We start from the raw sequence: 144,179 nt of genomic DNA, 5'->3' as shown, positions 1-144,179 counted from the left end.
AGGGATGGGTTTAAAAACTATTTTAAATAGAAGGGAAAAAAAATAACTTGGTGACTAATTAGACAGAAGGAATAAGTAAGGAAGAAACGTAAAGTAAGACTTTTGTGAGTGGAGGTTGTTGATTTATTTAATCAAACAAAAAGAACTCAAAAAACTTCCAAAATATTATGGAGAAAGTTAGATAGAAACAAAAGAATTATTTATTTGTGATGTCTGTGGTACATCTAAAGAGTGTGTGGGAATAAGACATATACTCAATGATATTGTACTAACTATGTATGGTGTCAGATGCATACTAGATTTGTTGGGGTGATACATGGGAGGGAAGTTGGGGCAGGATGAAAAAGGTGGAGATTAAGAAGTACAAATTGGTAGTTACAAAATAGTCATGGGGATGTAAAGTAAAGCATACAGAATATAGTCAATGATACAGTAATAACTATGTATTATATTAGTGCCAGGTGGGTACTAGGCTAGTCAGGGGGATCACTTCTTAAATTATATAAATATCAAACCATTATGTGGTACACCTGAAATTAACATAAAATAATATTGAATGTCAACCGTAATTGAAAAACTAAAAAGGGGGGTAGGTAAAGAGGAATAAGAACTTCAAATCTCCAGGTATAAAACAAGTAAGTTATGGAGATGTAACATACAGCATAGGGAATATAGTCAATAATATTGTGATAGCATAGTACCAGATGGTTGCTGGACTTATCACGATGATCACTTCTTTAGGTATGTAAGTGTTGAATAACTATTTTGTACCCCTGGAACTAATATAATATTGTATGTTAGCTATATTTTAATAAAATCTTAAATAAAAAATATTTCTTCCCACCTTCTAAATTCTTCTAGCTGGGCCAATAATCAAATTAAGTGGGACAATTAACAAGAGAAAAAGTCCAAAGTTTATTATAGATGTACATTTAGGGATGTCATAATGATACCCAGAGACGTATTGGGCAGTTGAGGTTTATATGCCATTTTGGACAAAAAAGAAGGAGGGCAGGGGCCTGGGATTTTGAAAGGGAGTAAGAAATTCATAGGTAGCCTAGAAAGAGAAAAAAACATGGTAAACAAATTCTTGTTAGGCAGCCCAGAAACAATGGGATAGAGGGGAACATCCAGCAGAACAGGTTTTTGGATGTATCTTTTCCATCTACCATAATTAATTCAAATTAGGGTAAGGTGAAAATCTTAAGGTGAATATGCTATGATTCCCTTCCCATCTTTTCTACCTGAATTCCTTTAGGTAGGAAAAAGGAAGGTCAAAGTTTCTTTCTGAGACTTTTGTTTCTTAATAACCAGCTTAAAATCAATATCTCAAAAGGTACATTTTGGGGTGGCAAAACTTGGTTCCCCATAACAAGAATGTCCAAAATGATATTATAAATATAAATTGGGGCTCAAGGGATAGGTTGGGATTACATATCATGGTTATTTTACTGTGATAACAGTAAGAGTTATAGTTGAAGATTAAGATAAAGGCTGATAACAGACCGCAAAGCATTTTTCACTAACCTATGCTATGTTTATTACTTTTGGCCAAAACCACTCTTGATAAATCCAATTGTTTTAGTCATCTTATTTGAATGGCACAGTATTAGAAGCTAGAGGACCACTGTTTGAAGAGTAGGTCAAAGCTTTAATTTTTTTTTCATTTCAGTTTACCCATGTATAAAATATTTATAACAATATATGTTTTACTGAGTTAATAAAATACCAGAAGCGATGTGTGACATGGAGCATTGTCACGGCAGAGGATGATTTATGGCACACTTTAAAGCACATCTCTCAACTGTAGTTCACACCTGACTAACTGCACCGAACAAACAGATACTTGTCCCACACTGTTACCAAGGTTCAGTGTGATGCTTCGCATATTGAAGATCCCTGCCTTTCCGTTGGATGGCACTCGGCAGCAGCATTCACCATATTTTGTGACCACAATGGAAAGGCTCCATGTCACACATCACTTCTGGTAGGGAAATTTCTGTCAAATAAAAACATTATGGTGTGTCCTCATCCACATTATTCACTGGATCTGGCACCATGCAACTTCTGGCTCTTCCCCAAAGTCAAAAAATTGATTCAGGACATGGAGGCAGACATGACAGCACAACTAAAGACACTCACAAAAGAGGAATTCCAGAACTACTTCAGAAAGTGGCAAGAACAATGGGATAAGTGTGTTTGAAGCAAAGGGGAGTATTTTGAGGTGGAATAATGGCAATGTGTCTTTCACTTTAATAATTTTTTTTTAATATTTAAACATTCACCATATTGTTTGACCTCACCTCCTACACATACACAATTCAAATGGATCATATACCTAAATGTAAAAGCTAAAGTTATTGCTTGAAAAAAAATATGTACTTGGAAAAAGCACAGCGTTTTTCAAGATGACAAATCACTAACCATAAAAGAAAAAAAATAAATAAATTGTACTACATCAAAATTAAAACTTCTGCTTGGCCAAACTAACCATTAAGAAAAGGAAAGTCATAGACTGATAAAAATATTTTAAATATGTATATCTGACAAGTACATGTATCTTGTATCCTGGATGTATAAAGGATGCCTATAAACCAATTTGTAAAAAAGAAAGGAAAGCAATCCAATTAAAAAATGAGCAAAAACTTTGTCCCAGGTGCCTATCACTGTGTAATGAGCCATCCCAAACTTAATGACTTAAAAAAAAAAGACACTATAATTTCTTTTGCTCACAAATCTTCAATTTGAGAAAGGCTCAGAGGAGAGAGCATTATCTGCTTTATGTGGAACAACTCAGATGGCATAAGGACTGAGAATAACTCAATGCCTGGTGGTTAGAATCATCTGAAGTCTTGCTCATTTACATTTCTGGAAGTTATTTGTTGGTGGCAATTGGTACTTCATCAGGCGCTGCACATGTCCTGTCCATGTGGCTGCTTGCTTCCTCATAGCTGAGTGGCTGGGTTCCATGAGTAAACATCCCAAAAGAAAGTGGAAGCTGCAGGTTATTAAGTTCTAGGCTCAGAAACTGGCACTGTAGAGCAAGAGGCATCTGTTGCCTATTAACAGGAATAAAAGTCCAAATATTTGTGCCCATTACATCTTGGTATCAAAGTTGCAAAAAAAACCCACACCGCAGTCAAGCATTCATATAGAGAAGAGACAGAGCTTGCTTTAGTAGTGGTCATCCATATCCCATAGTGAGTGGGTCCCACCTGACAGCTGATTCAGGGCAAATAACCTGCCCATGCCCTTTTTGTGCTGCAGCAGAAGGACCCTGTTCCCTCCCCACAGGGGACAGATATGACAGTGGGGTTGGGCAGGTGCTGTGTGACACAATGAAGCAGAACAAAGGAACAAAGGAGTGTTAAGTCCGAAACAGGGAAAGCTATTCCCACACAAGGTGATAGGTTCAGCATAGGCTGTGGACTCTTCTTCCCTTGGTAAGGAAGTGTTCCATGCTTAAGGCCCATTCTTACATGGTTGAATGGGGGTTGAAAGAATACATGCACAAGACTATCTTTCCCAAACATCACAATGCTTTTTCTGCCAGATTAGATTGGTCAAATAGTTACATAGCTTAGATTCAATGGAGGAAGCTGTAGAACCTATCACTTACTTAATGGAAGAAAAGTAATAGAATTTTGGGACCATGTTTTAAAATGACCACAGTCCACCCTCTGGCCACCAATTAGTTATGTTTGTTTCATAACTAAGATACACTCACCCATCTTCAAAAGCTCTCAAATACCACACTCATTATCTCATCAAGTTCAATTTTGAAATTCAGAATCTTGTCATCTAAATGAGATACTGGTGAAGACAAGATTAATTTCTTGTTAACTTCTTAATATGGTTCCTTTCAATATGAATATCTAGGAGCTAAAGCAACAAATTATCTGCCCCCAACACATTCGACACATATTGGTGAAAGAGGCAAAGAATAAATGAATCACTACTACAGACACACTCAAAAGGAAGGAAAATGTGAGACACACATCAGTCATTGGTCAATAACAATTTGAAAATCCAGCTGGGTACATGATGCCACTGTCCTGATTAGGGTCCAGTACTGCTTCCTGAAATAATTTTCTGTAGCTCATGGCTTCATACTTTTTTTCTATTTAAAAGATTCTACGAAACATTACCTTAGATCTTCTTGAGATCTTAACAATGGATCTCAAAGTACTGCCCATTAGAAAGAATTTGATCTTTGCTCTGAATTCTTTTCTTACTTTGAGAATCCTCTGCCATCTGGAGCAGCTAGGAATGAGGAACAGTTTTATTTTCATATCCAAAAAAACCCTGCTTTTCTTATATTTAACAGTTCATTCTTTAATTCATCTCTATTCTCTTGTATTTTATCATACACAAAAATACATAAGGTGGTCCTTTTGGTATTCTGCCTGGCATCTTTTTAGCTACATGAGAGGTCAGCAGGCTATGCCCTGTGAGATAACATCTATTCTTATAAAGTTTTATTGTAACATAGTCATGCACACTCATTTATGTTTTTATGGTTGTTTTCACACAACAATGGTATGGTTCAGTAGTTGTGACAGAGAACATATGAAAGCCTAAAATATTTATTATCTGGAGCGTTAAGGAAAAGTTTGCTGATTCCTGATAAATTGATCATGGAGTTCATTTGGTAGATTTGGCAAATTTTCTATTTTCCATGTTACTTCAGATACCAGTATTGCCACATTTCTCACCAATACATTATAAGGATCCTCTTTTCTTCAGATTCCCATTAAATTTTCTCCACATTACTTTAAACCATCTCTGACATCCTTCTACATTCTCTTAAGTTTCTGCTTGAGGTCCTTAAGAATTTATTAATATCGTTTGGTTTTCTCTCACCAGCCAATCACAAAGCCAATGTTACATGTTATAATTTTCGTTATGTAGTAACTAAAATCTGTTGCAATGCTTCAGATTCCCATAGCACACCTTCCCAGAGCTAAATCGCTTCATACCACAACAATCATATATTTTGCTTATGAATCTGCAATCTGGGTAAAGCTCAGTGCAGACAGCTTTTCTCTGTTACGCTTAGTATTGGCTAAAGCAGTGCAAGATGGTGCACTTGCATGATGAGAATTGGGGTTGGCTGCTGGTTCCTGTCCATATGGGCTTCTCCACAGAGTTACCTGGGGTTTCAAGGTGTATTATGACTGGGTTTTAAGAGAGAGTATCCCCAGGGAACCAGGTAAAGCATACAGTCATTTATAATCTAGCCTCTTCAGTCGTAGCAACACTTCCACCACACTCCATCAGCTGAGGCAGTCACTAAGCTTCACCTACTTTTAAGATGAAGTGGCATATACCCTCCTACCTGATAGCAGGAATGTTAAGAATGCATTATATGAGAAACATATGTCATGGGAGATATCATTGGGGCTATTTCTATTATTATTACTTTGGAAAACACATCTGCCACAGACTTCAACAGATCCTTTACAAAAGAATATCAACACATAAGACATAACTCATGCACAAAAAGGCACTCAACATCATTTGTCAACAGAGAAATACGTAACAAAAAAACACAATGAGACATTATCTCACAGCCACAACCATTTCTCATGGTTAAAATGAAAAAGACTGATAACATCACACTAAATACTGGCAAGGATGTGGACTGATAGGAATTTTCATATATTGCTGGTGAGGGCATAATATGGCACAACCACTTCGAAAACTGTTGGTTTCTTCCAAAGTTAATAGCAATTCCACAGTGAGACATTTACTCAAAAGAAATGAAACATTGCCCACAAAAGCCTTGTACAATAATTTTTATAGATGCTTTATTCTTAATAGCAAAAAACTGGAAACAACCCCCAAATATCCATCAGTAGGAGAATGGATAAACAAATGTGGTATATTCATACAAACAATACTATTCACTGTTCACCAATAAAAGGTAACACACTATTGGTATGTGTAAAAATGTGAGAGTCCTCAAAAGCATTATGACCTCGAGTCCCGCTAGGGATGGTGGGCAGCGTCCCCTGCAACTAAGATTGAACTTGGCACCTTAAGCTGAGCTGCCTCCTGGATGGCTCAGTTGGTTGGAGCGCAGGCTCTCAACCACAAGATTGGCGGTTCGACTCCCACAAGGGGTGGTGGGCTGTGTCCCCTGCAACTAGTAACAGCAACTAGACCTGGGGCTGAGCTGCTCCCTCCACAACTAAGATTGAAAGGAAAACAACTTGACTTGGAAAAAAGTCCTGGAAGTACACACTGTTCCCCAATAAAGTCCTGTTCCCCTTCCCCAATAAAATCTTTAAAATAAATAAATAAATAAATAAATAAATAAATAAATAAATAAACAAATAAATAAAGTCTATTAAAAAAAAAGCATTATGAAAGTCCTCAAAGTATTATGTTAAGAGAAAGGAGCTAGACACACAAAAGAGGACACACTAAAGTCTAGATCAAGTAAAACTATGGTGATAGAAATCAGGACAGTAGTTGCCTATGGGAATAAAATTAACTTGGGGTTGATGAATATGTTCTATATCCTGATGAGAGTGGTAATTGCCTGGGGTTTACATTTGTCAAAAGTTATGGATTTTTGTTGCATACAAAAATTACTTCATTAAAACAGTTTTAAAACTCATTGAATTGTACACATAATTTTTTTCATTTTTAGTAGTCGTTATGTTATAGTAAGAACACTTTAAAGAACACTTGAAATAAACCTGTGAGATTTTTTAAGAAAAATATGTGTAAATATCTGTCCTGCCTATGACCGTGATCACCTCCTGCCCCCTCTTTAATAGCTATATGGATGCCCCTGAATTACTCCTGGCAGTTTTCTATAGTAATTTGAACTTGCTTTTGAATTCCCAGTCTCTGTGTGATTCTGAAGTCTGAACTTTCAGATTTTCAACATCAACTCCATCCCCTGACATGGAAATCCCAGCTTTCACTAAGGTAGCACTTGTCAAACTTCAATGTGCCCAGGAATCTTGTGAAACTGTAGATTCTGACTCAAGAGGTCTGGAGTGGGATCTGAGAGCCTGTACTAACAAGCTCCCAGGTGATGTAGATGCTGGTGGTCCAGAACTGCCCTTGGCTTTCCTTTCTGACTCACTGCCCTGTACTGTCTCAGGCAGGAATCTTCCCCAATTTCTGGCACTTTGAATACAAACTATGACACCACCCTCCAGACCAATTCCTGTGCAAAACCAGCCCCACATCCCACATCAGGACATTATTTCACACAGAGAGTATATATTTCATTAATCTAGGGAATAAGCTTTTTTAATTTCCGTTAATTTTCCAAATAACTGACATTTACTCTAATCTATATTTAATATTTTTGTACATCTAATTCTTTGTGAGACTCATTACACTTCCCTGAAGTCTTAAACAGAGAATACTAAAAATGATTGAATCTTTCGTTATTAACTCAGGGACATTATTAGTCTGTAATGTAGTTACACTCTCTGGATCTACTGAGATCGGTTTATTACTACCTAAAGAGGTCTTAGATTGCAATTCTTTCTGTGCTCTTGTGTGCTTTTGGAAATATTGTGTTTTCCTAATTCCCTGACAGACTCTCAGCTGCTAGCTCTTATTATTAAACTTCAGATTTTAGACTGGCTCTAGCAGACATCTTTCCCTCTTCTAATTGCTGTTTTGATTCAATTATTAAAATTTAAAATGAATAAGCAAGCAATGATATTATACATTTGTTTAAAATAAAAATAAAAAGACTCTGGATGAGGACATAAACTTCCTCCTGCAGGAATATATAGGAGCTTTAGTATCTAACTTTCTCCAATTTGGAAACTTGAAGACTAATTTTGCTTTTTTTTTTTTTTTTGTGGGCTGTTTTACAACAATGTTTGTTTATGTTCGGTTTATAGACAACTTACAATTGACTCAGCCCTGGTGGTTACTAAAAATTAAAATTCTAGGGCCCAATGTTGGAGATTCTTATGCATTAGATCCTTAACTGGACCCAGGATTCTGCATATAGCAAACACCTCAGAAGCTTCCTGTGTCCAGCAAATTTACAAAACAACTGTTCCTGTAAAAGTGCCATTATCAGTTGAAGATCAAGGTACCTCCTTTATCCCTTCTTCTCATCTTCTCGATTGGCTAGGTCAACCTCTCCATGCGGCACTAGAAGATTTGTTTGTCACAGTTAGGAAGCTTCCTACACTGAGTCACTAAATCTTTCCCATTTCTTGGGAGTGGAAAATTAGATGGGAATGTACTAACTTATATATCAGGACTCCAAGCCTCTTCTGTGACCCTTCAAACTTAAACATTGATTGGATACAGCATTGAGGTTGCAAATTCACAGATCTGCTAACAAATAAGTTTTTCTAGATGAAAAAGACAGATGTACAACTTAAGTTTTGAACTTACGCTCACCTTGTTGATGTGAAAATAGTTTGCTTTACTCAAAATATTTATTGGATATCTTACAATTAATGACTTTCATCTGAATGTTAACAAGCTCTCTAAAAGTGGCTCATCTTTAGTTCTTTTCTGTCTAAAGATTTATGAGACATAAAAATAAGTCTAAGATCTTGTCTAAGGTAGAAAGAAGAGAGAAAAGACATCTCTGAGACAAATTCTGTTAGAAGAAAAATTCTCTCCTTCCCTCTCCCTGTGCCTTTAATCTACTAAGCTATAGAAGAAAATCACATATTCATGGTCATCACTCTCAACTTGGTGGCCTGTATTGTCTAGATATCTTAGTACATTTTACTGACTACCAGGCTCCCCAACTCTCTACAATAATACATTCATTCAACAAATATTTGTTGAGCATCCGTGAACAAGTCACCGTGCTAGCTGCTAGGGATACCGGAAGGAAAAAGCAGATGAAAAGCTCTGTTCCTGAAGACCTTTAAATTCTGGTGGGTAAAATAGACAATGAACAAAACAAAACAAACAAACAAAAATGAAGCATTTAATATGATAAGTAATTACTAGTACTAAGGAGAAAGTAGCAAAGACGGGATGGGAATAAGAAATGTTGGCAGGACAATTGAGATCTTAGTGTATCCAGGACGACTTTTCTGAGAAGCAAGTTTTGATCAACTCCTGAAAGAAGTGAAGAAATTAGACACTTGTACAACTGGAGAAAGAGAATCTCATGTAGAGGAAATGGTAAGCACAAAGGTCTTACACTGGCATCATGACTGGTGCTTTCATGGGAAGCTGGAGCTGAGTGAACAGTAATAGGAAAAAGTAATAGGAGAAGAACTCAGAAAGGATATAGGTAGGGATAGAAGTGAGCAACGTGACTTACAAATCTTCCTAAGAATTGTTCATTTCTTCCTCTGAGTGAAATGGGAATTCATTGGTGGGTTTGAGCCGAGTGATGTGATCTGACTCAAATTTACAGGTTCATTCTGTTGCAGTGTTGAGAATAGTTTGGGGAGACATGATGTTAGAAGCAGCATGAATGGTCTGGAGGCCAATGCAACAAACTAGGCTATAAATGAAATGATTTCTAATTTTCTATACTGTTGTCAAATTCCCAACATACCCTTTTTTCCACTTACTCTTAGCTGATGGTGCACAAACTTGGAAATGAGGAAACTCCTTCACCATTCCACCACAAACATCTCCATATCTGCAATTGCTTTCAATCTCTCTTCCTTTCTTATAATCACAATGAAGGAAATTACCTTATTCTAATGAAAAATAAGCAATGAAATACACTGTGTAAGAATATTGGTCCTAGAAATAGATGCTTGAAATATAATTCTGTCTCCTCCACTTATATTCTGTGTGGCTTGGGAAAATTCTTTAGTAGTTCTGTACCTCAGTTTCTTCATCTGTACTCTAAGGAAAATGATGAAAATTACATCAGCAGATGTTATGAGGACTAAAAAAAAATAGTAACAATATATTCAGTCATTGAGTATCATTGAGAATAGAACCTGGCAGATAATTAGAACTCAATGAAACTTACTTTCACCTTGGAGAGATCCAAGATGGCAGAGTAGGTAAACACTGTCTGCATTCCATGAACAAAACAACATTACAACTAACTTACAGAAAAAACAACCTGAAGAACCATCTGAAGTCTAGCTGAACAGAAGTTCTATAACTAAAAATATAAACAAGAAGCCAAGTGGAAACTTGTAGGAGGGGCAGAGACGCAAAACAGGTCCCACACCTGTGTGTGGTAGTTGAGAATCAGTAGGGATATCTCGGCTACCTTGGTTCCCCCTAGAGGAATGAAGGGTCCCAGGCCCCACACCAGGATCCCCAGCCCAGAATACTGATGCCAAGAAGAGGAGCTCCCACAACATATGGCTGCAAAAAACAGTGGGGATTCCAACTGTTTGGGTAGGATGGAAGACTGTGAGAAACCCAGACATTCCTTTTAAACAGACTGCACACAGACTCAGTCACTCACAGGCACTCACCTTGAGCTCCAGCAGAGGTACAGTGACTTAGGTAGCCTCATAGACATACAAGGGGATAGACTGAGTTGTGTGGCTGTGGGTGGAGAACTGGAGGACAGTCAGCATTTTCCTGGTGAGCGGGTCCACCTTCCATGCAGCCAGCAGGTAGGCACCATCTTGCCTGTGTTGAGCCTGCTCCCTCTGGCCAACCTGAATCTGATTGGCCTGGTAAGCTCCACTGTTCTGCCCTGCTGATTCAGTGGGACCCTGCCCCACCCAACTAGCATACTGCCAGAGCAACTTTCTCCGCAACCAGCCAGCAATGCCCCAATTACACTCTTTCTTGGAAAACAATTGGAGTCCAGCAGGTGGGTGGCGACTGGCCTTGGTGTGCTCTGAGACTTTTGCTGAGTCACTCCAGCCTCAGCACTGGAACCAAACCAGAATTTACATTAACCTGGTGACCACAATTCTTACTACTCTTGTGACTCCCTGAGACCCTGCCTCACTCAAGTCCCATACCGCACAAGGCATTATCAGTGGGTGAACCTTAAGGGAGTTGGCAGGTGGCAGCAGGTCTTGGGGTATCCTGGCTTTTTGCGGAGCTACCACAGACCCAGTACGGCTGACAGCCATTCTCAGTTTGCAACATGGCCTCACCTATATGCCTCCAGGTCCAACAAAGGCAGGGAACAATTGCAGATCACATTGTCGCTCCTACCAGGAAGCCCCTGGCTGGACACAGGTAGTGATTGACCTGGGCCTGCTCCAGAGCCCCTCCCAAGAGGCTCCAGAACAAACATACTTGGAGATTGTCTTCAGACTACAGCAGAGCACAACCTAATTAGCCCCCTAATTGACACACATAAAGGGTGGTCTCAACAGGCACCAGAGCTCAGTGGGGCAAATCCAACTCATTAGGGTAAACCTCCTGCACAGCAACCCATAAGCTGTGGATGTGGCCAAATCCCCCCGTCAGCCTAAGGGTCAGTCTCACCCAGGACATGCCAAGAGCAGTCAAGGTTCAACTATAACAGGAGGGCATACACAACCCACAAAAGGGACACTCCTGGAGTACCTGGATCAAGTGACCAGGGAGACTGTGCCATTGGGCCACACAGAACACCTACTACATAACTCCACCTGGCCAAGACTGGGAGACAAAGCACATCTACCTAATACATAAAAATAAGCACAGAGAGGCAGCCAAAATGAGGAAACAAAAAAATGCATCCCAAATGAAAGAACCGGAGAAAACTCCAGAAAAAGAACTAAATGAAATGGAGGCAACCCACCTACCAGAGACAGAGTTCAAAACAATGGTTGTAAAGATGCTCAAGAAACTTAGTGAGAACATTAACAAAGAGACAGAAAGCATAAAAAAGGACATAGAAACCATAAAAGAGAAGCAGTCAAAAGTGAAGACTACAACAAGGGAAGAATTCACTAGAAGGATTCACCAGCAGACTAGATGAAGCAGAGGATCAAATCAGTAATGTGGAAGACAAGGGACCATAAAACATCCAATCAGAACAGCAAAAAGAAAAAAGAAGCCAAACAAATGAGGATAGTTTGAGAGACCTCTCGGACAACATCAAGTATAACAACATTCTCATCGTAGGGATACCAAAAAGAGAAAAGAGAAAGCAAGCCACTGAGAACCTATTTGAAAAAATAATGACTGAAAACTTGCTTAACCTGGTGAAGGAAATAGACATACAAGTCCAAAAAGTGCAAAGAGTCTCAAACAGGATAAACCCAAACAGGCTCACATCTAGACACATTATAATTAAAACGACAAAGGTTGATGACAAAGAGAGAATCCAAAAGCACCAAGTTAAGTCAACAAGTAACTTATAATAAGCTTCCATAAGGCTGTCAGCTGATTTCTCAACAGAAACTTTTCAAGTCAGAAGGGATTGGCGCAAAATATTCAACATGATCAAAAGCAGGGACCTACAACTGACATTACTCTATCCAGCAAGGCTATAATTTAAAATCAAAGGACAGATAAAGAGTTTCCCAGATAAGAAAAAGCTAAAGCAGTTCATCACCACCAAATCAGTATTACAAGGAATGTTAAAGAGACTTCTTTAAGACAGGAAAAAAAAATCAAAATTATAAATAATAAAATGGTAATAGTTACATATCTATCAATAATTACTTTCAGTGTAAAGGGATAAAATACTTCACTCAAAAGACATAGGAGGGCTAAATGGATAAGAAAACAAAACCCTTACATATTCCGCCTACAAGAGACTAACTTCAGATTGAAAGACATAAACAGACAGAAAGCACAGGGATGGCAAAAAAGATTTAATTAAAAAGAGAAATGAAAAAAAAAATCTGGAATAACGATACTCATACCAGATAAAATAGACTTTGAATCAAAGGCTATAAAAAGAGACAATGAAAAACCCAGTAATCCCTGCATGGTATTTATCCAAGGAAACCAAAATGCAACTTTGAGGGAATGTGTGCATCCATATGTTCATTGCAGCATTGTTTACAATGGCCAAGATGTGGAGGCAGCCTGGGCGTCTCTTGATGGGTAACTGGATAAAGAAGAGGTGGTACATATATACAATGGAATATTGCTTGGCCATACAAGAGAATGGGTTCTTGCCATCTGCGGTAGCATAGCTAGACCTAGAGGGTGTTGTGCTGAGAGGAATGTATCAGACAGAGAAAGGTAGATGCAATGTGATTTCCATAATATATGGAATCTAAGAACAAAATTAACAAACAAAACAGAAACAAACTCATAGATACAGAAAACATTTTGATGGCTGCCAGATGGGAGGGGGGTTGAGGGTGCAAGTGAAGAAAGGGGAAGGATTAAGAAGTACAAATTGGTTGTTACAAAGTAGTTATGGGGATATAGGGCATAGCATAAGAATATAGTCAATAATATTGTAATAACTGTGTATGGTGTGAGATGGGTACTAGATTTGTTGGAGTAGTAGATTGGAGGGGGATAGGGGACAGGCTGAAAAAGGTGAAAAGATTAAAAAGTACAAATTGGTAGTTACAAAATAGTCAGGGGAATGTAAACTAAAACATAGGGAATATAGTCAATAATGTGGTAATAAATATGTATACTGCTAGATGGGTACTAGACTTGTCGGGGGATTACTTCTTAAATTACATAGATGTCTAACCACTTTGCTGAAATTAATATAAAATAATATTAAATGTGAACTATAATTGATAACTTTAAAAAGGGGAGGGGGAATGGGAAAAGGAATAAGAGGTCTAAATTTCTAGGTATAAAACAAATAAGTCATGGGGATGTAATGTACACCATAGGGAATATAGTCAATAATATTGTGATAGTATAGTATGGTGTCAGATGGTGGCTGGATTTACCATGGTGGTCAGTTCTTTAGGTATATAAATGTTGAATAACTATGGTGTGCCCCTGAAACGAACATAATATTGTATGTTAGCTATATTTTTAATAAAAATATTTAAAATAATTTAAAAAAAGACAACTTAGCTTCAATTCCATCCTACCTTCTTACTTGAAAATAAAACTCCAGTGATGATTTTCCCTTTTTCCTGTATCTTCACCATTGTCTTACTGACAAGATTCTTTTCTTAAGTAATTAAACATGCTCAGGACTTCCACATATTAAAAAAATATATATTCTGGACCGTTTTTCTATAAAATAGAGAGCCTGATACAAAAAGTTAAAGTTCTGATGCTATATTTAAAAGGAAAAGTGAGGCAAGGATGGTCATAAAGCAACATAAAATGATGTGTTAGCAAATAGCTACTCCTTCACCATAAGCTCTGAAGTGTGTAGCAGATTGTTCAAAAGATACTAGTGCTTGGCACTTGCAATTATCTCTGGACATTCTGCAAGAACAAAATGTGCCCTAGAGACAGTAGTCCCAGGGAGAAAGAAAGGTAAGGGAATTGACTTGCTTAACTCCCTTCTAGCTCTTGTGTTCCACTGGGCAATGTGTGGCCCTTGAGGGGTTAACTTCTGTGCTCTGTTGAGTTTTGTGGTCTGGTACTCTTGGATGCCAGATTCCATATTGGAATGTGTTAGTGTGGCTGGGATTCATCCCAGTTCTGAAGTGACAGGAGAAGCCAGAAAAACTAGCGGTGCAATTAGTCAGCATGGCTGTATAATGTAGCCAAGAGGGAGAGCCTGGTACTCCCAGGGCAAGTGACTGGTCGAGTCCAGACAAGGAACCTATGTTGGTCCTCTATCTCTATATCCTATTAACTCTGAAATTTGGTTTCCACACTAATCCTATATTCAATTGGCTCCCAGTATCAGTGATCTCCATGACCTTAAATCCAAATAATATTTTTCAATCCTTATTTTATTTGGCTTTTCAGAATCATTTGCTGCCAAGTGACGGTTTTCTTCTCTAGTTATTCTCTGCACTTGGCTTCCAAGATAGGAAGTCCTCTGGATTTCCTCCTGTCTTTCTGGTTGCTGCTTTCCTTCTTCTCCTCCTTTAAATGATAAAGTTCCTCAGATTTGCATTCTAGACTGCCCTCTCTTCTCTCTGCATGTTCTTCCTTGATACCCCATACATTCCATGGGGTATCCATTGATACCCCATCAATTACCATGTATAATCCAGAGCTGCCTCCTACAAAATTATGCCTAACTCAATCCTCCTTTCTGAGCTGCAATGCAACTGCTAACAGTCTATTTTTATTTGCTGTTTTTATAGACATCTCAAACGTTAAACCATACTCAAACTTTAATGTTCAACATGCTCAAATTTTAATCCATGCTCTGCCCCACAAAAAAAGTTCCTCCTTTTTAGTAGATGGCCCAATCATCCCTCTGGTTACTGACACCAGAAATCTGAGAATCATCCTTGACTTCTCTCACTCCCTCTCTCCCTTTGTACAAATAATCACCAAGTCTTGTAAATTTTACATTCAGAATCTTTCTTGAATTCATCTAGGTCAGTCCATTTCTGCACTAAGTCAGGCCATCTTTTTGCATGTATTAAAACAATGACTTTGTCATTCGTTTTCTCTCATGGGAAGTTCCAATCTATTTGTCACACTGCAGTAGAAGTGATCTTTTCAAAACCATTTCCTAGATCCCATATCTACCTCCTAGTAATTAATTCTCTCTCCTCTCTTCTTTCCGGTTGAACAGAAAAATTTCGTATAGGTACCTGCAATTTACATTTCCTGTGTCCCATCTTCTAATCATAATTGGCCCACTCCAAAAGAGTTTTCACTTCTCAGTAATTCTTTTTCTCTTTTCTGTCTCTTCCCAGTTAAACCTCTCAAAAATGTTCTTATACTTGCAGTCTACATTTTCTCAAGATGGTTCCCAATCTTCCAACCATGCATTAACCCATTGCAAGATAGCTTTAATCCACATTACTTGTTGAGATGCTGCTAAATCCATGAGGCATTTTAAAGGCTCACCTTACTTAACTTTTAATAGCATTCAATAGTATCTCCATTCTTCTTGGGTCACTTCCCTTTCCTTTGTCAAGAAGTTTTAATCTTATCTTTTACAAATTCCTTTTGTTTTTTCAGTCTCCCCTCCTTCACCCAACAATTAAATTTTAGGATTACTGTAGGCTCTTTCTTCCTTGGCAATTTCACCCATTGATATTCCTTTAAATGGCAATGTATAAATAACACACTAAATTCAAATCTCCAGCTCAGGTTTTTCCACTTATCTTCAGATAGACACATGCACATGGCTACTTGTATTTCTTCAATATCTCAAGAGAACTTAAAACTCAAATTTGAAAAACAAACTTATGAAATTCCTCCTGAAACTTTTTCCATTGTTCGTTATCTGTGAATGAAACCACTACTGATTTGAATTTTGCAAGTCAGAAACTTAGCAACAATTTACTCTCCCTCAATCATTGATTTGATCTTTCATCAAGTCCTCTCATTATGACCTTTTATATATCCACATAAACAATGTTTTCTCTCTCGTAGCATTAGCAATTCACTCCCCTACCTGAAATAATTCCCTGAAATCTTATGGCCCTTAAGATAAAGTTCAATGTCTTTATCATGCTCTACAAAATGACCTGGCTCCTGCCCACCTTTCTGATCTCATTTTGTGCTACCTCCTTCTTCCTCATTTCTCTGTAGCCACAATGACCTATTTTCCTCTGTCTTGAATTCAGTGAGATTGTTCTGCTTCCAGACCTTCACAATTTCCCAACACTTTCTCTTTTTGCCTTTGCAAAACCACTCATCCTCTGGGTTTTGATTTAATGTCTAGTCCTCAGATAATTCTATATTACCGGAGTTGAGTTTTTTGTTATATATTTTCATTGCATGATTTACATTTCCCTTGTAACTCTCATTACAACTGTAATTAAATGATAATTTTAATAATTAAATATTTAGAATTATGTGTCTATATTTTTAATTAAATAAGGGTTATAGACTGAATTGTGTCCCCCCAAAATGCATGTATTGAAGCCTCAAACCCCAGCGTGATGGGATTTGAAGATGAGGCCTCTGGGAGGTAATTAGGTTTAACTAAGGTCATGAGTGTCAGCCCTCATGATGAGATTAGTGTCCTTAGAAGAAGAAATACCAGAGAGTTTGTGCTTTCTCTCCCACCATGTAAGGACACACCCAGGAGGCCCTCTGCAAGCCATGTAGAGGGTCCTTACCAGAAACTTAATCAGCCATTGTTTGATCTTGGACTTCTAGTCTCCAGGACTGTGAGAAACACATTTCTGTTGTTTAAGTGAACAGTCTGTGGTTTTTTGTTATGGCAGCTTGAGTAAATTAATACAATAAGTAATTAAATATTATTAATTAAATAATTTTAAAATAGTTAAGATTTGCCTTCACACCATAGACATGATGAGTGTCTATAGTGCCCTATATCTGTCTTGTACCTTGTTTTATACCTAGTCCCTATACCAGTGATGGGTCTTAATAGGTCTTCAATAAAGATACAATAAACAAGTGATGGTTTAATCTTTATAAACTGTTGCATTTTATTTGTTTGACTCCAGTTTCTCTGAGAACTCTCAAATTGTCCACAAGTCTGCATTCCATCTAGTTTTTAAGCCCCAGATTTATTTTGTGATGCTGAACTTCAATTCATTGCTATTATAGTCCTGCCGGTTCGTGTTGGAGTTGTGGACAGGGCATAGGGATGTAACCAGAAAATCACTGAAAAGTGCAGAAAATCACAGAGCAGGGAGGCTGGTTCATATCCTAACCCGACCTACTTAGCTTCTGAGACTTTAGTGTGAGTACTGGATTAAATGAGGATTTCTCAACTTTCTTTTAGTGTAAACTCAAGCAGCTGAATAATTTTCCTTTATTTCATAGACTGTGTCCCCCCAAAAATCCCGTCATTAATCCCATAAATTTAGTTGTATGATCTGTTCATCCGATGAAGCAGTTTTCCAGAGAAAACAGAACCTTTCTTCTACATGGTTTCAAGTTGCATTCCTAGTTAGCATTTACAGCATAAATAATTAAGGACAACAGCTCAGAAATTTAAGAGGAGTTTAAAGATTGCTCTCAGAAACAGAGCAGATAAACAGCATTTAGAGACAGAAGCTTGAAAAGAGTGAACTTTCTGAGTAGATTTGCAATCAATAGAGGGGAAGTATTATTTGGCCTTTTGTGAAGACAAGAAAACAAAGTTAGTGTAGAATTCTATCACTGAGGCTTAGTGAGCTCCTATGCAAATCACAGTGTTGAATGTGGAGAATGTCTGCTCTGTTCTCCAAAGTGTGAAAAGTCTAGATAGACTGTGTGTGTGTGTGTGTGTGTGTGTGTGTGTGTGTGTGTGTGTGTGTGTGTGTGTGTGACGGGTGGGTTAGGGAAGGGAGAGAGAGACTGAAATACAGAGACCTGGTACAGTTTCATGCTATCTTATTTAGTTTTAGAGACTTTTTTTGCAGAATCATATTTTTTTAGTTGAATGTTTTAGAAATTTTAATATTCTCCATTTAACTCCCCTAGGAAGAACAAGAAAAGGATTTTATGGGACTTGAAGTTTATAAAACATGATTGTAATTTTTAAGAAAAAAGATATAAGGTAAAACATAATTATTAAATTAGAATGAGAAAAAAAGAACAAAAAATTACATATTTTAAAAGTCAACAAAATGTCATTAAAAAACATGCCTCTATAGTATTTTTTTCTACATGTTTTGGCTTTGTAATATTTGATCATTTCTTCATGTGACAAAGACTTTGTAAAGTGATTTTGTAAAAGAAGAAGAGAAAGATAATCAGTCTTTCTCTCACTGGTTGAACAAAATTTGTTTTAGGTTACTTAAATATGTGACTGCACACACATATATACTTGCTTTTTGTAATACTAGTCTGAGAAATGCAGACAACCTAATAAAGTCTATTTATCATAATTTCTATCAAAAAGAAAAAGCATTTATACTTGGATATGACATTTATTAAGTGTTTTTGTGACAGAAAAGAATGAGAAGCACCACACATTCAGTATATTACTTGATTCATCTGATGATTAGAAGAATTATTCACAAATTAGCATCCGACTAGATACATTTCAGACATTGTTTTGCTTCCACAATCCACAGAATTCCAGTACCAAGAGCCATAAAACACTTTCATATCATAATCAGACAATGGGCCTTGCTCATTCATGCATAACACAAAGCCAATTAATGCAGTGACCAGTAAAGAAATTTCTGAAACACTGTCCACTGGAACAGCTAACCATAACTTAATAAAACTATAAACCACAAAAAATATATACCACCAAATCTTAACTAAATTCCCAATTCAATTTCCCCTTAGCCATTTCTCCATAATATCCTTTCCAATGCTACCCATCAGGATAGGAAGAGAGATGATGAAGAGAGAGACAATAATATTAACTGATTTCAGTTTAAAGCATCTTCTTTTTGCAAATTTTACAGCAAAAATGTATAACTACATGAAAACATCGCTAAGTTCCACCCAAATGACCTTGAAATTGGCATATGCAAGTGAAAAGTTTCTGAAGTGTAAATTTCATTAGGTTTGTGGTAAATCTGCCTCTGTCCCTAGATCTCATCCATCAACTATGGTTTTTCTTGCAGAATGAAGACTGTGAGAGGACACATAAGTGGAGAGGAAGTCTGGCCTCCCACAGGGTAGTTGCTCCACATGGGCTCTTACAGGACCATTAGTCCTAAGCCTATATTTTGTCTTCTAGATCTTTTGTCTCCTGAAATGTCAAGGGGGGAAATGAATTTATGTTTGCTCTGTATAGCAAGTGTTTCTGTTTTTCATTGTTTTCATCATAAAGAAAATCAACTAAAGAAACAGGTTCTGCTGTTCCTTTCTTGGAGACTTAGGTTGTTTTCTATGCATAAAATCATAGCTACCATAATAAAAACATGTCTGAAAAAATAGAAAACAGAAAGTTTCAGGCTGAGTTCTTTTCACATCTCCAGTGATATCTTTCTCATGCTTACATTTCTGCTCTTTATGTGGTCCTTGTCCTTCAAAAGTCTCAGATCATTGTAATCATCAAACAAATAACTTCATTCTATAAGACAACCACTCATCTGAGCCTCAGGTCTACCTATGAACAGATTTTTCAAAACACATGTTTTACTACACTGCAATTTTGGGCTTAGCAAAATGGCTGAGCCTGTAGTTAGTGGGGCTTTGTTCTCTCTAGCAGATGAAATCACTAAGCCAGCATTTAAGTAAAAAGAACCATTCCTTTCCCTTCACTCCTACACTTACTAATGAACTAGAAGGGATTTGGGGCAGGGGGTAGGGCTGGAGGGAGGGTATCGATGGACTCACTTATTTTGGAGCTGACCTCGAACATTCAATATGGATTGAATATCTTCCAGAAAATCATTTCTCGTCAAGTACAAAGGCGTTGGTTCCCTTAGTTGCTGATCCACACAGAGTTCATACATAAGCCCTAGGGAAAACAAATGAACAAAAACAAACACACAAAAAACCTATAGTTATGCTTCCAAAATTTCAGCATGCATAAGAATTGCCTGGGTGAACATTTCAATAGTATAATTTTTGGGGTCTTACCCTTAGAGATTTTGAATATCTAGTCCAGACTTAAAACCTATGCTCTTTATTTTTTAACAAGCACCCCTAGTGATTTTTATGCTTGTTGTCCAACACTACATGTAGAAAAGGACTGTGCTATACTGTTTCCAAACTCAGGTTGACAAACCAAGACTCTTGATGGCTATTACTCAGGTTAACATCAGATTGGGTTAGAGCCAATAGCCAATCTTAGTATGTAAGCATAGAATATTTACTCTTTCTTGTCTTTCCACATCTAAAAATTATTTCTAGTTTTTGTTTGTTTCTTTGTTTTATTTTTGATCTACCAGTTTAAATTTTTTTTAAATACTGAATTACATATTTTTCAGAAGTTAACATTGGGCATTGAGACAAGAAATTAATATGGATAAACCTTGATGTTTTCAGTGATTGTCAGATATCTAATTACTCATTTAGAGTTTTCTATTTTCTTGACTTCTCTTCAATAAACTATAAACATCTTTCAAAAATTGTACTCAAGAGAAAGCAAGCAACATGGACATCCAGTGAGTCAAAGTAATCACTAAGATCAAATGTGTCTAGCCTACTATGGAAATTTGGCATAAATTATTTAAAAGTCATATCAGTTTTAAAAACTCACAGTTACTCATTTCAAGACCAGTATCAGCTACAGAGCTTATAGGATTTTCTCATTCTTTAAGTGCAGAAGGAAGAGGCTGCAAAGAGAAATTTTAGGATAAATCTCCTAATTGTAAAGCAAGAAGTGATTTCCCATTACATAGGGCTATGTGTATTGTGAGAATGGTGTGCTTGTTATTTAGCCTTCTTCACAAAATGCAGAAAGCTTCGACCAAAAGTATTTGTAGACGGAGACAGTCCAAGATGGCAGATTAGGTAACTGCTATGCCTGCTGCCTGCCAGGATCACATTACAATTACAACTAAATGAATAAACAATCAACCTCAAGGGCCATTTGAAAACTAGCTTAACAGAACACCTCTAGCTAAAGATATAAAGAAGAGGACACATTGAGACTGGTGGGAGGAGCAGAGATGTGAAATGGGCTGATCCCAAACCCACAGGCAGTGGTTGAACACTAGGAGGGATAACTCAGTAGAGGAGGTTCTCTCTGAAGAGGAAGGCGTCCCAGCCCCACACTGGGCTCCTCAGCCCAAGGGTTCTGTACCAGGAAGAGGAGTCCCTACAATATCTGGCAGTGAAAAGCAGCAAGGACTTTGTCCGTCTGTGCTGGTGAGACAGAAGGTGGCTGGAAATCCAGATGTCCTCTTAAAGGGCTGGTGCATAGACTTTCTCACTTGCAAACATTCATTTAGTCTCTGCTCCAGGGGCAGCAACTCGAGAGGTGCCAGAGGAATACAGGGAAAAACTGAGTTGTGTGGCTTATGTGAAAGGGCTGGAGGGATAGATGCCATTATTTCTGTGTGGAGAGTGCATCACCTGGAGCCTACAGGAGGACACCATCTTTTCTATGATGAATCCTCCCCCATAGGACCAAATCTGAGACCACATTGGTCTGGTAAAATCCACATATGCGCACCAACTTGTTGATGCCCTGATTCCCAGTTAGTGCTGCATAGCCCATGGCACTCTCAACTTCTGGATGGCCAGACCTGCCCCACAAGCTGCAGAAGGCTTTCATAGAAGCAACAGCCCACGGCGGTCTGGGGAACTTTCAGTGGTGAACAATCAGCCACAACTTGAGCTGCAGACTCTCTTGGGTGGCTCCTGAGGAACTGCAGGCCTGAGGCAAGTGGTGGCTGGCTGTTCAGGGTGTTTTCCAAAGTGGTGATGGACCTGGCACTGGTGCAAGAACTGAAACTGCATTCACTTTCTAAAAATCACTGGCCACAAATTATGACTCTCTGGAACCCTTCCCTGCCCAGCTATTTGCTACATTGCCATGACATTCTCACGAAAAAGTCAAACAGCCTGGCATGCACATCTAAGGAGGCTCTTTCAACAACTGAGACTTAGGAGCAGCCAGCAGGTGGAAGCAGGCACAGGGGGGCCCTGGGCCTTTTGCTAAGCTGCCTCAGGCCGAATATTGATGGCAGCTGGCCTCAGTTCACAGTGAGGCCACTCCCACATGCTTCTAGGTCCAGAAGAGGAAACACCCAACTGCATATAGCTTGGTGGCTCTTACCAAGGAGCCTCAGCAAGTCACAGGCAGGGCTGAAATTGGCCTGCATAGAAGCCCCCACCCAAAGAAACCAGAAACAACATACCTATAGCTCAGCTTCAGGTCACACCAGAGCACTACCTGGTTAGCCCACAAGTAACACACCCAAAGAATGGTCTCAGTAGGCACAAGAACCCATTGAGATGAATCGTATTCTGAAGGGTCAGCCTCCACACAGCAGCTCATATACTGTGGGTGTAGCCAGTTCACATAGCCAGTCAGCCTGGGAATCAATCCCACCCACTGACACACTAAAAATAATCCAGGATCAACTACAACATGAGAATACACACAACACACACAAGGGAAACTAGAACACATGCATAGGTGACTGCATCACTGGGTCACACAGGATACGTACTATATAAGGCCACCTGGCAAAGACGGAGAGAAATAAGATACATATCTAACAAATAGAAGCAAACACAGAGAGGCAGCCAGAATGAGGAAACAAAGAAACCTGTCCCAAATAAAAGAACAGGAGAAACCTCCAGAAAAAGAACTAAATTAAATGCAGGCAACCAACCTACCAGAGACAGAGTTCAAAACACTAGTTATGAGAATGCTTAGGGAATTTAGTGAGAACTTCAACAAAGAGATAGTAAGCATAAAGAAAGATATAGAAACCATAAATGAGAGCCAGTCAGAAATAAAGAATACAAAAACTGAAATGAAGAATCCACTAGAAGGAATCAACAGCAGATTAGATGAAGCAGAGGACTGAATCATCAATTTAGAAGACAAAGTGGAAAAAAACACCCAATCAGAACAACAAAAAGATAAAAGAATTTTTTAAAAATGAAGATAGTTTAAGGGACCTTTGGGAAAACATCAAGCGTAACAATATTCACATCATAGGAGTGCCAGAGGAGAACAGAAGACGCAAGGGATTGAGAACCTATTTGAAGAAATAATGACTGGAAACTTTTTCCAACCTGGTGAAAAAAATACACATACAAGCCCAGGAACTACAGAGTCTCAAACAAGATGAACTCAAACAGGCCCACACCAAGGCACATTATAAAAAAGTTTATAGACAAAATTTAAAGACAAAGTTTATAGGCAAAGTTTAAAGACAAAGAAAGAATCCTAAAAGCAGCAAGAGAAAGACAACTAGTTACTTACAAGGAAGATCCCATCATACTATCAGCTGATTTCTCAACAGAAACTTTGCAGGTCAGAAGGGAGTGGCAAAAAATATTCAAAGTAATGAAAAACAAGGGCCTACAACCAAGACTACTCAATCCAGCAAGGCTATCATTGAAAATTGAAGAAGAGACAAAGAGCTTCCCAGATAAGAAAAAGCTAAATGAATTCATTACCACAAAGCCAGTATTACAAAAAATGTTAAAAGGACTTCTTTAAGAAGAAGAAGGGGGAAAACAAACAAATAAACAGAAGAAGATAAAAAATATGAATGATAAAATGGCAATAACTAGTACCTATTAATAATCACTTTAAATACAAATGGATTAAATGCTCCAATCAAAAAGCATGGAGTAGATGAATGGATAAGGAAACAAAACCATGCATATGTTGTCTACAAGAGACCCACCTCAGATTGAAAGACACACATAGACTGAAAGTAAAGGGTTGGAAAAATATATTTCATGCAAATAGAAACAAGAAAAAAGTTGGGACTGCAATACTGATATCAGATAAAATAGATTTTTAAAATGAAGATTATAATAAGAGACAAAGACAAAATAATAAAGGGATCAATCCAATAAGAGAACAACCTTAGTAAACATCTATGCACCCAACATAGGAGCACCTAAATATATAAAACAAATATTGACTGACAAAAAGGCAGAGAGAGACAGTAAGTAACACAATCATAGCAGGGGATTTTAACACCCCAATGACACCAATGGACAACTCTTCCAGACAGAGAATCAACAAGGAAACACCGGCTTTAAATGGAACATAGGACCAGATGGATTGAATTCATGTTTTTAGATCATTTCATGCCAAAGCAGCAGAATATACATTCTTTTCAAGTACACCTGGAACATTTTCCAAGATAGACCACATGTTAGGCCACAAAACAAGACTCAATAAATTTATGATGATTGAAATCATATAAGTGTCTTCTCTGATCACAGTGGTATGAAACTAGAAATCAATTACAATAAAAAAAAACAAACCCTAAAAAATACACAAGCTCATGGAGGCTAAATTAACATGCTACCAAATAATGAATGGATCAACAACGAATTCAAGGTAGAAATCAAAAGATGCCTTCAGACAAAGGAAAGTTAAAACATAATGACTCAAAATCTATGGGACACAGCAAATGCAGTTCTAAGAGGGAAATTCATAGCAATGCATGCCTACCTAAAGAAACAAGAAAAATCTCAAATAAACAGTCTAACTGTACATCTAAGGGAACTTGAAAAACAACAGCAAACAAAGCCTGATATGAGTACAAGGAAAGAAATAATAAAGAGCAGAGCAGACATAAACAAAATAGAGGCTAAACAAGCAATATAAAAGATCAATAAAACCAAGAGCTGTTTTTTTTTTAAGATAAACAAAACTGACAAACCTTTCATCAGACTCATCCAAAAAAACAGAGATGACCCAAATAAATAAAATCAGAAATGAAAGAGGAGAAATGACAACAGACACCATAGAAATACAAAAAAATATTAAGAAAATACTACAAGCAACTCAATGCCAACAAATGGACAATCTGAAAGAAATAGATACATTCCTAGAAGCATACAATCTTCCAAAGCTGAATCAAGAAGAAACAAAAAAGTCTGAACTAACTAATTACTACTAATGAAATTGAATCTGTAATCAACAAGCTTCCAACAAATAAAAATCCTGGAGTTGACGGCTTCACAGATAAATTTCATAAAACACTCTAAATAAGAATTAACACCTATTCTTCTCAAACTATTCCAAAAAATTCAAGAGGAGGAAAGCCTCCCAAGCTCATTCTACAAGGTCACCATTACCCCAATTCCAAAACTAGACAAAAACATTACAACAACAAAAAAGAAAACAATAGGCTGATATACCTAATGAACCTAGATGCAAAAATCCTTAACAAAATATTTAAAAATCGATTCAGCAATGCATTACCAAGATCATATACCACAATTAAGTAGGATTCATTCCTGATTTGCAAGTTTGGTTCAATATCCACAAATCAATTAACATGATACATCACATAAACAAAATGAAAAATAAATTATATGGTCATATTAATAGATGCAGAAAAAGCATTTGACAAAACCCAGCATTCATTTATGATAAAAACTCTCACCCAAGTGGAAATAGAATAGAGGGAACATAGCTCAACATAATAAAGACCATATATGACAAACCCAAAGCTAATATGTCATACTCAATAGGGAAAAGCTAAAAGCATTCTCCTTAAGATGAGGAACTAGACAAGGATGCTCACTTTCACGCCTTATATTCAACACAACACTGGAAGTTCTAGCCACAGCAATCAGACAATAACAAGAAATAAAAGTCATCCAAATGGGAAAGGAGGAAGTAAAAGTATCATTATTTGCAGATGACATGATATTATATAGAGAGACTTCCAAAGATTTCACCAAAAAACTATTAGAACTGATAAATGAATTTAGTAAAGTAGCATGATACAAAATTAATATTCAGAGATTGGCTGCATTTTTATACACCAATAACAAACTATCAGAAAGAGAAATTAAGAAAACAATCCCATTTACAATTGCATCAAAAAAATACATAAGAATAAATTTTACCAAGAAAGTAAAAGAGAAAACTATAGACATTGAGAAAAGTATAAGATATTGAAAACAGAAATTAAAGGAGATTCAAGTAAATGGAAACATATGAGGTCTGACAATTAAGTTCATGAACTTGTCCTAGAAAAATTGCTACCTACTTCATTGCTGAATATCACCACAGTCACTACTGAAATACTCCACTTGGAAAGCTATGCACTAATACCAGCACCTAGTCGTTCCTTCAAAGCAATTTTGGAACTCTTTTTTCTGGAATGGGCATGCGAGCTGTCATCATATTACACTTGATGTGCTGAATGTCATCAAAATGTTTTTCTTTCAATATTTTCTTTATCTTCAGGTAAAGAAAGAAGTCATTGGGGGTCAGATCATGTGAGTAGGGAGGTTGTTCCAATACAGTTACTTATTTATGGGCTAAAAACTCCCTCACAGATAGTGCCGAGGGAGTTGGTGCACTGTCGTGATGCAAGAACCATGAGTTGTTGGTGAAAAGTTCAGGCTGTCTAACTTTTTCATGCAGCCCTTTCAGAACTTCCAAATAGTAAACTTGGCTAAATGATTGTCTAGTTGGTACAAATTCACAATGAATAATCCCTCTGAGATCAAAAAAGGTTAGCAACATCATTGCAACAAGTTCAAAAACTTGTCACACCTCGTATACCATGCTGATCAATAGGAAGAATTAATATAGTTAAAATATCCATACTACCCAAAGCCATCTATAGATTCAGTGCAATCCTTATCAAAATACCAATGGCATTTTTCACAGAACTAGAACAAATAATCTTAAAATTTATATGGAACCATTAAAGATCCCAAATAGCCACGGCAATCCTGAGAAAGAAGAACAAAACTGAAGGTATCATGCTACCTGATATCAAATTATACTGAAGGCCATAGCAATCAAAACAGCCAATGATGTTGGCATAAAAACAAACACATAGATCAATGGAACAGAATAGACAGCCCAGAAATAAATCCATGCCTATACGGTCATTTAATCTAAAGATAATTTATTTAATAAATGGTGCTGGGAAAATTGGTCTATACATGCAAAAAAAAAATGAAACTGGACCGACCGAGTTCTTATGCCACATATAAGAATAAACTCAATATGGCTTAAAGACTTAAATGTAAGACCCCAAACCATAAAACTTCTGGAAAGATAGGAAGTAAACTCTCAGACATTACTCTTAGTACTATTTTTATTGATATAGCTCCTCAGGCAAGGGAAACAAAAGAAAAAAATAAACAAATGGGACTACATAAAACTAAAACGTTTTTGCATAGCAAAAGAAACCATCAACAAAATGAAAAGACATCATACTGACTGGGAGAAGATATTTGTCAACGATACATCTGATAAGGGGTTAATATCCAAAATTTATTAAAAAACTCATATGACTCAACATCAAAAAACAATCCAATTAAAAAATGGGCAGAAGACCTGAACAGACATTTCTCCAAAGAGGACATACAGATGGCCAATGGACATATAAAAATATGTTCAACATCATTAATCATTAGAGAAATGGAAATTGAAACCACAATGAGATATCACCTCATACCTGTCAGATTGGCCATCATCAATAAATTAACAAACAACAAGTGTTGGTAAGGATGTGGAGAAAAGGGAACCGTTGTGCATTGTTGTTGGGATTGCAAATTGGTATAGACACTATGGAAAACAGTATGTAGGTCTCTCAAAAAATTAAAAATACAACTCCCTTATGACCTAGCAATTCCACTCCTGGGTATTTATCCAAAGAAATCCAAAACACTCATTCAAAAATATATATGCACTATATACAGCTCTATTCACAATAGTCAAGACATGGAAACAACCGAAATGCCCATCAATAGATGATTAGATACAGAAGAGGTGGTTTGTATAAACAATAGAGTATTACTCTGCTATAAAAAAGAATGAAATCTTATCATGTACAATAGTATGGATGCACCTAGAGGATATTATGCTAAGTGAAATAAGTCAGACTGAGAAAGACAAATACCATATGATCTCACTTATATGTAAAATCTAAAGAACAGACTAAATGAACAAACAAAACAGAAACAGATTCATAGATACAGAGAACAAACTGATGGTTATCAGAAGAGGGGTGGGTTGGGGGATGGGTGAGAAAGGTGAAGGAATCACGAAGCACAAATGATAGTTACAAAATAATCATAGTTATGTGAAATAAAGTATGGGAAATATAGTCAATAATATTGAATAAAACTATGTATAGATAGTACCCCGAGATCACTTCATAAATTACATAAATACCAACCACTACACTATACACCTGAAACTAATATAAAATAATACTGAATGTCAACTATACTTAAAAAAATATATATAGTCATAGAATGCAAAGTAAAGTATAGAGAATATAATCAATAGTATTGTAATAGCTACGTATGGAGTCAGAAGGGTAGTAGATTTGGGGATATCACTTTGTGAGGTGTATAAATGTCTAATCATTATGTTGTTTTGTATACCTGAAACTAATAATTATTATTATAATAAAGTAGTTGTAAATGTTAACAAGAGCATAAAGCAAAAATCATCTTTCTTTAGAAATAAATAATTTAACAAATCAGAGTTTTAATGAAATGAAATTTCATCAGAATTTATAAAAACAGGAAAGTGATTTTAAGGAGAAATGTCAACTTTTTCATTAAATTCCAGAATTCAAGGCTTAGAGAAGTCATCTTGGAAGTTTAAAAGAGTTATTTGGAAAAACTGAAGAAAAGAAAGTAATACATTTTATATAGTGCAGTTGATAATGAAATTCGGGGATTCTTATTGTGACAGGAGCAACAACAACAATAAAAATAGAGATGTCATCCAGTGACACTCAGGCAGGGTTTTCATAGAGGAATGACTTTGTTAGGTCACAATGAATCAGCCTCTAGCTTTCAGTTTTATATGCTCAAAAACTGAAATTTGTCAAATCTGGAGAATTAAACCAAACCAGTGATATTCAAGGGACTGGTTGTATAGAAACACAAATGCTAATTTATTAATTTATATAGAACATAATTACTGTTTAGGAGTTGAGACACTTGCCTTATGGGTCAGCATGGTGTATTTTTTTTTTCCAAGAGGATAATTCTACTGGGGTGGTAAACTGATAATTAGAAGATCATTTGGACAGCATGCAATAAAACATGGTTTAACTAAACTGAGTAGACAGAATACCATTCTAATGGAATCACACCTTAGTCACCATGTCTTAAATTTGAGTGTTTACCTCAGCCAAACAGAACGGAAAAAACCTAAAACCACTTGGAATATAACTATCACCTCAAGAGGTGGGGGTATTTTATTCTATTTCTATAAATCAGAATGCAAATATGACATTCAAAAGGGGATTCATGAATGTTTGTTCAAGGAAATTTAGAATATTCGGGATTTAAGGGCTCAAAATCATAACAACTAATTATGTCTTTCTATAGACTGGACTCATTGCCACTTGATAAGATCAAGCCAGGTTTAATTAGCTGTGAGTTTGACAATATAAATGGAATTTATATTTTAATTTAAAGCAGTTAAAAATTCTGTAAAAGTGAGCTTCTAAAATACTGCTGTTGCTTCTGAAAATTTTATTATACTGATGTTAAGAAGGCTTGATACGAGTCGATTAGAAAGATTTATAAAATATTAAAATGAAAACTTTTGGAATAAATGCTGAGAGTAAGAACCAGAAAATATAGCTGCTTCCTTTTAAATAGTAGCAAGCACACATTTAAAAAAAATCTTTTTCATAATGATCTAAATCATTAATTATTAACTGAGGGTAACCATCAGAATCACCATATATATATATATATATATATATATATATGTATACATATACATATTTATATATATATGCATATATATATATATATATATATGTATGTATTTTTTTCTTTCTTTCTCATATGTATTCCTGACACTTACCCTTAATTTTATAGGTAAGACAGAAAAATATATTTAAAGAAAAACTCCATAGGGTGACTCTAATATTAAGATTCATGAATAAACATGGGCAATACGGCCAGTGGTACAGTGTCAGGCCAGACCAAGATCAGAATCCAAGACCTCTTAAGATAGGAAATTTGGATTCTGTGATTGGAAATGTGCTCTGCTCAGCACTAATCTTCCTGTACAAGCTATTACTATGTCATTTCTTCTGACCAAATTCTGGTTTTGGAATGATTGGTCAAAGTGGGTCTCAGTTTTGTTGTTCATCCAAAATATTTTTATATTTAGTTATACAGGGTGGGATGAAAACTAAGCCAGTGCTAGTTTAATAAAGTTGAAAACAGTTATAAACAATTCTAGTTGGTGATGAAATGGAAAGGATTAATTTTGAGTAGCTTGGTGCAAAAATCATTTACATCTTGCTAAAATTGTTTGCATTCTGGCAAGGCAAGCCTTTGATAATGGCCATATTGTTAATTATTAACACCCCATTTGTAGAACAATTTGGATTACTTTATGAAACATATTCTTAATTTTCAGAAAACTTAAAAAAACAGTATCTTGTAGGTAAAAAGAAACATAGATTTTAGAATGCTTCCATTCAAATTTTCTTTACTTTTTTGAAGCAACACTATTAGCTTAGGAGTTTCAGAACCAAGAACTGCATTGTCACTTTGTAGATGTAAACTAAGATTCAAAGAAAAGTTATTTCTATTTCTATCATAGTAGCATATAACAGGACTGGAATGTGAGAACTGTCAACTGCTTCAGGTAATTACATATATAATTCTCAGGTATTATTTCAACAGCCCCATGAGAAAATTGTTTATTTTCTCTATTTTAAAGATGAGAAATTGAGGATTAAAGGGCTCTGTTAATGTGCCTTTAGTCACATAGAAAAAAAATGACAGAGACTTCTTGCCCCCAAAGCTCATATTCTCATGTTGTACTAAAGTGTCTCTGTAAAATGAGGAACTCCACATGTCCTCTAAGAACCTATCTGGACCTCTTCCCTCTGCACATACCTCCTGGACCGATTAATGAGCCTTCAATTAGATTAATCAGGTTTCCACTGCATTTTATTACTGAAGGAAAAATGGATCAAGTAAGTACATGTGGGGGAGGAAATAAGACTTAATATAAGACCTTCCTAAAAGTTGGGGATCAGAGCAGTTGATATAAAAATGTAATTATTTTGTGTTAGGCACTGTGCTAAACTATGGTGATAGATGACCAAGACTAATGGTTTGCCATTGAGGAGTTTACTATTTAGTGTGGGAGGCTGATGATCTTCAACAAGTATAACCAATTTAGTTTTAATTCTATCAAATCAAGTTTTTTAGAAGGTGTCATGCAGGGACTCTGATCCCACTCCTGGTGGGTGGACACAGAATATTGTGAGGCCAAAAAGAAGCAACAACAGAGACATAGATAGGGGAGTTCATACCACTATATTCTCTATGGCAGCTGGTCGAGACACAAAAGCAAACATCCACCAGCACCCCAACGAGGAGTGGTCCTGCACTCCAGTCTCACTGGCAGCTGGGAGAGACACAGGAAGTAGGATCCACATGATCTGCAGTCTGCTATCCTCGCTTGCTAACCCCACTTGCTAGCCGCAGTCAGCCGTCTGTTTCTCTGCCAACCAACCAACCCCCTAGCATAGCCACGGCAGTTATATCAGTGGCTAATGGCTAACCGGTAACAGCTGATAGCCACCCAGCCACAGTGGATGGCCATCTGATTACAGCTGATGGCCATCTAATAACCGAGCCAATACCTTTCCACGTGAGGCCGAGAGCCTGGAAACTGCCCTCTAGGACTCTGTTCCCTCAGAAGGTAATAGGTAAGATCCTCTACTAGGCTTATGTAATAAGATAAACTTGAAATCTCAGTGGTTTAAACAATAAATGTTTATGTGTTGCTTATGTAAATTCACAGCAGATATGCGGTATTGGTGGTGGACGGCTCTGCTCCACACTGTTACTCAGGGACCCATACTGCACCATTGGGAATATAGTCTCAAATGTTGCCATGGAAGGGGAATAGAAAACATAGAGGACTTATACCTGCTCTTTTATGTATTGTTCTGGAAGTGACATGTATTAACTTTTGTTGAAAGCCTCTGGCCAGAACTAACCACATGAACCTACCTAATACAGGGAGCTGGACATTCAGTAAGCAGTAAAAGTCTTTGGCTACAGATCTCAGCCAGTTTTGACAAGAGTTGGGGGGGAGTGTATGGAATATCATCATCTGGGAAATCTCTCTACAGGTTAGCACAAGGTCAACCTAAGATACAGCATCCAATGGAAAACCAAACTAAAATACTTGTAGGTAGAGGCATAGACCAGGCTAAAAGTCAATCCTAGAAGGAAATAAGTAAAGAACATTGGGAATGAAATATAGACAAAGAGCAAGCAGCAGTTTTTTGAATCCCTAGGGTATATAGCCCAGGAGCCATCAGTAAGGTAACTCTTTCATGGAGTTATGCATACAATGGTTTAAGAGAAATGAGCCAGTATAGACTTTCCATTTCTAACTTTAAGTTTATATGTTTCTATGAATACCAGAAAACTGTGCCTTCAGTTGCCTTTCTTTATTTGGAAAAAGAGAAAGAGAAAACAACAGTTTTTAGAGAATTAACTTCAACTTCCGTTCATCTGGAGTTTGGAAGGGAGGTATAAATAAATCACCTCATCATGCTTTTAAATTGGTTCAGATCTGGTCATGTGAAAGATTCTTTTGAGTATTACGAAATGGCCACAGAGATGGACAATGCAAAAAGGGGTTTGGGAAACTGAGAACAAGAACTAAAATGAGTGAGAAAAAAAGGAGTAAATTATAAATAGGTAAAAGAGTAAAGCAAAATTAGTAAATCATCGGAGCACATATAGCGTGAAAAGTAAAGGGTCTTAGATGCCATTCATTTATATGTCACACTTTTGTATGAACATATCTATAAAAAAATCCTGGGCATATACTACACACTCAGTAACTTTTAATAGGTGTCGTTTGACATAGAAAAGAATATTTCCCGAAGATACTATTTCTGGCACACAAAAAATTAGACATCTGAGCATAAATCGCAGACATGGGGCATATGGCAGCGGCTCAGCTAAATGGAAAGTTGTGTAAACCACGGAAGAACTTTATACTTGCTATTTTATTTTTTAGTTTACTTACATAGTCCAGATTTCTAAGGAAGTAATAATACTTGTGATTCATTAGATATAATTAAATGAATTATATGCCATCTTATTCCCCAAAAGATATTAGAAAAATCTCATTTCTTTATTCATATGACCTTCATGATTAATGGAAAAATACCCTTCAATTCAGTTTTGTACATGGAAAATCAGTTTATGATTTTTCATCAATTCAGTGATTTCCAGAGCTTCTTAACGCAAAATAAGGATAAAGAAATGGCTTTTGAACTTTTTAATAAGAAGAGTGGTCCAACAGAAGAATGGACTGCCTCACAGAATAACAAGGTCCAACCATTTCAACTGTTGACATGCAGGCTCGTTCATTACTTGTCAGAGTGATTCTATTAGATAAGAATTTGTACTAAAATAACTTTTTGTTTACCTCATCTCTGACATACTGTGCTTTTATGATTTCCCCCATGTTTTTATGTATCAAGAGACTTAAGAGATTAACCCCTATGAAGTTAGGGAGTTGGTGTCAGGTGAGAGAATTGTCTTCATATGTTGAGGAGTAAAATTGTGATGGACCATTGGGGACTCTGAAAAATAAGCTCTTTGGAAGATTCAAGAATCAGATTACCACATCTTCTTTTAATCTGAACAATAACGAAATAGCACTGGCCGTGGGCCATGGGAGTTGATTAATAGAAATGTAGTAATTGATGAAGATATTTGGTCAAATGTCTGAGCCCACCCACTATTCCTGCTCATTATCCATTTTTGCTGTGTGCAGAAGGATTTAATATCTCTAGTACCATGGGCCTAAATATCTGTTTGTCTTTAGCTCTGTTTCAATACTTTCAGGAGATTCCTCAATTCCATTTCAGATAGGAAGGTAACAAAAATAAGCTGTGTAAGTTCTATTTCCACTGAAGAAAGCACCTGGTATTTAAAGTATCTTAAAGTAGAGCATAAAATAAGTTCATGAAAAAAAGAGTTGGGAGTCTGTTTAATGTGTTCTCAACAATATTTGGGGGCTCTCATCATTTGAATATTTCTTAAGAAGTTGATTAAACACTCTGGAATGAGATGATTTTTATATAAAATCCTAACAGATCAGACAACATACCATTGAACTAAGACAATTTCTTTAGCCTTAAAGATTCTGGAAGTTTACAGCTAGTTTAAATGTTTCTTTGTTGTAATATACACTTTTAGAAGACTTTCTGGAATCTTTATAATATTTGAAGTTGCCATGGTGATTGTCCTCATTTTTTTGATGGGTAAACCAAGGCATAAAGAGGCCAAGTACTCAGTCAAGTCTATGAGAGGGAGTAAGGATTTAAACCCAGACCTCATGCTCTTTACCAGTTCATGAGGTCACCTTTTGGCATTCCCTACCATTTTAGATGATTATTCAGTGACAAGCTGGCAGAGAGGAAGAAGGCAAGTGTGGAAAGCAAGTTTAATTAGGGGGCTTAATAATGGTGCCAGCTGAATAAATCTTAGCAACACATGAGTTAATATAAATTCATCAGTGTTGGAGTCTTCATTACACAATTTCTTCAGTGTCAAAGATGTCAATGACAAACTTGTTATATATACTTGGAAAGAATTCTGAGATTGCTTTTACATGACCTCACAATAGCTTATCTTTCAGATTAGATCTTCACAGTTCAGGAGACAAAGTGTGAAAAAACAAAAGCAAAAACATCTTTTCATCTGTCAGGTTAGGGTGGTTTAGTTCTCTTCACATATTTTCTTTCATTAAAGTACTCTTAAATCACACTCTTCCTAATAATTAAAATATTCAAGTAAGGTAGAATAAAAAATGTTTGTATAAATATTCCCTCAAAATATAAAATTAAACAAAAAATTAGCAAGTCAAAAAAATTTTTTTTTCTTTTTTTTTAAAGAAAGAAATAATGTGTGTTTAGAAATTTTTTAAAGAAAAATAAACAAATATAAGTTAAAAACCATTCATCATTCACTATAGGAGGTAAGCAGTATTAACATTTTATCTTTTACTCTCTCTCTCTCTACATATATATATATATATATATATATATATATATATGTATATATATTCTCTCTTTCTCTCTCTCTACATATATATATTTTCCAGGAGTGCCAAAAAAATATATACACATGACTTGTATTCATCTTTTGTTATTGGTATATATTGACTATTACAATTTTAGTACAGTTTTTCCTTTCTTAAAATATGTATACATTATTTTGGCTATAGATAGATAGATAGATAGATAGACAGAAACACATAAACACATATATGTACATATTAAATGCATATGTACATATAAATACATATGTACATACAATAAAGTATGAGTATATTTATACATGTATAAAATTTTTCTAATACTATTTTGTGACAGAATAATATTCCATCTTATTCTTAATAATTAATGTTGTTGCCAAGTGTTTGTAATAACATGAACTTTAATGAGCATCTTCATTCATGGAATGTTTTTAAACATATAATCGGAAGTTCAAAGGGTGGTTCTTTAAGAGTTTTGATGTATATTGCCAGGTCACACCCCAGAAAGGTCAAACCCCAAGAATAAGACAGTAACTGTCCTTGATCATTCATCAAAACTGGGTTGTCAGAAAATATACCTAACTATATTTGAAGGGCAAAAAATTTTCTTCATTCTTGTATATCCATTTGTTTGATTTCTAATGAGAGGAACATATGTTTCCGTTTGGTTGTTCTTCTGTTTCTTCTTTTATGATATTCTTTTGTCTCCTTTTCATTCGCAGACTCATTGTTTTATTGTTGATTAGTAAGAGGCGTTTACATATTAAAGATATCAAATCTTTATTGTGTATTTTTTTTACAAGTTTTAATTTTTATGTAAGAATACAGATCAAGTCTTTCCTTTATGTCCTGTACTTCTGGTGTCATGCATAAAATGTCCTCTCAACCTAGTTATATGCAAATAGTCACCCTCATTCTCTCCTAAAATTTTGTGATTTTGTTTTTTACATTTAAATCTTTAGAATATAAAAAGATTTATTTTGGTATTTGATGTACAATAGAGACCTAACTTTTATTTTTTTAAAGATGGTTAACAACTTGTCAAAAATCACTTACTAAATAATACATCATATCACATTTACTATATATATAAAATCTCTCTCTACATACACAGACACACACATATCAGTAAATATATTTATATTTATATCTCTGTATCGGTATCTGTATCTGTATCTCTGTATCTATATTTATATATTTTTCTGTGTCTGTGCATTCTATTTATGCCATTGATCTGTCTCTTTGGTGGCTGTTTTAATGAATTATTTTGCCTTAAAAATATGTTATGAGCTATTAAGACAAAGCTGACCCACAGTATTACTTCTATTTTATTCAATTTTTTTGCCTAATCATTTAAAAACATATTTTCTTAGTTTTAGTTTTGTTTTTCCATTTACTCATCCTGTCTTTTAAGTAGACATAATATGCAATTATCAAACATTCTTGGAATAGGTATCAAGTCTTTACCATGCCAATGCCTAGAAGTCAGGGCTGAGAAATCAAAATGCTAATGAATCCTGGTAGCAGTGATTGTGACCAATGTCAGTGGTGACCCTGTGTGCTGAAAATTCCAGAATTAGAGCAAAGCAAGGAGCAGGAAGTGAGGCAATGTGAGTGCTTGACTGGGAGTTCATGGCCACACCCCAACTTATTTAAGGAATGTGCATGTGACATCTATTCACATACATTGCTATCTTTATACTCTCCCGGATATGCCAAAAAAAGTAACAACTCCAAAGGCAGTCTGTTTTAGAAAATTAATTTAAAAAGAGGGTAAAATTAAGTCTTGCTTATGCACAAAATCAAAACTTGGAGACTCAATAAAAAATGGAGACTTAGCATAACTTAGGATGAAACAAGCTAGTGTTCTGGGGTGTTTTGATTAGTTGACTTTCTCTAACCACTCTTGTAGTGAATCCTTCCCAGCACAGTGCAGTAGTGAAATGTGTGTCTTCTTTATAAACAGGTAAAGGTATAATTGTGGAATACCTGGGGTTCCTTTGGTGGAGCAGATGAATCTATACTGACTCACTGACAGTCTTCTGTCCAGGAAGCTTCATTCCTAAAGGCTGAGATTAGATGTGCAGCCTGTGGCTGAGGGTAAGTGTAGTTACTTGGCACACACAGGGGTTGTAGCCAGCATTGTGGTTGTGTTATCACCATGTTTTAATCAATTGCTACTAATATCAAAGAGACCCTTGATATAGAGAAAGTATCTTGCCATTCTGGTTTGAAGAATCCATCTCTCCCAACATCACTGATTTGTTGTGAGAGCATTCTGTCCCAGAGCCATTCCAATTGCATTTCCTAAAAAAGAGCATCCAGGAAGTATTATAAGTAACTTTTCTGTCCTCTTCATCAAATTCCACCAATAAAAACCAGAATGAGCAGTGAACACTCACATATCTTTGTTTAAGTTCTATTAGAAATATCCTGAAAAGTCTCCCTGGATATCCCTAAGAAGTCTCTGCTTGCTCACAAGCACAGCACAATCTGTTCAATAAGGTTTTGCACTTATATCCAGAAGGTGGTCTTTGCTAATCTGGATTTTAAGTTGGAAAGAGAGAAACATTGATTCCTGGTGGATTTTGCTCTAAAATTTAATCCTCAGGCAGTTAAATCCTCTTTATCCAAACTGAGTCACCCTTTATAACGACTCCAAAGTGCACTTTCAAAACAAAAGTTAGAACGCTGTATGATCCATTCTCAAGAAAGATCTGTTTCTGTTCAAAACCCGCCCTGACCTTTTTGTTGAAGAAGAACAAAATAATGTAGTAACAAAAACACAAGTGGCTGCCAAAGGAAGAGAGAAAAAAAAAAAAAGTTCCTGTAAGGGACTGAAACAATAAATCTCCTCTCTGCTGAACTCCCAAAGGGAGTGTGTGTATTTCCTCCTGTTCTTTATCAGAGCCCCCGAAATAAGTAGGAATGGGCAGTGGCTGTTCACATTCAGCACACCTTTTCCATTTGCTAATAAGGTCCTGCCAGACTGGAAGGGAGTTGTCCCTGGCTGACTCTGGAGTGAGAAGCCACTGCGACGATCCACGGGCACCATGAAACTGCTTCAAGTGACCATCCTTTGTCTTCTGTCCAGTCTTTGTAGCAGTGACAACGACATAGGTACCGTTTTCTCTTATTCCTCTGATGGTGTGGTTCAGATATCACTAGCACAGGGCTGTTAGCCTCAGTTTACCTTCAGGGAGCTTCCCCTGAAACTAAGATGCAGCAATTCATTTGCTGAGTGGAGTGTGTGGGTGTTGATTAGTTGTGCATCGTGAAAGCTCCACAGAGAGAATGTTTGTTTTCACTGAGGGGAAATGTTTGCTAGGGCAGCAGTCTTGAAGTGTAGTTGATGGCATCATAAAGGTACTGTGGATATACAATGACCTTTTTAGAGAATAAAAATCTGGGGATTAAATGCTGGTTTCAACTGTGCTCTCTTCAGACAGAAGTCTAGAAATAACAAGATTGTCATGTAGGGGGAAGGCTGTAATCAGAAATACTGCATTGCAGATGCTGGCCTATATTTGTCTCAATTATATTTCAGCTTTGATAAATTGAGAGGTTGAGTAAAGCTGCCTAGGGGAGTGAATCCTAGTATCTTGAGGAAGTGGGGGTGGGTAAAGAGGAGAGTCATTTGATTAAAGTTTATAGATGTTTGCTCCAGAAATATGTACATGTCTACACACATTTTTGTATAACATTTAAGGGAATTATAGACATAAGAACTTTACCCGTTGATTGCAGGTTTTGACACTCAAAGAATATATATATATATATATATATATATATATATATATATATATATATATATACCTACCTAAGCCCTGACTATATTACTGCAATGACCAGTTACAAGAAATGATTACATTTGACTCTTAACCATTCCTGAGGGGTTCACAGTAAGCAATTATATTTAATCAATATTTATTAGGCTCTTATCATGGTCTCAGCAGTGCAAGGAACACAAAAATTAGTAAGACGTTGTCCTTGCCCACAGTGGTAAATGTACTTCTGAGAGAAATGAGCATGTAATTCTAACATAAGACAGACTTAATAAATGTGAAAAACAAAGTGCAAGCTATCATAAAAGAACACGGTTGGGAAAGATTGATTCTGACTCTGAGAAGCCTTGGGGGAGAAACTCCATTCTTATTTTATTTTTCAAAAGTTTGTTTCCCACAAAATTCCAATTCCCAGTGATAATGTAGGAAAAAATAGGCATATTCCTTCTTGAAAACGATTTGTCATTAATTTCTTAAATATATATGTAAATTTAGCACAAATTCTCAAACACTTCAAAATCACATATGATTGCTTACCATGCTTCTTCAAGTTTTCAGCGTTAAGTTGGTATGGATATCAATGCCATAAAGTTTAACTTAGAAGAGTTACTAAGAATATGGTTTCTTAAAATAAAGAATATTTATGATGTGTCATAGAAATCAATACACTAGCTTACAGGTAACTCTTCAGTATGCATGGGAAAGATAGAAATCCTGATGCTATGAAAAATTCTGCTCCCAAATAGGTGTCATGTCAATGAATATAAGTTCTGGAAGTCTGGGTTAGGCTGCTTGCCATTTCGGGTCTGTAAGCATCAGTGAGGACACTACTTTCCTGACATTGTTAAACTCTGAATGGATTACATGTCCTTCTGAAAGCAAAGTGGAATAGCACCAACAGAAGCAGCCTGTGAAACCTGGCCGTAAGGAAGATGGAAAGTTCAAGTACAACCCAGAGATGACCTCACAGATTTTTCTATTATGGTCATTTTGGGAAAATACCAACCTCCTTTAGCTTACTGGTAATGAGCCCAACCTTTCTGTTAACTGGTGTCTTCTTTCTAATGAACTATTAACCCAAGTAAGATAAATTCCCATTGGAACAGAGACAACAGTTACATAATGACTATATTCTTCAACTTCTGCCAACAAGCCTATCTGTTAACTTCAGGCAAGTGTCTGTGAAAACCGCTCCATTTATCTGAGAAAAGGAAGCTCTAACTCGGGAACATAAATTGACCCTCTGAGTGGTGCCCAGAAGGGATTAGAAGAGATTTTCCCACCCACGTGTATAATTTTGTTGCACCTGGCTCTGCCTGTTTTATGTCTTCCTTTCCAGATACGGTGCAGGAAATGAAGCATTTCCTAAGCTGATTTATTAAGTTCTTCCCCTAACCCCCTGTACCAGAAACACATTGATATAAAAGCTTTGTATGTTCCCCAAACTTAGAATACTAAACATATTTCATTGGCACAGTTGATTATTGGGGGTGGAAAGGAAGGCATTTCATCTGTCTTAAATTTACAAGTTGTCAAAAAGATCCATGCTTTCTTGCATAATAATTTATTCCTAAATAATGGTCTTTTAGAAAAATTGACTGCTTTTCTTTTTCTTTATGATGTTTTTGTTACTCTGAGATTTAAATAAATACAATATATTCTTTTGTACTCTTTGCGAAAATCAAGGGTATCTTTCTACATGGCAGTGAGTGACTTTCTATTACTTGATTGGTGGTATAATATTTTATACTCTCCAATTTGGAACGTTGCTCTGTTGAGATATGTATGGGAGGTTCCTGAAAAGAAACTGTCATTCTTTCTTGAGGTTTTTTAAATTACATTTCAAACTGAGTTGACCCCTACAGTGGCTTTTAAGCCCCTTCGGCTTTTAAGGCTAGATCGATAAGCGTTTTTGACGGTTGGGAGTGAGAGAAGTCAATGAAGAGGGATTCCAAGAAAAAGAAGTCCCTGGAAGCAATTTACTCTTCAAGTGCCATTTGCTTTTTGAAATTTACATTAATTTAGGAAAGATTAAAATGTCTTGGGCATTTGTAAGCAATAACTTTATTGGTATATGAAGAAAGATTCAATTGCTTGGAGAAATTCATTTGTTAGTGATTGAACATTCAATTTCATGGGGAAAAAATGGATTGAATACACTGTAAGACAGACACTATGTTAAATGGCATAGGTTTATAGAGATCAGTAAGTCTCAGCCCTTGCCTTAGAAGTGGGGGAGAGAGTAATTATAAGTTTGATTATACTGTAGGCCTTAGGTGGTAAATAAAGAATGATATTGAGAATTCACAACCAGTTTAGTTTTGAGTGTAGAGACATCAGGAAAGTCTTCATATAAAAGTGGAAATAAGGATGAACTCTGAAGCTTGAAAATGAGGAGGTTTCAGATGGATGTAATTTCCTGAGTAGGAACATTAAAACATCAGTATATTCTAGTCTATAAATGTGAGGAGGTCACAGGTTGGGCATAGATACGTAAGTGTTGGGAAGTAAGGTTGGAAATATAGGCTCAGGATATGTTGACTACCAGGATGAGAAACATTGACTCATATAGTTAGTTTAGTGCCTCTAAATGTGTTTGAGTATGAGAATTACATTACTGGGGTGATAGACTGAGAAGAGTAATCTGTCAGCAGGATATAGATTAGACTATTGCAGTCAGGAGAGGTAGAAGGTAAATAGTTCAAATGTAATTGCAAGTCTAAGTGTCTGTCAGTAAAATAAAAATAAAGTTCTGGGGAAGAGTTTTAAGGAAGTAGAAAGTTTGTGATTTGCCACGTCATTGATTGGCAGTCAGGGATAAAATGACTGAGATGTACAGAGAGGGTTATTTTAACACTTAGACGTAGGGAGATGGCTTGGGAGCAGAGGTAGGGAAAGATAGGAGGATATGGTTTAGGGAGAAAAATGATTTTTAGCCTTATTTGGGACATGGTGAGCTTAATACTAATAAGACATTTAAGTAGAGATATCCAGTGGTAAATTGAAATTGTCTGGTGGGCAGTTGGAATGACTCGGGAGGTAGAGGTGATGGTGAGGGAGTGAGTTTTCTTTACTCTTGAATCCCAAGAATTCTTAGTGATGCCCATTGTATGATTAATAACATAGAGAAGCAATTTGTTTCTCTTCTGGATGCTCATATTTCCAACTCTCTTATGCCACTTATTTTCCAAACCTGTCATAGTTATTTATGTGCATATCTTGTCTCCTTTACCAGACTATAAGCACTTTGAAAGTAGGGGTCATAGTCATTATAGTTTTTCTAGTAATAGTCCTAAACACATAATAAGGGCACAATTAGCTAAATGGATGCATAAATGAATGATAGAGTTGTTTTCTTATTGTTTATATTTATAATTTCTTCCTATGACAATCACTTATTAGTTTACTACCTTGTCCTTATGAAAAGGTTATGGACAGGTATGAATCACAGAACATGGATACAAGTGGATTATTTTGATTCTTAGCTATGAAAGTAGGCACAAAAATATAAGGAAAGGGATTTCTTATCAAAAGTAAGCCAATTCCCAAACTCGAGGAGAGAAGAGATGCTAGGGACAGATGGACATCCTAGTTCCAGGTGATAGTGATTTACAACAAATCTGGAAGAAGAAACTACTGCAGCTATAATCCTTAGAAGGAAGAATATCTAAATAGAATTGACTACTTTTTTTTTTCCTTTTTGGGTATCAAATATGTCATGTAATATCTCCATACAGTTAGAAATATTCAATGAGAAATTTTATTCTAAACCAACTTCTCAAAAATACAAAATGTCTTTCTAAAAAAAACAAAGTTCACAAAAAGAGAAGCTGGAATAAAGTTAAATAAATACTGTACACTGTTAAGTCATCTGTTATTTTAGGTAACATAAGTTGCTTTAGAGCAGATCATTTTACTTATCCTTCTGTTTAGCTTAATTACTATCAGGGATCTATTATAGGATGTTTTATAGGAAGAGTGAACCAATACGGAAACAAATCCAGTGGAAAAGTATTCAGTTCCCAATCCATTTGTTTAGCGTTCTTTCTTCACTACTCACTTTTTTGAACGGTCTCTATCTACTTAAAGTAGAAGTGATCATTCCAGAATTCTTATTTTCAAGAGATTCATAACAGTCATCACCAGCAAATTCTCTGACAATTTTATCTTGCTGATTGTAATTATTCAGATAATGAGAAAACACAGTGAACATTTGAGAATTTCAGAAAGCTTTTAATTTACTGGATAATTGCTCACCTTTTCCTTTTCATTGATAAAGTTACATTTCAAGCTTCAGGTAAATATTTTAACTTGTAAGCAATTATCTAATCCAAGTAACTTACACTATTTTTTTCTTAGTCACTTCCTAACTTCCTCTTCATCTTTGAGAACAATTTGAGATGCACATTTGTAAACAGTGAATGTCAAAGCAGGAATTTACTCTAAGGGACAGTTAATTCCTGTGTAGTGTCTCTTTTCCTGTTACTGAGTTCCTGTGGGTCATAACGGCTCTATCAAGTAGGATCATAATGCCTGTTGGGTGTTAGAAAAAGCTCTTTTAGTTAGCAAACAAGATCCTTTTTGTACTGTTACTCACAATATCAGCACCAGCATGAGAAACATTAATGGTGTCAATTATATCTAGAAAGGCCACTACACAGTACCCAAATTTCAGGCAACCATAAGAAAAATAGTTTTCTAAACGTGAATAGAGATTTTAGGTCTTGTAGAAGGACATAGTCATAGAGATAATCATAACTAATCTCTAAATAGAAGCAACCACCATGTAAGTATTAGACACCCGTTATGTTTTCCCCGTATTCTCTCTGGCCATGTTTAGTCCAGCCATTGCTATGGCAACCTGCTATGCACATGTATCACCTGACAGTACCTTGCCTCACATGAGTGCATTTCTCTAGCTTTCCTGTCTGCTGTTATTCTGATATCAAGGCATGCTTCATCTGCAGAACCGCACTTGGCACTGTTGTATGTCTCAGCTAGAAGTGCAAGAGCAATAGCACTCTATGAGACAGCTCTTGCCCAAAGGGGGAATGGGGCCAGTGAATACATGCTTTCCTCTTCTATTCCTGCTACAGTTTTACTATTTAGACCTCTATTCCTTTCCCTGAGATCACTTTCCTATCTAAACTGTCTACACACAAGCCCTCATCTCAGGTTCTCCTTTCTGGAGAAACCCAGGACTTATTATTTTGCTTAATTAGAACATTTTCGGGTTGGATGATTATGTATATAAAGGTATAGATTAGTTACAGTTTCTCTGATACTCTAATTAATATTTACTACCTTTCTTCTTCTTCACTTCAAAAACAAACAAAAAAGAAACCTAAAAAGCTTTGACCAATCTTTTGTTACATAAGTTAAACAATATTCTAAGCATGTCCAGTTCTAAGGCAATCATTTGTTTGTTTGTATAGAGTCAGTAATGAATTATATTGTGATGTTAATAGTCAAAAACGTCAATGTCATTGATTTAATTCTTGGTGTACTGCTCATCTGAAATGTGAAATGCGTTTTTTGGGGGCTTTTTTGGACATTTTAATTTTATTTTTATTTTTCAGTTAAAGATTTTAAATCAGAAGATTTCACATACAATGTCTTCTATTGAAATCTATGGAAAAATTGGAAGATATGGCCAATACTGAGCCCCAATTCCACTCCCCACCCCAACCGAGAACCTGGAGTAGAAGAGCCAGCTGTCCTTTTAGATAGGAACCTGTGGCCAATCCCCAGTGCTGGCGTTGCCTCCTTGGCACTGAAGCCCAGCATCTGCAGATTTGTATCTGAGCTGCTTTTTAATCTTTTTCATCAATCATATTCTGGCTTAAACCTAAATTAGTTGTGTCAAAAACTAGAGACTGGAAATCACCATTGGGTTTGGTACAAGTTAAATCAAATAAGTACTGTCGTAACATCAACTGACTTCTACCACTTTTGTGCCTGGCACTTTACACACGTTACTTCCATCATAACATTTCAAGGTCAGCTTTATCATTCCTATTTACTGATCAGGAAACAGAGGTTTGGAGGTAATATAAAGTTATACTAGGGTGATGTGGCTTACAATTAAACCAAAGTATATTGTTCTACAAAATTTTCCTCTATAGTCTGCTACCTTCCAATGTAGTGAGACTGCAGTAAGTTGAGTGTTTCTGATTGAAAATAATAAGGATAGAGATTTGTCATTTGAGTAATTCAGAAGCCACTGCTATCTCTTGGCACTCCTAAACCAACAACCAAGACCACAGAGCTATGTATGAATTTCTATTTAGTGATAATCCTCTTAACATTCTGGATTTAATGAATTCTTAGAGAATGGGTTAAAAAGAATCATATATATCTGCCTACCTACCCATTTGTTATGTTGGTTGGAAAAAATAAATGTGCTTGGCTCTAATATTAATGTCAGTGCAGCTAATATGGGACTTGAAGGAGAAGGAAAGAAGCCAAGAGAAAATAAATTTCAGTGAATTAATAGCTATTATAATTAATAGTGTCACATTCAAAATTCTTCTGGAGCCAGACTGTCTGAGTTCAAATTCTAGCTCTGCCACTTACTATTTGTATGTACTTGGGCAAGTAAATTAAACTTCAGCTTTTCTCAGCTGTGAAATAGAATGAGTACAGTCCCTGCATCATAGGGAATTGAGAGGATCACATGCGATAATGTACATAAAACATCTAGAATAGTGTTTGGCATGTGGTAACCCCCCAAGTTTTGCTGAGTTTTAGAATGCAGAGTCCTATAGTTTATTATATCCCATTGCTTAGATAAGTGACTTTATTTGCAAATTGATTCCAACCCAGAAACAGCAAATATTTAAATAATTATGTTAATTCTCACAAAGTGAAAAACCGGCACATGAAAAATTTTCACCATAAAATGATATTGAATAGTAGAAAGATGATTGCCAAGTTATATTCTTAATCACAATAGACAGAGGCACAATTGGATATATACAGAAAGGTATATTCTCTAGAATTCCTTTCAGATTTGTAAGTTATTTAACTCACTGTGTAAACTAATCACTCAAATTAATAAGCAAAATTATATTTGTATTTAATGAGAATTATAACTTTTTAGAGAATATTGAGAATCATTAACATCCTTGAATTATAATATTACGTATCTTAAAGTATAAAGCATTGCTTAATCTGAGAGGTGGAATATGTTAGTGAAAAGAACCTAGATCTTAATGTGAGACTTTGAATCTAGCTTCTTAACATGATGAAATTGGTCAAGACACTGAATATTTCCTAGTCTCAGTTTATCTAAAAATGAGAAAAATATTTGGTGACAGTAATGGTGTTACATGAAAATCAGAATACCTATTTTAGATGCTGGGCAAGTTATAAGTTACTATTAAAATATCAATTATTAATATGCAAACTAACATTTGACTCACAGAATCAGTGGATAAATAGGAAGGCATTTCACAAATTTGAGAATTCTTCCTTACTAGCTGAGCCTTTAATTGCCAATTTGCTATTGCTTTTAGCCATATGTTTACGTATTTTTTATGGCTGGCACACATTCAAATTGCCATGTGTTGAAATAATGCCTGAGTTATAGAAATCACATACACAGAACATGGGAAAATGTTTGTATAACACATTGAATTTATTGTTAACTGAAGGGGGAAAATAAATTATTTTTTGCTAAGAACTATGAAATTGTCCTCCTAGGACATTCAGCAAGTGTGGAGACACAAACATTGATCTCTTGGGCACTCCCCTTAGGGTACAGAGGCCATTGCATTCATCAGCTCAAGGCCGTTGTGACAACTCCTTTGTCCTACAATAAGACACACCCAATTATCTATCTCCCTGTAAATCCAGTTGTAAAAAGTAAGACTCACCTTTTTAAATGCATAGAATTGTTTTAAAGATTTATTAATAGTAATTGCATAACAGGGATTACGATAATTCAATGATGCAAATCAATAAGCTTTCTGTTATTTTTCTTTTCTTCTTTCTTTTTCACTTTCTGACAGCCTCATTTGTTGGGTACAAGTTTTATATCAATTAAGTTTAAAAACTATAGATTTGCAAAGTAGAAGAAAGAAAAATGACAACGATGCCAAACATTTTAAAAATCTGTTATTAGGGTCCATTACAACCTAACCGAATATAAATCTTTTGGGAGCAAGGACAATGCCTAATTGATTTTTCCCCCCCAGAACTCATCTTTGAACACATTGATGATGCTTACTAATTAGTTCTTGCTTTAATTTGGAGAATTATGTTTCTTCAAAAGTCAGCAGAATTGAAAATACCCAAGGAATTCCTGGACTTGTTTTCAATAACTTGACAGCAATATTCATTTTAATCCTTAGCCTGTGTAATGGAGAAGCTGTGAGTGTCATTTTGGGATACTCTCTTGGTTAGTGGGATTTATTCAACTTGCTTTATGAAGTTGACCTGCCATCTTATTATTGTATAAATAGCAGAAAATGTCTGCCTCGGAAGGCATGATTATCTGAATGCAAGTCGTGACTCATTCCTGAGTCTTGCTCACAAGAGAAAAAAAATGGTATTCTATAATTCCATGCATCATTCATCACCTGAACCATTTAGATCAGAGTAATTCTAGCCCTCGCTAGAATGAAGTGTAAATTTATAGAAATTCAATTGTAAAGACACATTGATTACAGATTTCTCTTCTCCACCTCTGAAGTTTTGGTTCAGTATGTTGAGTAATTAACTTTATTCTAATCCTGTCCAGAAACAAAGGCATCAGATCATTCAGGTATTCCCAGGTTTTTAAACTTCTGTTGATTGGTAAATAACCAAAATGTCCTTTGGAGAGTTGACATGGGATCAACAGTTTTTTACTTTGTCAAATAAAGACACAAAATCCTTACAGTACATATGCTGTTTACCAGTATATTACGTAAATGAAAGGCTACGTTAGCTCATACCTATATAATTTGGCAATATGACAAAGTTTTTGTATTTTATTCTCACCAAGCTCTGACTGGCGTCATAAACCAACACTGTGCAATGGTGGAAAGTGCACTTCTTCTGAGCCAAGAGCCCTTGGCTTTCATTACCACAAGTCACAAACTTGCTGTTTGACTGAGGCAAACAAATTTTTTAACCTCTTAGTGCTTTAATTTCCTCATCTACAAAATGAGTGTGGTTTAACAAAATGGTATTAAAGTTTTCTTCCAGATCTACAATTATATCATCTTACTGTAAGCAACAATTTCGGTACATTTCTCCTCAAGTTATTGTGCCTCATTTTCATCCTGTTATTCCTAGATATGTTCATGGGAGCAAGGTTTCAATTCTATTCCCTAATGTTTACCTCCTTGGGAAATCTTCAGATAGGGCTGCTGGAAAGAAACTGCTTTGCATGTGAAAGGCCTATTCTCTGTCATAAGAGACATTTCTCACACTATACAGGTACACCAACAAATAATACTTCATTTTTTATTTTCCATGTGGTATTATTTGTATATAAATTGGAGAGCTTTAGTGATGGGAGAAATAGAAAACAAAGGGAGAGACAGACAGAGAGGAGAGAGAGAGAGAGAGAGAGAGAGAGAGAGAGAGAGAGAGAGAGAGAGAGAGAGAGAAATTCATTGACATCCAGAAGAAAATTGAAAGTTAGAATGAGGTTAAAAGAAATTGAGACAGAGATAGAGACTGGGAGAAAGAGAGAGCTTCTCTCCAATATGTTTGTGCTGGGAAAGACCAACAATAAGAAGGAGAGGGAAAATGATAGAAATGTGAGGGGCGTACTAAATGCTCTTAACAATTTGGGAGGAGTATTCCCCATAGTCTTTCTAGCCACTCTTATAGGCCCAGTACTCAGTGAATTTCTTTCTTTTTATTAAATCTCTTGCCAGACCTTCATTTCTCTATCCATTCCACTTGCAGAATATTGTACATATTCATTGATCAAGTATCTAATTGAATCTTTGCCATTGCCCAGGGGATTGGGCAGGCTGGTGTTATTTGTGCTCATTATCAGAGGAGGAAAGCCCAAGGACAAACACTATGTGAGTCAAAGCAGTAGCTCTTAACATTTATTACTCACAGGGATCACATAAAGTATCTGTTGAAAATACATTTTCCCAGGGCTCACCCCAGAGACCCCAGGATCTTTTACAGTAAAAGCAAAAAACACTGTTTCCAGCAGCACTACAGATAATTTTTACACATTGGTACATCAACACACTCTCTGGACTAGACTCAAATTTCCTGACTGGTCATCTGAGCTCTTTTTACTACCCCCAAGACAATCAGAGATGTTTACCTTTCAATAAAAGTGCTGGGGTTTAGTGCATTCAGGGACTATTTTGCTATTAATGCAGAGCTATTTTAGTTGTTGTTGTTTTTGTACTAGTTCAGTATAATCAGAAACGAGATTTGGCCAAGACAAATATGAGTTGAAGCACTGGAATCATCCTGGGCACATAGACTTAAATTCCACCTTTTTTGACCATCTCTTCTAAAGGAGATACCCTTCAGTCCCTACTCATTATAGGATCTTACTGATTGCTTTCAATCCTACTATTAATCTCCCTCTGTTTTCATTAACACTGAAAGACCCTGGGTCTCTGCCCTATAGGCTTCTCAAGAAAATTAGCCACCTTGAATAATACAGTATTTTAATTAGGGAAATAGCCACAGTTCTCCCCTCAAAGTTTCAAGTGGAGCCAGGATATGTTTGATAATCCAAACACAATATTTTCTGGTTCCCAGAAAACTGTTAAGAGCCAGAGGAGCTTGAGAAGGTAGAGAGGATTAAATGACTAGTGCTAATAAATATTTTGTGAGCATGAAAAGACAAGCTGTGATGTTATGAATCTAAGCTAGACACGTAAGAAAATGTCTAGTATTGAAAATGACAAAATGAAATTCATCAACTGGTTCATTATTCTGCCATTACTTAACAAGTTGGGATAAGTTATAAAAAGTCAACAGCATTTCTTCCAAAGTTCACAAACTAGCAACCTCTGACATAACCTGCAGGTGTGTGCTGTTTGGTCACACAGTGTTTTATGATTACAGGAGAATAGTATTTAAAAATAAGAATATTTCACAAAACAACAGTAAAACAGAAAAAAAGAAAAAGGAGAAAATCATGTCTTTCAGCTCTTCTGGCAACTCTGGGCCTCACATTTCCTCATGGCAGCATTCAGTTAAATCTGAGTAATATGTCCCTTTAAATTGAGAAATGCTCTCTCTCCTACAAGCACGTGTGCCCTTATACCCTACTTGATTCTCTCATTTACCTCTCTGCCCAGCCCCTGTGGGTGCTGAGTTTATCCATTTACCTTTTTCATAGAATCTGTAGGATTTCATCAAAGCATTAGGTATGCAGTTTGCAAAGCTATCAAATATGAATCACCATGTTTGTTGTGGTTCAATGGATTTTAAAAGGACAGAGTTTGGGGGCAATTTCCTACAACTGACTAGGCTTGCCAGCTCAATCTGAGAATTTTTAAGACATATTCTAGTCACCAATTGATTTTATTTTACATAAAGAACAATGCTTTTCTTAAAATATTTCTATAAATAATTAGCAGCACTGATACTACTCTAGTTTCATAGCCGTTAGAAAGCATAACATTTAGAAAATGATTTAAAGAATGTATAAAATGTGATGAAAATTCTACTTTATTTTTATTTTCTGCTATCTTTTTAACACTTATTTGGACATTGACTTTCTACCCTTGATAAAAACATTGGAAGTCCATGACTTTTTTGTTCATTGTTAATAAATGGATAATTCTGTTGAGAGCTAAATTTGCATAGTGTATCAATTCAGAATTTGAATGTACAGTCCAAAATAATAATTGAAAATTCTCTTATGTTGCTGAAGTTGGAATTGTATTAGCAACGTGAAGTTGGTTTAACACTAGGGAATCAAACAATGTAATTCACTACATTGCTAGATCATAGAGGAAAATATATGATCATCTGAACAGATACAGAAAAAACACTTTTAACAATTCAAAATTTATTCATGATAAAAACATTCAGGAATTAAGACTATAGGGGATTTTCTTAATCTGATTCAAAAATGTAGCTTCAAAAATGTAGTCTTCAACATGCATAATGGAGAAATGTTAGATTTCCTTTAAGAATAAGAACAAGGCAATTTTTCCCCAGCAATGCTAATTTTATGAAACATGGTACTAAATATTCTGGCTTATGCTGTAAAAAAGAAAGAAAAATGAATATTACAATATTTAGAAAGGAAAAACCAAAATTGTTAATGTTTGTAGATGATATAATATGATTGTATAAGTAGAAAATTCACAAGAATTTACTAATAAATTATTAGAATTAAAGAATTCATCAAGGTTTCTGGGTATAAAATTTATATAAATTAATTGTATTTCTATGCAACAAATATTTGAAAAAGAAAATTTAGCAATATGCCATTTACAGAAAATCAAAAAATAAAGTATCTATAAATGATTCTAATAAAAGATATAACTAATTCTAATAAAAGAAGAATAATGAAACTTTATTGTGTGTCACTAAAGAAAACTTTAAATATTGGAAAGATATACCATGTTCATTGGGCAACCCCATATTTTAATGATGTAAATTGTCTCCTAACAGACCTATCAATTTAATATAATTCCAATTAAAATCCTAATAGACTTTATTATGGAACATAAGAAGCTGATTACAAATTTTATGTGGAAATGCTTAAAGTCAAGAAAATCTTAGTAATCCTTGAAGAAGAAATACAAAAAAGGAGAACTTGCTCTATCAATTATCAAGTCCTATATCAAAGATAGAGTAATTAAAACTGTCAAATTGGTGCATGGTAGACATATTAAGCAATAGTGGAATTGATGCCACACAGGTCAGTGGATAGAATAGAGAGCTCTGAATAGCTCTACAAATATATGGATCTTTGATATAAAACAAAGATGGTACAATAGAACTGGGAAAGCCTTTTCAATAAATGCTGCTGACACAATGAAATAGCTATTGGGAAAAAATGTTGGATTCCTGTGTAACAATTCAAGTAACCAATTTCAGATGAATTACTTACTAGAATGTAAACTTTAAAATTTTTAAAAGAAAATATAGGAGAATATCTTTGTTACTTTATTCTAGGAGAATACACAAAAAGCACTAACCACAAAGGAAAAGACATACATTTCATTGCATTAAAATTAATTACTCTATCAAAAGACACATTAGCAAAAGTAAAAAGACAGACACAAAATGGGAGAAGATATTTGACATGGATATGACTGACAAAAAAATCTTCATCTATGTATGTATACAAAAAATAACAAATCAGTAAGAAAAATAAAAACCGAATCCGAAAACAAAAGCAGACTTAAATAGGTACTTAACTTTTGCACAAGAATAAATATACAAGTATGCTTATAGCAACATTTTTATAATACACAAAAATTAGTGACAGCTTGTGCCTATGAACTGCAAAATTAATAACTAAATTATGGTTTTTCACTCAGTGAACTGTATACAGTGACTGTGAATGTACTATAACTATAATCAATAAAATGAAAAATCTTAGAATATAATATTGAGCAAAACGCAAAAAATACCTACAATATATTTCCTTTTGCATAAAGTTAAAAACAGTCAAATCTAAGTTCTATCATATCACATGTACACATAGATAGTAAATCTATAAAGAAAGGCTAGACCTGATTACCATAAATCAGATTAGCTATGTGTTACCTCTAGAGCAGTGGGAGAGGGATGTAATTCGTAGAATATTCCTAAGGAATTTCTGGACTGCCTGTAATATCTATTTCTTAATCGGGGTCATAATTACACCAGGTTCTGGCTAATATTTAGTATTTATATTTATATTTGCACTTTTCTGTCTATGTTACCTTTTGGAATTATAATAAAAGTTGGGAGGAAGGAATAAAACACAGATCCCAAACTTAAGAAACTTAAAAATTAGATCTATTAAAAAGGAAATAAGCTGTCTTATTGGGTGAATATGATAAAACTCACCAAGGTTTTAAAAATGGTTAGTACATAAAAGAGGACGAATGCATTTAATCAGAAAACCTTAAGAAACACCAAGAAAAGAAAGCTATGAAGAGAAATATCAGTAGCTTTCTGAAGCATTTTGTGACAAGAAAATCTCTTTTTAGCAAATAAATTTCTATTGTTATTTATAAAAAATTATTTGTAAGTTCTCCATTTCCCTACATTTCTAAAGAAAATCTCCTATGAATAGACATACTGTCTTCCCTATTCATAGGAATTAAACTTTAATTTAGCTGTTTTCAATTTCCTCTCAATTTCATTCCATTATTCTCTTGAATTTTAGGTTGTCATTCACCCTTACTTATTTAGGGTCACATGCCTTCCTTGTAAGACTTGCCTCTGCTCAGGTTTGTACCTTGTATTTTGGTTGCCTTCTGTAAGCTGTTACTACCCAGAATTTTAGCAGTCAGAGGCCTTCATTATCTTTAATTTGATATGCACTAATTGATTTGTAAGTCTGTCCCACTGCACTGACGGCTAATCCCAAAGACTCATGCCTAGCAGTATACCCTAAGAACTCTGGTTTCCACCAGGACCTCTTCAAGAGGCAGGAACCCTTCTTCTGACGTGTAAATTGAAGCTTGCTTGGTATACCTTTTGGTATTTAAGACAAGCAGTCATGAGTGCAACAATGTGTAATCCTCCTGAAGACTTTAATTTCATTAAAAATCAACTTTCTCCAATCTGCATCTAATTCAGGATAAGAGAAGTACTTTAAAAAAATGTTTTAACCGTTTTTAAGAAGATGCTATGTGCTTTGTTTTCCATACAATCATTTCAATATGGTAGCACATCTGACTTTATAATTTAATAACAAGAATGTCATATTTGTGTATTAATTGAGAGCTTACAAAGTACTTTCTTCATGTGTTATCTCTACAAAACCCTAAAAGGCAGGCAAATTGGTATATGTTAACCATTTCCAATTTATGAATAGAACTTTAAATACTTATGAGAGTTTAATTAACCAAATATATAAATGAGATTAAATGTTAAAGTGTCCGTGTTATTGATAAATTTCTATATTAACAAATAGAATAACATTTCAAAATTGAACTTAAAAGCTTGAGAGAGAAATACATTTTTTATTCTTTGAATTAAAAAAAACAAAACCCTGAATATTAACTTTCAAAACTGAATTAACCTCTGAAACCCATTTTCTGCACTCAAAATCTACACTTGGGGACATTAAAAAAAAAACCAAAAAGCTTACATTTAACAATTTGAAAACTATACTCGCAAAACATATATTAAATATTAGCATCATGAATATGTGATATATATGTGAATTATTTGGATTGATAAAGGAAATAAATAATTCGTTTTATAGCATCACCTAATACAGGCCTAGTACACACTACACATTCAGATCTCGTTTGTGCTAAATGAAAGAAAAGGACTCATTAAGTGTTCAATTATGTGGTTTAAGCATTGTATATATATAGGGATAGGCACTGTAGATGGAAATAATAAGGTTTCATGCAGATGGTACAACTGCAGTTGAGCCTTAAAGAAAAATTATTTATATTCTCTAGGAGTTTTATTAAATATAAATAAAAGATGGAGGGGAAACATGAATAAAACTACAACGTAGAAAATAAAAACGCCATATTTAAAGGATAGCAAAGAAACCAGCTTATCTGTTGGGAAGCAATGGGAAATTTGAGTAGGTAAATTCAGGTTACAAATAAAACTTTGACTTTTTTTCTAAATACAGAATTTTTAAAAAATTTAATCATGTCTGTGCATCAAAGTAATTCACAAATTGTAAGCTTGTGGTAGCCATTCTCCAAAATGGCCTCCCGTGATTCTTGCCTCTTGGTACTCATAAACATTTGAGTGGATCATTCTCTCTTAGTTAGGGCTGAATTGTGTGACTCACAGAATATAGTGGAAGTGATGTGTGATTTCCAAGGCTAGGTAGTAAAAGACATTAGGCTTCTACCTCAGCCTCTCAGATTGCTTTATCTTGGGAAAACTAGCCATTGTGTTGTGAGAACAATCAGGCAGCCTCATGAAGAGACCCAGTGGAGAAAAACTGAAGCCTTCCACAAACAGCCAGCATCAACTTGCCAGAAAAGTGAGTGAGCCACCCTGTAAATAAATCTTCCATACCCATAAAGCCTTGAGCTGATTGCAGCCCCAGCTGCAAGTTCTAGAGGCTACTATCTCATGAGAGACCCCAAGCCAGAATTGCTCAAAGCTTACACTCAAGTTACTGCCCCATACAAACTTTGGGAGATAATAAATGACTGGTGTTTTAAGACACATTTTTAGGCATAATTTGTTGTACAACGATAGATAACTAGAAGTGTCATCAATTAAAACTTATGATATATTCAAGCTTTTGACACAAATGTGATTGATAGTCAGATCAACAGAAAGGACACCTGTATCAAGGAAATTTTTCTAGATTGCAAGGTAAATTTTTTTCTCTCAAGCTACATCAACAGTAAATTTCAATTAATATTGGCTGAATTTATTTAATTGATTTACTTGCTTCATAAAGCCCAAAACATCTTTAGGATCATATGCCTTGCCTATTAAGTTCTTTAAGTTCAGAGCTTTAATTTATCGTTGAAGAACTTGTACAGGTAGAATTAGAAAGATGTTTTATCACCATCTCTGTAATACTATAATAATAAGAGCAATAAATTTCATAAGCATTATAGTTTTTTCTAGTCTTCCAACATAATTAAAAAGTTACACATAACAATTATGGAAGTTATCATGTTATTTTCACAGCAGGTTTATTTTACTAATGAAATTGGCTTTTGGTTATCATTTGCATTTCTTGATGTGCTTACATGAACATAAATTTGTTAATGAACTATATTTGCCTATTTATTTTCTCTGAATATTAGTAAAATAATTACTGATTTTTTTTATCTAATGAAATATCAGAAATTCTAAGGTGAAATTTCTGTTCACTTTCATTCATGTATTAGGAAATGAAGTTAGAGAGATAAATGATAGAGAAACTTTAATTTGGAAAGGATTGAATTTAGTTTCAGACACTGTTTCCTTATGTTAAACAGTATATTATTCCAGTTCCTTTTCTTTTCCTCCTGGAACCCAATTTTCATCTTTTCTCACATTAGTTCCTCTTCTCTGACAACTTTGTTTCTATACTTGTATGAAATGCAGACATAGAAATTGAATTCATGTTTAATAAGAATCTAACCATTATTGAGCAAAGTAACAGTATTTACTTTTTAGTTGTAAAGTATGATCTCATCACTACAGTTCCATTTGCAAGTATAATTTTAAGATAAAATATGTTAATTATTCATTTCTTGCTTGGGGCTTTCTTTGGCTTTACATCGTTTCCTACTGTATTTATTCTTATACTGTTTTACTAAATTACATATTTTTTGCTTTTGCTCTTTTGCTATTTATATTTATTCCTACAGAACTTTGTCCTGTAAATAAACAATAATTCATCTAATTATTATTTTCATATTGTCATTTTCTTTACTATTATCAAAGATGTTAATAATGCAGTTCAACATACTGTCCTTTTAAAACCTGACCTGGATTTATTTTAATATAAAGATCAGATTCACTTGAAATACTGTACTAAATATTTTTCTGAATTGATTCTATCCCTTATTAGCTTATAGTTTAGTCTAGTTTGTAATTTCATAAATCAAAAGTAGTACACAAGGTTAACTAGATTATTGTAGGCTTTATGATTCCTGGTTTGTATAGCAGTACCTCCTATCTGTGGGTAATACTTCCAAGGTCTCCAACGGGTGCCTAAAACCACAGATAGTACAGAATTTTCACCTTTTCACTTAACAAAAGTACTTGATGGCTTCTCTTTGGCATATCTGAATTGTTAGCATCATTATTCTTGTCCTTTGGGGCCATTATAAGTAAAATAAGGGTTACTTCAACACACGCACTGTGATGTGATGATTGATCTAATAACTGAGAAGGCTACTACATGACTAATGGGCAGGGAGCATATACAGCGTGCAGACACTGAACAAAGGGATGCTTCACAATACGGGTGGGAAGGCTAATGGCATGAAACTTCATTGTGCTACGCAAAAGGGTGTGCAATTTACAACTCATGAATTGTTTATTTCTGGAATTTTCCATTTAATATTGTTGGACCATCGTTGATTGTGGGTAACAGAAACTATTGAAAGTGAAGCTTTGGATAAGGAGGGGAAATTCTCCACATAGGTATTTGACATATTAAATGATTATTAATCACCTACTCAGCCCTTATTTTATAAGTACATTATAAATCCCTTAAACAATACTCATCTTTGGACTCCTTTGACCTTGGTTCTTAACATATGGGAGCTAATGCATATTAGTATGAGAAAACAGAAGGATAAAAATGGAGTCAGGGATGACTTTCTGCCATATGGAGAAGCTATAATTTGGTGCATTACAAGGTACTTTAAGACTGATTGGGTGCCTTAAAAGGCTTTTGCCTAAAGCAGTATTTCCAGGGTGTGTAATGGGTATAACTGGTGATACTTGAGATAAATTTAGGTAGAAATAACCATAGAATTAAATAACATTGACTCAAATCTCTATTTTACTTCTGGTCTTCTAAGTGTATATTTAGTGTTTTTATGTCTTTATGTCTAATACCCACTAATTTTACCTCTCAACATAAAGAGGGCAAAACTCAAGCATGGAACCATCACAGTATCTTTAATGGTATCTATATAAAATATGACTTTTTCATAGTATTTATTTTTATGATTACTTCAATCAATGATGAGTGATCTTATCCTCTTTTTATGATAGTATTATAATATTTATTTTAAAAATTGAATTTAATTATAAATATTGATTTTAAGAAAAAGAGTAAGGAGCTAATAGTAGATAGAGTAAAGAATATGAAAGGGGGGAAATCCAAGATGGTGGAATAGATAAACACTGTGCCTGCGTCCTTCCATGAACACATTAAAATTACAACTAAATTATAAAACGATAAACCTGGAGAACCATCTGAAGTTAGGCTGAACAGAAGGTTTAAAACTTAGGATATAAAGAAGAAGCCATGTTCAGACTGGTAGGAGGGCAGAGATGTAAAATTGGCCAGCCCCAAACCTCCATGTGGCAGTTGAGAACTGGAATGGGTATCTGAGCCATGGAGATTCCCCCCAAAGGAGCAAGAGATCTCTGCCCCACACCGATCTCCCCAGCCCAGAGAACTGGTACCAGAAAGAAGAGACCCCACAACATTTGGCTGTAAAAAACAGTGGGGATTCCAACCATTCAGGTTGAATGGAAGGCTGTGGGAAACCCAGACATCCTCTTAAACAAGTTGCACACAAACTCTCTCATTTACAGGCCCTCACCTTGGGCTCTGATGGAGCAACAGTAATGCGGGGAGGTGTCAGAGGCATACCAACGGCAGACTGAAGTGTGTGTCTTAGAGCGAGGGCTAGAGGACAGTTGCAGTTTTCCCTGTGTGGGGTCCTTCTCTCATGCAGCCCACAGGTGGGCACCATTTTTCCCCATGTTGAACCCTCCTTCACTGGTAAAATCTGAATCTGATTGGCTTAGTGAGCTCCACTGCTCCATCCTGCTGACTCCCTCAGACCCCATTCTACCCAACTTGCTCAACAACAAAGGCAGTTTCTCTGAGAGCAGCCAGCCCCACTCACATTGCACTCTTTCTTAAAAAACTATTGGAGTCCATGAGCCCCAGGCACATGAAGACTGGCCTCAGTGTGCTCTGAGAAATTGACTGTGTAGCTCCAGGCTAAGCACTGGAACCAAACCAGAGTATACATTAACCTGTTGACACAATTCTTCCCACCCTAGTGACTCCCTGAGACCCTGACTCACTCAACTCTTATACCTCAAGAGGCTTTATCAGGGGTTGAACAATAAGGGAGTTGGAAGGTGGCAACAAGCCTCGGGGTATCCTGGCTTTTTGCAAAGCTCCCCATGTCTGGTACTGGTGGCAGCTGTCCTCAGCTGTTCACAGTATGGCCTCTGCCACACACCTTCAGGGTAAGTATAGGCAGTGAACAACAGTAGATCCCATTGTAGCACCTACCAGGTAGTCCCTGCTTGGTCACAGGCAATGGCTGACCTGGCCCTGCACCAGATCACCTCCCAAGAGGCATCATAAATAATACACTTGGAAGTTGGTTTTAGACTATAGCAGAGCACCACCCAATTAGCCCCACAAGTAGCACCCCCAAAGAGCAGTCTCAATAGACACCAGAGACTGCTGGGGCAAATCCCAATCAGTAGAGTAAGGCTCCCACAAACCAGCCTCTTATGCTGTGGATGAGGCCAAACCCCACAGCCAATCAACCTAAAGGTGAATCCCACCCACTGACATACGATTAGCAATAGGCTCAATTATAATAGGAGGGCATACACAACCCACACAAGAGACATTCCTGGAGCACCAGAGCACTGCCCAGAGAGACTGTGCCACTGGGCCCCACAGAACACTTACAACAGAAAGCCACTCACCCAATACTTGGAGACATAGGAGATCTACCTAATACATAGAAACAAACAGAGAGACAGCCAAAATGAGGAAACAAAAAAATATGTCCCAAATGAAAGAGGAAAAAAACTCCAGAAATAGAAGTAAAGAAAATGGAGGCAACCAACTTACCAGAGACAGGGTTCAAAACAATGGTTATAAGGATGCTCAAGGAATTTAGTGAGAACTTTAACAAAGAGACAGCAAGCATTAAAAAGGATATAGAGATGACGTCATAGAAATGGCAGTGTGAGGTAAGACTCTTGCAATCTCCCCTGGAATTCACAACAAATTGAACAACCAGAATTCCACAAAGCACTCCGTGCTCAACAGGCAAGACTAAGAGATGTGCAACTGAAATCATCTGAAGGTGGGCAAATTGGGCAAGCAGGGGAGGAGGAAAAGGGGAAGTGGGGAGATATGGGCTGTGGGTAGGCTGGAGACTGGAGCTCCAAGCTCCCTGCATTCCAGAACTACTGCAGTTCCGGGAGAGGGAAGAATTCGTACTGCTAGCACTCCGCTCCCCTTATGGATCACAGTCTTGCCTGATGGATCAGCATATAACACAACTGAACCCAACACTCGTGGCAGAGACCTTGGCGCAAAGACTAAAGGAAGAAGGGTGAAAACATCAGTCTATGCCCTCACTGCCAAGTAGAGGATGAAAGGCATAGGCACGGAGCCTGGCTGACCCCTCCCTACCCTCCTGGAGCTCACCGCACCCCCACCTGCCCAGTGCTAAAAGCAGAACAGTAGCAGTGTCAGATCAAAAGAACAGAATATTTGCAGTTCTGAGAACTGTGGCCTGCAGTCAAGAAATCACAGCTCAACTATTTCCGGCAAAGAAGAGACAGACTTGGGAGCAGTACTGGCTGTGCTGGTGGTAGCCACCATTGTTCTGAGCCACTCCTCAGGACCCATCCCACGACTGCCCCCACCTATGTGGGGGGCCCCGCAGGGGTAAACAGAACCGCTGAAACACACGAGCGCTGAAACTGACACAAAAAGAGTTTTGGAATTTCAGAAGCTCTCCACATCCCTCCACAGAGGCTGTGCCCTGAGACACTGGTGACCTGCAAACAGAGGAGAAGCCCACTTTCCAAGGAATCCCCCCATTGTATGAGAAGAAGGAACGGTGCAGAGAAAATATACTACAGTGTAGTGTTAGAATAAAAGGCTACAGTCGGAGAGAAAATAAAGCATTCTACCAACACCTACTGGAAAGCAAATGAAAGACCTATTCCTACCATCCTGTTGCAAAAACCACTCTTGTAGATGCCTAGGAAGAGAAATAATAATTCATTAACTGCTATGAATAACAAAGGTAAAAAGGCAGCAATGAAAAAAAAAATGAAAGTTTCCAGAAAATGAACTTAAAGACATGGAAATTTATGACTTAAATGACAGAGAATTCAAGATTGCAGTTCTCAAAAAACTCAACGAGATGCAAGAAAACACAGACAGGAAGTTTAATGAACTTAGAAACACAATCAAAGAACAAAATGAACATTTTACCAAAGAGATTGAATTTCAAAAAGAACCAAATAGAATTTCTGGACATTAAGAACTCAATAAAGAAATGAAGAATGTAATAGCCAGCTTAGGTAGCAGAGTTGACCAGATGTAGGAAAGAATCAGTGACATCGAAGACAGAATTCTGAAAATGACACAGATAGAAGAATAAAGAGACTTGAGACTTAAAAGAAATGAAAGAACTCTACAAGAATTTTTGCATTCCATCAGAAAGAGCAATATAAGAATAATGGGCATACCAGAAGAAGAAAGAGAGAAGGGAACAGAGAGTATATTCAAACAAATAGTCGAGAACTTCTCAAACTTGTGGAAAGAACTGGATCCTTGAATCCACAAAGCAAATAGAACACCCAATTACCTCAACCCCAAGAGGCCTTCTCCAAGGCACATTGTATTGAAGCTGTCAAAAATCAATGACAAAGAAAGAATCCTCAAGGCAGCCAGGGAAAAGAAGATGGTAACCTACAAAGGAAAGCCCATTAGATTATCATCAGATTTTTCAGCAGAAACTCTACAAACCAGGAGGTAGTAGACTCAAATATTCAAACTATTGAAAGAGAGAAATAAGCCAAGAATAATATATCCAGAAAAGATATCTTTTAGATATGAAAGAGGCATAAAGACCTTCCCAGACATACAGAAGCTGAGGGAATTTTATAACACATGACCTACACTACAAGAAATACTGAAAGAGCCTATTCCACCTGAAACAAAACAGCAAAAGAATACAAAACCATGAGAAGTACTATGAACAGTCAAACAGAAGCAGGAAATGGCAACCCCTACACCAAATAAGACACTATCAATTTAAACATAACATACAAGGTAAAGAAATAAAAAAAAAAAAAAAAAAAAAAAAAAAAAACCTTAACAAAAAGAGCAAAAGGACAACTTACTACTACAATGCAGAAATCAACTTACAGCGTAAATAAAGATAATTTGTGAGAGGAAAACCATAAAAAGGGAGAGAGTAAAGGTCTGCACCAGCACAAGGGAATGGAGAAAGTAAGCATGCCGAGGAAAATGAAATATGTAAATATGAAACTTTCTTTTACATAAACTTAAGGGTAACCACTCTTAAAAATCCAGAACTGAAATATATAGCATAAAGAAAGAAGAAACAGAGGGGAAAAGTCACAGAATGCCACCACACAGAAATAATAGACAGCAACAAGAATGCAAAGAAACAATGGAGACACAATCCTACCAGAAAACCAAAGAGAGAATGATAGGAAATCTTCATATATCAATAATCACCCTAAATGTAATGGATTGAACTCACCAATAAAAGGCACAGAATAGCAGATTGGTCAAAAACCTAAACCCAACCATATGCTGCTTCCAAGACACACATCTCAGCTACAAGAACAAATATAGACTCAAAGTTGTGGTATATATACACAATGGAATACTATTCTGCCATAAGAAAAGATGAAACAGTGCCATTTGCCACAACACGGATGGATCTTGAGATTATAATGCTAAGCAAAACAAGACTGACAGAAAAAGTAGAGAACCATATGATTTCACCGATATGTGGTATATAAAACAACAAAGGAACAAGACAAAGAAATAAAGAAACAAAAACTCATAGACAAAGACAATAGTTTAGTGGTTACCTGAGGGGAGGGAGTAGAGGGGGCTGTAGATGAGGGTAAAAGGGGTAAAATATATGGTGATGGAAGGAGAACTGACTCTGGGTGGTGAACACACAATGTGAGATATAGATAATGTATTACAGAATTGTACACCTGAAACCAATGTAATTTACTAACAATTGTCACCCCAATACACTTTAATTAACAAAAAAGAAGAAAGAAAATGGATATAGAAGCCATAGAAAGGAACCAGTCAGAAGTGAAGAATACAATAACTCAAATGGAGAATGAATTAGAAGGTATCACCAGCAGACTAGATTAAGCAGAGGATGGCATCAGTGATTTGGAAGATAAGGGACCAGAAAACACCTAATTGAAGAGCAAAAGGCAGAAAGAATTAAAAAAACATGAGGATAGTTTAAGAGACTTCTGGGAGTATATCTAGCGTAACATTTGCATTATAGAGGTACCAGAAGGAGAAGAGAGAAGCAGGGTATTGAGAACCTATTTGAAGAAATAATGACTGAAAACTTTCTTAACCTGGTGAAGGAAATAGATATACAAGTCCATGAAGTGCAGAGTCCCAAACAGGATGAACCCAAACAGGCCCACATCTAGACACATGATACTTAGGATAGCAAAGTTTAAAGAGAGACAAAGAGAGAATCCTAAAAGCAGCAAGAGGAAAGCAACTAGTAACTTATAAGGGAGCTCCCTAAGAATGTCAGCTGATTTCTCAACAGAAACTTTGCAGGCCAGAAGGGATTGGAATGAAATATTCAAAGTGATAAAAAGCAAGGAAGTACAACCAAAATTACTCTACCCAGTAAAGCTATAATATAGAATTGAAGGACAGACAAAGCTTTTTTCCAGATAAGAAAAAGCTAAAGGAATTCATCATCACCAAACCAGTAATATAAGGAATGTTAGAGGGACTTCCTTAAGATGGAAAAAAAAGATAAAAATTATGAGTAATAAAATGGCAATAAACTATTTTTCTATCAACAATTGCTTTCAATGCAAATGGAGTAATGCTGCAATCAAAAGACAGGCGGGGTGAATGGATAAGAAAACAAAAATCCTTACATATGTTGCCTACAACAGAATCCCTTCAGATTGAAAGACACACAGGCAGAAAGTAAAGGAATGAAAAAAGATATTTTATTAAAATGGAAAACCAAAAATAAAAAATAAAAACTTAAGTAGCAATACTTATACCAGATAAAACAGACTTTAAAACAAAGGCTATAACAAGAGAAAAAGGACCCAGTAATCCTATTTCATGTATGTATCTGATTGAAACCCATATGCTTCGTTGAGGGGACATGTGTATCCATATGTTCATTGCAACGTTGTTTGCGATGGCCAAGATGTGGAGGCAGCCTGGTGTCTGTTGATAGAAGAATGGATAAAGAGGAGGTAGTACATATATACAATGTAATATTGCTCAACCATTAAGGGGAATGGGTTCTTGCCATCTGCGTTGGCATGGATAGACCTGGAGGGTACTGTGCTAAGTGGAGTGTAAGACAGAGAAAGACAGATGCAATGCAATTTTGCTTATATGTGGAAGCTAAAGAACAAAATAAACAAACCAGAAACACATTCATAGACACAGAGAACATATTGATGGTTGACAGATGGGAGAGGGGTTGGGATGAATGAAAAAGGGGAAAGGATTAAGTACAATTGGTTGTTACACAGTAATCATGGGCATGTATGATATAGCATAAGGAATATAGTTGATAATATTGTAATAACTATGTCTGGTGTCAGATGGATACTAGATTTGTTGGGGTGATAGATAGGAAGGGGTTGGGGGGCATGGTGAAAAAGGTGAAGGGTTAAGAAGTACAAACTGGTAGTTACAAAATAGTCATATGGATGTAAAGTAAAGTACAAGGATTATAGTCAATAATATGGTAATAACTATGTATAGTGCCAAGCAAATACTAGACTAGTCAGGGGGATCATTTCTTAAATTATGTAAACTTTGACCACTATGCTGTACACCTGAAATTAATATAAAATAATATTGAATGTCAACTGTAACTGAAAAATTTTAAAAGGGAGGGAAAGTTGAAGAGGACTAAGAAGTCCAAATTTCTAGGTATAAAATAAATAAGTTATGTAAATATAATGTACAGCATATGGAATATAGTCAATAATATTTTGATAGCATAGTACAGTGTCAGATAGTTGTAGGACTTACCATGGTGATCACTTCTTTAGGTATATAAATGTTGAATAACTATGGTGTAAACCTAAGAATAATATAATACTTATGTTAGCTCTATTGTAATAAAACTCTTAAAGAAAAAGTTATGAGGGAAGACAGCCCTACCAGATATGTAAACATATTATAAATCTTCCATAATTGAAACAGTGCAGTGCTGGTGCATAAATTTTCAAACAGACCAATGGAATAAAATATAAAGTCCAGAAATAAACCCAAGTAGACACACAAATTTAATATATGCTAGAGGTAACTTTTCACATCACTGGACAAAAATGGACTTTTTCTAAGTGGTGCTAGGACAACTGTTAGTCATTTAGAGAATGATAAAAATAGATCCAAACTCCACACCATACACAAGAATAAATCCAATAAATAGATTAGAGAACTAAATGTAAAGACATGAAAAATGATCACTTTGTAAGGTATATGAATGCCTATCACTATGTTGTACATGTGAAACTAATATAATATTGTACATCAACTGTAATTGAAAAATAAGTTTTTTAAAAATATGTTTAAAAATTTTAAAAATTAAAAGAATATGAAAAATTCAAAAGTCGTATAGGAGTAAATGATTTTTTTTAAAATTAAAGTTTATTGGGTGACAATTGTTAGTAAAGTTACATAGATTTCAGGTGTACAATTCTGTAATACATCATATATATCTCACATTATGTGTTCACCATCCAGTCAGTTTTCCTTCCATCACCATATATTTGACCCTGTTTACCTGCTGCTATGAATGAAATTTTGGATACATTATCCTGGAGATTAAACTTTAGGAGGCAGCTACAGCCAAATTTGACATTTCCTTTTGCTTACTCTTTTTATTTCACTAGTAGGCTGCTAAAATAGACAAGAGTTTTGAGGATACTTTAGTAGTTTGTAAGTGACTTCTGAATTTAGCAAATACGTTTATTTCAACCTTTATTTATCACATGAAAGAATACGAAGTGTAATGCTTTCAAATATTACAAAAGCCTCACTAGAGATAAGAAAAATGCCAAGAGCATATGAAATGACCCACAAATTCTTCCCATATTTTAAAGTGACCCTATATCAGAAAAAAAGAAAATCATAAATCCAATTTTATCCGGCATTTAACACTATTGAGGTAACAATAGAGCAGAGATATATTTACAAATAATATAAATAAAGCAGCATAAAGAATAATAAAGCACAAGGAATAATGATTTACCAAGCAATTTAAACCCAGAAATTTTATTTCAATTTAAAAATTTCAATAGTTGATCATATCTCTCTCTCTCTCTGTCTCTCTCTCTCTCTTCCTCTCTCTCTCTCTCTCTCTCTCTCTCTCTCTCTCTCTATATATATATATATATATATATATATATACACATATTCAGTCCAAGCGTCTCTTTCTATTTTTAGCCATTGGTAATTCTGTTATTATGATAGAGTAATTGTAATAGTTTGAAGATTCTAGCTATTCAAGAAAATTTACTTATATCTAGCATTGAATAAGTATTTAATAAAGGCCTATGTCAAGTACCACACTCATAAATGAAAGATACACAGATAAATGTTAACGCTATCCTAATATTTTAATTCTAATTACTTGAAAATTTGTCACTCTGGTATTGTTACATAATGATTCTGAACAATAAAAATATTTAATTATACAGATCACCATATTTCTTGGGCATTTGGACAAAATAAACTGATTATATATTGATAATAATAAGAGATTTATCTGTTGGTTTTTCTTAATATCTCTGTTACTCTGTCGGGAAAATAAATTTAATTGTTCTGGTCTGAATTTGTCTTCAAAACCAGAAAAAAAATCAGTTTACAAATAAATGTCAACTGTGATTTAATGAAAGCCTTCTCACTTAGAAAATACTTTATTACTTAATGCTGGTGATATCTCAGATTTAAGTAATTACTGCTGCTGCATTGAAATGTTTATTACATAGTTCCAGAATCTGTTTGTTCTGGTTATCTATCTTGCCACATTTGTGAAGCAAACAATTTATAGCCAATTCTGTCTGGAATAATTTGCTAGAGAACAAATTTACGAGTATCCTCTGCTCAACAAATGCATAATTGTGACTCAGCAATTCTGAATCTAGTGAACAGCATTTAATAAACTAAGAAAATAATTTTATATAACTCAGATGTCACCTGGATATCTCTATCCTCTAATATAAAAACATGTTCATGTGGAAGACTTACTCTTTGCTTCAGGGGAAAGCCCAGTGCCTCCCATTTCTGCAAATGCTTTGCGGCAGAGGGAAGACTAAGTTCTCCTGCTCACCTTTTCCCCCAACTTCCTGCATCCTTCAAATCTTGTACTCCATGTGATATCTTGCAACATTTAACTTTGCATTAGCAACAACCAAAATGTAGTTCACTTTCCTTCATGCATGCCCAGTAAGAGCCACTTAACTAAAGCCTAGTAGAATATTTGCAGACTTCCTGCGTTGTAGCTGACTTTGCGAAGAAGGGAGGTTTTACATTATAGTGAATCAAAGTTAAGGGTGAGTTTTAGATATCGCTGTTCCTAAAGGTCCTTCTTTCTTTGCCTCTTCTCTTTCCTCTTCTCCTACATCTTCCGTTCTCTCACCCTCAGGGATAAAAAATAAGAAATTATTTCTATTTTCCTGGGCAGAGTAATTTAGTTTCTTTTAGCTCTTTTTTTTATGTCTCTTACTATCTGTCTGGATATCCTTTTGAATTCCAAAATTACCTTCAGCAGGGATACACCTGACGATCTATTCTTAGATAAGAACAAATTTTCAATCCTAGTCTTCATCTTGGCATTTGGGAAGGGATTATGGAGTGGTTCATTCTTCTAGTTAAAATTGGACGATATCATGCAAGAGGGTACTACTTTTAAATAATGAGAGAAATTTAAGTTGAGTGAGAAGTAAAGTGTGCAGTTTACTTCTTGCTCTTCTTAAATATGGATTTCCTGATTTCTCTCCCTGTCGGCAGAGCAGATACTTCCCAAACAGACTTTGAGAGCATATTCTGGAAACATGTCTGTGGCTTACTATTAAATACAAAAATCTGTGGCAATGTTTAGTGTAAGCTCTTTCTTTTTCCAAAGGCTGCATCTGTCCCACAACACAGAGAGCTATTTTAAAATGTGTTAGATTTAATTAACACACCACAAGTGACTCCTTTGATGGCATCCTAATGAAATGTTAAAAATATTTTTAATTTGGAAAACATACCATATTAAAGCTGGTCTTTAAAATCAGAAAGTAGACACCATGACTTCTTCTCTGTTCTTGTATAAATACAGGATGGGCTGGCTCCTTACAGGGCATGCGGTTCAGAGCAGTGTTTTCATCTCCAACATGGAAAAACTGTGGGGAAACAGATTCACAGAAAGCACTTAGAACTGGGGTATACTGGAACCAAAAGAGTTATAAATGCCCTGTTCTGTATGTCTTTGCTTGTTTGTTTCTAATTAAAAAGTATGAGTCACAGATGTTTAAAGAGCATCCCTAACTATTTGCAGGGAATGAAGGAGACAAGATATCAAATTCTGATTCAGCTTGTGATGCTAGCTGTAGCCTTCAGTCAAATTAACAAAATTGTACTGTTATCAATATACTGAGATCCACAAGGAAGTGGACCCCCAATTGTTTGAAAATAAATACCTCATTTACATGGAAATTATTGTGAACTCCCCAGTAAGATAATAATTGCATGCACATATTTAAAAACAGAATGCTTTTAAATGTTTCACAATTTAAAAAAATTTGTATTTTATTGATCACAATAGAATCTATACATATTTAAAAATGGTAGCATATATCTGTGAATTGTTTTCAATATACAAAAAATGAGGAGTGTGAATACAGATTCAATGTTCTCTGGAAAAACTTTGCAGATCTCAATAGTACCATACACACAGCATGGCAGCAACCAGGGCCTATGTCACTCCAACATGTAAAATCTCTTTCTTCTACTACCAGTTTTCTAAGTTCTCATTTTCTTATGATGCAATCTTTGCATTCTACTGCTATAGTCATAATTCCTTTAAAAAAATGATATAAAGATAGTAAAAAAAGAATAATAAAAAATAACATAAAATCTGACGAAATGATTATCAAAGTTAGGACATAAATGGGAGACTCTGGATATTATTTAGGGAGGAGCTTAAGTTTATTTTCAGAAAGACTTTACTATCTTAAACCTACTGACTGTGTTGAACACGAAGAGGAAAAGAACATGAAAGATGTGATTGGAACATCTGAGCTTAAACAAGGTACTCCACCATCTAACTCTGCATCTTGACAAGTTACAATTAGTCACCAGAGACTCAATTTCTTCATCTATAAAATGAAGATAATAGTAGTGTCTGTTGAATTGTTTCACAAAATTATTAAAATCAAATGATAAGTGAAAGTAATTATTGCTAAACATTCTTATGTCCTCGAAATATCCATCATTTAAAGATTTCTGTCACCATATATTTAATCCCCCTTACCCTCATCTACCACCCCACCCCCACCACCCTCTGGTAACCACTAAACTATTGTCTGTGTCTATGAGTTTTTGTTTCTTCATTTGTTTGTCTTGTTCCTTTGTTGTTTTCAGTTTTATGTACCACATATCAGTGAAGTCATATGGTTCTTGACTTTTTCTGACTTATTTCGCTTAGCATAATAATTTCAAGATCCATCCATGTTGTCGTAAATGGCACTATTTCACCTTTTCTTATGGCAGAATAGTATTCCATTGTGTATATATACCACATCTTCTTTATCGAATCATCTATCGAAGGACACGTTGGTTGTTTCCATGTCTTCACCACCGTAAATAAAGCTGCAATGAACATCAGAGCACAAATATCTTTACAGATAAATGTTTTCAGATTTTGGTGGTATATACCCAGGAAATGGATTACTGGCTCATATGGTAATTCTATTTTTAATTTTCTGAGGAACCTCCACACTGCCTTCCATAGCGGCTGCACCAATCTGTATTCCCACCAACAGTGTATGAGAGTTCCTTTTTTTCTACAGCCTCTCCAGCACTTGTTATTATTTGTCTTGTTGATGATAGCCATTCTGACTGGGGTGAGGTGATATCTCATTGTGGTTTTATTTGCATTTCTCTTATGATTAGTGATGTTGAGCATTTTTTCATATGTCTATTGGCCACTTGTGTGTCCTGTTTGGAGAAAAGACCTAAACATAAGACCTGAAACAATAAGCTGCCTAGACGAAAACATGGGTACTAAATTTATGGACCTTGGGTTGAAAGAGGGATTTATGAATTTGACTTCAAAAGTAAGGGAAATAAAAGCTGAAATAAATGAATGGGACTATATCAAACCAGAAAGCTTCTGCACAGCAAAAGAAACCATCAACAAAATAAAGAGGCAACCAACCGAATGGGAGAGGACTTTTGCAAACAACGCCTCTGATAAAGGGCTAATATCCAAAATATATAAGGAACTCATACAACTCAACAGCAAAAAACAAACAATCCAATTAAAAAAATGGGCAGAGGACCGGAATAGATATTTACTTCTTCAAAACTTTTAAAAGAGAGGAAATTGAGTCCCAGGGAGGTAAAGTGGCTCACACAAAGTTACATAGTTAGCTAATGGCAGAATTGCCAGGTCTATGTCTTCCTTCTACGCGCCCTGATGTCATTTCATGTGTGTAAGTCATTATTCGAAAGTAATGTGATTTGCTGGGAAAAGCATCTCTTGAGACCTCTATTTTTGAAGAAGTGCTCAGGAGAGCCTAGAGTTGAGACCCACAACTTCAAGTAGCTGCATTCTAAGTTCAGAGGAAAGCTGGAGATACCACTAGAGAGATAAGAGGACTGCACTGTCCTCTATTATTGCTATCCTGTGTGGAGCCCGGAGACAGAGCAGTGTTTTTTCTCCCCAGATTGAGATGGCACCCAAATTGATACTCTTTCTGAAGTCATGAGATGGGCCCAAGTGATTTGCTTGTAAAGATTGCTGGTGCTTACAAGTATGTGTAAAGCCTAATAAGTATCTTGTTTTCTTGAAAGATACTTTTTTGAGCTGCAGAACCACAGTTCCTCTCTGGAGTCAGGGCTTGTTGGAAGGGATCATGGGACAATTGTCTAAGAGCCCAGAAGTATGGCCAGGTTGTTCCTTTCCCCTCCTACTCTAACCCCTATACATATCAAATAAAATCTGTGCCTCTTTACACCTAACAGAGTTGAAACTTCTCAATCACACTTAGTACAGTACACAAAAAGATTTCAAACCTAATACCTGGATGAGTGGGGGCATTTACCTTGTACACTTCCATCCTTTGTCAGCAAAACACCTGTCTCAGGTCCATTTTGCAGATATTGTTGTTTTCTTTTTAATAAACTCACCAATGTAATGCTGCCTTCCTGTTCCCTAGAGGAACCAGGTGGCTGAGACACCTGTCCACACTCGGATCCTGCCAGGCTTGGCATTCCCTCCACACCTCAACAGATGGCTGGCAACCTGAGGAGATTCCTCTTTCAGGCACAGCTTTCTCCCACTGATCTGAATATTTTCCTCTGTGAGAAATGAGATTTTCTTCTTACTTTTCCCCCAAAATTCATTCCATCTAGAAAATTTAAACATTCTCAAAACTTTTCTGCTTGCAACAGTACTTTGTTAGCTTAATTGAAAATGTGCTTTAAATTTAAAATTCTTTTTTTTTAAGAGTAGCCACCAGATCTGATGTTTTCATTGAAAATGGGATTTTCCTCATTTCCTTTGCCGAAAGAGTCTGCTGATAGTGTCTAATATCACCAATGCCCTTACTTTACATTATATTTGACACTGTTCACTTTTCCCTTCTATTTGAATATCCTTTCTTTTCTCCCATAAAACATTTTTTCCTTCTTGTGCTCAATTATCTGATTCCTCTTGAAAGCTCTTCCTCCAAGAAAATGATTCTAAATATTTCAGATACATAAAGAGATATCACCTTCCTTTGATTTTACTTAGCCTTTTGTAGAACCAACTATGTATAATACTAATGGTATAGCACCATTTAATATGGCACTTTGGCATAATCTTACAGTTGTTTTTTTATATGTATACGCACGTATATGTAGACAAGTATATAGCTTGAATACCTAAATAAATTAAGTTTCTAAGTTCCTCTAGGCAAAACATATTTTTAATTTTTGCTTTTCTTCTATTGAAATTTATTCTTAATAAAAGTTAATTAAGGTAAATAAATTATTAGTTAGTGAGTTACTTATTACTTAATAGAGGATATTATGAAGTTTTTGGACCAGTGCAAATAGAAGAAATCCTCAAAAATACATCATTGCATTATAACTTTTTTCTTTTAATTGAGAAAATAATTAACTGCATTTAATTTGATGGGCAGTGGACCAAAGAGATTTTTGCTGTATCCAAAGAGAAGGACCGCCATTAGTATAAATATGTATTGATATGAAACTACTAATAAAAAAGAGCTGGTGCCTTATCTTTCATGAAGGCTCTGTTTTGATGGGAATATTAAAAGTCATGCCATATTTTTTAAATTATTTTAATTATACATAAACATATTTTACTTTTACATATAAGTTTATCTTATAGTGTATTTTTATATGTTAATATATTTTAACATATTTTTTATTGAGTAAGAGAAAATTGAAGTTTTCAATTTAAACTTTACTAATGATAGTTTATTAACAAAGAAGATATAAAGTATCGGTTAAACAAGATTATAATGCTAACAATTACTGACAGGTTATTATGAAAAGGGACCCTCCTACCTTTTATAATACCCTGATTTATGCATTTCCATCACATGTAAACTTAAGACATGGATTCGTGTTCATTATCAACTGTGATGCATAAGGGGATAAGCATCTGCAAATCATAATTAAACAATGGACCATTACTTTATTTCACAGTAAAATTCACAGTATCAAATTTTTAATAGCCTGAGGGAGCAGGGATATATAGGAGGTGGCATTGCATGAAGACAATATGACTTAGTGGAAATAATACATAAGCTCTTGAAATATAGAATTATCTACTTTAGCTTCAATTGTATAGATTAGTTGGTCTAGGTTATGAAATCATTATCTAATAACGGTACTTTGAGAGTTTATAAGACTGTTTAGTAATTAGCCGTTTGTATATACTGTAATTATATATTTCTAAATAAACCATTCTTCTGTTTCCTTAAATCATTTAAAACTTTCTTCTGAAATTTTAAAACTGGCAAAGTAAATGTTTTCTCACACATGGTTCAAGGGGGAACTTAGCACTGTCTCTGTCAGAAGTGCATTTCACATGCCTAAACAGCAGAATGAGAAAAAAAATATATTTGTCTACCTTGTATAATAGTTCTGAACTGGGAATCAAAGGAACTTTTTTTTTAACTGGAGAGGTGATCTTTTGAAACTAGCTTAAACTCATGTATTTTCTAAGCCATAAAATGTAGAGATTGTATTAAGTTAGGATATTTAAAATGTTCTCACCAGGTCTCAAGTCCTAGAATTCTAACTTACTGACAGTCAGTGTTCGTTTTGACCTAGAAGAAGCAAGATCTCTCCTCTGTAGTAGTGGATTTCTAGTGGACTTCAAACAGATTTGTTAGGGGAAAAGATAACTGGAGAGAAAGCTGAATAATAATCGTCTATTATAAGGATAGACGATATTCTAACTTTTAGAGACTATTTGTTGAGTTACCTAGAAATGTAATTACAAAGCATGTCTAAGAAGATTGGAGTAGATGACTTGGGCATTTGCAAACAGGAGAAAATGTGGTACTTGGTTTCCAGCCATAAGCTGAATTCTTAAAGACAAGATATACAAGTTCACAAGAAAGATCCTATATCACCGGTGTTATAGGTGAAGAGTGGACATTTCCTACCTTGAACTTCAGAAAATGGAGGACTATTTAGGATCTATGTAAATACTTTACCATAAATCTACCATATAATTTCTATAATTAAAGTAGTTATTTGATTAAAATCAGCAATGCTTCATTGTTTCATAGTATAGGAAACTAATGTCATGGTATCCTTGTACTCTCTCAGTCTGGGTGTGTAGGCAGAGGATGGAGTCAGGACAAAATGTCATCTGTTTCCCCTACAACATCTCAAAGCAGTTTATTAAGACATCCAATAAAACCTGGAAGAAACATTAGGTAATACAATAGAAGCATAACTGCTTGCATCATGGCCAATAAAACCTCCAACAGCCATATTTAGAGAGAATAATTCATTTCCACCATATCATAAGAGAAAGTTTCTATTTGCAGAATCTTTCAAACTGAGTAAATCTCTATTTTTATTTTTCAAATATAAATAGCTTCAGCAGATTGAAATTTTATTTTAAAGTTTTATGTCTAATATGGAAGCATTTATATGTGTGTGCATGTATATGAAAAAATGAATGTTATTTTTTTAAGAAAAAAATCGTGAGTTATTATGTCTGTTTCCTCATTCTGTGTACAGAAAGGCAAGACATCTGTCTGTCTAGTCACTTCCTTCTTTTTTCATATCATACCTTGTTCAAGGCAGAGAGCAGATGGGGCTTTGCATGTAGTCACCTTCCCATTGCCAGATGTGTAGTAGTTGAGGATATCTTCTCTGGAGTCAAAGCTGCCTGAATTAAAATTTTGACTGTACTACTTCCCCAGGTATAATGTGGGCAAGCTGCTTAGTCTCTCTGAGCTGCAGTGCCGTCCTCTGTAATCTGATGCACATAAGATCATGGGCATGGTAGCATCTTCATTAGGATTAAATGAGATAATCCACAGAAAGAGCTCACATTGAACCTGGAACGTGGTGACACTCAATACATTTAGAAGTTGTCAGTGCTTGCCAAAAGAGGGCCTACTGTCTGCTGAACAAACTGAGGAGATAATAATGGAGGAGATGTTAATTACCAGTACTAATGGATTAAGATTTTACTTAGGGGAATCAGTGGCTAAATGTGTGAAAGCACAGTAAGGAAGAAAAGCCTTGCAGTACATTTCAATCTTACCACATCAGTGGTTAGAAATTTGCCTACTTGTAATTTGCTTCAAGTCATTTCATGGGTGGCAACTCACTGATCTCACCTGATGACTTCAAGAGGGCAAAGGACATTGGTAAACATAAAAACTGGGACTTTCAGTTCAGTTCAACTGGTGTCTTTTCATTCTCCGTGCCACCATTTTCCCATCATTTTTCCAACAGTACACTTTCTGTTTGGTCATTTTCCAAAGCTCCCCACTGACTCGTTGATAAAGTCTCAAGTACCCAGCTTGATGTTCAAGGTTCTCTACAATCTGACCTCAAGAATTTTACTAAACAACATCTACTGCATCCTTTCATAGGATATCACAATCCAGCCAAACAGAACTGTTTGCAATCTTCTCAGTTACTTCTCATTTCCTCACTATAGCTCTTTGTTCATGCCTTCTCCAATCCCTGTGGGAACATACAATTTACTCTTCGAACTCCAGCTCCTACGTCAACTCTCTCATGAAGCATTCCTTGCTCATGCCAGCAGGGTGGTCATCTTTTATCTTATAAACTCTTGCCCAATTTTTTGTCCAATAGCTTTCAAATTTTTAGCTGGAATCACAATAATAAATATATTTTGCATTGGCATACTTCTCATTCAAACTCACACACACACACACACCCCTAGACAAAAGCTTTATGAAATTATTTACAATATCATTCCAATATTGCCCCTTTTTCATTCAGCAAAAGCTCTGACTATAACCTGCTAAACAGATTTTAATCACTCTTTAATTGCATCATAGCCTGCTCTTAGAAAAACACTGGTCTATACCACCCATACACAATATCATTTACTACTTATTGTGTATAGGCATAATGTTTCCTACCAGACTGAGAGCTATTCAATGGTGATACTGTGTGGTACATTACAGAGATTTTTACTGTATCTTCTCATGCTTTTCATATTAGTTCCTTACTGTTTGTGAAGGAAAAAAAAGGAAGGGAAAAAGAAAGGGGAGAAGGAACAAGGGAGGGAGAAATGGAGGGCAGAAGGAAATAAGAAAAATATCTCTGGAGATGTTGATTATACTCAGAAATTAAGGTTGTTACTATTAGGAAGTCAACAGATGGGAACCGTTCAAGTTATTTATATTTTCCAGTCAATGTGGTATGTGCTTCTTTGAATTACTTCTTCAACTTCAATTTAAACTTAGAAGTCAGTGTCATGTCATGGACTCTAGGACGAAAAGAGAGAGAGTGAGAACAAAATGACTAATAGAGAAAACATAACCTGAGCCACGCTATAGTTCTTCTCCCTGATGAATATTGTGGGAGGGAGCGTGGTGATACGAAGGGTATGAAATGAATCTCCAGAAGTGAAAAAAGCTTTTGATTTGATTTTCATAAAACCTGTGAAAAGGCAGTTCTGTCATTTCTGTATGTACGGAGCACATCTATACGTGCTGCTGATACCAAGCAATTCCTGTGTACCATCTATAAACAAAGTTGTTGCTAAGCGCTAACACTTCCAAGCACCTCAAAACTATAAAGTGGAACAGGATATACACCCTATCTCATTACATCGGAAATATTGCGATTCACTGACATGAAGGATTATTGGTATTTTTCACATTCACAGGGGAAAAAAAATTTTAATTAACTTTATTTGTATTAACTATAACTGAAGAAATTAACACATTGTATTTTAATATAACAAAAGGTTTTAATTGATTAGTTTTTATCTACATTTTAAAGGTTTATAACAATTATTTTAGTACAGCCAAAGACTTAATATTTGAATTTTACCATATTTGAAATATAAAATGCACAATTATAATATCCCGCTACATATCTTATTTTTTAATATTTCCTAATGTTTTTCAATTACAGTTGACATTCAGTACTATTTTAAAGACAAAAATTTCAGTTAAAATTTAAATTTGAAGTCATACTAATGGCATACATTTACTGAAATGACATAGCCAGTTTGGGATTTGAATATAAGGTTTTGTTATTCAAAATTCATCCTCTTAACTAACATGCTATACTATCTTCCATTGACTATACAAAGTAATAACAAAAAAATAATGCCTTCTATGAACACGAATACTTTTTCTAAGACCTTTGTAGACATGTGTTTGTTGTTTTTTGATCTTCAACATAACAGTGAGTATACAGAGACAAGAGCAACAAAATACAGAATTAAAAAGATTATATAAATGTTAATAAATTATAATAACATTATGTGAAACAAATCTTTTCATAGATCATTGAGAACTAAATCACTTTGAAAAACTAATAATAACATTTCAACGAAATTTTTAAGAATTGTTATTAAATGTTGAATTTCTATTGCCAAAAAAAAGAATTACTGAAAATAAATCACAATATATTGACTTCAATATAGATCACAATATATTGACTTCATTTCTGAGCCTTTGGCTGTTACAATTTATAGAAGTAAAACATTTGAAAATGCAGATTAATGGTGACTTTACCTTCAAAAATTTAGGCATGTTGTAATTATTCAACTTCTTTAAAATGTGTTATTTCTTGGAATATATATATGCATATAGTTGGAGATACTGTGCTTCCCCGAAAATGAGACCTAGCCAGACCATCAGCTCTTATGCGTCTTTTGGAGCAAAACTTAATATAAGACCCCATCTTATTTTACTATAACATAAGACCAGGTATAATATAATATAATGTAATATAATATAGTAATACTGGGTATTACATTAATTATATTAAATTTAAAATATTAATTTTTGCTCCAAAAGACGCATTAGAGCTGATTGTCCATCTAGGTCTTATTTTCAGGGAAAAGGGAAAAAATATATTACATCATATATTACATATGTATACATAGATGGATTTATATATGTACCTATTATATATACGTGTATCTTGAAATTATTTAGTAAATAATCCACTGTCCAGAGAGTGTTTATTTATTTAATCAGAAAATGTTAATTTAATTGACTTTAAAATATTGTTAAATTTCAGATTTACACATTTATTCCTCACTTAGTTTTGTCAGATGTTATTTTGTTTCTGAACCTCAGATTGCTCCTGCCAGCCATCTTGAAAATTCATGCCATTGGTGAGAAACAGAGGGGATTAGTGACAATATTGAGCTGAAGGCTGAATTCATAATAATTAGAAAACAAATTCCAAATTCATGCCCTACTGACTGGGTTGGAAGAAGTTCACATACATTTACTTATATATAAAATAAATATAAATAATAAATATAAATTTTAATGCAACTATTTTAACACAATTTACTTTTTTCAGATAATCAACATTTAATCACTCCTGGACCACCAAAATCGATTTCTACAGCAGAAACATTTGTACCAACAACAAAGCCGACATCATCACCAAATCTTACAAAATCAACATCTCTCATAGGTAAGATTAATTCTTAGTGAAATTTATTCCAACTTTAACACCTGTGTAATTTAATCACAGGAAAATAATTTGGGGTCTTATATCTATTTTAATGAAGTTCTGTGCTATTTCATTATTTTGAAACTTGTGTTATTTTTGGTTGAATGCAGAACCCTGAGATCTCAGTGAGCTTCTTTGACAATATCCTTTTGGGTCACTTCCTGTTTAAGAATTATCCTATTGTGAATGTTACATACACAAAGTTTATTTTTAGAGTAGAAAAAAATTACCATTTCCTAAGTCATAAAAATATCTTTCTAAATATTCCAGTCCTCCACTTAAGCAGCCGACGCGGTGAAACTGTATTAATAAACTGATTTTGTTAGTTGTATTGGGTTGATAATTGGTTTAATTTATAGGTTTCTGTAGCAATGTCATCATTGTTACTGGACCAAGGGACAACTACACCATGTTTTATGGCCCTAGGTATTAAAGTGGATTACCTTACCATCCATGAAAAATAAAATGAGCCATTAGGGTCATTCAATTAAAAACCCAAGAGGTTATCAATCTCATGAATATTGTATTGTCCATGCTGCAACATGCCAAAAATCAGGCATATCTTTCAGGTCCAGTAATCAATGGAGGAGTAAGACAATTATTTGTTGATTGCCTGTGGGCAGAAACCCTGGTGAGAATGCTAAGGTCACAGAAAGACCAAAAAATCATATACCCTAATGATTGGATGACTGACATTTTCACAGCTCTCTTTCTTGCTTCTTTATTTTCATTTGTCTTTCATTCTATGACCAGGCTCAGACACATACTGAGAAATGGATGTGGGCTAGTTTGTTTGGATTAAATAGGTGGTAATTCTCAGAGAAAAAGTGTATTATGAATGCAGTCCTTTATATCTGAAATATTTAATTTTAAGGTGAAACCAAACCAATTCTCCTAGAACTTCTCTACCAACCCAGGAAAAAGCATTACACAGTGAGGGCAGCACAGAGAAATTTTTGTCCAGAATGTGATACAACCAAGGGAAACTCCACATCACATAATCAGGAAGCCAAGGGCCCATGGGACCTCCAGCCAACTCCTGCATGCTATATTTTGATTTTACTTTTAAAAAGTGTCTCATATCCATGTTTCCCAGATTTAAACTCCCCTCCCTCTCTGTCTTTTCTGTCTGTCTCCCTCACTGAGTTGCCAGCTGAGACCTTGGCATAAAATGCACAAATTAGGTAAGAGTATATTATTTTTGCAATCAATAATGCCCCTCCCCACACCAAAATAGGTGCTGGCTTTTCATGCAGACCCAAAGCATTGACATTCCACAATTTTTATGTTAACTACTTGGAACTTATGCTTCTTCAATGGGAAGGCTCCTATCCCCATCTATAATGATTTATGATGACTAACACTGTCCAAATAATAACAGAAATCCTAACTACTGTGTTAAATGACTAAGAAAGGGCAGAGGTGGGGGGTGGTTCAGTGAAGGAATTCAGGTAGAATTTTCCTTTGTGATACCAGGAATGCATCAATGCATCTTATCTTTCTTTCTGACTTGGAAGGGAAACTCTATACCAACTCATGTAAAGCCTAACTGGGAAACATTTCTAACAGCTGTACAGTTGCTGGCTCCTGTAACGCGGCACTGAAGTACCTTCTCTAACAACTGCTAGAACACTTGAGATTCTATGTACACACACACACACACACACACGCGCATGCACGCACACACATACACACATTGCTATTCATTCATTTTCTTGGGCACACTTACCCAATTAATAGTACCCAATTAACAAAAAGTAATCTCTAGTCTGTGTTCTTCCAAAGATCTCCAAATTTTAAATTATTCACACTCAATTGTAAAAATTGTAATAGGCCAAAGCAGCTTTTCTTTTTATTACTTTTATTATGAAAATGTTCAAAGTAGATAATTAATTAATTAATTAATTAATCCCCACATGCCCATCTCCCAGAATTAATAATTATCAAGATTTAACTACATTTCCTTCATTTTTTCCTCCTTCCTTCCTCTGTCCACCCTCTTCCCCTTTTTTCCTTCCTTCTTTCCTTGTTTGTTTCCTTCCTTTTTTTTCTTTCTTTCTTTTCTTCCTTCCTTCTTTTTCTTTCTCTTTTCTCTTTGTATTTGGTTGTCAAAATATTTTGAAAAGAATCCAGACTTTATGCCATTTTACCTCGACACACTAAATGTGCATCTCAAAAAATATGGATAATTTATTACAAAGCTACAATGTCATTATGAAATCCTACAAATCAGTAATAATCTTAGAATCATCTAATATCTATTTAGAGGGATTTTAAGGGCTAAAATCTAGTAACCATGAATATAGCAATGAAGAGGGGTTTTACGAGAAGGACATGAGTCCATTCTGGGGTCTCTCAGGAAACCAGCTGGGAGTGATGGTGGAAGGCAGATGAAGAAAAGGCAGGCTCTGAGGTCCAGAGTCTGCCCTGATCCAGTATGAGAAACAGATAATCTGGCATAGTGGTCTGGGTAGGTGGAGGCATCAGGTAGCGGGGGGCCATGGTGCTTATAGGAAAATGAGGAAACAGTCTGGTTTACTTCATCACCATTTGAGTATTAACAGTGTAGGTGAATTGAACTATATATGCTGGATGTTGCCCATGCTCTTAAAGGCAACATAATTAATACACAGATAATGAAAATGATGGGAAATGTTTCTCGAATTCTCATATTATAAGTAGTGTATCAGTATAGATGTTTTCCTAACTTCAGGCTCATGAGGGATTTACATTTTGAGGAGTTTTCTACATTGTCTCATCCTCCAAAATAACTGTCTTTAGATTACACAAGAATACCACAAAAGGTATGTCTATAGTGTAATGATTCCATATTCTCTCCCTTCTTCATGGCCAACATGGTCATTTTAGGCACAACAAAAGTATTTAGCAAACAAAGAAAAAGTATGCCATTGAGAAGATTCTTTATTTTCATTGCAAAACTTCGCTATCAGACTTCCTTGTTTAAAGGTCAAAAGATACTCGATTTAATAGTGCTATGTCTATCTAAAGCAGAGATTTTCTTTCTCCTGAAAATGGCAGAATTTTTATCATCAGAAAAGTGGAAAATGTGCAAATTGCAAATTAGATGGGAGTTCTTCTTGCAGTGACATAGTCACAGTGGCAGAGGTGATGGATAGAACTTTGCCCAGAGCAGGGCTTGTTTTCAGAGGTTTGCCCAATTAGAAAGATGGGACTTGATCTCTTCCTAGGTGCCCATCAAGTACACTGCCCATTGTTCAAAGGCCAATGGCCAGAGTTAAAAATCAACATTTGGCAGACACTGAATATCATTATCATAAAATGAACTTCTAGGATACAAAAATAAACCTGAAATTTCATTCTAAAAATGTAATTATTTTTCAGCTTGATTTTTAAAACATTTAATAGTGAAATTTTTTAATGAGCTGAATTAAAATGTAGGAATAAAAATTTCTCAGCACTGATACTAAACATTTCTGATATTAAATAGATGTTAAATTTCAACTGAGGTCAATAGAGGAGCCAGATATTTTGGCCATCTCTTCCATATCGGTTACTATTTGTGGGGATGGTTAAGATGCACTTCCTTTCTAGATAGTAAGGTGAATCTATAAAAGCAGGCTTTTAGGGGGCAATTTTATAAATTTTCTTGTATTACTAATGGGAAAAAAATTGGTTTGGGTAGCTCATTTTTTTCCCATATATTTCTTTTTTGAATCAAATTTTGTTTATTCCTTCATTTTGAATTAAAGATGAATTACCTGAGTATCTTTGTACATGTTTTTTCAGTTTTTCCTTTTTATGTAATTTCAAAGTGCTAAAGACATTTTAGTTTAGTCTATCCTCACAAGATATAAAATGTTTATAAATTGACATTTTCTTGAAATCCTTGTATCTTAAATAGAATTAAACAGAGTTCTAAAAGGCAATTTTGGAAAATGTTATGAACGATAGTTTACTAAAAATGTTTACAAAGAGTAGATTTATATGTTAATGATGTAATCTTTTATATACATTTTTTGACTCAAAATGATATAATATTCTTAAAGATATATAGCTATAGTATGTTTATATTAAATATACTATATTATTAAACATACTATATTAAATATTTATATTAATGTTTATACTAAATTGTCTATTTCTTTTATTAACCACTTTAATGTATTAAACATTGTTTTGTACATAAAATTAACAGCAGTCACAGTTCTCGTTAGTTCCTACATGTTAATTTGCAATTAGGATGCGTTTACACTTCAGAATTTTAACACATTTAGCACACTAAAGAGCTTCACTATAAGTTATATGTAGAATCCTAACCCACATTTGAAAGTCAGTATTTGAACTGAAAACCAAGAAATAAACTCACATAAATATGAACAGATAATTTTTGACAAAGGAGCCAAAAAAATACAGTGGAGAAAAGACAGCCTCTTCAATAAATAGTGCTGGGAGAATTGGCAAGCCAGGCACAAAAAAAATGAAACTAGGCTGTTATCTGTCACCATGTACCAAAATTAACTCAAAATGAATTGAAGACCTAAACATAAGACCTTTAACAATAAACTGCATAGAAGAAAACATAGGTACTAAACTTATGGACCTTGGATTCAAAGAGCATTTTATGAATTTGACCCCCAAAGTTAAGGGAAATAAAAGCTGAAATAAATGAATGGAACTATAACAAACTAAAAAGCTTCTGCAGGGCAAAAAAAAAAAAAAAAAAAAAAATCAACAAAATAAAGAGTCAACTAACCGAATGGGAGAAGATTTTTGCAAACAATGCCTCCAAGAATGGGCTAACATTCAAAATATATAAGGAACTCATACAACTCAACAACAACAAAAAAAACAAACAATCCAATTAAAAAATGGGCAGAGGACCAAGACACCTTTCTCCAAAGAGGGCATACAGATGGCTAATACACATATGAAAAGATGCTCAACATCAACAATCATCAGAGAAATGCAAATCAAATCCACAATGATCTATCACCTCACACCAGTTAGAATGGCTATCATCAACAAGACAAATAACAAGTGTTGGAGAGTCTGTGGAGAAAAAGGAACCCTCATCTGAGGTCTGACAATTAAGTTCGCGAACCTGTTGCACCGATGTTGCTACCTTTCTTGAAATCAGAGGTATTTTTCATTATGAATTTGTACCAACTGGACTAATAGTTAACCAAGTGTACTATTTGGAAGTGCTCAAAATGCTAAGTGAAAAAATTCGACGACCTGAACTTTTTGCCTACAATTCATGGCTCTTGCATCATGACAATGCACCAGCTTACATGGCACTGTCTGTGAGGGACTTTTTAGCCAGTAAAGAAATAACTGTATTGGAAAACCCTCCCTCCTCACCTGATCTGGCCCCCAATGACTTCTTTCTTTTCTTGAAGATAAAGGAAATATTGAAAGGAAGACATGTTGATGACATTCAGGACATCAAGGGAAATACAATGACAGTTCTGATGGCCATTCCAGAAAAAGAGTTCCAAAATTGCTTTGAAGAGTGGACTAGGCACTGGTGTTGGTGCATAGCTTCCCAAGAGGAATACTTCGAAGGTGACCATAGTGATATTCAGCAATGAAGTATGTAGCACTTTTTCTAGGACGAGTTTGTGAACTTAATAATCTGACCTCGTACGTACACTGTCGGTGGGAATTCAGATTGGTGCAGCCGCTATGGAAGTTCCTCAAAACATTTAAAATAGAATTATCATATGAACCAGGAATCCCTCTCTTGGGTATATACCCCCAAAATCCGAAAACATTTATCTGTAAAGATATGTGTGCTCTGATGTTCACTGCAGCTTTATTTACGGTGGCCAAGACATGGAAACAACAAAAGCATCCTTCCATAGGTGATTGGATAAAGAAGATGTGGTATATATACACAATGGAATAGTATTCTACCATAAGAAAAGATGAAATAGTGCCATTTGCGACAACATGGATGGATCTTGAGATTATCATGCTAAGCAAAATAAGTCAGATAGAAAAAGTCGAGAGCTATATGATTTCACTAATATGTGGGATATAAAACTAAAAGCAACAAAGGAACAAGACAAACAAATAAGGAAACAAAAACTCATAAACACAGGCAATAGTTCAGTGGTTACCAGAGAGTAAGGGGGAAGGGGATGGTACATGAGTGGAAACGGGGTCAAATATATGGTGATGGAAGGAGAACTGACTCTGGGTGGTGAACACACAGTGATATACAGATGATGTATTACAGAACTGTACACCTGAAACCTATGTAACTTTACTAACCGTTGTCACCCCAATAAACTTTAATTTAAGAAAAAGAAAAAGAAAAATGAAAAGAAAGTGAATATTTATACATTAACAATAAATCTAGGATAAACTGTGTCCTGTTTATGTTATAGATATTGTTACACTGATTGTTTGATGATCATCAGCATGGTTACAAGATCACTGTTCACACAACACAAGGTCAGAAACATCAGAAAGGTATGGCCATTTAGCACTTCAGTTTTCCAAAGACCAGGCTGAAAGTAAACTCAAATAGAAAGTGAACTCAAATACTTGGGCCAAATCTCAACTTTGATACATCTATCCCACCAAACATGAAGTCAAGATAGGTATAAAAGAAAAGGGTCGAGAACTTCAGAAATTCAAAGATTACACAGTTTTTCTATTTGTATTATACCACTGTATGTGTCCTAATAATTACATGTAATCATCTCTGTGTCTTGAATTTTCAACTTATACATGAGACATATGCCACTAAAACATAATGGCAAAGTGATGGTACAAAATCAATTCAACCTGGTTTTGGTACCAAGAGTCCCAAAAGTAGGGATGAGTGAAAAGAAAGGCACCATGTCTGGCTGGAGGGGACACTTCATGCATATCATTATATTTTCACTTTAAGAAGTTGGCATCATGTAAGTGAGCAATGCAAAATCTCAAACTTGGCTTTTATAAAGAACGTTTCATTTGTTAGTTTCTTCTTTTAAAATATAACCACATATGGGTGGAGAAAACTTTTAGAAAGCCTTAAGTGTTTGTTGCACTCCACATTATAATTCATATAATCCACCCATTAGGGCCACTGTCCATTGCTATAATAAACTATATCCACTAATATGCAACAAGGATAGAGGAGTGAGTAGTAGACGAAACTTTAACTACTCCCCCAAAATAAGACCGGGCCTCATATTAAGGTTTGCTCCAAAAGACGCATTAGGGCTTATGTTCAGGGGATGTCATCCTGAAAACTCATGGTAGGGCTTATTTTCCAGTTAGGTCTTATTTTCGGGGAAACATGGTACCTACTTAGAGGTGTTTGTCCTCAGTGATCCTGCAAAAGTTTTATCTGCTTGTGGTTCCTTACTGTCTTCTGATACACAACTCCAGCCAGCTTACCCTTGAAAACTCTCCTCTGGACTATGGTTTTAAAGCAATAAGTAAACTACACAGAGCCAAATAGTTCCTCCCCCAAATACAGTATGTAAGATATATAAGAACCAAGATTTTATATACATCACAGAGTAAAAATGGGACCTGGGCCCTAATCGCAAAGTGTTTTAAAAAAGAAGAGAATGCTGACTATTGTGGGTATCTAACTGGTGAGCTGTGTTCACTACTTCAAGGGTATCTTTGTCCCTTGGTTGGTCCCCTGCTCTGTATGAGTGCCACCTTGCTTGAAACAACATTTACTACATGTAGGCTCTATGCCAGGAATTATTCTTGATACTCATCAGATTTTAAAAAAATGACTTAAAGTTAGATAATGCCCTCTAGAATTTAAGAGAGGGCCTTGCACAGAGTGGGAACTTAATGAATGCTTCATAAGGAAACAAATTAATTAATTAATTGCACGAGTCTGCAAGTTTATTTTTGGTTTATGTTTATTTGGAAGTTTGAATGTAATAACTACATTAACAAAATGAAATGTAACTTGGGAAAACATGACCAGAGAAAAATAAAATGATTTCAAATTATTTGTTTTTACAATAATATTGTTTGTACATTTAAAGATACCCAGGTAACAATCTGAAAGGAAATTTTGCTTTTTGGGCCTATCGTATAAAAATGTGTGTGTGTGTGTGTGTGTGTGTGTGTGTGTGTGTATGTGTATGTTCACACAAATGCGTGTGTCTTTTGATTGGGCCACTCAAGCATTCAGAACTTACACTTCTCATTTTGGACAAAAGAAGCTGGAAAATGGACAAATTAAACATAGATAAAGGCTTACCCAGTATCTCTATACACAGCTTACAGTCCACCTCCAGATTTGACTTTCTTGTATTTATTCCTTGACAGGTGAGATGAAATTGTGATTAATAATAATGTCATCTATCTTATCAAACTAGGAACAACCAACATGGAATCCTCACAAACATTACCGCTGACAACACATTCTTCACTTACCACTACAGCTAAAGGTGAAGGTAAGTAATGATGTGTTTTGCCATCCATATATATATATATATATATATATATATATATATATATATATATAAACAGACATGCCACTAAATTATATATATATATATATATATATATATATCATAGTCACCCATATGCATACCATCATAGTCACCCTTTTAAAGTACACAATTCAATAGTTTCTGTGTATTCACAAGATTGTCATCCATCACCAATATCTGATTCCAGAACATTTGTATCATCCCAAACAGAAACCTTGTATCTGTTACTATCACTTCCCATTCCCACCTTCCCCCAGATCCTGGCAACCACTACTTACTTTCTGTCTGTATAGATTTGTCTATTCTAGAAATTTCACATAAATGGAATCATATGATCTTTTGTGTCTGGCTTCTTTCACTCTGCATAATGTTCTTAGGTTCATCCATGCTGTAGTATGTATCCGTAGTTCATTCTTTTCCACGACTGAGTCAATCTTCATTGTATGGACATAACATTTTGTTTATCTGTTTATCAGTTGATAGACATTTGGGTTGTTCCTACTTTTTGGCTACTATAAATAATGCTGCTAAGTACATTCCTGTACAAGTTTTGTGTGACCATGTGTTTTCATCTTTCTTGGGTATATACTTTGAAGTGCTGAGTCACATGCTAACTCTGTTTAACTTTTTGAAGAACTGATTTCCAAAACAGTTGCACTACCTTACATTCCCACCAGAAATGTATGAGAAAACAAATTCTCTGTCTTCTAGCCAATACTTGTTGTCTGTCTTTTTCATCATAGTCATTCTAGAGGGTGTGACATGGTATATCACTGTGGTTTTGATTTACATTTTCCTAATGACTAATGATAATGAGCATTTTTTTTATGTTCTTGTTGGCCATTGTAAGTCTTCTTTGGAGAAATGTCTACGTAAATCCTTGCCCATTTTTAAAAATTGGGCTATTTGTCTTTTTATTGTTGAGTAGTAAGAGTTTTTTATATATTTTGGAGTAGACCGTTATTGGATAGATAATTTGCAAATATTTTCTCTCGTTCTGTAGGTTGTCTTTTCATTTTCTTGATGATATCCTTTGAAGCACTAACCTCTCTAATTTTGATATAGTAAAATTGATCTGTATTTTCTTTTGTCATGTACAGGAGGCAAAACTTTACCTCTACCCATCTTAGGTTTTCAGCTGGGACTGCAACAAAAAAGACAAACAAACAAAAGAAAAAGTTTATTAACGCATGCAGTGCACATGAGTGAGAAACACTAACTCAGAGGTGGCTTAGAATTCACGTTATATGCAATCTTCAACAAAAAACTCCAATAAATTTGTAAAAAAAATAAAAATGACAGTAGAAAGAAAAACATTTAAGGCTTCCAAGGGTGGCAAACTGAGGGAAGATAAATATATGAAAGGAAACTAATGAAGAAAGATTTGTTTGCAAATTCCTCTGGTGCCTTCTCTGGGCTGATAAGAGTCTGTCTCCAGTAAAAAGAGAATTTATATCCTGTGTTTAGGCAGAAAAGATGAAGCTTTTTCTGCATTTGCTGTTTCTTAATTGACTTCAGCTTTAAATTTTTATGTCAAAGAGCCTTATTTGGGAGTGACATATTCTTTTTTCTTTAGCTGCTTATGTAGTGGGGGTCAAATCTAAGAAACCATTGCTCAACTCAAGGTCACAAAGATTTATACAAAAGATTTCTTCTGAGAATTTTATAGTTTTAGCTCCTACATTTAAGTCTTTGATTTTTGTAGGGTAGACATCTGGCTTCCTTCTTTTGCATATAATTATCCAGTTGTCCCGATAACAATTTTTAAAAGACTATTCTTTCCTGATTTGAATCTTCTTGGCATCCTTGATGAAAATCAAATGGCTATAAATGTATGGGTTTTTTTTTCTGGACTCTCAGATCTACTCCATTTATCTACATGAGTATGTCTGTCCTTATACCAGAAGTAAATATTCTTGATTACCATACCTGTGCATTAAGTTTTGAAATTAGGAAATGTGAGTCCTCCAATATTTTTCTTCTTTTTCAAGATTGTTTTGGCTATTCTGGGTCATTTGAATTTCCATATGAATTTTAGGGTCAATTTGTAAATGTCTACAAAACCCAGCTGAGATTGTGATAGGGATTACATTGAATCTGTAGATGAATTTGGGAAGTATTACCATTTTAACAGTCTTAATTCTTCCAATCCGTGAATATGAGATGCCTTTCCATTTATGTAGGTTTTCTTTAATTTCCTTTGATAATGTTTATAGTTTTCAGTGTAGAGACTCACCCTTCTTCTGTTCAATTTATTCCTAATATTTTATTCATTTTGATGCTATTAAAAATGGAATCATTTTGTTCATTTTATATTTGGATTGTTCATTACTACTATATAGAAATACAATTTATACTCATATATTGATATTGTATCCTGCCAACTTGTTGATCTCATTTATTGGTTCCAATGTGTGTGTATGTGTTTCTTAGGATTTTCAATATACAAGATTCATCTACAGATAGAGATAGTTTTACTTTTTCCTTTCTAATCTGGATGCCTTTTATTTTATTTTCTTACCCTGGTTAGAACCTTCAGTATAACATTGAATAAAAGTGGTGAGAGGGGACATCCTTGTTTTGTTCCTAATTATAAGGGAAAGCTTTCAGTTTTGAACCATTAAGTATGATGTTATTGGGGGTGCCCTTTATCAGGTTGAGGAAGTCCTTTTCCATTACTAGTTTATTGAGTGTTTTATCATGCAAGGGTGTTGAATTTTGTCATATGCCTTTTCTTAGTATATTGAGATTATTATGTAGTGTTTATCCCTTATTTTATTAATATGGCATACGACATTGATTTCTGTATGTTGAATCAACCTTACATTCCTGGATAAATCATAATGTTTGTTATATGTTGCTGGATTTGATTTGTATTATTTTGTTAGTAATTTTGTGTCTACATTTATAAGATACAGCTTTGTAGTGTTTTTGTGATCTCTGTCTGATTTTTGAATCAAGTTAGTACTAGCTTCATAGATGAATTGGGAAGTGTTCCCTTCTTCACAAATTTTTCGAAGAGTTTATTGAAGGTAATTAATCTTTAAATATCTGGCAGAATTTATCAGTAAAGCCATCTGGTCCTGAGCTTTTCTTTGTGAAAAATTTTGGATTACTATCTCTTTACTTATTAGACTCCTATTCAGATTTTCTACTTTTTTTTTACTCAGTTTGTTGGTTGGTGATTTCCTTGGAATTTGTACATTTCCTGTAGGTTATATAATTTGTTGGCATACAATTGTTCATAGCATTGTCTTATCACCCTTCTTATTTCCATAAAGATGGTAGTAATGACCTCTCTTTCCTCTCTTTTCTTTCCCTTTGTCAGTCTAACTAAAGGTTTATCAATTTTGTTGATCATTTCAAAAAAAACAACTTTTGACTGTATTGATTTCTCTATTGTTTTCTAGTCTCAGTTGTATTTCTTTCCTCTCTAGGCTTTATTATTTCTTTCTTTCTGCTTCCTTTGGGTTTAGTTTGCACTTCTGTTTCTAAATTCTTAAGTTTGCAGGTTAGTATATTGATATAAAATATTTCTTCTTTTTTGATTTAGGTATTCATACCTATGCCCCATAAATTTAGGTATTGTGTTTCTATGTTCTTTCATCTCAAAGTATTCTCTACTGACCCTTGTGATTAATACTTGATCTATTTGTTATTTAGGATTATATTATTTATATAATACAATTTCTACATATTTATGAATTTCTTCCAACTATGTTTTAAAAAATTGTTTTCCTCTTCTGTGTATTTACTACCAGATGCTATTCCCTTTGAGCATCTAATTTTAATATTTAATTTAATTCTTTAAATGATATAGAGACTATTCTAAAGTATATTATTGGATATCCTTAGGCAGAGCATAATGAACATGACTTGCAAGTAGATTGAAGCTTTCTCAAAGTACTATTTTTACAATACTGCATTTGGCCCTCATCTTAAGGAGTATGTTATCATTTATAGAAGATTGTTTAAAAGTTATTATTTAAAGATGAAAAAACTGAGTTTCAGAAAAGCCAAATGACTTAATTGAAAACAAAATTTATAATAACAGTTTGGAATTTGAAACCTGGCCCTTTAACTTCAAATATTTCTTTCCACTTAACTAATTCATAATCAGCTATGTCTTAATGAATCCGTATTATTATTTTAATTTCAATTATTACACTTGGCTATTAAATATTGAGCCCTTCAAGTATTAACAAGATTTATATGGCATTTTTTTCCCCCCTCTCTCCACAAAACTGTCAGCAAATTCTGTAACTTTTTGCTTTTTGCTTTGCTTTTCTGTTTTTGGTGCATGTGCTTGCTTTTTTCCCCTGTTGTCAGGGTATTCCTTTGGTGAGATTGCCTATCTGTTATGGATAGTTATTTCTTTTAATTTGCTTCTTTAAGTGGGAGCACATTAACACACACAGCAACAACAACAACGTGTTGGAATTGTGTTTAGGAAAGAGTAAACAAGTCCAGGTGAAAGGCCATGTTCTTGAGTGTAGTGTAGAAACTTTATTCTCCCATGAATTTCACAATAACAACAGATCTTGTTACTTCTGCCTTCTCTGATGTTCTTCGTCTTACTTTTAGTGTGAATAGAGAAGGTTACCATTTTGGAAACTGATTATTAAGTAAGGCAATTGTTATCTAAAATGTTTTTAATTGGCAGAAACACATCTACAGAAAATCTTATGAGGAAGTCCAAAATGCCAATATATCAAACAAATAGACGTTGAACAGCTCAGTTTGAAGCAGTGTGGTAGTGTTGTGTGTTTGTGGGCAGGGTGGACTTCCGCCATTTCTCCTTTTTATTACTAAAGGTAGTCCATGAGGCTTCCCCACTGAGCCCTTAGGGCTACAGTAGTGCAGTTAAAAATTACTGAAATAAGATGCTATATTTATTTAAATTCCATTCATAGTTTTTTAAAAAATGTGCATTCTGTAATTGGAAAACAAACAACGCAACTTTTTTTCACTCACCACTTAATCTGAGAATACTCCATTGGTAATTGTTGTGAACCATAGTTTTCAAAAAGGGTAACTCAAATGTTCCAGAAGCTTTTAAAGTCCCCATAAGAATTGCTGCCAATTATTCACTGATATGTAAGATCTTGTGGGTAAATAGGACCACTAAATATGAGAAAATAAAGGAGAAGCCCCTACCAGTATTTGCTCTGGCTCCAAGAAAAACTGCTCAAATAGGTTTTAAGGGAAGTAAAAAGTCAATATCTACTTGTTAATAAAGTCTCTAAGAAAGAGCAGAAGGATTGGAAAAGAATCCCAAATTACTAGATCCCTCTGAAGTCACCAAACTACCGCAACCCATTTGATTTCTGGGGGATATATGCAAAGAGCCTCTCTAAGTACAAGTATAACTATTCCTGGCCTGGGATCAGTCCCAAATTTCTATATAAACTTACTTTGGTAAGATAATGGATAGATCAGGAGACACCTAAACACACTGTTAGGCAAGGCTTAAGTTGTAGGGAGCTCTACAGTGGTCGATTCTGACTCACTTTCCTTGAGCTTATACCCAGGTCCTAATTGGTCTTGCAAGAAGGAGGACAATGGTAAACACACAATTCCAAAGGGCCAGGAACACCTCCCTTAACCCTCTATTTAAATAATACGAAGAAAATATATAAAATTCACATGGAACTAAATCTCCTTTTCTTGACTCCCACTGAAAGCTGTAGTTCTACTTTACCTGTATTTCTCCATCACCAACATTTTGTTTTCTTAAAAAATCTTTGTAACTCCATTATAGCCTGGTTCAGTTATCTGAGTTTCTCTTCCTTAGGACAAAATGACTAAAAGAGATGCAGTCTTAAGTTCTCCTTGAATTTTTCAGGTGTTTGGCCTTTAGTACTTCACATCTCTTTACTTATTTTTTTATTTATTTTTTTTATTTTTTGAGCTTAGCAATTCAATTTATTTAGTCTGGGGTACTGTTTCTTACTCCAAGAGAGGAGATCAAGAGAATCTAAGTAAAACCTTAAGATGCTTCTTTTCCGGTCTTCACCAATGCTTTGACACATCTCTTGGTATAAACGTTTATGCTCCTTATAATCTTTCTATGAGTGGCTCTTTAATATTACTCCAGAAGTCAGTTAAATGCATCAAGACATTAATTTAAATAAGTTTATCTCAGACTACCACATTGTCATGGGACAGAATTCTATGGAGTACTAGTCCATAAAGTGATCCCTGAAAATTGAGGTCCTTAGAAATTGATTTAGAAAATACTACCCCTAGGGTTTTACAATGCACAATAACATTCTTTTTTAAGTTTAGTAATCCTAACACAAAGACATTTATTTGACTTTAAAATCCATGCAGCTCCAAATAATTTGATTATAGAAACATCTTTTTTTAAAACACAAAACTAAATTATATACTAGAGCACTAGTACTCTATCGCATATGCTTTAGTAAATGCTAACTTAGTCAAAAAGTCACTTATCCAATATTTATTTCTAAAGACACAGTGACTACAAAGAAGCTTTTGTTATGTGCATTAGATAAAACAATACTGTAATTCAAATCACATAATTCTAGAAGAATAAAGCTGCTTAGTCCCCTTCCCTGTACAATTTAATTTCATAATCCATCCTTTTCAACTCTATCTGTTGTAAACACACCTTAACTCTCTAATATAAATAATATCCACATTTATTGCTGCCTCTCCCAAAATATACAAAATGAATCTCATATTAATAATCCCAAGACAATTATAAAATAGCCCCTATTTCACACTCATTCTGCTCATCCTGGCCAATGGTTGTCACTTAAGGGTATGGCTGCAGCCACTTACACTCTGGTATTGATGTGTCTCTGTCAAGTATCTCTAGTGTTAGATTTTCCTTATTCCAATTCAAACATGGATTAAAAATTTCTTATATTTTGTTCATGCATTCTACTCATAACACAATTCTAAGACTTAAAAGGACATGAATTTCAAAAACACAAGTCCTAAAAGTAAGCCAATATTATCTTGATGTTGCAACTTAAGTATTTCTCAAGTAAAATAGTGTTCATCAAACCTAATACTTATATTATTTCCTAGACTTACGGTGCAATGTGAACCTAGATCAAAGCAGATACATGGTATAATCTGATGTGAAATGGCAGATAGAAAAACTGAAATAGAGCAAACCATATAAGTTTGAAGAACAGCTTTAAAGTTGGTTTCCTTTTTACTCTGAGGTGGCAGTCACTTTTTGGCAGGAATCCAGAATCTACTATGCATGAACCCAAAAATGCAATTGAGACAATTTTTCTAACAAGATGTTAATACAAGACTATGATTCTCATCTTAATAAATGTCAATCACCCAATTTTTTTCTCTCTGGAGACGAGGATTTGAAACATTTCAGTATATTAGTAAAATTTGAGAATTTGCAGCTGTGTCAGCATTAGTCTCCACATCTTTTATTCCATTCATTTTAGGTCCACAATGGATATTTAAAAATATTTTGATTGCCTTTAAAACATTCAAGATTCCTTCCATTGCCTAATTGGCACTGTGTAATTGACAGCCTGTCCTGAATTGAGTGTGAGCTCCAATTCTACTCTGATTTGTGAAGTATATTACACATTAATAATAGGCAATTTTCTAAGCAAAATTTTTGGCATTGCATACCCACCTATTCCATTGTTCTACTCTTCCCTTTGTATTTTTTGATCTGACAGCCCCCCACATCTTTCGTAGCTATATATTCTTTTTTCTATCACAAAGACTATTGAGTTGGCCTTATTCTATGACATTTTTAAGCCATCAGCATACCTTTTTCATGTTTTCCAATGTTTTCTCAGTAGAAGAATTCCCCAAAGATTTCTGAGACTCTTCTGTTCTGATGTTTTCTAAGCATATGTTTTTAGAATTCTAGTGAGAAGCACACTTTTTACCCCCATAAATTCCTCTAACATCAAATATTAAGTTCCTGCATGTTGGGTGACCTCCCCACTTCCATGCGATCACAAACATCAATTTCTGCCTTCCTACTACAATAAGAATGAGTGGATATGAGTATAAACATCTGGGGATCTCAAAGTATCAAACTAAGAAGCTTCCTGAAGTATTTCTCTCTCAATTTAATACTTCGAGATGCCTCTGAAATTTATTCCCAGTTCCACTCATTTTTCTCATATACAGTGTTAATGCTGTAGCTTATATTTGAATTTATTTCATTTCTGTTTGCATGCCAAATCCTAGAGCCTTTTTGCCTGAAGTCATGTTTACCCACTGTCTCTGAGGTCTTCTTGCAAACTATTAATTTATTTAGCATGACTTACTCAACGGCACTAAGAATTTGCATTACACAATAGATGCTTATTGCCACAGGATGGAAGGCACCAGCACTTCAGGGGTCCAGCTTATTTTGTGATAGGAGTCTATGAAACTGCTTCCCCCTGGGCAACATCATATCCAGCTTCACTAGGCATACACTACCAACTGGTATGCCTGCCTTTTCTTTACCAGTAGTAACACAATGTTCCCCGTACCAGATTTTGAAAAGACTAAAGGGCATCAATCATTCTGTTTTTATAATATTTGTGCAAATATAGGTGTTTTGGGTAATCTTATTCCAATGTTACTTTTGAAAGCTCAGCATATCTTTTCTTTCTTAATAAATTTTCCTTTTTTCTGAAGAAATGAACTATTATTAAAAATCTATTTACTTCCTGCTATCCCTCTCCTCCGGGCTATTCCACCTACCCGGAAGTTGTTTCCCAGACAGCACGGGAACCATGTTACCATCTTCAACTACTATTATTTCCTTACCACCCCTTTCTAGGATAGCTGAGTGATTAACTTTTGCATCAGAAAGGCTTATATTCAGATCCTGGCTTTCTCCTGTTACAAGTTATGTAATTGTGGGGGAAATTATTTAATTTTTCTGAGTCTCATATGTATAATTATGATCATAATTATTACTTACTTCATAAAGTTACTATTATGATCAAATGAGACAAACTTTAACAGGGTCTAATGCCCCCCCCCCCCAAATTTCCTTTAATGTAATTAATGGAATCACCAAAAGGTAGACATCAAAATGCTGGATTTCTAAATCTTGATCAGAAGACTTTTAATAACTAATCTTCAACTTGTGACTGGATATTAATATTAATACTAATGAGACTGTCTAGTGATTGGTTATACCTTTAATCTGCTCTTTTTACATAATTAGGAGCCAAAACCAGTGGTGCCACGAAGAATGAGTTCAACACCACGAAAGAAACAATGACAGATCATCTATTTTCAAATGTTGTTTCAACATCCCAAAGTTTTCAACACAAGAGTAAGTATGTGAATTTGTGTTGAAATGTTAAACTAGTGTGTTGGATAGAATTAGACTCAGAATGTTTTCTAGCTGACTGTTATCGAAGAACCATGCCCTACCTGTATTCTCTCCTAGTCTCTACTAAACAGTGCAACCACTTTGCAGCTTTGCTTTGCACAACGATACACTATCCATCTATAGCCACAAATTGGTGGGTGCCAAGGGAGATCAATTCAAGGCTGGGCAGTAATCTATGATATCACCTGGCACAAAAAGGTGAGCTTGGTCAACAAATTAGACAACTTTGATGAAATGGAAAAATTCTTAGAAACAAATTACTAGAACTGATTCAAGAAGATAGGAAGTCTGAAAAGATCTAAAACATTTAAAGATATTGCATAAGAAATTTAAAATGGTTCCATGAAGAAAACTTCCAGGTTGGCTTCACTAGTGAATTCTATAAAATATTTTTTAAAAAGAAATGATAGAAATTTTTCTCAAACTTTTTCAGGAAGTAAAGAGGAATAAACACTGTATAAGTAATGATCTAAGGCCACTATTACCCTAATACAAAAGCTAGGACAGAATGAAAAGAAAAATCAAGTAAATGAAAACTATAGACCAAATTCTTCATAAACACATGTACAGGTATCCTTAATAAAATATTGCAAACCAAATTCAGTAACATATAGAAAGGGATATCAAACATGAACAAGTGGGATTTATCCAGAAATGCAAAGTTGGTTTGGTATATCAAAATCAAGTAATGTAATACACCATATTAGTAGAATTAGCAGGCTCAGAAAAAAAACATTTGACAAAATTTAACACCCAGTCATAATTAAAACTCTTAGTGAACTAGAAATAAAACGAAACTTTCTCAAATTGATAAAGGACATCTATAAAAAACATATAGCAAACATACTTAGTGAGGAGATGAGGGTAAGGGGGATCAAATATATGGTGATGGAAAAGGAACTGACTCTGGGTGGTGAACACACAGTGTAATTTATGGATGATGTGATACAGAATTGCACACCTGAAATCTATGTAATTTTACTAACAATTGTCACCCCAATAAATTTAAAAAATAAAATTAAAAAAAAAATTTAATACTTTCCTTAAAGATCTGGAACACAGCAAAGATTCCATTATCACTACTTCTATTCCAAGTTATAATCAATGATTCTAGAGTACAAAAAGGTAATAGATGATAGATAGATAGATAGATAGATAGATAGATAGATAGATAGATAGATAGATTGATAGATAAAATAGATAGATTCATTCATCCAGATTGGAAAGAAAAATATAAAACACTTTTTCTTAGCAGACTACATTATTATCTATGTAGAAAATCCAAAGTATCCACAAAAACTATGAGCACTAATAAAGATCATTTCATATCATAGGTCATAAATATACCAAAAAAATGATATTTCTATATATTAAAAATGTATAATTAAAAAATAAAATGAAGGAAATAATGTCATTTACAATTTCATCAGAAAGAATAAAACATTTAAGAATAAATTGAACAATAGAAATGTAAGATTTATACACTAAACTACAAAAAATTTCTGTGGGGAAATTAAATATCTAGTTAAATGGACAGATGTTAGTGAAATCCATATTTATGGATTAGAAGACTCAAAATTTTAAGATGACAGTTTTTCCCAAGTTGATAAATAATTGATGAATATATTCGGTGCAATCCCTATCAGAATCATAGTTTGTTGTTGTTTTTTTAATTGATAAGCTGATCCTAAAATATATGTAGAAATGAAAAAGAGCTGGAATAGCCAAAATACTTTTGAAAAAGAAGAATGAAGTAGGAGGATTTATACAAGCCAATTTCAAAACATACTCTGAAGCTGTAGTAATCAAGACTGTGGGTTATTGAGATGATGAATATCAATAGTAACATTATTCATAATAACCATACTGGAAACAATCCAAATGGTTATTAACTGATGAAATGGAATCCCATTGCAATGGGATTTTCCATTTGGAATGGATTTGGAGTATTTCAAAACATAGGATATCCATACAATGGAATACTTTTCAGCAATATAAAGAAACAAAATACCAACATATGCTATCACACAATGAACCTCAAAAGCATCATGCTCAGTGAAAAAAAGCCTTTCACAAAACATGACATATTGTATGATTCCATTTATAAAAAATATCCAGAATGAACATTTTTATAGGGATGAAAAGCAGATAAGTGCTTGCCTAAAGCTGGAGGTAGGAGGGAGGGATTAACTTCAAAATAGCTCAAGGGAGTTTTTTGCATTGATGAAAACATAATTTGGATAAAAACTGAATTATAGTGATGGTTGCATAACTCTATAAATTTACTAAAAATTATTTGAGTTGTGTACTGAAAAATGAGTGAATTTAGTTGTAAATTTCTGTATAAAACATTGTTTAAAAACAGAAGAAAAGAAAATATTGAACTCAGCCAATCAAATTTCCTTTCTGGGTAATCTGAACTACAAAACTGAATTTAAAAAGTGATTAGCTGTGGGAACTGAAGCAGCAAGAGTTTGGTAGAGTGAGTGAGTCTGAGAAAGCCGTGGTGATTTCTATGCATGTCTATGACATAATGAAGCAAATGTTTTAAGTAGAGTTGACAAAGAAGAATGGAGAAAGAGGACGTTGGAGATGGAGAGACCACATGATCAAGATAAAGTCGTTTATGAAAGACAGAGAGGGCAGCAGGACCTAGAGCTCCCCAATTTTTGACAAATCTCCAGTTCCAGTTCACATATATCTTTACAACAAGCACCTCCCACATCCTGGCCTCCATGATATAAAGTAATATGTACTTTTAGTCAAAACATCATTACTAGAAGTCTAGTAATCTGCCATAACAGCATTACCAGATATCATTCACTATAAATAATGGATGCATTTTTGGCATAGCCATAGTCCTTAATAAGAAGCAGCTATGAAGGACTCACAGTTTCCAAGTTTCTTCCTGGGAGACCTCTAAGATAGAAAGAGATGGCAAGTGGGAACCATGGATGCCCAAGGCCCCACTCTTGTCTCAAAACATATCAAAAACATCAATATTCTTCCTTTATTATTGTAATTATCTTAAGCACAACAAAAAGGAGATTATTTAGACGGAGTCTAATTTCACACCACAATTGTGAACTAAGAATTTTGTTTCATGAGACAGTCGCCGCATAGAGGAATTTGACGAGCTAGGTCATTTCTTCTTCATATGATGAACAGTTCTTTGTGGCAGTGTTTTTGCTTCTCATAAATAGAATCTATTTTGTAGGCAATTTATGTCTGAAAGGTGCCCTTAGCAAGCCAAAATCCCATTCATCTCATAATATGATTGCCCCAAATACAAAAAGAATAAAAGTAAATATGCATCTGCAAAATGTTTAGCAGCTGAAGATTACACTTAAATAATTTATATGCTGCACTAATACCCATTCAGTGGCTGATGAGGAAAATGTCATTCAGAGATCATAGTTTATTAAAATTAGCAATTATACAGAAGTGTGGTCAGCCTCATGAGCCACTTACGACTTCTAATTTTACTTTGATTCATGCAGTAAAATGCCCTCTGTATCTCAATTCTGGGAAATATTGTATTTATTCAGCTTCTAAACACAGTTAGAAATGGCTTTCTTCCAAGCAGCTTAAAAAAAAAAAATACAGCCACAAAGCTATTTCTTGAAAAAATGAAACACCCTGGAAAGCAAGATAATGAAATAAGTGTATTTACTGCTGCCCTTTGCATTTGTCACTTGATTAACCAGTTCTATACTAAGCCCTTTAGATTTTTTTTGTTACAAAACTCATTCCTCCCCACCTGCTTCTCATTCCTCAAGGTGCTTCCTACTTAGCATGGACTCAACCTTTCCATTTGTGCATGATGAAACCAGGAGCCTGCCCAGATTCCTGGTTAGCAGATCAATGTTCCCTTTCCATCTCCACTCCTCACACACACAAACATTCAGAATTAGTGGAGCCAAGACAGAGAGACCGAAAGAGAATAAAACAGATTGGGGAAGTACGAACAGCTGAAGATTCATCTTCCTCTTAAACATATGGGCAATGGGTCCTTGAATAGTGATTATCAGATAAAGGAATTGTAGGTACATCATCTCAAGTGCAGGTTTGATTTAGAGTAGAAAAGAGTTAATGAAATTTGCTGCTTTATTCCCCAGAAAGGTGGAATGTAGGTCAAAATGAAGCATAGCCTCAAAGCATTGCTATCTAATCTTTTCCCATTCTCTTAAAGCTCTTAGCGTTTCTCCTGTTTTACTTTTTTATTCTGCCTACAGAAGACACATTGCTAGAATCCTAGAAGTTCTAAGATAGAAATCCTCATTAATTCAATGCTCTAACTGTATAATTAATGAAATGAGGGCCCTTTGAATTAACTAATACATTGATTTAGTCACTAAAAAACCTTGGGAGAGGACATCTCTGTGCCCAGCATGCCACGCCACTTCTGGGGATGGAGAGCAATCCTCTGCATTCCTAGGTTTGGCTCTAGTCTTTGCCTCCATCCTCACATGGCCTTTTCCTCTGTGTCTCCTATTTTGTCTGTGTCTTTTCTCATATAAAGACACATGTCATTGTATTTAGGGCCCACCCTAATCTAGTAAGATCTCATTTCAAGATCCTTAAATTAATTACATCTGCAAAGACCCTTTTTCTACTAAGGTCACAGTCACAAATTCCAGGTACACATATCTTTTCATGGACGTAAGGAGGTCACCATATTACCTACTCCAGATCAGATCCTGAATTTACCCTTGCTATACCTAGATTTCATCATCCATGCATTTGTCATTGTTTATATGCAGGGCTACCTTGCTGAGCACTGAAGGGGTGATTGAAAGGAAATGTCAATTACGAGAGTCCCCCCACTCCAGGATGTACACTGTGTAAAGGCTGGGTGCAAAACTCTGTCATAAAACTATTAGGTTGGCGCAAAAGTAATTGCGTTTTTTGCAATTATTTTTAACCTTAAAATCTGCAATTACTTTTGCACCAACCTGATATAAATCTTCTCCTCTTCCTGAATTCCCTATTTCTGTTAATGTCTTAAAAATGTGGCATCCTCTCTGACTCTTCTTTCATTTCCCGTGCACATCCCGATGGTTTCTGAGGAAAGAAAAAGAAAAAGAAAATGGAAAGAAGAAAGAAAAAATATGCTTTCCTTGCTGGGAACTTAGTCATTCAGTTTTCTATCACCAGATTTGAAAACAGTCAAGGTGCACCATGCCTGACAGATTGGCAAAGAAGAGATTATTGCTCTTTCTTCCTTTGGTGAATTCTGACTTGGCAGAGGACAAAATGTGGAATAAAATTTTAGGTAGAAGGCAAATGGAGATGGGCAAAATGCCATACATAACTCTACTAAGGCAAGTACTTGAATAGAAATACTTCTAAGGGTTTTTTCAAGCCAGAGCTTCTGCTACCACAGCATATATAGTATTACAGACGAAATCTGAAGGGAAAATTTGTTAAGTAGAAATGAATAACATTTATAAGTAATCTTACAAGTTATCAATAGGTTATTAAGTAGGAGTTAATTGTATTTACATATAATAAATAGTTTATTATATATTTCCTTTTGCATAATTTATCTTAGTTTAATATGGAGTTTATTTTCATACAAAAAAACATAGACAATTGTACAATAACCAAGTAGACATTTTAGATATATTACTGGCTGAACGTGAGAGTAGCTTACGCGCAAGCCTATGATTTGCAAGGCAACACACCCCTCTTAAAATAAAAAATGCACAGTCTAATCATGCCAAGAGGAACTTAGCTTATTTGTTATAAATAATGATGCTGAAGTCAAATTGCTTAGGCTCAAATGATAGCACAACAATTTGTTTGGTCTTTGGTAGTCTATTTAACTCCTCAGTTTTCTCATCTGTAAAACAGGCTTAATAATGTTACACCCTTACAGGATTCTTGTGAAGATTAAAAGAGATAAAAACACATAAAGCTTAAAACAGTGTCTAAATAAACAATTAACACATTTTAGCTGTTAGTTTATTAATAGTAGTTCTTGAAAAATCCAGGCAAAGTTGATAATACCAGTTTCACAAATAAGGAAATAGGTTCAGAAAGGTTAAATAACTTGGCCAAAGTTAAATTAAAAAGATGAAATTCAAACACAGTTTTTCTTGCCTCAAACCCCATAAACTCACTATACCATATTTGTTCATGTCACAACTGTTTTACGTAAAGTATCTAAAGGAAGTAGAAAACAACTAGCTTCTAATTGGGTGTATCATTTGATTGACAAGTAGGTGTTCAACATAACACAAAAGATTGCCTGACTGACTGAATATAAACCTACGATTCCAATCGTGGTTGTTCTCTCGATGTTACACACCATGACAAATTTATTCGCGCGCGCGCGTGTGTGTGTGTGTGTGTGTGTGTGTGTTTCCTGCCTTCCTCATGTGTATGGTCCTTATTTCTTCTTCCCCTCGTCCTTCCTCCAATTGCTTATTTGAATTCTACACATCCATCAAGGACTGCTACAAGATTTTACTTCAGTATTTCCCATAACTTAATGAATATTGCCAGATATGTGTACCATCTGCACTACTTTTTATTTAGTATTTTCTTCAAGTTGATGCACTTTTTAGTTTTAAATTTGTTTGAAAAGGAAACCATCATAAATGAAAAATCAATTTCAATTGGCATAAATAGGAGCTATAAAATCACTATGATGTAAGCAAAATAAAATTAAATTCTAGCTCGATTACTTGCCAAAGGCTCTGAGTTTAAGGCTTGCTTGTCCTAGTTTAAAAAATAAATAAATCAAACACTTACCTGACAGGGGAGATATCATGATCACAAAGATGGTTTTCCCAGAGCCAGGCCTTGTCTGTTGCACTCCAGATGGGCTGACCCCTGAGATTTCGCCAAATGTGGGCAATGACTGCATGATCTGTGCTAGTGATGGACTGTATCTCCCTTTTCCCCTGAAAAAAAGGAAAAAAAATACAAGATAAACCCGTGTTAGGTATTAATGACATATTTACATCAAACTGAAATTTTAAAATTTCCTCATTGAAATAACCAAATAAACTGAAAAGCAGCTGAAAAGAAAATAACTTTCTAATTGAGCGTTTCAATCTTATTTAGTGCCACTTTCCAGTATCACCTTTTAGAATCTCTCATCCAATGCTATGCATCACATCCTTTGGAAAACATTAATGTATCTGATATCCCAGCCTCATTATTTCTTTTGTGAATGGCACTATTTATCTATGCCATTTATTTGGGAACTTAATCAGAATGTTTCTTATATGCTACTTAATTAGGTTGTATCATTTCTTGTGGGCAGATACAGGAGGAATCCACAAGACCTTAATCACAAACCATGGTTTAAACAAAGGAGAAATAATCTCACATATGACTCAGTCAATGCAATATAAGGGAGAATGATAAGGAAAACTTCAAGTGTTCTTTGTAAATTATTTTTAAGCAAATCAATAAAGAATTATATATGGGGATGACTGCATATATTTTTTTCTCCTGGACCTATATCACGTTCTGCGTGTAACTATATACAGCTCTATATAGTGGAAAACATAATATTCTTTGCAAAATAAGAATATTTAGCAAAGTTGTGTGTTTATTGTTTAAGCTTTCTATTTTAAAAGCTAATTATTTGAGTAAAGTTTAGCTTTGGATTAATGTGGATTAAAGTTTAGTACTTTAGAAATTCATTTGCATTTCATAAGACTTCAGTTTCATACTAGAGAATTAAAGTCAACAAACATTTTAATTTGCCAACCACCCTGACTAAGGTTTTGGTCTTTACTAAACATCTAAGTTTGAGAATATGTTAACGGAATGCACTACACTTATTTGCTAGTTGACTTTATTCACTTCCTCTATACAGCAGAGTCTTTCTCAAAACACATGTGTGCTATGAAGGCTATAAATAATAACCAGGGATAATTATAATTATGTTCACTTTTCATTAGCGCCCATGACTTTAGCAATATTCATAGCACTAATCACTATTAAGCTTTTATATCCACAAAACTGAGTCCAAATTTGAAAGTGGTATACGATATGAAAATGCTATATTATCTTCAAAATAATAGCTCTTGATTTCAGAAAAAAAGGTATATATCCGAGTATTGATTAAATATTTAAGATTTGCAGAATTTTATCCTCAGAATAACAACAAATTTATTTATGATTCAACATAAGAGTTTTGAATTGGTATATATATATATATATATATATATATATATATATATATATATATATATGTAGTATTCTGGCACACCTTAATTCATAGTTATTTTTTTATATGATAAGTCCTTCTAAAATTGTTATACATTTTTGAAGCTTGATAGAAACACAAATAAAGAATATGAATTGACAATTTTTTCATTATCAATTAAGTCTATCAGCAAAAAAGGTTATGATCTGATATTAATAGCAAGGTGAACAAAGGGTTTTGATTTTCTTTGTATTCTAATACTCTAGCAGCTTATAAAGATTTTAATTGTATCTTCCAAATACAAATTTTGCCATGTTCGAAGCTATTTTAACTAGTTACCAACAGTAGGACTAAATTACATAAGTTTTCATTTCAGAACAGTTTAGTGGAAGGAAATGCTATCTATTTTAGTAAAAGAAGATGGACACGGACCTGAATTATAATCACTGCCCACCCCCTTGAGAAGTTGTTTCACTTCCCTCAGAAAATATTTGCAGACGTGCCAAATGAGAATAATATCTCTCTCGTAGACATCAACAACCAATATATGAAACTGATCGTAAGAGTTGCTTTAAAACTGGTATCTATGATTATCCAACTAGCTATTTTAAATAAAGCATTAATTTTCCCTTAAAATTAAATTTAGGTAGGTATTATTATTATTATTTCTCATTCGTTCATTCCATATGTGTTTACTGAAGACCTATTTTGCTATATTCAGGCAGTGAGCACTGGAATTGGCTTAGAGTAAAATAAGAAATCTTGGATGGAACTAGAGGGTATGATACTCAGTGAAATAAGTCCGACAGAGAAAGACAAATACAATATGATTTCACTTATATGTGGAATCTAAAAACAAAACAAATGAACAAACAAAATGAAACAGAAACAGAGATACAGAGAACAAAAAACAGACCCACAGATACAGAAAACAAAATGATGTTTGCCAGAGGAGAGGGAAGTGGGGGTTATGGATGAAAAAGGTGAAGGGGTACAAACTTCCAGTTATAAAACAATAAGTCACAGGGATATAATATACAGCAAAAGGAATATAGTCAATAATATTATAATAACTTTGCATGATGACAGATGGTTTACTAGACGTGCTGTGAAAACCTTGTTAATACATAAAACTGTTGAGTCAATATGTTGGATACCTAAAACTAATATAATATTATATATCAACTATACTTTAATTTTAAAATACAAAAAAAAAAGATCTCTGTCCTCATGGAGTTTACGTTCTGACAACAACCACCACAAAATTTTAATAAAGTGAATGTCACTGTAGTTAAAAAAAAAAAAGTACTGTTGAGCAAGTGATGCAGAGTGGTAGACTAGTGTGAAGGGAAATGTGGAGACAACTTTAGATAAGTTGGTTGGAAGAGACTTCTCTGAGTGGTGACATCTGAGCAGAGTCGTGAAAGGTAAAAGGAAGCCAATACAGGTTTGAGAGAACAACACAGATTTAGGGAAGAGCAAGGAGAGAAGCCTGAGGTGGGAAGAGCCCCCACCCACTTTTGATCTAAATGGACTGAATGGTTGGAGATGAATTTAGGAGCAATGCACGGACTGCATCCTATAAAGACTTGCCAGCCTCAGTGAAAAGAATAGGAGCCATTGGAGCAGCCAAGTTTAAATTTAAAAAGAGTTTTCAAGGTAGCTGTTGCAGGTACTGAGGGAAGAAATACGGGTTCCAGATGAACAGTAGCTGATTAAATGGTGAGACATATTTGGAATATATTATGAAACTAGAGCTGATGGGGGTGAGAAAAAGAGGAGAATCAAAAAAGTCCACTACATTTTTGACTTCTGCAAGTAGGGGGGGAAATTGTGCTATGCGTTGAACCAAGAAGGCAGAGGGTAGAGGCAGCTTTAAGGCTACCAGTCAAGAGGTTTGCTTTGGGCGTGTTAAATTGGAGATGCTGATAAACAGTCAAGTGAAGATACAAAGGAGGCAAATGGATATTTTAAACATTTTTAATTGGGCCTCCATTTGTTTCAAAAATATTTTCTATATTTTTCACATGGCAAATCTTGTTCATGGTGCATATACTCAAAGTTGTTGAAGTGAACTTTGATCATAATTCTCTCAAGTAATTTTTTACTTCTAGAAAGCTTTTCTGGATTGTACTGACTTTAAAGGAATTCCCTAAGTTTCAAAGACATCTGTCTAAACCTTCTTGAATCTTCCCCAGGTCAGGAGATGCATCAGCTCTTACTAGAAATACGATACATGGCAGTGCCACTCATGAAGCACCTGCCAAGGGATCTGTAGTTGTCTGTGTTGTCAGGCATATTCAAGATGTGAGTTTGTACCGGATATTCTAAAATAAGGCCAACAACAAACTGTGGCCTGCAGACCAAATCTGGCCCCCACCTGTTTTTCTGTAGGGTTTCATTGGAATACAGGTATTATGTAAAGCTGCATTCAGACGACAACAGCAAAGTTGCTACAGAGACTTAGGGCCCAAAAAGCCTAAAATATTTACTATTTGGCCCTGTTAGAAAAAGTTGGTTGACCCCTAATCTAAAGTATCTTTTAATCGTGAAGCCTCATGATTTTATAATTTGAGGAAAAGTGAATCAGAAATGAGTGAATCAGAAATGAGTTCTATATCCATTTGCCACCTGAAACAATTATGACAGTAGATCTGACATTCGACATTTAATTTTAGTGATTTTCTTTCCTTTTCTTTCCTCTAAAGCTGAGAATCAGAATTCAATCAAAACAACAAAGAGACCAGGTAAGTTCATGTTTTTGCTTTTCTCTGAGGATGGTCATGTGTGAAATCCCAAGAATAAGTAGATCAACCAGTTTGAGGGCAGGGTGAAGAAGTACAAGGCAAAAAAAAAGCAGACCAGAAGAACATACAAGAACGTGCCTGAATGCTCTATGGCTGGAGTGATAAATTTATGAAGCCCATGGAATTGTCCTCTGCCCAGAACCCGCTGTTTTTGCTCTGTTTCAATGATTGGCATATCCTCTCCCAGAAGCGTAGTGTGTTTGTGAACTGCCTTCTCAGTATTTCCTAACAAAGCCTGGCCCTGCCATCCAAAGAGATGATGTTATAAACCACAGTTAACAGCCTAAAATGTTGACACTCCAACAAGTGCTCGTGTTTTGCCATCCTTAGTTTTAAACTGAATGAATTTTGGATGATGGAGCAATGGGAACTGGAAAAGATCACTGGCCAGGGGAAGATGGTAACATTGAATCTTCCTGTTGTTTTGAAATCACAATTATTTGGGGGATTTTTATGTTCCTACATCTTACCTGGTATTTTAAATGACAAATCTCTTAGATTCTCAATCCTAGTCACCTTGGGTATTTATTAGTTTGGTGCAAAAGTAATTGCGGGTTTTGCCATTATTTTTAACCTTTTAAACCGCAACTACTTTTGCATCAACCTAATATAAACTAAGAAATATGTGAAATAAACCTAGAAGGTCATGTAATGTAAAAACAAAATTAAAAATAAAGCCATGAAATTTATGAGTTCCTTTAATAAGATTTCCACAGCAAATGTCCTAAATAATCATCATAGTTTACCTTCTACCTCTTGTATTCGAGGAATTCAAAACTGAATTGATTATGCTTTTAACTTTCATTTGTCTTCTACAAAATATAGCTCATGAATGAAGATATTTTTATATTATTAATACTCTGTATTTCACCTCATCACCATTTTTTTAAATTTGTATTTCCATCTATATATAGTCTACAAATGCACTAGAAAAAGCGATGGGGAAAACAAAGCAAAACAAAACATAAAACAGTCCATCCAGGCAAAGAGGCTTTGCATTGGCCAATGCTGTACATGTGTTGGAGAAGTCCTTCCCCTCTGCTTTATGGATTTGTTATCCTGGAAAAGCTACAGATGGAGAATTGAGAGGCTGCCAAAATCCTCAACTCCTTTTAAGGAGGGACTGAAGCATCCTTTATTTTGTTCAGAAAATCTGTATTCACAAAATTCCAGCTTTAACTATAATGGATTTTTAAATGTAATGAAAACCCACTTAGGCTATTTTAATTTTGAATTATGGAAACTAGTTCTCCTAAAATAGATAGTAAAACAGGCCATTGATTTGAATAGTGGACTAGCAAGAAATGAGACTGATTTTATAAGCCTCAAGAAAAGTCAGTCTCAAGCTTTGGATATATGTTATCCAAATATTCGGATATATTAAATGCTTATTAACAACTGTAATTGTATTTGTTTAAAATCTCCAGTTATATATATTTATCAAAGATGTTCAAATATCAAATTTGTAAAATATTCACCCATATGATCAAGGATATGGATCTTATTTAAAATAGTATTTCTTTTTTAGGCAGAAGTTGAGGTAGAATTTCAGCCTATAGAATTATTAGTATACTTCCTTTTTATAAATATGAGCTAATATGCATTTAGTGTTTCAATAGATGATACATAGCTCTCACATTTGATAGTTTTTCATATTCTGTATCCAGCTTTAATTTTATTAAAAAATTGTTTTTTACCACCCACTTCAAAAACTATTAGTAAAAGTCTAGAAATTGATGATTGTTTTATATAGGATTTTTGAGGGGAATTCAAAATAAGTAAGGCGACTCTAAATAAAATGTGAATTATAAGAAATTATACATAGATATGATATTTATGATTACATAATAAAGATTTAAAAAGATAGTCATAGTTACATGTAAATTATTGATCCAGGTCTGAGGACATATCTATTCATTTCACTCGATACTATAAAGTAGATAGCTGTATTTAACAATGCTAAACATGAAGAATTCATGTTCAATGTCTAAAGCATGTGGAAAAGTCAAACTTCAACTGCCCACTGTAACAGATCTGGTAAGAGTTCAAATTTAGTATGATACCCTCCTAAATGTACAGAATAGTATATTCAACCAACCACTACTAACTGAGTCATTCAATAAAATCATTCTGTTCCATTACAGTAACACTAGCTAAGAGTTGTAAGTGACATATAGAGCCTGTCATTAAGCGTTTCCAAGGAAGACTATTCAACATTATAAGTAACTATAACTCTAGTAGTCATGTTGGTATAAAATGATATGTCAATAGATAAGCTTCAGGTAACCTTAAGTTAAGATTTGCAGAGGGAACGATTTTTTTTCCCCCTGTAGCTGTGGTTGTGTTATACGTTGGGTGGGGGGAAAGCAGTTTAAGAAATACTCGTAGTTTATGGAGAAGTGAACTTCTAGCTGCCATATTATTCTACCTCCTCATTTTTCTAACTCTAAGTCCAGAGCTCATGAGAGCTGGAAAGACCTACTAAAAAATAATGAAAGACTGTTTATTCCCTAGATATATATGCAGACATCATGTAGCCATTACAATTTTAAGCAGTGATGGAATTCACTTTTCTTTAGTGTTATCATTTTCCCACAGACTTGTCCTTGTAAATAAACCTCTTTATTTCTTTGATAAGAGATCTTAGCTCTGAAGAAAAATGGACCAGTATGCCTCAGTGTATTAGAAAAGGAATAAACCATCTGTCCTTAATTTTCTGGAAAATACTAATGTATTAGTGTTCTCTAGAGAAACAGAAAAAATAGGATAGATAGAAGATAGATAGATAGATGATAGATAGATAGATAGATAGATAGATAGATAGATAGATAGATAGATAGATAGATGATATAGATATATACAGATAGACTTATTATAAGAAATTGGCTCATGCATTATGGAGGATGAGAAGTCCCAAGATCTGCAGTCAGAAAGCTGGCAGCCTGGGGACATAGGAAAGTTGATTGTGTTATTCCAGTCCAAGTCCAAAGGCCTGACAATCCGGAAAACCAATGGTTAAGTACTAGTCTGAAAGCCAGCAGGCTTGAAAACAAAAAAGAGTCAGTATTTCAATTTGATGTTTCTTGATAGTCTATTTCATATATTTTTACATTTAAAATTTTTAAGAAAATTAGACAAATCTACCTTAGTTGAAAGGTACAACTCTCAGGGGCCTAACTACAATATAGTAATAGGATATTATAAAATAATGTATATTAATAAAATATAATTTAACATATCATTATAATTTTATAATAGTGTTATATATATAATATAAACATATTAGTATCTAGTACTCTTCTAGGCAATTTAAATTTATTCATTTAACTTTCCCAACACTGTGATGTGGAACTATTATAATCATTACTTGTAGATAAGAAAACTTAGATGCAAAGAGTTTAAGTGACTTGTCCAAGATTCACAGCAAATAAGTGCTAGAGTCAGATTTGAACCCAGGTACTCAGACTTCAGAATCATGCTCTTAACTATCCACTGTACCTCTCTTGTAACTCTGCTGCCAATGCTACTTTAGTTGTAATGTAAGATAATAGAGTCTCAGCAAAACCCTCGGAGATCATCAGCTCTGAAAACATCATGGTTCCCACTATCTTAGCCACAGAAAGAATCACATTAGGCTCGCAATTGGTGAATTTAGTCAAGACCCATAATTTCATCGATATGATCATGCGAAAGGGCAGGGTTTCTCAAGTTGTGAGTTAATTCCCATTCATGACCAGTATTTTAAACAATGAAATAAAAGAAGTTAGAAAAGAAAACACCAGAAGGCATTATATGTAATAGAGGTAAGGGGTGTGTGTGTGTGTGTGTGTGTGTGTGTGTGTGTGTGTGTGTGTGTGTACTAGATTCAGAAATAATTAACTGAAGGCTAAAATTAAAAACAAAAAGAAAAAATTTGAGTCTTTATTCAAGGATCAAATGAATCCTCCATTTTAGAAGAGTTAATTCTCTTGCCTACCTATATATCAGTATCAATAACAGTTGGCACTGGACCATCAACACATTTTAAATAGGAAAGCATGGAGTTTCATCTGAACCAGATAGATTATACTCAGAATTATAGCTACCACTTAGCCTGTCTGTGAGAAGGTAATAAGGTAGGAGTCTTGAAACAACCTTTGGGAAATCCCAGATGGATTAATGCCATTGCTTATTTAATCAGCCATCTCATTCTCAACCAACACAACTGAAAGAGCATTCATCCTTACTAAAACACTTGACATGGGAAAAAGCAAATAAAAGTACCAAAGTTTCAGCTAGTTCCCACTCTTTCATTTAATATTCTTTTCTCTGTCTGCTTAGTACACTAGCTTGATATTTTTCTTTGTTCTTATAGACATATATCTAGCTTCCTCCCACAGATATCTTGCATGGCAAGAGCAGTACAGACTCTTAAACATTATTCTTCCCCCACAGATGTCAAAAATGCCTGAGCATACAATGCGTACTGTACTGTGGGTGGCAAAGAAGGAAAGATCCAAGGCAGTCATAGGTGATATCAATTTCTATGATGCAATTATACATGGTCTTAATACTCCTGAGGGGGCATAATTATAAGAGATGCCTCTTAGTTCAGCCAGGCCATCAGCTATGTTTTACTGCACATTCACTGTGGTCAGAGCTCCAGGAATATGTGGGCTATGGTGGGAGTTATGGCTTTCACACTCCAGGAACATCCAATTCAGTAGAGAGACAAAGCAAATAGGTGTGAAAAAGAGATGTCACTTCATACTATAAGAAAAAGAGAAAGATTTTTCAATATTTTTCTAAATACAAATTGCATTTTATTCCAAACTCACAAGAATAAATGATATGCACTTATAAAACATTTAATTATTTGTATTTCCTTGAAATGTACTGAGATTTGTGGATTTTGAATAATAAATTTTTATTTTTTGTGTCAGTCCTACTGACTAAAGATGGCAAAGGTTGACTTAAGCAAACAAATAATAATTATAATAAGTTTAAATTATAATACATTTATATAATAAGTTTAAAATTTACATTTTCTTTGAAAGAAGAGAACACGGACAGAGGTGCCCTGTTTCCCCAAAAATAAGACCTAGCTGGACCATCAGCTCTAATGTGTCTTTTGGAGCAAAAATTAATATAAGACCAAATCTCATATAATATTATATTATATTATAGTAAAATAAGACTGGGTCGTAATTAATATAATATAATATAATATAATATAATATAATATAATATAATATAATACCAGGTGTTATATTAATTTTTGCTTCAAAAGACGCATTAGAGCTGATGGTCCGGCTAGGTCTTATTTTCGGGGAAACACGGTAGAAATGCAACAAAGCAACAGTTACTCTAGATAAAGCACTTAAGCGTAAACTACTGCTGAGCTTTAAGGTGAACATGAAGGAATCTTTGATTTTTTCCCCAATCCTTTTAACCAAAGCCTTGATTGCAATCTTTCTCTTTTACCAAGAAACACTCTAAAAAAGAAGTCCTGTGCATTTATGTTCACTTTAAGTATGTGTGGTAGAAAAAAAATCACTATCACTCAAAGTTATAATATCTGACATGTGCATAATGCTTTTGCATAGATTTTCATCCCATAAGAATCTCGTAGAGTACGGGATACCAGCTGCAGCCTAGAATAAGAGATGTACTCAAGTTTTCTTAACAGTTTTTGAGGATATAATACAGAAACCCAGGTTTTGTGATTCCAAATTTACTCTTTGTTACAAGAGGAATAGATGACCTTAGGATTTAGTGTACATTTGTATGTATTCAACAAGAAACAGTATTCACAGATCTTCAGAAATGCAAACTGTTTGAATCGCAAAGAAATCCAGTAAGAAGAGTTGATACTATAGTCTGACTGGATTTATGATTTTGCCTACAGTTACCTCTTCACAACCAGATGTCTCACCTTCTGCAACCAGTATATCACCCTCAGTACCAACAGCAATTATAGGAAACATCTCACAGTCTCAAGGTATGACTTCTGTGTGCATGAGTGCAAACTGGCTTTGCTTAACCCCTTCTCACCAAGAAAACTGTTCCAATCTTAAAGAAAAAGAAAGAAAGGAAGGAAGGAAGGAAGGAAGGAAGGAAGGAAGGAAGGAAGGAAGGAAGGAAGGAAGGAAGGAAGGAAGGAAGAAAGAAAGAAAGAAAGAAAGAAAGAAAGAAAGAAAGAAAGAAAGAAAGAAAGAAAAGAAAGAAAGAAAGAAAGTTTTATTTAGGTATAATTGATGTACAAAAAAAAAAAAGCACATCCACAAAAAGAAGCGGGGGCACAAGGAAACTTTTGGATGTGATGTGTATCTGTGTCTATTACCTTGATTATGGTGATGGTTTCATGGGTGTATGTCCAAACTCATCAAATTGTATACATTAACTCCCTACTAATCTTGATTTGCAAAGTAGAGCTCTTTCAGAATGAGATCAGATATATTCACTCGAAGCATCATACCTACAGATCCCAGAGGCTTACTTAAATGGGGAGGAGGGATGAAGGGAGGATTGTGAGGACTGGCACACTTTAACCAAAGGTCACTGATGTTTTTCTTTCTTCAAATAATAGGCACTGAGAATGCAAAAAATGTAAGCTCTTCTTCAACCAGCCCCTCTTATTCCAGTGAGTAACAGACGTATCTTCATTCATGGCAGTAGATATGCAGAGCGTTTGAATGTTACCAGTATGGGAAGAAATTTGATTATAGATAGATTTTTTAATCAGCTTTACTGAACATGCAGTCTCATAATAATGCTATCTAACTGCCACATGCTTTGAGAATTTCCTACTTGTGAGTCTGGTTTTAATGAGCACAGCATTAGGATTATTTTCTTACCTTAATGCTAAGCAATTACCACCAAGTGTCAAGGTGAATTGATGGAGCCAGTCTCAGATAAGCCAAAGTGCACAGCCAGAGATACCCATAAAAAATGAATTGTTCTCCTTTATAGAACTTTGTCTTAATACTAAAAATGGCTTTTAAAGAAATATTCCATGTTAGTAAGAACAGATGTATGTCATATAACATACATGTGTATGCTAGAACTAAATAGAGAATATTAATTAATTTCCCTGGAAATTAAAAATAAAATGAATATATATGAATCTGGGATGATGAAAGGTGATCTTACATTTAGGTAAGCCATTCCATTCCAATGGGTCATCATTGCATTTATTGGCCAGCTGGTTTGTGGCTTCTTCATTTTGGAAGGCACTGGTGATCTCATTCAAGGTCCAATATGAACCCAGCAGGACTTACTTAAAACAAATATTTAATCATAACAATGCAAGTGTAAACCACCCTACAAATGAATTTGGTAATTATTTTCATTCCCTGATAAACATGAGGAACACATAAGCAACCATTTGAGAATACCTCACTAATTAGTAACTATAACTTCTATATCACTAGTTATATCCCTAGAGCAGTGTTTTCCTTTCATCACTGTTGTTTTAATCCGGGAAATGACTGTCAGAAAAGAAGGCAGATACTGAAAAAACAAACAGCAAACCCTCTTCTTAAAACAGAAAAAAACACCCTAATTACTGCAGCAATGCACTTCCCCAAATAGACATTTACACACACACATGCACACATCTTCTTGAACCATGCTGCTCATGTTTAGAAATCATATATACTGTGCTGTCCAATTGTATCCATTTATGTTATTTTATGCCTTTTCTAATTCTAAGATATTATTGTGGAAAGATGTTTGAGAGGTTTTTTTTTTGAAAACCAGCTTTATTAACTAGAGCAGTTCTAGTGTGGAATATATATATTCTTTTTTCCAGTAACTTTGTTATAAGGTAGTAAAAGAATCTAATGTGTGAATGTGGGTCTGACTGCAGGTCTAGAGGACATCTCTGCCTCTCCAGTCTTCCATCTTCTCACTCCTCCAGTCTACAGGAAGGGGGGAACTATCTCCTTTAGGTTTGAAATTTTATTTCAGAAAGGCTACAAGACTGACATCAAGTGGATACGTCAGAAATGACAACTGGAGCAAAACTCATGAATCAGATCAATCTTTGCCTAAAATACAACATTTTAATAGAATGATGTTTAAAGAAGGAAGCATGCATGCATTTGTTCGGTGCATCAACTATTTATTGTGATATTCAATAGCCACTCTGACAATGTCTCCTATACTTCCTAGGTATTATTTTGCCTGTAGTTATTGCTTTGATTGTAATAACACTTTCAGCATTTGCTCTGGTGGGTTTGTATCGAATGTGCCGGAAGACAGACCCAGGTAGGTAACAATGTTTTGTTTCATTTTGTTGAGAATACACATGCTCAGTCTAAACTCTTAAGGGTATAGAGGAATTACAGAAAAAATAAAATGCCATATTGCTTGATCCCAAAAATAGAGACAAAGGGGTAGAGAAAGCCATTGCGTGCTGGTGAAGTAAGGAGTAGGGATTAACTACTAGTGGCAGATATTATCAAATATGGAAAAATTCTTTTTAATGAAATAGCCCCAGTTTTGTGGGTGGTTGGGGGAGTATGGTAGTAAAGAAGAGAGACAATGGCATGCATTATCTATGGTGAAGATTTGTTCCTTTTCCATATAACAGACAATAAAGGGAAACTTGTGAAGAATTTAGTTTAGGGGCCCATAATCTCAAGAAGAGTGTTCTGTGACTTTGTTCTTTCCTGGGAGGCACCGATTCATTCCAATGACGGTGGCTTCCACGCCTGTGGGCTCTGTTAATTGAATTAGTTCCTCAGGATTGAACACAACTGCAATTTTTAGTGGGATTCTAGTCTGAAATTCTTTATTATCCTCCTTAATCCTCCAATAACATTTAGAAGTCTTTCCTCTTTCCTTTAAAACGACACAGCTCTTTTTAAAACATCCTCACACTTTGTTTTCTTCTTTTTGCTGTTTTTACCTTCTCCCTACCTCTTAAATATTTATGGTTCCCATAATTACATTATATTGTTGTGTTTTTTTACAATAAACTTTTTATTTTAGAATGGATTAAAATGCATTAAAAAGTTGCAAAGATAGCTGGAATTGCCATACACCCCATACCTGTTTCTCTTATTATTAATATGGTATATTAGTCACAATTACTTAACCAGTATTGATCCATTATTATTAACTAGAGTCCCTACTTTATTCAGATATCTTTCAGTCTTTATTCAGTCTTTTTTTTCTGTTCCAGGAATTTGAGCTGTTTTCATTAGACACTTCATCAGAATCCCCCTTCAGTGTTCATGGCTCAGTACTCCTCTCTGTTATCTTAAACATCAGCCTATCTTTCCATTCCAGACCCCGGCCCTGCTTGTGTAATGCAGTGGTATGTGTCCCTGCTTTCGTCCATGATATTTCTTCTTCTAGAATGTTCCAGCCCAGCACTTAATTCTTATAACATATTTAATCTCCAAGTTATCCATTAGCATCTAGTTCAAACACCAATTTAATGTATCTTTGTATAACACACCATCTCTTGAAGCACAATGGAGTGTTCTCACTTTAAATTCTACAGAATTTTGTGATATTATTCATCATGCTATAGTGCACATAGTTACTGCTCTATGTGCCCGTTTTCCCTTAGTCTGTTCTGAGTGCTATAACAAAAATACTGTAGACTGCGTGGCTTAAACAACAATTTATTGCTCACAATTCTGGAGGCTGAGAAGTCCAATCAAGAAGCCATCAGATTGGGTGAGGGTATTTATTCTTCCTCGTTTATAGTTAACTGCCTTCTCTCTGTGTCTCACATGTTGGGAAGAACAAGAGAGTTTTTTGTGGTCTTTTTATAAGGGCACCAATCCCAGGAAGACTCAGGTCTCGTGACCTAATCACCTTCCAAAGAACCAACATCCTAAATTCATCACATTGGGCGTTCAGATTTAACATATGAATTTTAGGGGGATGCAAACAGTCAGTCCACAACTTCAGGCAACCTCTCCAGTCACAAAACACATATTGTTCACATTGCATCATGCGTATCGCATAGCAGAGCCTTACTATATGCTTGCTGAGTTAATTTTTATGTTTTCAGTAAAATAGAACCTTGCCTTTCCTCACTTACATTCTAAATATTTCACTAACGGAACTCTACCTAAATCTCAAATACTGTGAAAAAGGAAAAATCAATTATATACGTGTGATGAGATACAGGTATATAAGCCACACTATCCTTTGTGTACCCCATGGACAGGGTGTCTCCAGGACACTAATGAATGCTGTTCCTGAGACCAGTCTCTAACCACGCCCACCACACAGACAGCTGGGTTAAGGCATGACAGTGAAGGGAAAGTGACGAGACAAACACAGTAGTGTTCATTTTAGCTCTTGGTGGAAAATAACAAGAAAACAAATCAATTACTTTCTCTTTGGGAGTTAATGAATAAACCTCTTAATAATGTCGAAAATATGTTTTCTTACTCAGTTTCCCGAGGGGAAATGGCATGTTTAAACATCAGTTTAATTTCTCTAAATTGCTAAACCACCAATCCTATCTTTTATGGGAAATCAACCATCCAAGTTGAATCCTGTGGGTGTTGACTACACAGAAAAGGTGAAAAAAAAAAAAAACTTATTGTGCTAAATCCATTTGTAAAAATACCCTTTCCTGAAAAATGGCTTTGCATAGGAAGATTTGCAAATAAGTTATTTATAAAGTGGACATTGTCTATTAAAGAGAACTCTGTGGATGAATTGGATCATTCGGGGGGGATAAAATGTACAAAATTCCTACCACTGTGGAGAGTTATTCTGAAGACATATGATACTTTACAACCAAGTTTCACAGTTGTACCATTAGCCAAATCTTCTTTGTTATGGTTAACTCTGTTTTCCAAACAGAATTTATAACATTGTTATCATTAAATTAGCACCATTATAAACCCTCAGTTAATCGCTCTTCAATATGTCGGTGAGACTTCATTAAGTTCAGAAAATTTATAAACTAACTCTGTTTTCTGGAAGACAACATGAATCAGAGATTTTAGTATGAAATTACGCTTATATGGATAATGCTAACAATAGTCTGAGCTTTAATCCAAATCAGAACAGCATATATGCAGAAAGTAGTCTGTTGTATGCATCTATGTGCTAATGAACCCATATTACTGTATTCTAAGAAAAAAATTTTAAATAGGCGTGCAAAAGATATCAACCCATTTTGGAACACGGCTATGAGCATCACAGGTGATATCACACATAGCATTTATAACAGAACTTTTTAAAATGCTGTTGAAACCCTACTTATGGGAGGGAAAACGAGGTTAGATCTAGTTGGTGAACAGCATATGGCACCCTGAAGTAAATTCCTAAGGATTAAGTGTCATGATGGAATACCTTAGCCAACGTAACAGAAAAAGAAATAGCCAAAAAACTAGTGGAAATAAAGGTCTGCACAAAACAATGATGTTCAAAGCCAGGAGAACTACATTCACAGGGCTTTATATATACATATCCAATGACACGAGCTAGATTAGAGATGGAATCCAAGAGACAGGAGCTGAGTAGTAATGAATTAAAACCACAGAAAAACTGGGAACAAAACAAAGCTATTACGTTATACGAGTAGCTTGCCTAATAGGTAGGTCACAGTTAATGCGAGGTTTGACCACCAACATCAGCTCCTGGAGGCTACGTCGTTGTGCAGAATGAATCATCTGAGTTTCACTCTAAGCCCACTTTGTTTCTACCAGTCCCTGTGGAGCAGCCTGGCAAAGCATAGAAAAGATTAGTTGCCATTAGTAGCCTCCGTGACATTGTGGGCATTTTTGAGAGGCTGAATCAGAGGGATTCAGATGCAATCAGAAGCAATATCTACATCATAGTTCATCACAGATACAGTGATTTGTGTCCTCCAGAAGAGCAATGTACAAAAGAGTCATAAATTCGATTATCTGGTCTAAAAAGGTAATTTGATATTCGAAAGAGAAATTTTTTTTTCAGAGATACTGGTATAAACTGAGACTTTTCTGGTTTCTGAGGGATGTATGATAACAAATAGCAGTTTCACATAGTGATGAAATTATAAGACTAAAATTAGTCCGGAACTAAGTTCTGTGGAGTTGACCTAGTTAGGACTATTTCATGAATGTATTAGTCATACCTGAGAAATGAATGGTAACCATATCTAAGAAAATGGTCAGTGGGGCAGGGAATGGAGAAATAATAAAAAAAAAAGGTAAAAATTGTCTTCAGCAATATCTCTGCACAGAAAATTGCAGGGGTCTCAGATTTTTTGTAGCCACGCTTCTTGCAACTCTGATAACAATTCTCTCTTCCCCTAGGCACACCAGAAAATGGAAATGAACAGTAAGTAATGCCACATCATTTTTATTTTATTTCCCTACAAGCTCTAACCCTATCATTTACACAGGGAAGAGTATTGATCCTATACTTATATTTATTTTTGGTTTGTTTTTTAAAGAATTTGTGTAGAAAACACTATAAATGGAGTTTGGCTAGGTATTTGTCAGGGCTCTCTCTATTCAGTGGAGAAATTCCAACAACTGAAAGAGAGGATTGCTCTTAAGCTTGGGTAAAGTAGTAAAATGGAGAATCAAAAGACGAAAGGTAAACATAGAAGAATGAATATAACTACATGGGTAAATATCGTGGGAAACATACCTAGAGTTTTTAAATAGTTTCCCAATGAAATTTTCAGTATGTTTATCACAATTAGGGAAAAATCATGCCTTGAGACAGCAATTAGTGGCTTTACCTTAACAGTTGATGCTTGTTCTCCTTTGACTTTTTTAAAAAAAGAAACAGACTCAAATACATCTGTTGGTTTCCAGAGGGCAGGGAGTTTGGGGCATTGGGTGAAAAAGCTGAAGGAATTAAGAAATACAAATTGGTAATTACAAAATAGTCACGGGGATGTAACGTACAGCATAGAGAATATAATCAGCAATGTTGCAACAACTATGTGTAGTGCCAGGGATGTACTAGACTAGTCAGGAGGATAACTGCCTGAATTATATGAATATCTAACCACTGTGCTGTACTCCTGAAGCTAATATAAAATAATATTGAAAGTCAACTGTAACTGCAAAAAAAATGAAATAAATATTTTTTTAAAAAGCAGTTGTTACCAATCCAGCCAACTGTTGCAATGAAGGTGCTACAGAGAGACAAATTGTTTTAGTGTCAAAAAACAATTCTGTGGTTCAGTTTTCTTTGTTGACCTCAATTTGTAGCCTGCCTTTACCTAGGTGCTTGTGTTCATCAGGCTGTGAACTTTAGAAATTCTATCCGTAGATCATCTACCCTTCTTGTAATAATTAGAAATAGAGGCTTTTGACATGGCCAAGGAAAGGAACTTGGGTTTGACACAATTCAGAACCTGAGAAAGGATAGGTGGGAACTTTTGATTAAAATAGTTCAGACACTATACTGCAATATCCAGGACCTCATGAAAAAGGACATCCCCAGAACTCAACACCAGCCCAAAAGGTTTAGAAACATTTCTGTGTCTTCCCCTTCTTGATTCAGGACTGGAGATCTGTACCATATAGACCTTGTGACAAGTGTTCACATGACCTGTCTGTGGGGACAGAGCCAGGAGTACAGTGTCCAGGCTCTCGGCCTCACATGGAAAGGTGCTGGCTCGGGTAGTAAATGGCCATCAACTATGATAGAATGGCCATCAGCTGTGGCTATTTGGCTGTCAGCTGTAACCAGTGAGCCATTGGCCACTAATATAACTGCTGTAGCTACGTTAGCAGGAAATGGGGGTCTAGCAAGAAGGTGGTGGCTGAGCTAGCAAGCGTGGATTGCAGCTAGTAAGTGGGGTTGGTTGGTTGGCAGAAAAGCAGACGGCAGGTTGCAGATCATGTGGCTCCTGCTTCCTGTGTCTCCAACCCAGCTGTAAGCGAGACTATCGTGGTATGACTCCCCTATCTATGGCTCCATGGGTGTTCCTGTTTGGCCTCGCCATGTCCTGCATTCTTATGTGGGGAGCGGGACCAGACACCCCGCGTGATTCCCTGCATGACAGTGTGGATTGCAGATTCTGTGGCTCCCGCTTCTTGGGTCTCCAACCCAGCCGCCAGCGATAATATAGTGGTGTGACTCCCCTACCTATGGCTCCGTGGGTGTTCCTTTTTGGCCTCGCCACATCCTGCATTCTTATGTGGGGAGCGGGACCAGAAACCCTGCATGCCACCCCGAGTGACACATGGTGCAGTGAGCAGGGTCTCCCGAATGACATATCTTAGTGTTTAATTTACCTTATCATTGCATTGCTGTAACAGAAGGATGGAGATTTATTGGCTTGATTCCAGAAGTAGAAAGTGCTATAAAAGTTTGTGTGTGTCTGTATGTAACAAGACACAGGTTTTGCCATAGAAACACATAAAAATACATAGGTTTGTGTATCTTCTTCATTCTGTGTATATCATGTTTACTTTCTTTCACAGATATACAATGATAATTCTGTGGTGCTAATTGAATGTTTTCTGTTCCAAATAGACCTCAGTCTGATAAAGAGAGTGTGAAGCTTCTCACTGTTAAGACAATTTCCCATGAGTGTGGTAAGTTCCCAGATTGCTGATTAGACAAAAGATGGTTATTTCAAAATCTAACTTGGATTTTGTTCATGTCTGAAATTTTAGCTTCTTTAGAAACAGTCAATAACTCCCAATAAGTACGAAAGTCTCCTGTGAAGGAAAGATTAGCCCTAGAAATATTATTTTTGGTAAAATTATCAGTCTACTTGGCTTTCAGAGGTTGCTTTTCATAACATGTAGATGTGTTCTAAAGAATGAACGGTAACTAGAAGCATTTTCCATTCTGTAGTACTGTCAAAGAACATTATATGTACTAGGTTTTTTTTATTATTGTTGTTATTTTGCTTCATTTTTGGTAATGGCTGTGTATAGTTCACTGGAACCAGGATTCATCAGTTAAAATGTAAATCATATTTTGTATAATTTCATATAATTTTAGTTAGGTTTCCCCATGAGGACAAAACACAATTTCCTGTTGATAAAATTTACATTTCTTTTTCCAGTTTCTTAGTTTTCACTTGATTTGAAATGTAAATGTTTTCTTCAAAATGTAGCTATGATTTGTATGAGTTATATCATATCAAGAACAATAATAAATGAGATGCTATGTAGCTTTTATATGAAAAAAGCACATTTTACTTTCTTAAAGTTTTGAGTAGAACACTTATTTAAAACAGTGATATCACAAAACAGATAAATAAAAATTACTAACTTTACAAAAAATCCATGTTTAAATATCAAGTTACATTAATACATTTACTATACTCAGTTCCCCCAATTATACCTATACAAAATAATCCCAGAATACAGATCTTATGTAGAGTGAGAGCTACAGAATGATAAACTACATTATAAATATGTAGCAAAATTTTTTTGAAAACAAAAAGCTATATTGTCCCAATTCAAGAGCAAGATATCAAAGGCTGAAAATGGCCCCAATTTCAGGTAGGAAATTCTAACTAGAACAAACTACAAGAGGCCAACAGAAGACTTGAAAAGTGAGGGCACCCAAAATCTGCAGAGATATGCCAAACCCCTCATGTGAGCCCTTGTCATTTAAGAGAGACTTTCCTCATTCTTGTATCTCTTCTACTCTTTGATGTACACGTTTTCTTTATTCCCACATAGTTCTCTGCAGGGGCAGAGGAGTCAAATTCACTCATAACATAATTGGAAACCACTCCCAGGTTTCCCCTGGCTACTTACTAGCCTTAACTAAGTAGCCAAGCCTATTAATAGCTACTAGGTCAGGGAAAAGCAGCCTAAAAATGAACTAGTCCTGAGTAAGCTCATGAAGGGTCCTGAGTATTACTATGTCATTTGTCAAGAAGAGTTCTTGAATCTGCCTGTGACTTGCGAGCAAGCATCATAATAATTTCATGCACTCTCCCTTACTCACTCCTTTGGGAATTTAGCCTAACGCTGCAGACTCAGGCCTCGCCAAGCTGTAAGTGGCATGCTGATCTCCTTGTCAGGAGGGGGCTGCAATCAGAACCACCTACTTTAGCACCCTTTTCTACCAGAATAATGACAACTGACACCAGAATCGAAACTTCCAGAAGGGAAAACTCTGAAGAACTTTGTGTTTCTTGGTGGTAAATTTAATACCTGATTCTTCTTTAAGGCCCAAGTAAAGTTCTAGATGAGCTGATATCCCCACTCTCATAATAACAGTCATAATGAGGAGAATAGCCTATGGTGGGATTGTTAAGAAGACCTTTAATTCTCCAAGCTCCATTTTCTTCATAAGCAACTCAGGACACCGGTCTAAGGAGGCAATATTATCATCGCAATAGTAAGATCTATCCTCTGGTACTTTTATTTCTGCCAACCTCAGTTTAGGACTCACACCTCATTTAATAAAATAATCTGTCAATGGTTAACCCAGTTGATTACTAAGGAAAATATTTGGTGAGAGGACAAGAATGAAATTGGTGATTCAGAGCTGATTTCAATAGCCTAGAATTAATAATCGAAACCATAACGATCTCCAAGTGCTCTTTGTACTACCACAATTTTTATTAAAGTCTGGCTCCTGAAACACTCACCAACAAATCTCTTTCCATTGCATTTCAAACTTACTCAAATATATTTTCTTTATGATCATCATACTCAACAGAAGTTACAATATTATAATTGTTTTTACTTATATATCTTTTTCTCAATAGTGACATCTTTCCTAAAACATAACTAGAATAAAATCTGAAATGATCAGGTGTGATGTTAAGTTCACAGGTTTAGCCCAACGTTCCCCTATCTCCTTTATAACAATTTTCAGCAATTTTAAAAATACAGAAAATAATTTGATAGAACAAACGTCTGACTACGCACTACTCAGAACTGATGAGTGCTACATTTCATGTTATTTGCATCATGGCCTAAGAAATATAGGGGGAATGAATGTGCCTAAGTGGTAACAAAATGAAATTTGAGCTTCACTGTCCATAAGAATTCATTGGATTGGTCAGTACTTCCGTTTATAAATTCTGGTCTTCTATCTGAAAATAAATTGTATCATTTTAGAGGTCAATAAATCATGCTTCCAAGGAAACAAAGCTCTACAGCCACCCACCTTCAGGGGAAAGGCCAGTGGATGCTACATTGCCTGGGTTTCTAGAAGTCTCGGTGAACCATAGTTATTGTTCCGGTCATTGTCTTCTGATAAAACGGTTTCTTGCCCCAAAGCCTCCTCTGACTAGGCCATGATGTTCCCCTACCAACACTCCCTACTTCCTTTAAATGTGTTCTCTCTCAAGCAGGGTTCTTCTGCTGAAAATGCAGCGCACAGATGTTTAAAATTTGATTATTTACGTTAGGAATTCTCTGTAATATAAAAGAGAAAGCCTACTAGAGCACAACAAGGATGTGCTTTCAGGAAAAACTGAACACCAAACGTGGCAGATCAAGGAGTCCTTTATGATAACATATAAGATCCCAGGCAGCTTCAGTAAGGAATCTGGCCAAGTTAACCCCTCCCCGCCCCGACGGACTGCAAAATATACATGTGACATGATGCATGTTAAATATGATTTTGAAAAATGTGGAGGAAGAAAAGCCATCTGAATGCATTACGATATTGCGCTGCTTAGAAAACTCTGATAAGCGTGTTACTAAGATTAAGTTCAAACACTTTGGCACGTCCACCAGGACGCTAGGCTGCGCGGGGCTTCTCTTGCTCGGTTGTGAGCCATTTAATAAGGCATATTCCCAGACATCATTCATCTCCTGTGCCTGTCACCTCGCTGCACTCACGCTCTTTTGAAGGAGGAGTCGGTGCCTTGGTCTCCTTTGTCCCTCCTACCTCCGCCTCCTCGTCATTACACATTATTAGTGTAGTATTAGTACACTAATACTAATTAGTATATTATGGTAATTAGTAAATGCACAGTTGCTTATTTTGCTTATTTATTTTTACAAATAAAAGTTTGTTAACAACAAGAAATGAATAAAAATGTAAAGATCAGCAAAAAGATTCATAGATTTATAAAGCCACACATAGATGCAGCTTCTCTTTCCCAACCCTTCAATGTTTGGCTCATTCTCTGCATTTCCACCAAAGCTTCCTTGACGGTCCCAGCTGTCCATGGTCTTCCTCTCCTCTTATAATAACTTGGGAAATCAGTATATATCACTGCCTTAAACAGCCATTTTAATATTTGACCACATTATGCATATTGGAAGATAGGAAAAAATACAGAATAGCAAAGAATTCAAAATTACTCATGAAACACAACCTTGGTGTAATCACTATTGGCATTTGGTTTATTTCCTTCCAGTTTTTTTTTTTTTTCCGCCCCACAGTATGTATGTGTTTCATTTGTTTTTACCATAGATATCATTGTTATAACTGTTATTGGAATCAGACTGGTACTGAATCTTTCTCACATTCTCTATTCCCAGTTAGACAGACCTTGAAGGAAGATATTAAGAATTGTAATGATTCTCATACGATTTGCTTTATACGACTTCTGGCTGACAGTAGTGTTTTAATAAATGTTTATTTTTCTTACTTCTCATTGCTGTACTTCATACCTATGAATTCCAAGAGGTGCTGTGCCTTTTGCAATACAAATAATAGTGAGCAAAGGGTTGTATCTCGGGTAGGGGCTATGAGGGCTGTCACTCTGTTCCTGACATTTCTCTGAGCACAGGACCTAAGGAGCTCTTGAAGAGAAGTTCTGATTTGTTCTGTTCATAAGTCTCTGGCACTATTTGTTATCACCATGACTGTGCAGGTAATAGGTGATGTCAATGGAGTCCCCATAAAACAGGTTTCCTAACTGGCAGCTAATAAAAGCTGGAGCAAAATGATGACATTTATTCTCAAAGCTGGTTTTATAAAGTGTGGCTGATATTGATAAGTGAAGCTATCTAAAAAATACAGGTGATGCAAAATGTGATGATCACAAATAAGGGACATGTAGAAATACTGGGGGTCTCTCAGCTTCCCCTCATTGTAGGCCAATATTTATCTTTATATTGGATGATGGGATAACACTGTTATTTAAAGTAACGTCCCCTGTGCTGCTCTGGATGTCACCAAAGTGTTCATGTTGGCCTATAAATTCATTTTCACAAAACTCTTACAGAATTATTTAAATAGAGGATGCTAGAATGTTTTCCTGATAAAATGGCACTTTAATATATGACACAGTTTTGCTTAGGCAGAGCCAGCCCATGGAACAAGCAAAAATCAATAATTCATTCTCTAGGGTGACTCTCTTGTTATCGCCACCCAACCCTCACATACCCTCATGACCAAGGAGTTAGTTAGCATTGCTCCTTTAGGGTGAAAATAGACCATGGCCAAAAACAGCTCATAAATGTTGGTGAACAATTTCTGGGCCATACCAAAAGGCAAACTGTGGCTTGAGTGACATTCTTGCAGGGGAATTGGACCTTTCTTGAAAAACATAAAACAAGCCAAGAGACTTTTATTTTCATCCTTATTCATTCTCTGAGCTTATAGGTCAAAGTGTATCTTCTGGTTTCAGGTGAGCACTCTGCACAAGGAAAAACCAAGAACTGACAGCTTGGTGAAACTTCCCTTCACCTGGGCAGTAAATATGTAAGTTTCCTAACTTCATTCACTGAGATGCTCATTAATATCTGTTTTGTTAGCCTGCTGCAGCTTGGATTATTTTTAAAGATTTTTATAAGCTGCAAAGTTAATGGTTTGTGTCAGTAAAGCCATCATTGTCTCTTTGTCTAAAAACAAATGCTAAAAAGACTTGCTAGAGAAATGAATGTCTTGGGAGCTATAAAAGATTCTTCCAGTTGTGCTGTTACCTCAAGAATGACACAGTTCACTCTTTGTGCCTGTTGGTAATATTTCCTTATAAATTCAGTTTGCCTTTCCCTGGGTCACTATACACAAACTGACAGTGGCAGTTAGACAGGGTTCTATGGCTAACAAAGACTTGCAAGACTCAAAATGACAATGCTTAGAAATTTGTAGTTGATTGCAGAAAAAGGACATGAAACAGCAGCTGCGTAAAAGATACACTTCACAGCCAAAGGCTGGCTCAGGGCACGGGGTCCAGAAAAGCCAGCTAGGAGGTCTGTCCTCCTTCTGCAAGAACCAGACCAGGGCGGACTTCATCTCTGGGGCCAGGAACCATGGATGTATGCACAAAACACCTCAAACAAAGGGATCCAAAATTTATTCTCATGTGGGGTTTCTTCAATTTTTTGCTTCATAACTAGCTGAGTGACAGAGTCCTCCTCGTGTTTCAATGGAACTAGATGCAAATGATCAATTTCCTTACAATTATAGTTAATCAATAAATACTTGAAAACTCTCAAAACTATGGTTACAAGCAACACTGTTATTCTTCATGTTCCGTGCTTTGACCAGGAATCAGTACAAAAGCAGGTACATTTCTTATTTCAGTAAAACAGCTCAAGCCAATTTCAGGTCTGCTGGAATTAACCCTCCCAGCTTACCATGCATGGTATTGTCTTTTACTTTCCTAGAATTGGCTAGGGAGATTTTCTTCTGACTTTAGTTTATTTTTCATACGAATCATTGATTAGGGGTCCGCCTCACAATTAGTGTTTCATGCTTTTTGAACCTGCAGAAGAATTTGCCCTTTGGCAACTAAAAAAGAAAAAGAAAAAATGAATATGTATATGCCCTTAATTGGCCTGGCCACAATGGCAGTCACTCTGGGTAATGTCCAGGGGAAAGACTGTCCTTGTTGTGTCCACTACCTATGGTCTCCTGCCCCACCACTAATACGATGCTGTTACAGACACTCAGCAAGTGCTTGTTGCATAAATGATGATTGCCGTGCTTCTCTGGCCGGTAGCAGGAGACCAACAGAGGAGTGCCATCCAGACATATGCATCAGTATCAGAATTCCATCGCTCTCCACTCAGCAATTTGTGGATTAGAATGAGGAAAATCTGGAAGTTTGTCTATCCTTTTGCAATGGACATTTGCGGGTGCAAAGTTCGAGGAGCTGAGAAGTTTGAGAAGTTTGTGAAGACATGTGCATGGAAAGCTCTCTTCCATACCAGCTATGGTTTCTTTGCAACCCTGTGGCTAGTAAAAGGATGTTTTCTAGATCATCAAAATGCTCAAATCTTAGTAATTAATTGTCCAATTTGGAGGTAGACAAAGACTTCCGTTCAGTTGGAAAGAAAAGAAAGAAAAAGTGTATAGCAGACAAGGAATAGTGCTGACCCAAACAAGCTCAACAAAATAAATTATTATCCATCTCCCATTCAAAAGTTGTACTCTAAAAAATACTCTTGCCCCTAATTTCATGTCTTTTAATTTGCAGTGATACATAGCTTTTGTTGCTCTTCTACATAACTTTGGAATTAGATAACGATATTCTGAAGAGTAAAGATCAGAAAATAATGGGAACCAGTTTGACATCTGTCAATTCTACTATTTGTCTTACTTTTTTCCAATGTATTTCTCTTAGCAATTGTTGGACTTTAAATGTAGTAACCAGTGAGTAATTACTTTCTACATTATCAACTAGAAATTAGATATCAACTCAGAGATTTAGAATAAATAGAAATATATTCATTAGAATTAGAAATTTTGGGAAAAGAAGTTTAGAAATCTTTGGATCTGTATGCAACAGCAAACACTAATATGGAAATATTCACTCGTTAACATTTTTCACTTCAAAATAAAAATCTAGATAGATTTAATGTTTTCTGCTTCATATATTGATCATCTATTTTGTACAGAGTATTATATTTATTGTGGTTTGGCAGGGCAGAAAGAAATTCCAAAGTACTCATAATCTGTGGTTCTTGCCCTCTGCAAATCTTTGTCTAGTGACTGTGTGACACCACACACAAGAAATAAGAAAATAATTTGAGAAAAAATTAAAAATCTGTATGGGCATGATTGATACTGATTCACCAATTCAAACTAGTTCTAAAATCTCCAAGACTTTTATATAAAAAACAGGAAGGTTAACAGGTGTTTCAAGATTTTTTTATCTTTTCACACCAATTCATTGCTACATTTAGGGAACATAATTTCTTTAAACTAAGAAAAATATATATATTTTGGCTTACATTTTCTCTGTATAATTCACTGAGACCCCTCTCAAAATAGCTATGAATACAAAAATAACATGTTTCGTTTTGAAGGCCACCGGAATCAAATATTAGATGTACATTAGCTATGTACATTTCTATGCATATTTGTGCTCATTTACAAGGCAAGTGTGCTGCTATTTCCTCAAATTAATTTTCTTAGGACAAGGAATGGCAAGGATGACATCGCTAAAGGATTTGCTGTTACATAGAACTTCTGCCAAGGCCAGAATGTCTTTGCAAAAATGTGGAGCAGGCAAACAGATTCCTTTCTTGTTGATGCCAATAAAAGATCTGAACAAATTGATCAATAATGAGTGTGCAGGTGGGGATATTATCTAATAATATCTCTATAGAGAAAATGTATAAAAAACGAAAGGCAAAACAAATTTAAAAAGAGAAAATAGAAGAAAAATTAGGAATGTTTTATTAACTGAGTAAGAATTTTCAAAACATAAAACAATATAAGAAAATTCAATAGAAAAGATATGAATTCTACCATATCATGAGTTAAAACTTCTAAATATAAAAACATTATCATAACAAAATTTATGACAAGAAACAAATTGGGAAAATGCATAAATATGACACCAATTAATTAATATCCTAAATATACTAAGATGTTTATATATATTGGGAAATAGAAAAATGGGCAAAGGCCATGAATAGATAATTCATAGAGGAGAGAATAGAAATGGTAATGTAAAATTATATAGAGGAGTTCCTATACTACTATTATTCAAAAATGTCTATCAAGACCAAAAAAATTATAACCTTCAATTTACTTGGATGTTTTTGTAATTTTTGAAAATCATACTGGTGAAACAAATAGTTTCATATGTTGCGTTTGAAAGTACAAGTTGGAATAATTTTTTCAATGTAGGTTCCATATCTATAAAGCCAGGACAGAACAATCTTTTCTAAGACCATTGTGCCTCTTTGTTTATAAAGTGTTGTCTATATTCTTAAAGAATCCATCATGATACTTTGTTATAAACGTGATCATTTATACTTTGTAAGAATCACAAATTTATAAAATTATAGGATTGTGAGAGCTTCAGTGACTATAAAGTCCTGTGTTATTGTTATTACTGAAGCCAACACACTGAAGTTTAGACGGATTATAATGTTGGAAACACAGCAAATTATTAACTAATGAAAAAAATCATTAATAAAGCAAGATCCATTTCTTCAGAAAGAGTATCAATATGGAAGACACTGTGATAAAAACTCCTGTTTGTTCCTCTATTGGTTGCTGATATTTTAAAACAAAGGTCAATATAATATTAATCATGAGCATTATCCTACTCATATCAATCCAGATGTTTACATAGCTGTGATCTATGCTGCAAACTCTCACTTGGAAACTCACCTACAGAGGAGTATGGTTCAGTTGAACAAAAAGTGACAGAGATCTTATTTCTGCCAAGTACTAGGCCAGGGATGAAAAGGTATATGACATGTTGTTGTCCTCAAGGAGCTTATAGAAGTGAAGAGAAATACATCTAAGGAAGATCACTTTAGCATAACAGTAAATAATAAGATAGTGGTATGGAAAGATAGACATGGAACCTTGAAGTTTAATGGCAGATTTCTTAGTGAAGATGGTATTTGATCTGAGACTTACAGAATTGGAAAAAAAAGTGACCTAGGTTTTTCTAGGCACAGGGAACAGCATATACTAATGAAAAGAATTGTGAAACAGTATGGTATACGAAATAAATTAGAAATAATTGGTTAGCCTAGAGCTGTGCTGTACACATGTGCTGCTATGTCAGTGAACTATGGATATTGTTGTTCCACAATAAGATTAAGAACAGAAACTGTGTGTAAGCATTTAAAAATTTTTAGAGCAATCTGATATTGCTGCAACATTCTATGCATGTTACCGTCTTTTCAAAAATATCAGTTGTCTGCTGAGTATAAATTTAAAAACAACCTAGTCTTCACCATAGATAGCTTGGGAAGCACTGGCCTTCAGTTCCATGCCAGAGCGGCCGGGATATCAGGTTGAAGCAGTAGAGGGCAGCAGATCTCGGGAGGTCTTGTTTCCCCATGGTAAGAATGGACTAGAAAGGACTTCACAAAGCAAGAATGAACTACTTTCCTTTTCTAAGCAGAATAAAATCAAATTCTTAATGCCATCAAGAAGTCATTTATTCCTTTTGGGAGACACTCCAACCTTGAATGTAAAACACACCCAGGAAATCAGTCCAAAATTTGAGAGGGGGGGCCTGTTTTGCTGGCATACCTGTAGTCGTTGTGACCTTTCTAGAGCTACACCACACTCTGGCAGGTGCTGGGCCCTTTATCAGCCACAGAGCCTCTGGGAGAACATCAGAAATACCCTGTTCTACAGTCCTTCCCATAGACTAAGTCTTCACATGGATCCTGTGGTTACTGTGCTCTTCAAACTGCCCTCCAAGTCATGGCAGCCAGTGTCCAGCTTTCTCCCCATTCAAGACAACAGTGCAACCATCCCAACCAAAACTTCTGCCTCTGCCAACCATGCCATGAAAGAGCAGGGTGCCGGTCTCCACTCTGGCACCAATGCCCAGCTAACCCCCAGCATATCATTCTCCTCCCAGACTGCAGCAAATCACCAGTATTGCCACAGCAGTAGACAATATCTAACCCCTGCCAGGTCCTACCCCTTTCCCACTTGGGTCACAAAGCCTCCATCTCCTGCTTCTCTTTGGACCAACAGAGAATGTAGTTTCTGTCCTGCAAACAAACAAACAAAAAAACCAAAGTAATCAACCAAAGCCCTGGCTCTCCTTCCTGTGAAGAAGTAGAGAGTTGCCTCTTCATTCTTCGCCCTAATAAGTAGTCTTCTCCCTATAAATTTCTTAAGACTCACATTATCACCCCAAGCAACAGACCTCAAATTGTGTTTCATTAGTGACAGGGTACAGTTAAGGGCTTTAATCAGAAGAGGAATATAATGGGATTTGTGCTTGAGACACATCACTGATGTTTACTGGGGTTGATTAATTCAAAATGAGTGAGATTGGGAACAGAGAAGTGAGAAGACTATTGCAGTGTTCCCTAGGAAAAGAACAAGGGCCTTGCCGGGTCTGCAGGGACAGTAGGGATGGGGATGAAGAGACAGAATGGAATAGAGAAATGTCTGGCAGATAAAATTTTCCAGAGGTGGTTGATTGAATGTAGGCAGTGGGGAATGAGGAAGATTCGGACTGTAGATGATGCCATGGAGGTTAAGAACAAAAGATGGAAATTATGGAGTGAGGAGGGACAGGTAAAAGAGGCAGTATAGGGGTTTTCCTTTCAGACGTGTTGAGTTTGAAGTGCTTGGGAGGTGTTCAAGTGACTCTACAGGATGGAAAAAATTCTGTTAGCCCCTAACTTTTGTTACCAAAAACGAAAGTCTCCCCCAACATCTCTACTTCTTTGCTTTCATGGAATCTGAACATTTTTTTTCCTCCCACAGGCTTAATCTTCAGCTTCAATGCTCCGGGGGTAGAAAGAGACAAAGCCATGTGGAATTAATCCTGATTTCCAATCCTGCTCGCCAGTCTGCACCAGTCACCTGTCCCAAAAAAGCGATGCCCAGATGACATGCGATAATCTGGTAGAATCAAAAAGAATCTTGGGCCTCTCCTATCCTTCGAGACATGAAAAAGCACATTACTACATTTTACAGGAATATTCTCAGAAGAGTGAATTTTAGGAAGGGCGTTTGTGAGCAGTTAATTTGACAGCCCAGGCAAATGGATTTACTGATGACATGAACTTCGTTTGTGTTTAAAGTTTCCAGAGATGACAGTTTTTATTCATGGGGGTCTTTCCTACTTCTTGGTGTTCTTATATTATCTAATGTTTGTATTTATTGTTTTCTACTATAGTAATGCAGAGAAAATTTGCAAGTGTATTATTAAATGTTAGGTAGAAATCACAATTTGCCACTTTGTACATAAAGATATTTTATTCATATTTTCATGTTACTTTTAATAATTACTGTATTCAACACACTAAAAATATCATAATATGAATGTGAAAATGGTAGTGGTATTGTCTTCCCATAATTATGAATATTTGTATTGATTATTAGTACATGAGGACTCAGTAATGAAAGGCATCTGTAATAAGTGAGAAAGGGACAAAGAATTCACATATCAGACCCTGTTAGAGGGAAGTTATACCATTTCTTTGGTCTTTCCACTTGTAATTCACACTGTGTGACAAGGATATAGGGCATTTACGACACATTGAACTGCATTCATTAAGAAGATAACAAACAAGATTAAGTTTTTTTTCCATAATTCTTTTGGTTAATACTCTGTGCATTTTTTATCTTTAAAAATGTAATGATTTGTTCCAGCAATCGTTGTGAAAGCTCCAGTTTGTAGAAACCAGTACTTCATGAATACAGAACCATGATATTATTTTTCAGTGTAACCCTTTCCTGGAAATACCACAGGCTTGTAGCTGCCACTCCACCCGGAGCACACTCGTCTGTTGAAAGCTGACTGATCAACCTTGACCACTTCTTTGACACGTGCGATCAAAATGTCACGTTGGTTGAAGTTTTGTGAAAAGCTTTGAAACTAATAAGCTGCCAGTGGCAGCTCTTTAACTTTTATGATTACCTAAGCTGATTTCAATGCTAAAAAATCATCTTAGTGAGGTGAGGGCAGTGTAGTGGAGACAGAATGGTGTACATAAAACTGCCTACTAAAATTTCTTCCGTTGCAATGTATTTGAAAACTTTCAGCTTTAGGGATTATATAGTCATCTTCGTTTTAGCTTCATGGTTGCTCGACTATTTCTAATCAAGGACAACAAGCAAGCACATCTCTATTTCTGATTAGCGTCCCCTTCTGTTTCTTTGAGAAGAAAGATGGGGACTTGGGGGGTGGGGTGGGAGGAGGGAAAGTAAGAGGGTAGAGAAAATGGCCAGGATTTCCAACACACACACTTTCCCTTGAGAGATGCTTTGTCCATGCATAAGTCCAACTTAGAGGTCTTGTAAACGAGTGCATCAGTGGCTAGAGCATGCCAACCATCGGGCATTTGTCCTCCGAAGAAAAATATTCCAACAACCCTTAGCATGCTTTACTGAGCTCCTCAGCAGACCCCTGTTACACGGAATGTATTGCAAAGAAACAAGCTCTTCTGCAATTTAAATGACTGCAAGTGATATTCCGGCTTTTGGAAAAAAATGTTTTCTTGACCTTTCATCAGTATTGTTGGAAGGGTTTATAACAATCAGGAGGAGGGAAAGCTTTTTAATAGTCATGAAAGAATGAAATTCATTCTGGTTCAAGAACTGTACATAAAAATATGCTTTATACTAACAATTATAACATTAAATCTTTAAAAAGTCAAAGGGCTAAGAGGACTGAGGAATTTGCAGAGATATTCATGGCATTTTGTAGCATCGTTCTCAGAGGTAATGTCTTGATTTTTATAAATCAACTTAAATTTCTGTTGAAATAGGGTATTTTGTTATCAAGACAAAATTATCATCACTAATTAAATGTTTTTTTTAATTATTTGATTTAGATGATCTACTTTTTATGCCTGACTTGCCATAAGCTTTTTATTGTTATATATTAGGCTGGTGCAAAAGTAATTGCGGTTTAAAAGGTTAAAAATAATTGCAAAAACTGCAATTACTTTTGCACCAACCTAATAGTTCACATGTCGCTGCAGCAAAAGAATGGCTGTACTTAGATCAAAGGCAAACTTTTCTATGTGTTTGTTCTGCATGACAATATGAATATAATTTAAGTCTATCAATAGTCAAAACATAAACAAAACCTAATTAACTGGCACTGTTGTCATCTGAGAGTCAGCTGATATTGTTGGCTGACACACTGGCTGTGATCAGCCAGCAGAAAAGACTTCTAAATTCCCCTTACTGAGTTAAAATATTCCATTACACTTCTAACAAATCTGTGTCTTATTTCTTGTCGACCTGCCATACTTAAGTTCATGAGGATCAACTCAGGACATCAACGAATCTTCAACAATAAACCTGTTATCTTTCCCTGATTTTTCTCTGTTGAACTCTATTTATGATCATTCAAGATTTTGGGGGGTTCTAAAAAGAAAACGGGATATGTCCTTTAAAAGTTGTGTTTTGAGTAATGATGTCTCAAGACTATAAAACTATTAATTGTTGCTTGATAGTAAAGATATCCATCATTGTGATTAATTAAATAATAACTACCCTGAACTGAGAATTTGTGATGAATTATCCACAGATCTTTCCTTAAAAATTTCCCCATAAACAATGTTGTTTAAGAATTCTCATGTTCCATTAAATGAGTATAGTTTGTCCTTGCTTCAAAGAGATTTGTCCTATGGGCCTGAGTATACCAATTTCCTGTTCTGGATACTTTTTAAAGGAAACACAATTTTGATAAATAATGGAAAAACATCTTGTCCATCAATATTACATTCCTGAAATTGAAGTCAGAATTCTACCAAAGTGATCATGGATAACATCACTAGTTAGCTAACACCATATCCAAGACTCACTATGTGTCAGGTACTGTGCTAAAAACTTCACATTCATCATTTCGGTTAATCCTCACAACAATGGTAAGAGATAATTTCTAACATTATGTTATTATTTCAATTATTATCATCATCATTATAACCATCATCATCATCATCATCATCATCACATCATCATAAGCAATCCATTTTTCAGATATAGAAACCAAGACAGAAAGTTAAATAACTCACTCAAGTTTATACAACTGGTAAATAGCAAAAATTTGAATTCCAACCTAAATCCCAAATGCGTTCTTCATCACTATACTACTTAATTTTTCTAATTTCAACTTACTTATCTATAAAAGAGGTTAAAGTATTATTCTTCTGGCCATAGTTAAAAATAGAGACCAGATTTATCATCCCGCTACAATTAAAAAAAATGAACTGCTTCACACAATGGACAAACACAGAGATGAACTGTGATCCATGAGTGGAGAGAGAAACAAAACTGTGAGCCCCACAAATGCCCCGACTTTGAAACATTTCAGACCACAAGAGGACCCCTATGTAGAACCCAATAGTCACCCTGAATTGAGAAGACATAGACTGGAGCAAGGAGACTAATGTAGCTGGAATTTGTGGAGCACAGTACTAGACAGGAGGGAACTACACAGAAAAAGACCTCGAAAAATCTACATATAGGTGACTGTATCTGTTAATGGAATATTACGCTGTACATACACTTAGGGTAAAACTCCATGAAACCAGACAAAGAACTACTGAGAAGTTGTATGCTGAAAATTCCTAGGTATCATACAAGGCAGAAAGACATTCAAGGACTGATTAACCATTGTGGAAAATCCTCATTGATCACCTTGATTAATGACCCCAGAAGATTCACACCTTAGTAGTTGTGCTAAAATACTCCTAGAGTAAAGCTCCAACACAGCCTAAAAGAATGAAGCTGCTAATCCACAAAATATTTAAAGGCCTCAAGCCCTCCCAAGACAAAGTCTGACAATCTTTTATTAACAACAAAATACAGCAAAACAACAACTCAACAACATGAGGTTCCAAATATTCATCATCCAATCTAAAATTATATAGATGCCTCCCCCCCAAAAAAAAAAAAAACTGTGAAACATAACCGTGAGAAAAAATAATTAATAAAAATGAACTCAGAAATGGCAAAGAGGATGGACATTTCACAACTAATTCCATGAGAATAGTACCACCCTGATAACAAAACCAGCCAAAGACTTTACAAGAAAGAAAGAAAAGGAAAAAAATAGAAAAAACACCTATGGGCTAATAGCACTCATGAATCAAATACCAAAATACCAAAAACCAAAATACCAAAACTATTAACTAAATATTAGCATAAAAATCACCAACATAAAAAAAAAGTGAGATTTATCCCAGAAATCTAATGTTGTCTACCATTTGAAATTCAGTCACTGTAATTCAATGTATTAACAGAATGAGGGAGAAACTCCATATGCTTATTGCAATAAATATAGAAAAAATATTTAGCAGAATTAAATACTTATTTACGAAAAATGTTTTATTAAACTAGGATTAAAGGGAACTTTCTTAATCTGAGAAAGCACATTTATGGAAAACCTTCAGCTAATTTTTATATAAATGGTGAAAAATTAAATGCTTTAGACACATAGATTGGAAAGGAAGATAACAGAATGATACATAAAACCTATAATATCTACAAAAAAGCTACTAGAATTAATAAACGGATTTGTTATAGTTGCAGAATATAAGGTCAATATACAGAATCAACGGATTTATTTAGTAACGAAAAATGAAAATTGAAAAAATATACCATTTAGAATACCATCAAATATAAAATTCTTAGAGATAAATTTTACATCTGTGCACACCTTGTACATTTAAAATTGTCAAACTTCTGAGAGAAATTAAAGAATACCAGATCATAGATTAAAAGATTCAATATTATGATGTCAGTACTACTTAAATTGATCTATAAATCTATCACCATTCCAGTTCAAATCCAGTTTTCCTCTTTATAGAAATTGATGATTCTTTGTTTATATGGAAATAAAACAAACTCAGAAGGGCTGAAATATTTTATTTTTTAATTGGAGGACTCACACTACTGATACAGGTTAGCTAGCATGTCCCTAGGTAGACAGGGAGGTCCCTGGTGGAATAAACAAAAGACAGCCACATCCTAAAACTCCAGGTTTTGAAATCACTTCTTCACTCCAGGACATAATGTAACATGGTCTTGAGATGAATCGTAAAATTCCTTTTGGCCTGACAAATGGAGCAGATCTGATAGATAAGAGTGGGTTACTTTGCTAATTCCTTTAGGGTTGGCAAGCAGAACAAACCTGGTAGACGAATTTCATTAGAAAGCGCCAGTTCCCTTCTTCAAACAGCTCCCCTTCCCCAAACAGGGAAGGGAAGGTATAAAAGTAAGAGCTTTTGCCTCAGTCACAGGGTCACCCCCACTCGGGAGCTTTGACTCTTTGTTTTCAATAAACTGTCCTCTCTTTAAAACTCTTTGCCTCTCCTGGGTCCGTGTTTCCCTTCTTCGGTCTCAGGAGACATGACCTCCGCCTACACCCAGAAACTGCCGTCAGATCCAACATCGTCTACGTCATTTGGGGAATCACATATTTCTCCATAACTACTAGATTTAAAGACTTACTATAAAGCTACAGTAATCAAGACAGTGAAATATTGACCTGAGAGCAGAATGTAATCAATGGAATGAAATAGAAATTAAACAGTAAGTGTATGCTGTCCCCTGTATACATGTGCATATATAGTCAACTTATTTTTGACAAGGATGCCACAGTAATTCTAAGGGAAAAGAAGTCTTCTCAACAAATGGCTCTGAAACAATAGAACGCGTGTGCAGAAAAAATGAAGCTCAACACTTACCTCATAGCACATGCAAAAACAACTTGAAATATCTCATAAATTTAACATTAGATCCAGATCTATAACATTTGCATTCTTTAGAGTCAGTAAAAATTTTCTAACCAGGGCACAAAAGACCAAAACTAAAGACAAAACGATAAGTTGAACTTTATCAAAACTGAAAATTCTCCTTTTAACATAAGCATAGTAAACTGAAAATGCAACGTTTTTTGCCTTCAGAATTAGGGGGGAATACATTTCTGATGTTTAAGCCATTCAGTTTGTGATACTTTGTTCCAGTAGCCCAAGTAAACTACTACATTTTCCTACAGGATTGTTGATATAATTAAATGAGATTATGATGTATTGGGGACATAAGAAATACTAACTTTTTTCTTCCTTGATTTTCTCAGTGACAGTCAAGATTGGAACTATTAAGTTGGTGCTAAAGAAACGTGGTTTAAAAGATTAAAAACAATTGTAAAAACCGCAATTACTTTTGCACCAACCTAATACTTGTATTTACATTCAAAATTAAGTGGCAAGTCTGATATCCCTTTCCAACAACTGGGAGAATTTCTAAACCTTTCTCTTCTACCACTAGATTAGAATCGTCTACATTTCTAAGCACATAATTCTAATACCACCTATTAATATAAATGAACTTTTAGCCAGGTTAACATTTGTCTGAAAACCTGTGAAAATACTGAAATGCTTCGGTACAATTGATAAATAGCTGCTATCCTGAGCTCACTCCATTATCAAGTGCCCTCCATCACAGCACCCCTGGTACTCTCCCCTGGGACTTTAGATCTCCTTAGGATCCAACACCTAAAGGATTAATGCCTGGAAAAAGTGAGGCTATCTGTTCTTGTAAGTCAATGACCCATACCATACCTATGATTAGATAGTTTACGTATCACTGGTGTTTAGTGCCGTGTTTTGATAATGAGGAAGAAGATAATAAGAATGAGTAATTTTAGAGAACTTTTTTCTAAATGTGGATTTGTTTTATTTCTGTAAACATGTTTATTTGTTGACCAAATGTAAGCCTGGATCCCCTCAATGTAAGAAGAACACCTACAACATGGTAATTTTTTGCAATGTTTTAAAGTATAAAACCTTATATGTGCACTCAAATTTAGGGTCAGGTCTTACTTGGCCTTCACTAGTCTCGGGTGTTTGTGATATCCATACCCTTCCTTGCTCACAATATAGCAAATGTGTGTGTGTGTGTGTGTGTGTGCGCGCGCGCTCTGATAAAGAACACAGCTTTTTTGGTCTACTGGTGATAATATTAGCACAGGGCTTCTCTTGCTGGTGATGCAGTGTAGGATGATAATACTGTGTGCATTTCCATTATAAATGTAAGCACTGTGCAGGACTCATAGCATTTTGCTTGGAACTAAAGCAACTAAAGGCATTTAAAACAAATACTGTCAGTCACTACACTGCTGTTTCCATCGCAATGCCATTTAATTATCTCAAAGAGCTTAGATGATTTGATAGATTGGAAAAGGTACTGATGAGGTTTCCTCTGGCTCTGCATAAAGCCCACTTATCTGCTGCGTGCAATACCACTGTTTGTCACATGTTCTGCAAGAGGCAGATTTTAATTAATGCTTATATTATGTTAGAATCATGGGTCAGAAAAGTGTCGAACTGCACTTTGGCGTTCTAGAAAGATGTGCTCAATCTCAGCTCCATCACGTTATTGTGATATGGCCCACTCCCTAGGACTGGCATAAATCTTTATTTCAAAAGAAAAACAGTGCCTCTAAAGTTCTGATAGCTGAGTGTCTCACTCTGGAGGTTCAGAATATGAAGTATGGAATTGAAGTCAAACTGTCTGGATAGAGAAGTGTGGGAAGCTTTCAAAGATTGAAGCTTTAAGAAATGTGTGTGGGAAGGGAATAGAAATTGAAATCATCTATTAATAGCAAGTGCTAATAGTTGTTATCTTCCTTATCATCAATATAGCTTTATTGCCTCCTACTAGTCCAAGGTATTATTTTAGGCATAGGAATTATGAAAAGACATCATAAGGGATAATTTCCTATAAGAGCTTATTGTCTAGTACAAAAGATAAGACATATAGCTTAAAGGGGAGGGCTTTTTGACTTACTGCTAATATGGGCAGGTGAACTGAAGTGATTATGTGGAACACTAACAATTATGTGACGTTGCTTGTTCTCAATCTGCATACAGTGGGTACAGTGCACAGGAGTGGAATGAACGATGAGCTCTAAGTTAGACATGAGCTAAAGTCCAGGTTCCATCAGTTATTCTCTCAATTGTAAAATGGCAGTATTAAGGTTTTGAGAAGATTAACACAATGCCTAACATGTAAACCGAACATGAAAAATGGTAACTTCAAAACAAACAAAAAAAAAGAGAGCTATGTAATAAAGTAATTAGGTGTATAAGGTTGGAGCGTAAACAGGAGCCACATCCTAGAAAAGTTCTGCCTCTTTTTCTGTAGGCATTGAAGAAACTCTAAATGTACTTCAGCTAAGTAGTATCTTATGGAGGCCAAGAAATTGTTTAAGAGAGACGCAAGAGATCCTTTTAATTTTGCTCTGTTAATTATTTCTTAATGCAGAAAGGAAGGAAAAACACAGTCAAAAATGTTTCCAAAAGAACCTATGTGATTTTGATACTTAGAGTAGTGTACTTCAAGGGGCACAACTGAATGACACAGGATTATGTTTCCTGCTCTTCGTCTATTTTAGAGCACAGTTTTGGCCAAAGATCAAGAATGACTCCCTCTTCCTTGCTGAGCCCAATTAATTACTAAGGTGCTTTACTAAAGCAATAAAAATGTTCACACCCTTAAGATACAGTCTAAAGATTTCAGTCTAAAGATTTCCAAAAAAAATCCCTTTATTTGCTACACAGTATTAATTAATAATCAACTATCACACACGGGATTCTCAAACTTCAGACAACTGAGTCTCTCTTAATTGTTTCAAAGGCATGAGGTTTTCTTTTACTCACCCCACTCTGCCCCCATTTTAAAAGGGGTGGAGTTTTTAATTTTTATTTATCCATGGTCAAGGTCTACAGATCACTGAATGTGTCTTTTGAGGTAAGCTGCCTATTCTTTTCTCCCAAGGTCATGGACAGTAATAACCAATTAGAGTCTACACTTTCCTATTAATATTATGGGAAACAGGAGGCAGGTCTCCATTATTCTCTAAAAGACACTGCAAAGTTTCATGTAGGGAAAAATTCTTATGAAAGTGCAAGCTATGATGACTTAAGTGCATCTTGTACTGTAATTTTCATCTTATACATAAATTGTCTGTTGGAACAGAATAGCATAAGGCTTTCTCTGTCATACCTATAGTATAGTTTTTTAAGTCAACAGGAAGGAAGCCTCAGAATTGTCCAAAAACCCTTTTAAGAAAAGTAAACCTTCCTGCTAGGTTCTGCTGTGTATACACTTTACCTAATCGTGATAATATAAGATGTGTTTATAGTTTCTCGATTTTGGAATAACTCAGTAAACAGAATTCAAGATTGAACCAAAACTTTGAAGATATAAAATAATTGTATAGTTAAAAAAAGTTATGAGATGGAGGGAAGGAGAGGTGAAAGATACAGTAGGGACCTGAACGCCTTCGTTTTACACAGGGAGAAACCAAGAGACACTGCCGAAGTTAATGAAGAAGAGAATGATGTGTTTCATTATATTATTTATAGTTAAAAAAAGGAGCAATAAAAAGAGTAAATAGTGATATAGGTTATATAACTTGAGAGGTTAGAGGAGGGAAAGTGCAAAGTAGTGTTAGTGAGCTAAATTCTTTTTTATTCATAGCATGGGATCATTAGCCACTGTCAAAAGTTGTTACAGAAAATGATATACATTTATCATTTACAATTGTGGTAATAAGCCTCAGAATAACTGAAAACAGAAACAGCCAAGGTCGTTATCTCTGGCTGAATTCGAGAGCAGAAAGTAAAAGTAAATAACAGCTTTGGCAAGACCTCTACTAAATAAATATTACATATGTTTTTCCCCCTTCAAATAAAATAAAACAAATATACATATAATCTCACTGTCTGTATATTGAAAGGTAATAAATTCTCATCTTATTTATGCCATGAGGCTTTACAAAAAAAAACTTACTGAACACTAACAATTTTGATTCCATTTGCCACAACAACCTTGTGGATAGGTTAGATTGCTATTATTAATTTTCCCCTCTTGTAGGTATGAAAATACATTGTCGGCTCCCAGTAGGATAATTTATTACTGGAGAACATACAGAAAATTTGTAAGTAGCCAAAAATGTTTTGGCTTTACCTAGGTCTTCTGACTTCCAGTTCAGAGCCATTTCTATCAGAGAAGCTTAAATATTTGCTATCTCTTGACATTAAAGATCAGCTACTACCAATCCTGCCTGGAATGTAATAGTGACCAGATTACCAAAAATTGTCATTATGTCAATAAGAAGCCATTTAGTCACCAAAGACTTAAGAGCAAATTCTCTTATCAATACCTTAGCTTCATGAAAAAAAAAAAGAAGAATTTAATAGATATATATTTGGAGACACTTATTTTCAAAATGTATTGGGCTAACGGAATTATTAAAGCTCAGATATCCACTCACATCTAAGCAAATTATATCATTAGACTCACAGTCCTATGACAATTTTTCTATAGTCTAAGATCATCTATTCAATAGAAATAAAATGTGAAGCACATATATAATTTTAAATTTTCTAGTAGCCACATTAAAAACTGGAAACAGATAAAATTAATTATTTTAACATGTATTAATATGTAAAAAATAAAAATGTAAAAAACTATGAAAGAAATACATTTTTTAACTCAATTTTGAAACCGGGTGGGCATTTTAAACTTACAGCCCATCTCAGTTTACACTCACCACATTTCAAATGCTCAATAGCCACCATGTTTAATGGCTACCATATTGAACAGCACAGGTTTAAGGAATCTAAGGATCTGAATCTTGAGATTTAGAAACTTCAATACCCAAAACTGAAAAGGGGGAGCAGGGAAACAGAGCAAATACTTTAAAATATCAAATAGTTGATATCCAAAATGGCAAAGTACATAAAAGCTGTGATTGCCTCCTCCCATGACCACATTAAAATTACAACTAAATTGAGGAGACCCAAGATAGCAGAGTAGATAAACACTGTGCCTGCATCCTTTTGTGGATACATTAAAATTCCTACTGAATTATAGAACCTGGAGAACTATCTGAAGTCTGGCTGAACAGAAGTTTTATAACTAGGATATAAAGAAGAAGCCATGTTGAGGCTGGTAGAAAGGATGGAGACGTGAAACGGGTTGGTCCCAAGCCTTCCTATGGTGGATGAAAACTGAGAGGGATACCTCAGCCACAGAGGTTCCCCCTGGAGGAGTGAAGGACCCCAGCGCC

At 35.3% G+C, this 144,179-nt stretch overlaps 1 protein-coding gene and 1 non-coding gene across 3 annotated transcripts; both read left to right on the top strand.

Moving 5' to 3' along the window:
* The first annotated feature begins 38,361 nt into the window (after window positions 1–38,361).
* On the top strand, window positions 38,362–135,411 carry EMCN (endomucin). 2 transcript variants are annotated; one of them, XM_033106601.1, is made up of 12 exons: window positions 38,362–38,638; window positions 78,413–78,529; window positions 86,896–86,973; window positions 96,197–96,307; window positions 107,246–107,284; window positions 113,232–113,324; window positions 113,913–113,966; window positions 115,499–115,594; window positions 119,605–119,629; window positions 121,790–121,851; window positions 126,822–126,895; window positions 132,845–135,411. In XM_033106601.1, exons 1-11 carry the CDS (start codon window positions 38,572–38,574, stop codon window positions 126,854–126,856), a joined length of 777 nt encoding a protein of 258 aa, XP_032962492.1. In that variant the 5' UTR covers window positions 38,362–38,571; the 3' UTR covers window positions 126,857–126,895; window positions 132,845–135,411. The 2 variants fall into 2 exon arrangements, with proteins under 2 accessions (XP_032962492.1, XP_032962490.1); XM_033106599.1 differs by lacking the exon at window positions 126,822–126,895.
* LOC117022672 (U1 spliceosomal RNA) lies at window positions 103,119–103,275 on the top strand. The gene has a single exon (XR_004423084.1). It is a non-coding gene; the product is annotated as a U1 spliceosomal RNA (small nuclear RNA).
* Window positions 135,412–144,179: the final 8,768 nt, after the last annotated feature.

Source organism: Rhinolophus ferrumequinum, chromosome 5, assembly GCF_004115265.2.
Source record: "Rhinolophus ferrumequinum isolate MPI-CBG mRhiFer1 chromosome 5, mRhiFer1_v1.p, whole genome shotgun sequence".
NCBI classification, from domain to species: Eukaryota; Metazoa; Chordata; class Mammalia; order Chiroptera; family Rhinolophidae; genus Rhinolophus; species Rhinolophus ferrumequinum.
This window is presented reverse-complemented; position numbering and strand designations above follow the sequence as displayed.

What these genes read in the sequence shown, in the direction of transcription:
- EMCN (XM_033106599.1), top strand. Translation starts at nt 38,572, where the DNA reads ATGAAACTGCTTCAAGTGACCATCCTTTGTCTTCTGTCCAGTCTTTGT. An exon ending in AAAATCAACATCTCTCATAG is followed by an intron (nt 78,530 to 86,895) that starts GTAAGATTAATT and finishes TTATCAAACTAG; the next exon opens with GAACAACCAACATGGAATCC. An exon ending in GACAATTTCCCATGAGTGTG is followed by an intron (nt 121,852 to 132,844) that starts GTAAGTTCCCAG and finishes TTCCTCCCACAG; the next exon opens with GCTTAATCTTCAGCTTCAAT.